Source organism: Netta rufina, assembly GCF_964035555.1.
Source record: "Netta rufina genome assembly, chromosome: 13".
NCBI classification, from domain to species: domain Eukaryota; kingdom Metazoa; phylum Chordata; class Aves; order Anseriformes; family Anatidae; genus Netta; species Netta rufina.
This window is the reverse complement of record NC_140136.1, coordinates 407,832-550,035: the sequence shown is the minus strand read 5'-3', so window position 1 is coordinate 550,035 and position 142,204 is coordinate 407,832. Positions and strand designations below refer to the sequence as shown.

The 142,204-nt window shown below is 48.1% G+C and overlaps 1 protein-coding gene across 2 annotated transcripts; it reads left to right on the top strand.

Annotated features, from left to right (window-relative positions):
• Nucleotides 1-25,731: 25,731 nt before the first annotated feature.
• ZFHX3 (zinc finger homeobox 3) lies at nt 25,732-138,310 on the top strand (the record flags this gene model as incomplete). Of its 2 annotated transcripts, none has more annotated exons than XM_084294725.1 (9): nt 25,732-28,441; nt 31,959-32,455; nt 61,323-61,554; nt 100,690-100,785; nt 113,214-113,341; nt 113,543-113,743; nt 122,768-122,870; nt 124,217-129,697; nt 134,145-138,310. In XM_084294725.1, 9 exons carry the CDS (start codon nt 25,732-25,734, stop codon nt 135,716-135,718), a joined length of 11,022 nt encoding a protein of 3,673 aa, XP_084150851.1. In that variant the 3' UTR covers nt 135,719-138,310. The 2 variants fall into 2 exon arrangements, with proteins under 2 accessions (XP_084150851.1, XP_084150850.1); XM_084294724.1 differs by having other exon boundaries at nt 100,690-100,797; nt 113,208-113,341.
• Nucleotides 138,311-142,204: the final 3,894 nt, after the last annotated feature.

The window sequence follows — 142,204 nt, the reverse complement described above, 5'->3', positions numbered from 1 at the left end:
GGATGCTGATGGCCAGGCTGGCAGGTTAACACCGCGGTGCCTGCTTTAGCAGAGGTCCCCATTGCTTATTATGTTTTGGTTTAGTCTGTTGCTAATCTTGTTCAGCAGTTGCTCCTCTTAATTACCGAAGTATTTTACAGCAGTGTAACAGATTAATCCTTTCAGTTCAGCTCGCTGCCAGAAGAGATTGTCACCATTACTCTCACGTTATAGTAGGAGAGGCTGGAACAGGGAGAAGCAGAGTTAAGTTTAGAAAGCCTGTCTGCATGTGCGTGCTGTCCTGTGGGTGCAGGAACGTAAGCGGTGGCAGGTACCCGGCAGGAGCAGTGTGAATGCGTGCAGGGGTTGGGGCAGTGTGGCTGTCACCTGGGTGCAGGCTGGAAGGTTTTTGAGGGGGTCACAGCCGCTTCGTGACCTGCGTGGACGTACCTCTGCGGGCCTGCAGAGCTGCTGAGGCATCAGTTATCTGGTCCTTGCCTCACTGGAACACAAATATTAACTGACAAACAATTGCATAATAAACGACACAATCACTTTGGCCTGTTGACTTATCTTCCAGCAAAAGAAATAAACAGGGGAAAGTAGGAAAGTTAACTTATAAACCAATAAACTGTTATTGCACTTGCGTTAGCGTGGCCTGAGGCTTGCACGATGACTGCTGGCCTGATGTCTCCCAGAAGCTCAACTTAAATGAAACAGAGAAATATTTACTTGTTAAATATACAGGACAACAGGACTGCGTTAGGCACAGTGTAACGGGGCTCATGCATGCTGCTGGTTGTAGTGCAGCCTCCTCGCTGCGTGCTTCTTCAGGATGCCTCTGCAGTGCAGCTCTGAGCCCCGTCTGGCTGTGTCCTAGTAATTTTCTTGAGCAGAAGCGTCTAAGGCTGAAAGCTGCTCAGTCAGTGTTTACTAAAAGGTATCTAGAGTGGAAATGTAAATCTGCCAGAACAGATCTTATGTATATTTAGGTTGCCTGAGTTACCTCTTGTTGGAAACATTAATGCTGGGTCATTAAGACTGTCTCCCTTCTGCTGCTGGTGCAGGCGTTTCTTTCTAAATATTGATGTAACAACTTCCTCGCTCGGACGTGGTTTGCAGCCCTGCTGCTTCCATTGGAAGAGTTCCTGAGCTCGGCCGCCTTGCTGCTGCTCACGTTCCCGTGCACGCACACGCCGGCTTCCAGCCGGGACGGTTCAGACCCCGTGGGTTTGTGCTGTCCTGCGCCGCGGTCATCCCGCGAACATCCGTCCCCGTGGCCACTGCTCGCTGCTTCTGCGTCTGGTGAGGCCTAAGTTGTTTTTTCTGTGATGTGGCCACACTTGTACATGCAATTCCAGCTGAGGTTTGCAGTGCCCTTAGGATGCCATCTATTGCTCCCTTTCCTTTAGGAACACCCCAAAGAGCAGACTCGGATCAGACCTTGCCATTTTCACAGCTGCGTTGCGTTGTTTATTCTTCCGTCCTGCCTGGCACAAGTCTGTCTCCTCCTTTATAATTCCTTATTGGTAAACCCTGAATTTATTGCAGAAATTAATTTTTTCCCCATTACACTATTGTGTTTAGTTCCTTTCCTGATAGTCTGGTGCTCAAATCATAACTTCTTGTGTAATATTTTGGTCTTCCACTGCATTGGTTGTGCTTCCCAATTTAATTTGATCAACAAATATCACTCTGCTTGCTGTTGCAGCAAGGCCATCAGTGAAGTTGGTTAGAAAGATGATTCCCTAGACCATTCCAAATAACTTCCACCCCGGGCAGTATTTTCTTTGAATCATCTTGTTGTCCTCTCTAGATCTAGTTTTATGTCTTAAATTTTAGCTTCTCCCCCTCTTCTCCAGTTGAGTTCCCCACAGTACAGTATTGAATAAGGAGCAGTTATTTCTTTAAAGAAAGAAATGTGCACAGTGCGTCTTGGATAAACCTGCCTTATCTTTTATCCTGATTTCTCTGTATTGCTGCCTCTTTCATTATTCTTCCTTTCAGAATACTTACTGCGTTGTTTGTTACTGAGATCCCTTCCCTGCCAGCAGCGTTCCTGCACGTGCTGGTGGCTCCCTGCAGCGTCCTTGTGTTGGGTGGTACGGGTGGACCCGAGGGGATGTGCCTGAGCAGTTGTGTTCCCTCTGCTTGGCCAGAGCTCGTCACCTCCAACACCCGGCACGGGGCAGCAGGTGAAGGCCACCTGCAGCAGTTTGCATGCTTAGGAAGGGCCCTACCTGACCCCTGGGGGCTGCCAGGAAAGGGTTTCCATCTGTACCCAGCCTGGCCCGGGCTGCTTTGAAAAGAAATACTTCTGTGAGCAGCAGTGCCTCGTGCTGACAAGTTTGTGTCCTCTGGAAAGGAAGGTCTGAAGAGCAGCAGCACAAAGTCTCTGGGCTGTAAATTCAAGCCCTGTGGAGCTGAGTGACCTGAGATCAAGTACAGGTACATAACTCATCCTCTGGTTGGGGTGAGCACAGGCAGGGCCGCTCTGCATCCTTCTTCCCCACCCAAGGTGTAGGCTGGGGAGCAGCCACTTCTATTCCCACAGCTCCCCCAGGGTTGCAGCTGTGGGTCTGCTGCTATCAGAGAAAATGCGAGGGTTTTGTAGGATCTGGGGAGCTCCACACAGCTGAGTGTGTACAGAAGGAATTGCTTGCGGGTGGGGATACCCTGAAAGGATGCTGCGACACTGCAGGTGTACCTGGATTCAGTTCCTAAAGGAGTTTATTTCTTAGCACACTCTGCTAAGGTGCTGGGTGAAATGAACTGACGTGTTCTTAGCTAGCAGGAGGAGAGCAGCTCCGTGTGCTGCTGTTACCCTGAGGCATACGCTAGGAAAGAACTTAAGAGATGCAAGTTTGGGGGTTTGCTCTGCGTTAACGTTCCAGTACCACTGAATTTCTGGAATCTGCTGAAGAACGGGAGAACAGTCCTTGGGAACTCAAGAGCCCAAGGAATGCAAACACATAGTTCAGCAGTAGTTCCTCTTTCCTTTGGTGTAAGCTTTGCAGCCCATCCTGAGCACCCGTTGTCTCCCAGCAAGCTACAACAAGGCCCAGGCGTTCCTTCGAGTCTGTGGTAAATCCCATACCACGATCTGCTTTTGCCATAGGATCTGGATGTGAGCTTTGCTGTTGCTTGGAGAATCGGCTGAAGATGTGCAGTCTGTGGCATAATGTGTTCTGTTTAATACCTCCGTTTCTAAATAGCAAGCTTTCATTATTAAGTCACCTGATGGGGAGGAACATCTTTCCTCCCTCTTGCAGTCACGAAAAAAAAAAAAAATACATTTTTCCCCACAGGCCTTGCTGTGAGGCCAGTGAATGTGGAGCGATTTTTTTGGCTTGATTCTGAGGTTGTTTTCGGTTGTCTCAGCTGTAGCTCCGTGGTGCTGGGTGCTGCTGCTTTGGGGACGGTTCCTTTGTACCTCCCCACCTCCTGAACAGCAGAAGGTCTGTCTCTGGAGCGAAAGGAGCCACACAAGTTCCTTAATTTTGTGGCAGGCGTGTTTTGAGGCTTAGGTAAGTTGCTGGATTTGAGGGAAGCATGAATCATGTTGGTTAGCTGGGAATCTGATGAATAACCCTGCTGTGTGGTTACTGGAATTGAAGGCGACGTGCCCGTGTCCCTGAGAGGTGCTGCTGCTCTCCTCTGAGTTCAGCCTTCCTGAAGAAACGTGGGGTAATCTTGGACCTGTGCTATTTGTTAGGGCTTTTTTTGGCTCATGATCTGTCAATATTTTGGGGACAGTTGTTGGGAGGTGTTTACTGTGTGTTGGGAGTTATTGCCATCTGACTGCTGTGGACCTGTCGGAGTCACTCGTTTAGGCTGGACACAGCCCTAAAAGGCGGGGGGAAGAGTTCAGTCTCCTGTGCTGCCTGCGGACAGGCCTAGCAGAGGAATGGCCATCACGTGGTGGAGCTGCTCCGGGCTCGGTGTTTCTTTGGTTTGCTGCAATGAGCTGAGGGTCAGGAAGGGTGAGGACCCAGCCCTTCCCTCCTGAGCTCCAGGCTGTGTGGGTGCTCCTGCAGACGCACCTCGCCGTGCCTGGAAGGATGCTGTTAGCGGTTTCCAGGGTTTGTGCATATTTGTCCCTAGATCTTCGTGCAAGATCCCTAAATCTTCAAACGCTGCTACCATAGAATTCCAGAGGAGACGATTCAGAGCAATACTGGCCAGTTTAGCACCAAGGTCACATTTTTTTTGCTGATCTTGGGGGCTCTCAAGAGGCTTGGTGCTGCAGCAGACCTTGAGGTTCTGCTGGCAAGTGGCTGTAACTTCAGCACTGTGTGCTTAAAAGTGAAAGCGAAATTTCACTTTTCTCCCTACTTTCCTCTGAGCAAGACAGTAAGCATTAAATACATAAGTGTAATATTGAAACTTAATTGTAATCACCTATCTTATTTAAAACGTGAAATAACACAAATCCTGGTAAAGCCAACGTCCTCTGGAGGGATCTCCCAAACGTGCTGCTGAAGGAGCAAGTTAAAAGCAGCAAGTGGCCAGGACAAAAGTAGTTTTACCCCAAGAATTTCTTAAGGCACGTTCGGCACCTATCCCGTGTCGCATCTCTCAGAGGTGGATCTTCAGCAGCTTCCTTGTGCTCTAGGCCTCCTTGATCTTTCCAAGCTGGTTGCTGCGTACCCATGCCAGCTTCTGACTTGTATGGCATCTCGTCACCAGCAGTGCTCGGTACATAGACCGAGTTGTGGTTTTGTCTGGTCATTCTGGCAGTTGCAGCTTATGATCAAAAAGGAAATCAATCACTGTTGCCCTGGACCCCAGTGCCAGTGATTTCACAGCCCACAATACATCAGCTTCTTCCTCGTCAGAGGATCTTAGACTCAGGACTGGCCCAAGGGTTGTCTTTGATTCAGGCTGCTACCAGAAAGCTGGTCTGATTTTATGACTAGTACAGTTAGCCCCAAGTTTTCCCTGCCTGAAGACACGAAGGTGAGACCCAGGAGACCCTTGGATTCTGATTTTTGGTTGTTCCTTTGGTGCACTGGTGAGTAGCTTCAAAAGAAGGCCAGAGGGTAAGAAATGCAATTTCTTGAAATTACTGTTGCTGTATGATGACACCCAGGAAATTCCCTTACGTCTTTGGCCCTCTGGGGATTTCAGAGCCATCACGTCAGCTTTTGGGCTGTGCTCAGACTGCCTGCAAAGGCCTCGTGCATCTCACAGCTCGAGCTGAGGGCAGTGGCTGCCGCTGCATCTCCCTCCTTTAGCAAAGGGAACTGGTCTGCAGCTCAGCTGTCAGAGCATCTAACTTGGCATCTCGTGTACCTGCTGTGAAGAGAAACTGTTCAACAGCTGGTGGAGGTCTTCGGGTGGTTCTTGTTATTTCTGTCTCTGCAAACTCGGGGAACTTCCTCCAGCCCTGGTGGGAGTGGTGGAAGATGCTGTGCATGGGATGAACAGAGGGAAGAGAAAGGTGTGCTTCTTTACCCAAATAACTGGCTAGTCAAGGATCCCCAAAGGTCTCAGTTCGCGTGTATTTTATGGATACTGAGCATCTCCAAATGCAAAATACTGACAAGCTGTTTTTTTTTTTTTTCCTGTAACTGTAGTCCTTGGGGGAAAAAGGGGTTGTTGTGCAGTCTTAGTTTTCATTTTTCTTATCATTCCCACTTTGTGATGTGTTGTTTTTCCAACAACTGTTGCTACCAGAGACTTTTTAAAGTAGGATGGAGCATTATCCATGGTATTACCTATAGTAATACAGGGTCACAGAATCACAGAATGGCTGAGGTTGGAAGGGAGCTCTGGAGACGTCTGGCCCAGCCCCCCTGCCAAGCAGGGTCACTGCAGTCACGTTGCACAGGATCGCGTCCAGGTGGGTTTTGATATCTCCAGAAGAGGAGACTCCACAGCCTCCCTGGGCAGCCTGTCCCAGTGCTCTGTCACCCTCCCAGTAAAAAAGTGTTTTCTGCTATTCAGCCGGACTTCCCGTGTTTCGGTTTGTGCCTGTTGCCTCTTGGTCCGCCTCAGGAAATGATTTTGGTAACAGACTTAAGGAAATTTTATTTGTACAAAATTTATAACTTAATCGCATCCCTTTAACAGTTAGGGGGTGAGGAGAATATTCTGCAGAGGCCTGAAAAGATGGTGTATTGGTGGGTGCCTAGATCCAAAGTGGCATTTCCAGATTGCAGAGAGCCCAGGAAAAGGTCTTGGCATCATCTGTGGTAAGAGATGAGCTGTGTGGTCCACCAAACGCTGCTGTCATGGGTTGGACTGGTTTCAAAGGCTTGAATGCTGTTTTTATGTCCCCTTGGAGCTCAAGGAAGATCAAACGCATGGCTGGCTGGGCTCCAGCTGACTCTTGCTATGTTTTGGCTTGTGGTATCACTGAAAGGGAAGGACCTGAATCAAATTGAGGAAAAAGGGAAGGACGTTTGGACAGGATGAGACGGACGGTCAGAAGGTGCTGCAGGTCTGTATATCAAAACTGATCATCTCGGGGAATAGCTCTGACGAAGAGTCACGGGCATTTGGCCTTTGATATGCAGGAGGCTGACTGGATGATACGATTCCTTTAGCCTTGCTCTCTGAAGGCTTGCTCCTTATCCTCACTTACCCAAGTAGCTAAAACCTGACCTGCAGGTACATGGCAAGATGCCTGCTGATTCGCCCTGCCTGGTAGGGAAGAGATGTGGTGAGGAAGAGAGTTTGTAAATTAAAGAGTTGTTTTGTAAATTAATTCCTTCTTTGTCTGACTTGTGAAGCCGGTACATCTGCCTTGTGGCTAGAGAGGAGAGAAGTGCAAGGAGAGAGCAGCAGAAGGAAGTCATGCAAAGGAGATGTCCTGCGTGATTAGATGAAGCTTCCCAGGTGGGGCTTCTTAGCAATCCCTAGGTTTGGGATTTGGACCTTCTTGACTGCGAGATCAAGCAAATATTGCTAAATACTCATGGACTCCTGCCTGTCTCTGAAAGGGCTCGTTGAAGTATTGCCCTCTTGGTCCCAGTGTTACGGGACTGCTTTGGCTCTGGAGCACGTGCTGTGACTATTCACCCTGCTAGGGGAAGAAAAGAGATGGCATACAAGCTTCTCTGTTGTTGGATGGCTCCGGGGGGCAGCCACAGGACTTGAGCGCTGGGCAGGGCTTCTCCGGGATGAGCGAGTTTGGAGGTAGTTATTCCTGCCTGCTTCTGCCAGGAAGGTGCGGGAGCTGGGAGGTGTTCCTGAGAAAGAATTGCAGGGCAGCGTGTTCCACGAGAGCTCTCCTGGTGGATGGCTGTCCTCAGGTCATCCTTTGAACAGGCTTGCTTCAGTTGGTGGCTGAAAACCCTCCAGTCCCCTAGAGCTGCAGAGATGAGGATGGGAAGGCCAACGTCGCTGTGAGGTTAGGTGCCCCGGGGAAGGGGTGAGGCAGGGGCTCGTTCTGGTTCTGGCCGTGAGCCTCCCAGCGATTTGGCTCCCATCTTCCAGGTGGGAGGACAAAAACTCCTTCCCCTTGCTGTGCTTTTTGTCACTGCCTCTCACTGTGTGCTGACAGATGCCCTCAGCCCTGCAGAAGGATTTCGCTCTGCAGCACGTTCTGTTACAAAAGGTTTAAGAGGAAGCCCGGTCTCTCCTAGCCCTCATGTGCTGATAGCTCAAGGGATAATTGAGAGTTTTCTTGTGTAATTGTTGCTGACGCATATGTCTGGCCTGGAGCAAGTGTGTCAAAATATTAATGGCAGAGCCCTGGAATTTTGAGGTCGAGGAAATAAAATCAAACGTGCAAATTCTCACAACAGGTTAATGCTGCTCTCAGCTTGGGCACCATGTGGTTAAAGTGGACCGGAGTGCCCTCAGTTTTCTTGGGGAAGCTGTTGGAAAGCAAATGCATCTTCATTGACTTGTAATAATGAAGTTACAAGTCTTGAAAAGGTGCACGGTGTTCCAGACTATTTTATGGCTGAGATTTTTTCTTTCAGTGAAGGTGACCTGTCTGACTTGTGCCAACTTCAGAAGTGTTGATCATGGTCACTGTACGTATACAGTGATCTTGCATTATCCCTGCAGCACAGTGACACAGCTAGCGGTTGAGTATGATTTATGCAAGAGTTTCATTGTTCTCTCTATTTTGAACCTTGACAAAGAGAGAGAAAAAAGCTATCTTTAGAAACGGAGACTGGATTTTAAGCCTCCTGTTCAGATTGATGTAGAAGTGGGGGATTTCTCGGGTCATTCTCTTCCACCTCCTTCCTTTGTTTATATCAGTGTATAGATTAGTTCAGTTGTTGAACAGGTTTTTTCCTTCCCACCTGTTTTTTTATCTGCAGTTTTTCTTATTTTTTCTCACGCTTTAAAGAATTTCTCAAGGAATAAATTATTTGTACTTTGTTGACACTTCACTTCTATTCCAGTTCGCAGTTGACTTTGTCGTTAACCAGAAACATCTCTGCGTGCTGTGCTGCATGGATTTCCTTAGGTGGCTACACGCTGTGTTGGGGAGTTCTGGCTTTAGTCTAAACTGTGCTGGTCTGGATGCTTTGTAGATCCCATGGAGGGGTTTCCATCACTGGCACTGGTTTTACAGGGGAGCCCAGGTAATCCACTGTCCGTTCCACCACACGTTTGGGAGTTTTTCTGTGTGACTAGCAGTTCACTTCCTGCAGGGTCAAGCTTAGTGCGCATCCCTTTACTTGTTTTCCTTATTTTTGTTTTCTTAAGCTTTTCCTCCCATCGCTCCAGCTAAGATATGGCTGCTGCGGATGCACGTCTTCCCCTGAAGCCTCCTAGAAAGCTGCTGAGAGCTTCATCCTTAAAATGTTCATCGTACAAGGAATTTTTGTTGCAGTAAAAGCAATGATTTAAGTGTTTTCAGTGTCTGAAGTCTGTGAGATCACTGAGACGTTTCTGTGCTGGACAGTGAGCCTGTAGATTCACTGCCAGGACTTAATTCGAAAGGCAGGCCAGGCATTTAGTATCATCCTGGGCGAACACCTGTGCTGTGCTCCGGCTGCTGCAGTGGTGTTTCTGACCCTGGTAGCACATGGTGTAGGTAGGTCTCGGTGCGCACAGACCACGTTTTAATCTTATCAGAGGGGAAAAAAATCATCTGGATGAATGACAAAACCCACCAAAAATAGAATAAAACCATGCAGTCGTGAGGCTCTTTTTTAAAGTTGTCTCACGCAGAAAGCATTGCCCTCCTGGAAGGGAGGTGTGGAGGAGGCTGTGTTCAAGCTCAGTAGCAGAGGCTGGATTTATTTTATAGCAAACTTCATCCTCTCTGTAAGGGGCTTGTTGCCATTTGGCCTGGGCACAGAAAAGTCAAAGGAAACGCTGCCTAAAAAGTTTTTTTGTTCCTTCTCCCCCAGGAGCCTGACTGAGCCCTCACCTGCTGGAGAGGAGCCCTGCGTTCCCAGGTTTGGGAGCCAGCGCTGTCGCCTTGGGGCTCTTGGAGCACGTCCCAGCCTCCGCGTGTTTCAGTCTCCTCGCGCTCTGCCGTGCACCTTCCCTTCCCTGGAGCTAAAACAAGAAGCCAAGAATTAATTGTTTTGTGTTTCCTTTTTTCCCCCTTGATGCGTTGTGGTCTGATCGGTATCTGGGCTCGTTGGACACTGGAAGCATTCAGTTCTCCAGGGAGAGGTGTTGGAAATGCAGCGTGAGGAAAGCTGGGGAGTCCCTGAGCACAGGGCAGGGGGTCGGAGCGGGTCACAGGGGGATCCTTGCACTTGAGCACTCGCTGGGCTCCCCGTGGCTCTGCAGCTGGCGGCAGTGGGGTAGCGTGGAAGTACACCCATGTTTGGCAGGACTGAGACGTGTTTAGCTGCCGGCACGCAGGAGCTTTGGAAGAGCAGGATGGAGCAGCTGGTGTCAAGCTCTGCAGCATCCGAGCCTTCACCAGTTTCAGGCAATGAAAACAGCGGTGTGCATATTCTTACCGGATTGCAAGTGCTGGATGGAAAGAAATGATGTTCTCAAGAGTAGGTGGCCCACGGCACGCCTGGGGAGGGAGGGCAGGAGGCTTGGAGCTGGTACTCACCCGGGGTGGGGTGGTGCAGGACGTGTGAGACCTGGTGTGGTGCTGAGGGGTGCACGATGGGCTTCATGCTGAGTCTGCCTCTGGCTCCCGTGTGCTTCTGGTTTCAAAACAAGCCCAGAGGATTTCTTGTGCTGTCTCTTGTCCATTACTGCAGGCTGCAAACAGATAATATCCCTCCGGTGCAGGCTAAGTAAGCTTTCCAAAACAGGAGGTGGAAACAAAGTTTAAATAAGTAAAGTTTCTTTTCACCATCTATCAGAGAATTTCACTGACACAGAAATTAACTTAGTACGCAGAAACGAATTGTGAAGGGGGGAGGAGAGAAGAGTGCAAGGAAGAAAATGCAAAGGGGAGCAGCATTACAGATCTGAGTGGAAATGATTACACTGGCATTTTAAACCTTCTCATTCTGTGAAGTGTGGGATTGTCAATATGGGTCTGGAATACCCTGTCTAATGGATGTCTTGTATTCCAAACACAAAGCTAAATTGCCATAAATGTAGTGGTGTTGGGTAGCTTTTGCTTCAGTGGAGCTTACCAAGACACACAGAATCTGAGGGAAGGAACAAAACGTACCTCTTAGATTCAGCGTTCAGTACAATTGTAATAACAAAATGAAAGCTGTTCTTTGTTTTGGTAACTTCGTTAGTTCTTTACCTGTTCACTTTACATGCGTTAGACCTTTGGACTTTATTGTGTACATGAAGTCCTGTAAAATTAGTTAGTAATCTGAGACAGGGACTGGATTTGTGGAAGATAAGGGAGAAGCATCTTTGTCACCTTTTATTATTTCTTCATATTTTGTATATTTTTTTTTTATTCTGCCCTCCTGGCATGGGAGCGGAGTGCTGAAGGTTCAGGTGAAGGTTCTTAAAAGAGCACCCGAGTCTCGTGTGTTTTAGGACAGTGTGGTGTTGCAATACCAGTCCCGACTGAACAGGAGAGCAGGATATTAGGTACGGCCAAACCCTTATTTTCATCAACGTTGACTGAAAAATGTTGGCCCTTCATGGCTTGTTTCTAACTAAAGCTTGATCTCTATGCTCTCCTGCACAGCTCATCTCTTGATACCCCGTTGTGTCTGAATGCTGGGGATGGGGACATCGTGGTGCCCCTAGGACAGCCCTTTGCTGTGGTGTTCTTCTGATGCCTTCCTTCACCTTCTCCATCCTTTTGCTTTCTTACAAATGGCCAAGGCAGCCTGTTGGGGCTTTTTGTGGATGTTCTCATTTCTGGTTTCACAAAGAAACACTTGATCTGGAGACCACGTTTCTGGTAACTGTGCTTCATATGGACCTATTTTCTTATGCATTTAATAGGGCTCTGTCATTACAGTTTGTACTTGGCCTGAACTCTGAGTAAATTAAATTGACAGGGGCCTTCCACAGGTGAGATGGGCATTGAAATCTTTGACTTCCTCAGGGCAATTACCGTGACCAGGTGAGGAAGAGGAGGCCACTCAGCGAGTGATGCAGGGCAGCAGCGTTAAGACCCCTTCATTAGCAATGCTGAAGTTCAGTGTTTTGAGTTCCCGACTTCAGCAGCCTGCTCAGGCGGTGGGAATCCCAGGGTGACCCGCAGGCTTTGAGCACGGCCTCGAGATCCCCCTTCAAGGGAGGTTCGTTTAACCGGGTGACTTGCCTTTTAGCTCTGCTGAGAAAGGCATTTCTGAAGATGAGAAAGAAATTCCCCTAGCGCACCTTTTAATTGTTCATTTAGGAGCAGAACTTTCCTCCAGCTGTGAGGGCTTAAGGCTGCTGTAAAGCGCTAATTAAAAGCAATAGTGATAATGAAAACAGATGTTTTCAAGAGAAGTAAGTGGTGCTGGGACACCCCTCTGCTGTCCCTGGCTCCTCTGAAGCTGGAGCACGAGCTTGGGTCCGTGGTGCTGCGCTTGCAGGCAGGCCGGGAAGGGCCGCGGGTCCTGCAGGCTGCAGCAAGCAGGGGGTGGCGCTGGGTCAGTCGGGAGGTGCAGAAGAAGCCCTTGGGGCTGGCGGAGCTGCTCCTCTCGGTACCAGCCGTGGCAGGATGGGTGCCAAGGGGGCTGTGAGCTCCCTGAGCCTGGGGCACGGCAGGCAGGAGGGCTGCTTCTGAGCGCGGGTAGCCCGGCACCACTGGAGTCTTCTGGTGCTGCTACAGCGTGAGCGATAAATAACGTTGAAAGCAACGAGGGGCAAGCATTGCCCGATCCATGGCAGTCAGCTGAGCACCTCACAGTCCCGAATTCTGAGCACAGAGGTATTAACGAGACAGGAGGTAGAGAAGACTACATGGAATTTTATTGACCCTTTTTGACTGCTGTTAGTTTTTTGTTTTGTCTTTAGAAAATAGATCTGTTTCCCCCATTGCCTGGTTTTTGTGGATATGGTGACCTTTCCAGGCTGTAGAGGGAGATGGTGGGTGTCTGAGGGAAGGGCTGCTGTTCTGTAGTCACCTTCAGGATTGTCATCTGGCTTGTCCCCGTGTGCTGCAGGACAGCCTTTTCTCACTGCCAGAAAGGGTGTGAAAGTTGATATCTTTTGTAGAGCTCTCAGTAGGTGACAGGGGACATACTTGTTACTTGTCCCTCCTTGCCTTTAAGCTGTGCAGATGCTCCGTCCATTGTTAGAGTGTCCCCTAATTCCTCTGATTGCACGGAGGAGCAGAACAAAGTTGTTCACAAAACAAGAACTGTTTTACAGAACATTGTTCTAGAACAGAGGAAATAAAAATCCAAGCAAGCCTTCGGGGAAGTGCTTCTGCCATGTGTCTTGGTGAATACGGTCAGTGGTGCTCAGCACGTTTCCCGGGGCGGACCTGCAGGGCTCTGGCTCTGTGGATCGTGCCGTGCCATGCCATTTGCCAAATGCTGTGTGAAGGGGGGGGATTTTGCTCGCTCTGTGGCGAAGTGTCGATAAAACAAGACGCATTATGTGTAGAGTTGAGCTGCGTGCTAGTACTTCAGATGGAGAAGTCAGCTCTCAGAAGGCTTGCAGCTGTGGGCTCGTGTGAAGCTGGGGTTGGCTGTAAATGATAGTGGATTTCCGAAGAAAAACAAAGAATGCCTTGTCCTGGGGAGCCTGACACACTGGTGCTTGGTGCTGGCTGCAAGTCGACTCTTCGGCTCCTTCTGGCCCTGGGGGGAAAGGGAATAGTAGTGGCTGGCCCTTATAGAAATGATGGGGAGGGATATCTACTCCAGTTCATTAGACTCTAATTATAAAGGATTGTTTTGGTCCTGCTTATCTTCAGGATTGCTGATAAGAAAGAGCAGCCTCAGCCCCCTGAGACCTCTGTGATGAGTTTTGTGAGGTTCTGCGGCCTAGCAGCGGTGCTTGGGGGTGAGCGGGGACAAATTTTAGAAGCTCTTGGCCAGGTCTCCAGTCTCTAAAGCAGTGTCTGTGTGCTGTGACCTGTTTGCTCATTGAAGTGCCAGTTTGATCACATTGTCAATTCCACCATTAACCTTTTGCCTGCTCTGCAAGCAAGCTGGAGAAGTAAAATACCTTCCTCACCAGTTCCTGAGGATACAGATGTGCATGGGAAAGACCAGCCTAGACAAAAGGGTGCGTTAGCAATAGTAGGGTGGGAGGGTTGTATGATGTCCTGGTTTTCATGCTGAAGAACGTGGCTTTCCACAGTCCGTGTATCCTTCTCTGCCTGTGCTTGTGGCAGCCTTTACAAAGAGGGGAGCGGGGAGGGAAGGGCTGGGGAGAGGCACCAGGGAACAGGGGGCCTGGGCAGGGAGGTGCTAGGGAGCAGGGAAGTCATCCCGGTGGTGGTGGGAGATGTGAGGAGGAGGAAGGAAAGGCTAGAACATTGTCCAGAAGCACAATCGGGGGTGTGATACAGGTTGAGGCCAGTCCGTAGTAAGACTGCCTTGACTGGCATGATGTTTATTTAGCAAATATAGACTCGGCTTACTTAGAGAAAGTGACCCAGCTTGCCTGAAAGCAGCTAAACAGAATAGTGGGGTGCTGCACCAAGTACCGCATGCAGCCCGTAGCATATGGTCCTTCGGGTTAATACCTAAATGAAGCTGTCAGAGCTTTGTCCATACTGGGAGATAATGGGACCTGTGCTTCATAATTAGTTCCCGTAGAGCTGCTGACAGAACCCTGGAGCTTCAGTCCTTGTTAAAACTCATTTTCAGCTGTGATTTGATAGCAGCGTTAGCATGGAGCCCAGTTATGTTATAGTTTCCATTCCTGCTCCTGTTGTTGAAGTAAGAGATGCTTTTGTCAGAGGAGATGCAGTCTGGCAGTTTGCATTTTGCTTATTTGCTGTAGGCTAATTGGTGCATGTTACTGTGTTTGGTTCAGGAGAAGCTTTTTGGTACTTGTAGTGTTGTCTTACTCTTTCCAGGTAGATAAGTTGCTCACCTTGCAGACACCTGGTGCCGAGCTGCTGCCATCCTCCTTGTGGTATGGCCTGCATGCACATATACCCAGTGTTACATAGGGGTGAATCTCCCACATTGAATATATCTGGAGTTCAGTTATCTAAAAAAAATTCTTAATGTATTGCACAATAATTTCAGCCCCCGAGGGAAGAATTCTGTTAAACTTCCGAAAAAGTAGGTAGATAAACTGGAAAGTCTAAAGAAAAAAGTTATAGAAACACTGGAGAAAATCTTTTGAAGTGGGAAATTTAGGATTTATGATTTTTAGCTGATCAGAGGGAGGATTGAGAACTGAAGTTAGAGGTTTTGGTATTTCTGTTCCTTCCCTGGAAGGGGTTGCTCAAGAGAAAGGTGAGCACAGGTCTGTGCCTGTAAGAGTGGTATCACGATGCAGGGTGTGCGTGTGATAAATAGTTCAGGGACTACCTCTAGCAAGGTGACCTTCTCCATCCGAGCAGGAGCTTGGAGGTGAAGGTGGCTCAGGGTTAGTGCTCTGGAATAGCAGAGTGTGGAGGACTTTTACCAGGGTCCAGGAGGTCCTCAGACAGAAGATTAAGACCTGGCAATGCTTATTTTTGTAAAAAGCTCAAGACAGCGCTAGAAGCATCTTGCAGGCACCCTGCAATTATCATAATAAACAGTTTTATCATCTGCTTGGCAATCAATAATGTGGCTTATGCTGCTTTAGTATCTCACTGGTATTGATTACCTTAACAACTGTGCTGCGGTCAGCTTCTGTTAACCCGTGCTCTCCTGGTGGGGTTGGCCGGCCTGCTGCAGGAGGCAAAAGACTTGGGTTTCAACCTCGATGTTTGCAGATGTTTAACAGTGGACAGGGTCAAAAAGAGCTTTTATTTGGAGATGCTTGATGGTAGGATTTTAATGCGGGAATGTGAAATTAAATACAAAAGATCTGCATACGCGGTATTTTAAAATAGAAGGATTGAAATGTGATTCGTGGTTTGGGCTCAGATCAGCGTGGGCCTGTAATGGAATTTTGTCGTGCTTTGTTGGAAGGGGTTTCACCAAAGCAGTGCACGCGCTGTGGGGGCTGTCCTTGAAGAAGAAAGGCTGCGCTTTCTGCAGTGAGGCTGTAACGCTGTGCCAGGGCCTGGGCTCAGAACGGGACAGAGATGGGAGCGTGTGCTGGGCATGCCCTCGGCTGCTTCTGGGTCTGCTGGGACTACCTGAGGGCTGGGTAATTCATGGGTGTGCTGTCACATCTCGTACCCGCCTGACCTCTGACAGCAAATGCTATCTGGTGGCTGTGGAATAGGACGTTTGCTCGTAAAACTCCATTGATCCTGCAGCAGCCAGCAAGGCTGAGCTGGGAGAGCTAAATGCTGCTGTGTGTACCAAAGACTTTGTTTCAGCTAAGTGAACCCTTGGGGGTGTTTTGACAGCATTGCCTCAGCTTCCAGCAGAGCAGTCAGCGATTAAGAATATCGGGTTAGTTGCTTACTCCATTTTGGGAGGAAGAAAGATGACTGTGTCAGGATCCAGATGGGACTTTAAGACAGGACTTTGTGGGATTTGGGTGTACCTAGATAGTTGAGTCTCATGGCCCAGCATTTCTCCTAATGGAATTTCCCATCATTTACTGCCCTGCTGATTTCTGATCAATGAAAATAAAATTGCATTGCCTCCTGAGAGGCTCCATGTATGGCTACAGCCTCCAGCTGTGTCAGTTCCGGTAAGATAATCTCATCAGGCGTGCAAGAGGGTAATAGGAAATAAAAATAAAACCCACAATTAGCAAGAGGGCAAGCATCAGCGTAACGCTTTCAGTCCTGGAGGTCTTGAAGCACGTGTAGCAAGTTCCTTCCCCACCCCTGAAGCGACAGCTCTGAGGATGCCTGGTCCTACGGAGGTGTGCCGTGGTGCCCATGGGCCTGGGTTTGGGAGTCTGTACAGACCCGCCGTGCATGTGCTTTGGAGCTTGTATTTATCTGAGGCCGTGTCAGTTCTCCCTTGTGAGACAGTTAAACTTTCACAAGAGATGTGTTTGTTCTGAAGTGTTACAGGGATGTAGCTGCTGATAGAGTGGCTGCGTTCTGTGGACCTGGAGAGCATGAACTTGAGACTTTGAGCCCGTTGAGCAGCGTGTAGTTATTGACGCCCGTTGGTTGCTGCAATCAGAAGGGTTTATTTTGACCAGATAAAGAAAATCCTCACGCTGTACCTGGAGTCTAGAACAGGGCAGTGTGTTTTGTAAGCAGATGAGTGTGCAGATGCTCTTTGTGGGAACCTGGGACCTCCTGGACCTCTCTGATCTGCTAAAAGTTGGCATAAAATAGTCTATCCAAGAAGCTTTCCCAAGCAAACTGAAAGATTTCTTCACCTGTTTTGGGCCTCTCTATTTATTTATTTCTGAAGGTCTCGTTCCAGCACTGTAAAACGTGCTCCGTGCCAAAACGCTGGCAGCGCATCCGAGCACGTGTGCTTGTGACCTTTGCAACTGGGCTTCGCAACACCAGCGTGAGTCAGTGCGAACACGTCAGGCAGCGGCGGTGTTTGTCGGGGTAGCGAGCGGGATGGTTCCTGAATGACCGAATGCTGAGCTCCTGTCTCTGAGCGTGCTCTGCTGGTGCAAAGCACAGGCTTCCCCGAGGGGTGGGAAGGAGTGACCGAGCCCGGGACCAGGCAGCGCGTCTGTTTCCTAACAAGGACTGGATCTGAGCCCTGGCAGAGAAGATCGGCATGACTTATGAATCTAACTCTTACCCTCTGTTTGGCCCTTGACACTAGTCTGGAACACATATGTTGTTTGGGTAAAAGAGCAGAAAGGAAGGAGCGCTGGCAGGCTTCTTCCCAGGCATGAGAGTCTGCAGGCTGTGTGCTGCGAGGAGCATTGCTGGGAGGGTGCTGTCTAACAGCGCAGCGTTGGCTTTCCAGGCCGGACCATCTGAGGCTGGCTCTGCCTGCTTTTGAAGTCCTGTTGAGGGTCTGGTTGGAGCTTGGCTGTGGTAGTTTATAAGAGTTAGCGCTCCGTACAGCAGTGCAAATGCCTCCAGTTTCTTACTGGGTGGGACTGCCCAGCACATCGAGTAACTGGAAGGAGGGGAGAGGATGAACCATCAGCAAAGCCACAGAAGCCAGCTGGAATTTCTCACTTTCAGGAGTCGCTGCTCTGGTTTGCATCCTGCAGTCTTACTATACGTGCTGCGCTGTGGCAGAGATCTGGTGATTTAAATGCGTACAAACTATCAAAGTTAGTGTTTAAAGCTCAAGTTTTAATTCAGGGTATCTGTGTGGATTGGATGAGTGTAGGTGTTACCGGGTGCGTGGTCTTGCTGGGTGTAAGTGTGCTTCGTGGTGAGGGACAGGTGGCCGCAGAGGAGCTGGGACAGGTTACTAGGATAAAGGTGAAGGAGGGGCAAAATAGGGCAAGTTTCAGACTGCAGCAAAAGGAGCAGTGAGACCACTTTCCCTAAGTATGGGATTTGGGGAACTGGAGTCCGTGCAACTGAGTGAAGCGGCTTGTCCCCGATAGCTCTTTGGTTAATTTTGGAGTTAGGTCAACAACACTGCACTGAGTATGTGAACCAGATGCAAGTGTAGCTATTTATTCAGCAACATAGTCTGGAAATGACATTTGACAAGAAACGCTGGGGTTTTAGAGCAAAGGGGTAAATTGCACAACTGAAGAATCAAGGAATGTGCAATGTTTTAAAACAAACCAATGTGGGAACACAATCTGAAACTTTTGTCGTGAACAACACAGGAGAGGCGAGGTTCGTGCAGGACATGGAAAACAAGCTCCGCGTCCTGGGAACATGACAATAACACGTCACTTATAAATTAAGCAAGTGTTTGACTTTGTTTTGCAGAGAAATGGGACTTAAGCTAGTCTACCTCCAATGCAAAATACTTCCACTCCAAAGAGTGCCTCTGGAGGAATAAACGCTCTTTTCCCCAGCTGCTCACTTAAAACCCTCTGGCACTCATCTGGATTACTCTGCTCTCAATGGCAGTGGGTTGGTGATTATATAAATATTTTTGTGTGTAGTACAGTAGCTGGCTCAAAGGGATCAGCAAACTTGGAATAATAGTTCATAAAATGTTTTCTGAAAAGCTCCCTGAACCTTGCATTTCCCTCATTGGCTCAACTTTAGCTGGTGTGAAGGATAGAGGAAAAAATGTGGATAATGCAGAAGGTTCACCTTCTCAAGGAGACCCTTTCTCTTAGTCTCATGCCAAGTGCTTGAGCCCTACAGCTTTCAGTCCTGTTTTGTTCAGCATTTCCTTTGCTTCCTGCTGCTTGAAAAGCTGTTTATGCTAATGATCCTGTGAAGATCTGAGGAACTTGCTGTGCTTATGCATGTGAGCCTGTGTGTAAGAGAGCGCTTGTATTCTCTGCCGCGTTAACGAGCGTGCGCAGAGCAGCGCCTGTTTGTGTTGTCAGCACGCCAGTCCTGGAGCTCTGTCGGCTGCCAAAGGCAAGCCCGCCATGTGGTTGTCTTCCTGCAGGGAGAAGACCATCCTGTCCTTCAGAGGTGCCTGATGAATCTTGCCTTTCTGTAGACCGCCGCGTCCTGCCTCATCCTTTCTGGGGACCTTGTGCCCTTCAGGACCAGCTGGTTAGAAGGGAGAACGTGTGGTGTTCACAGGGACTTCTGCAGAAGCATGTGAGCTCTGGGCTTTGGCAGGATAGTGAGCTGGTTCGTGAGTATTTGTAGCTCCAGGACTCTTGTCAACAGGTATTTGAACCTGTGGGGCAATGTTGGTTGGACCCTTCTTCCACCAAGGGGCACGTCTGCTGGCTTCCTGGTGCACAGGCATGGACGTGTGTCCAGACAGAAACAGCAGTGCTGAGCAGGGTCTGCAGAGAAACACCAGGAGGTTCAAAGCAGCTTGAGAGCTTCTGGTTGGTAAACCCAAACCTTAGGTGAGGAAGAAGTCTGGATAGAGAGTTTGTTCAGGATTTGGCAGGGCTGGCACCTGGTTGTGAATATTCGGCAAAACTCATTTGTTGATGAGGCAACTCCCGTGTGATGAGGTGTATGCCAAAACACAACTTTGTCTTGCTTGGAAACATGCAAGATGCAACTTAATATGTGAAAAAGGGAAATGAGCTTAAAACTTCTTTTTGAAGCGTTGAACTCAGCAAATAAATATCCTTATTTTCAGTCTTTTTGTTAGGAATTGCTTAAGAAGAATCTCAGAGCACAGACATTGTAAAATGTGGACAGAAAACCATAGCTAGAAATCATTCTTCAAGCCACGAATCCCCATTCACTGTTGTATGTAATTTTTGGCTCATTTATACCATTTTATCCTAATATTTCAAGTAATGTTGCAGACTCGTCAACATTCCCCTGCATAGTAATAATACCTTCCAACCTTTCTGGTACCTTAACGAATGGGAAAGAGCTGGCACACGTATCTCCTGTATGTTGGAACGTAACGCGTTTTGTTGAAGCTGGGAACTGAAGCTATCTCTGTGTTGCCACCAAGCTCGAATATCCAGCCCTTGTTGCTTAGGAAATTGAAAACGATCTTTCTATTCTAGGAAGTGAGTTTCCACGTATTTGTGTGATAACAGCTACTGTATAAATCTTGCAAAGTGACAACATGCTCACGCAACTTTGTTTTACCCCTGTATGTGACCCTTCTCCTTACTAAGTGAGGCAGTGCGTGATCGTGTAATTAAAGGCAGTGTCGTAATGCATATGTATAGAGGAGAAAAATTAAAGTTGCTTAGGCAACAACATACATTCTGTTTTTCCTTAGTTTTTGGATTCTTGATTCTAGGTAGTGATTTTTATCGTGTTTTTCCACATGCAATTTCCTAAGTGTTACGAGAGTGCTTTGTAGCACGCCAGGTGCTGGGAAGTGACGCAGGAGGCTTTGATGCTCCGTGTTCGTTGTGTCACCACTCCAGACGGATTGGGTAACTGCCTTCTCCCCCCTCCCAGGCTTTCTGATCCCAGGAGCACTGAGCTTTGAGCGTACCTGGACTTAGGGATTACACAGTTATTTGGCTACTCAGTAGTATGTCCATCCCTATTTTTTTAGGCTGAAACAAGTGCCATCCCGTGCCATTCCTGAGCCAGGAGCTTCTTGGCTGACCTGGCCATTAGCATCTTGCCATGCTGTGCCCTTCCGAGACATCTTAAAATGCCACGATGTGCCAGTAAGGAGGGGTGTGCACAGAGCTTCTAAGGCCACTCTCAGTCCCCGCGCTTTCTTTGTCTTCTTGCTTCTGACCTGTTCCTCTCCCCCTGCGAATCACCAGCACCTGTGCTAGAGCTAATCTAGGGTAGTCTCTCAGCCTGTGTTTATGGTATTGATTTATAGAGCGTCTGTTGGCACAACAGGTAGGTGTGTGTTTGCAAAGTTTAGAGGCCGTTGTGCAGTTCTCTGCAACAGGAAGCACTCGGGTCCAGTTGCTGACTGTAAGCGTTTGCATAAGCCATGTCTCCTGTGGAGCCATGGCATAAAGCTTAAAAATCAAAAGCTGGCTGGAATTTGTGAGGCTCTGCTGCTTGCCAGGATGCTCTGAAGGAGCAGACCCTGCTCATTACAAGGTTGAGCACTTCTCCGCACCGTGTGGGCTGTGGGAATAGGCAGGGGGTGGGGTGCCTGGCTGGGTATCTTCCAGGGTAATGGCCGTGGATGTAATGCATCTGCTTGTATCTTTTCCCTGTCCTCAGCACCCTTTTTTCATGGTGCCATGTGGGTCATTAGCTGAGGGAACAGTTTCTCACTGTCTCTTTCTCCTTTTGTTTTCCTCCTTCCTCATTGCTTCCAGTCTTGGTTTACTGCCAAACAGCCTCTTGTGAAAGGGCCGCCTAATTAACCCTGTGCTAATTAACAATTTAAAATTACACAGCACGGCTGTTCATATTTAATTCTCGGGAAGCCTGGGCAACAGCAGGAGCCCCCTCCTCCCTCCCGCTCTCCCTTCCCCGTGCCGCTGCCGTGCTGGGGAGGAAGATGCGCGGCGGTGCGGGCTGGGGGCTGCCCCGCGAGCTGCGGCCCCCTCCTCGGCGGTGGAAGCGTTGCTGTAAGGTGGCAGTTCTGCAGGTGTGGAGGGTGGGACAGGAGCTGCAAGGAGGTGACGGGGAGCAGCGGGGGTCGACTTCACTTGTGCCCTGGACAGAGCACGGCTGCAGACGGAGCAGCCGCGGTTGGTAGAAACTCCCGATGAAAATGTGGGGCCCAGCACAGTGCTTCTGGGCACGCCGGGCCCTCCAGCTGTGGTTCAGCTCTGGGCCGCTGTGGCCGCTGCTCCTGCCCTGGTAGGAACTCCCTGCCCGCCGGTGCCTGGGAGAGCTGTCCCACTGGGTCCCAAACCTGCTCCAAAGGGTGCGAGGTGCAGCGATGCTGTGGGGCTGGGTGGGCTGCCTGCGGGAGGCACAGCAAGCACAGCCATGGGAGCTGCGGGTGGCTGCAAGCTGCATGGAGCAGCTCGGGACACGAGGCTGGAGAAGGGAGCGAGGGAGAGCCCTTCCCTGCCGCGGGGGCACGGGGAGGCTCTGGCGCTCAGGCTGTTCTCTCTGTAACTGGAGTTCATTGATTTTACGGGAAACCATGTTTACAGACAGAGTGCTGATCGACCTGACGAGTTGACTTCTGCCTCCTTAAGTAAGAACTACCTTTTCTTATTGACTGGCTGATAAACAGAGCAAAGAGGGCGGGGGGCCGGGGAGAGGATGGGGAGGTGTGGAGCGCGCAGGGGTTGGTCTGTCCTCGCCAGCTCTGCGTGTCCCCTCTGGGTCATTTAGGGATGGCCTCAGAGGGAGATGCAGGGCCCCTGGCAGTGGCCTACATTGTCCTCCAGCATAAAGTCTGCTTTGCGTTAACAAGGAAATCACCCTTTTCAGTTTGAAGGGATGATACCTACAGTTCGTGTGTGAATGGAAACAAATCCTTGCCTTTTCCTCCTTCAGCATCATTCTTTAGGAATAGCTCTGGAGATGACGCTGGGTTTGGAAGGGGCTTGGCACGTGCCTGGGGGCTGTGCAGGGCAGGCAGGCCATGCTCTGACTGCGGCACTTTCCGCCTGCCCCAACAGGGCCATGTGCCGAGCAAACAGAGGAAGGATTCCTTCAGAGCAGCACCTCCTGAGCTGGTTAACTTGGAGTGGGGGAGACATGTTAAAGCAACCCAAGGCAGAAAAGCCCACCAATTAATTGGTAAGCGCTTGCAGGTTTGCCTGGCCTGGCCTGGCTCGGAGAAGAGATTGGCTTTCTTGTCAATAAACAAGTCCCCAGTGCAGCATCAAAGCCGCAGTCCTTTATCAATCGCGGCCTTCTCTTCCCGCATGTTCCTGTAACTTACCAAGCATTTATTACATTGATTTTACAATCAGGCTGTTAACCCTCCCGCCCCATCAGCCCTGCTAACCCTTTTGGCCCAATTGTCAGTCAGGCATCTTCCTGCCAATCAAGAGTTCTTGATAATGGAGATGCTCACATTCATGGTGCGTGTTGTCTGTGCACGGTTCCTGGGGAGCTAGCTGTGCTTTGCTATTTTACTGTCTTCTTAATGATGATTTTTTTATTTATTTGATTTTCAGATTTTAAATTATTTAATGCCAGGGAATTTTTGTCCAGGCTGGCAAACTGAATGCTTTTTGTCAAGGTGTTTTGAAATTGGGGCACTCTTGTTCCACATCGTGCTTTGAAGTCTGCACAGATTTTCCCAGAACTTTTCTTGGCAGAAATAGAAGGCTTATGGAGTTCCTCATTTACTCAGTTTTCACCCAATATGAATGTTTCAGTTTGATTTGGATCACAGTTGTCAATACAAAGGTAGCAGTTAGGAGGAAAGGATATGTCACATTGTGGAAAGATGGATATGTAACCTCATTACAGAAGAATCTGGGATCAATTTGAAGAAAATGCATAGCTAAAGACAAATGTTTAGTGGGAGAGAGCTAGTAAGCAAGAGCCGTTACAAGGCACTGTTAAAACACTTTAGCTAAAGGTAAGCAAAAGGGTGTCTAGGATGCCTGAGCCTTTTGTCAACAGAATCAAGGTATTCCTCTTATTCCATTCCATGCATCAGGTTATTTCTATTGCAGATCAAGCTGCTATTTATTCCCAATGCAACCACCCAGATAGCAGTGCATGGCATAAGGTCCAAGGAAAGCGAGAACTGGAAATGCTACAAAGCCATGTGTACAAACGCTTCAGATCGTAAAACCATTGTGCGTGTCCCTGCGTAGGCAGCTGCTCTGCGCTTGCTTTGAGAACTGCTACTTTCTGACCTCATAGGTAGCAGTAAATAGTTTTTCTCAAGTTTCACCTGAACTAAAATAGAATGGAAAACTGCCCAGGTACCTTCAGGTGGGGATGTCCAGAATCCAAATCTGGTGGTCAGCAGTGCGAAGAAGAAAGTCAGACTTGCTTTTGTCTGATGATTCCACTTCTGATTCCCACAATGCAGGAATAGTGTTTGGGTGCTGCGGAGTGTTATCCCTGATGCAGGGGTGAGGAAAAAACAGAAGACGCCTCCCTCTGAATGCTGGAGGGCTTTCTGGTGCTAGCATCTGTGCAGCAGCAAGGTGCTGGCGCAGTTGGATGCAAGGTGTGCCTGTGTTACAGGTACTGCTCTAAAGGAGCTCTCAGGAGTCTGCTGTGTCTAATGGACTCAGATCAATCTAGAAAGTACTGGAAAAACTTTCAAACTCTAATTATAGTATTTAATGTTTAGGTAGCATTTTAGGTTGTCAAAACACTAATAGTCTCTGAAAGAGACAAAGGGCGGTAGCAGGCTGTTAATGTGAATGGACTTCTCAAAATAAGAGCTAAAAAAAAAAAAACAAAAAAGAACACATCTGTTTGCATGTACACAAGCATGCTTGCATTTGCATTTAGTTGGTAGAAGATAGAACTCTATGTAGAAATTCCTCCATGGCATTGATAACCACAGATCTAGAGTACCAGTGTTTTGTTGACCCTAAGAATGTGGGGTTCTCCTCTGCTTTTAGAGTTTTGACCCTGAGTTGTTTTTTGTTGTATGCTTTTATCTGTATGCAGATGGAAATCTGTTCAAAGGTTGAACATCGCTATTGCAGCTGAGGTAGCAGAGTTTTAATTTCTGAGGGTGTTTCTTCCCATTTGGCTTGTCCGGCATTTCTCCATAGGAAGACAACTATAGAGACGTGTCTTTACACGCAGAATTCTTACTAGGTTTGCAGCTGAACTGGCAATCTCTTACTGATCTGTGCTCTAGCTCATAACAGTAGCATTTTGGGGACCTAAGCTCATAGGTCTGTAACCTCTAGGAAGGCTCATTTTGCCTAACAGACTCCATTAGGATTGCAGCATAAGAGAGAACCCCAGGCTGCAGCGAACCTGGGAGCTGTGGATGTTGGCCATGTTCAGCAGCCTGTGCTCACTGACTGCTTGGCTGTTGGTGCGAGTTCTCTGGGTCTCGTACTTGGTGGAACAGAAATAGTGGGAGGGGTGTCCATCCTTCTCCTCCAGGACCTGTATCGTCTATTTGTGTTTGGGGGCTGAAGGGAAGCAGTTTGTGCTCAGGCTGTGTCCTGCAGGATCTCTGGGAGCTTCCTGAAGCATGTTGAGCTGACCACTTTCCGATCCCCAGGATGGACCCTTGTCAGATCTGGAATTTCCTGTTTGGTTTTTCTCCTGACGTCTCTCCTTTTAAACTCTGTCCAGAAAACAGCAAATAAATCTCCTGTGCATACTAAAAGCTGTGACTCCAAAATTCTTGCTCTGGGTCTCATGATCTACTACAGAGGTGCATGTGTGAGGCTGAGCCCAGGGTGCTTGCTGTGCTCCCAGAACAGCTAACAGAGGGGAACCGCCTGGACATAACTGCATCTGACTTAGGAAGCCACAGACATGGGAGCACAATTTTTTACAAAGTTTTGAAGTTCTGACAGTGTTCTTTTGTAGCTTCTGAACTCTGCTTCTCTCAAAAGCTTTTCTATTAATCTTTTTTATTTTTATTTTTTGAAGGTCTTTCAGGAGATCTAAAGATTTGGGGGTGTCAATGCAGTTCCCATGATCTTCCTGTCCCCCTTCAGAGAGGGTGAAGGGGGAGGTTTTCCCCACCCTCCAGCTTTCTCTGATGAGCCTCTTGCCTTCCCTGCTCCCCTCGGTGACTTGGGGAAAGTGGAAGGGGGCGAGCACCTTTTGGTTACTGCTGCTCGTTTCCTGTGGTTGCACTCCCAGCGCAGCATCCTCGGTTGGGTCTTCTGTTCCTGGAGCCTGTTTCGGGAAACCAGTTCTCGTGCCATCCCTGCTGATCCCAAAGAGCGGGATCCCCAGGGCGTCTGCGGTGCATGGTCTTTATATGGGAGCCGTGTGGTCTTCTCTCTGACTCACCTGTTTTTCCCTCTCTCCCTGCCTGCAGGTCCCAGCCGTACCGGGTGCAATGAGCGCTCCGTGCCGGCCCTGCCATGGAAGGCTGTGACTCGCCCGTCATCCCCGGGAAGGACAATGGGTGCGGCATCCCTCAGCACCAGCAATGGACTGATCTCAACAGCACCCACCTCCCGGACACGGCCGGCAGCATGGAGCAGCCCGCGGCGGAGAGCCGCGGACCCCTGGACAGCCTGAGGGTCCCTTTCCCTGAGCGCGTCCCCGAGAGCAGCGCCGCGGCCGGCCCCGGCACCGAGCCCGCCGGCAAGGAGGTGAGCTGCGGCCAGTGCGCGGCCTCCTTCGCTGGCCTCCAGAGCTACATGGAGCACCGCTGCGCCGGCACCCGCCCGCCCCCGCCTCTAAGGGGGGAGAGCGGGAGCGAGAGCAGCGAGGACGGGGACGAGGAGAGCGACGTGGAGAACCTGGCCGGTGAGATCGTCTACCAGCCAGATGGCTCGGCCTACATCGTGGAGAGCCTCAGCCAGCTGGTGCAGAGCGGGGGCGCTTGTGGCAGTGGCAGCGGGGCTCTCCCCTCGCTGCTCCCGAACTCTCTCTCCAAGCAGGGAGAGCCCTCCGCCGCCGCCCCCGTCTACCCACAGATCATCAACACCTTCCACATAGCCTCATCCTTCGGGAAGTGGTTTGAGGGCTCAGACCAGGCCTTCCCGAATACCTCAGCCCTGGCGGGCATCAGCCCCGTCCTGCACAGCTTCCGCGTCTTCGATGTGCGACACAAAAGCAACAAGGATTACCTGAACAGCGATGGTTCTGCCAAAAGCTCCTGCGTATCCAAAGATGTTCCCAACAATGTGGACCTGTCCAAATTCGATGGCTTTGTGCTCTACGGGAAGAGGAAGCCCATCCTGATGTGTTTCTTGTGCAAGCTCTCCTTTGGGTATGTCCGCTCATTCGTGACCCATGCGGTGCACGACCACCGAATGACTCTGAGTGAGGAGGAGCGGAAAATTCTTAGCAATAAGAACATCTCCGCTATCATCCAAGGGATAGGCAAAGACAAGGAACCCCTTGTCAGCTTTCTGGAACCAAAAAACAAAACCTTTCAGCACCCTCTTGTTTCCACAGCTAACCTCATAGGCCCTGGACACAGTTTTTATGGTAAATTCAGTGGCATTCGTATGGAAGGCGAGCAGGCCCTCCAGGCTGGGCCAGCCGGCGGAGCGGAGCCGCCGCCGTCAGGTGTCCTGGCCCCTGGTACGCTCCTCAACCTGGGTGGGCTGACCAGCTCGGCTCTGAAGACTCCAATTACCTCAGTCCCCCTGGGCCCGCTGGCTTCCAGTCCCACCAAATCCTCAGAGGGGAAGGACCCTGGGGTGGCAGAGGGGGAGAAGCAAGAAGGGGGTGACCAGGACAGCCTTTCAGAGAAGGCAGAGCCAGTTGAAGAGGTAGAAGAGGAAGAAGAGGAGGAGGTGGAGGAGGAGGAAGAGGAAGAGGAGGAGGAGGAAGAGGAAGAAGATGAGGATGATGAGGGTTGCAAAGGACTGTTTCCAAGCGAGTTGGAGGACGAACTGGAGGACAGGCCCCAGGAGGACTCTGGGGCTGTGGCAGGCGGCAGCAGCAGCAGCAGCAAAAAGGACCTTGCTCTCTCAAACCAAAGCATTTCTAACTCTCCCTTAATGCCTAACGTGCTCCAGACCCTGTCGCGGGGCACAGCTTCTACTAGTTCTAATTCTGCTTCTTCCTTTGTCTTTGATGGTGCAAACAGGAGGAATCACTTAAGCTTTAACAATGAGGGCGGTGGAGCCAACGTGGCAGAGGGCAGCAGGAGGCTGGACTTTATCGATGAAAGTGCCAATAAAGACAATGCCACAGCACCAGAACCAAATGAGAGCACAGAGGGCGAGGACGGGAGCTACATCTCCCATCACCAGCATGCTGGCCCCCTCTGTGAACTTGGGGGTGGGGAGTGCCCCTCGGGGAGCGGCGTGGAGTGCCCAAAGTGTGACACGGTCCTGGGCTCCTCGCGGTCGCTGGGTGGCCACATGACTATGATGCATTCTCGCAACTCATGTAAGACACTCAAGTGTCCCAAGTGCAATTGGCACTACAAGTACCAGCAGACGCTTGAGGCGCACATGAAGGAGAAACATCCTGAGCCGGGTGGCTCCTGTGTCTACTGCAAAAGTGGGCAGCCGCACCCACGGCTGGCACGGGGTGAGAGCTACACCTGTGGTTACAAGCCCTTCCGCTGCGAGGTCTGTAACTACTCCACTACTACCAAAGGCAACCTCAGTATTCATATGCAGTCTGACAAGCATCTCAACAACATGCAAAACCTGCAGAACGGAGGGGGAGAGCAAGTCTTCAGCCACACCGCTGGGGCGGCAGCAGCGGCTGCAGCAGCCGCGGCCGCTGCAGCCGCCAACATTGGTAGCACCTGTGGGGCCCCCTCCCCCACCAAACCAAAAACCAAACCCACGTGGCGGTGCGAGGTGTGCGACTATGAGACCAACGTAGCTAGAAACCTTCGTATTCACATGACCAGTGAGAAGCACATGCACAATATGATGCTGCTTCAGCAAAATATGTCCCAAATCCAACACAACCGGCACCTGGGCCTCGGTAGCCTGCCGTCCCCTGCCGAGGCCGAGCTCTACCAGTACTACCTGGCACAGAACATGAACCTTCCCAACCTGAAGATGGATAGCACTTCGTCAGATGCACAGTTCATGATGGGTGGATTCCAGCTTGATCCCACCAACCCCATGGCAACGATGACTCCATCTCTAGGTGAGGTTGAAGGGTTTTCCCCTGTTCCTGTGTGTGAGGGAGGGATTGTGTTTGTGTTACCATAAAACCTTCATGTGTGGGCTGCGTGCTGCGTGCCAAACTCTTTGTTCTGTCTCTGCGGCTTGCTGTGCGCTGCAGTGCAGTGAATTGCCTGTGTGTGATGGTCAAGGATGGAGTCTGCATGGTAGAGACTTGTCTTCTGCATTCCCTCACGACAGTTTCTCTCATCTGGGAAAAGTATGTCGCTCCTCGGTATGTTTTCTAAAAGTTCTGGTAAGGAGGTAATAAAGCAGTGGATACAGATTACAGCTAACGTGCATTAAATGTTCCTCATTACTATAGAAAGGATGCTTTCCAAGGGTTTCCTGATGATTTTCTCTTGTTTCGGTAAGGGATGCAAGTACTGTGTGGTGGGTGGCTTTGTGAGGCTTGTCCGCTCAGCAGCTAGTGCTCTCAGAGGCAGAGATTGAGTTGGTGTCTTACAAGTTGTGTTGCCCTGAGAAGAAAAGGTAAGTGTTTTGAGAGTTGTGATGAATTGGGTAGAAGGGGATATGTTCCTCTGCTGAAGAAGCTGAACTGAAATGTTCCTCTGATGCCAGCATGATATACAAGATTTGAGGCTTGACCGGATGAGAGTCATTAATCTGAAGAATGGCTATAGAGAAAGAAGATTATTTCGCTCATCAAATGACAAAAGCACTTTGAAATAAATTACCAAATGTGTTTTTCCTGAAAACAACCATTCATCATGTTTGTCTTGGCACTGTGGGGAGCACACCCTATCCCCACACAATTTAGCCCAAGAGTTAGAATGGGGTAGGGGTGGTTTCCAGTTAAGTTCTTCCAAAGTGCTGCTTACGTTGCACAAGACTGGTGGCAGCCGCTGCAGCACTGTTGTATTTCAGCTTTCATCACAGAGTCCCACACAGCACTTAGGGCATGGCAGCTGAAAGCTGAAATGACTTTTGTTTCTACATTCTTTTGTTACTGCTGAGGATTTTTCATAGTGCCTACAGAAAGTATGTGAAAAGAAATCTGTCACTTTACCTGCTTCCCTCTGAGCTAATTTCTTTGGCTGCACTCTGCCCTCTCTAACCTTGTCCATCCATTGATGCTATTATTACTGATGCGCTACGTTACTGGTTCGTTGGTCTCATGCATGTTCTCCTTTCCTTCAGCTATTCATAGTACAGCTTATTAGTCCAGAAGGACATGAAAGTCATATGAGAGAACAACAACACAAGATACTAAAAAAATGAAAACGGAGGAACTCAAGTGACTATAAATTAATTATCTTAATTTTTTCTTTGGTGTCCCAGCTTGCATCTTTGGGAGGTCAAGGACATAATCTTTTCCAGTATATTTTCAGTAGCACTGAGTTGCCAACAGATGTAACTGACAGCCATTTGCAATGTAGCTCGTGGTAGCATGTAAAGTTGAGGAGTCATCTGTGGGTGGTTTCTTGGAATGCACCCCTTTTGTAGCTCATAGCGTCTCCTTGCTGAAGTACAGGGAGATTGGCATGAGAGAATTTGAGAGTATTTTAACTGAAGTCTCTTAAAGTGCAAGACAAGGCCTTGACTGTATACGAGCTTGCCTGGAAAGTGATTTGTGAATAGTACACTTGATGGTTACAGATCTCAAGCTGAAGATCACGGAGGGAGGCCCTTCCCCATGTCAAAAACCACTTGACATAAGCTCAGCTCATTTAACTCATACACACACTATGGACTTTGTTAGAAGTGAAACAGATTTTTTCCATTTTTACACTTCAGTCCAAAACTGGGTTTGAGTAGACTATTAATATATCAGAAGATACTGCTTTCATGTTTTTACTGTATGATGTGTTTAGAGTAGGCTGATTCACAGAGAAGATTTCAGGATATGTCTTAAGCAGAATGCTTAGGAAAATTACTGTGATTCGGAGATGTGGACTATAGAAGGCAAGTGGTCTGTTCCTCCTCTTCGTGTGTTTGGTGAGCAGGTATGCAGGAGTAACTGTGTGCAGGCTGTAATTCTGCTGTGGCAGGCAGGGATAGAGTCAACTGAGAACAAGGATCATGACTGCTTTGGCCGAAGGGCAGGTTTCTGGCACTGGGGCTTGTTCCACATGAATGGGACTTTTTTTTGTCCAGCCACTTCTTCCCTGTGTGAGCACAAGGTACCCTCTAACAAACTCAGCAGTCAGGTTTTCTTGTAAGCTGTAGTTCTTGCTGCTTATGACTGTAATGGACATCACGGTATTGTATTTCTGCAGGAAAGATAGTAGCATATATACTGCCTAAAGCTGCAGCCTGCACCAGCTGTGGTGATGTGCTTTCAGAAAGGTCAGTATGGAGTTAGGGTATCTGCCTGAACTTGGAGTGTCCTCCCACTATTAGCTGTTTCTCAGCAAACAGATTGAAATATAGGAAACTTTTTGATTGGCTGAGTAACTGCTGACCTGAAGGTTCCTTTGATAAAATAAGACTTTTACGCCAAGCTATGACATAAGATCAAGGTAAAATACCAAAAGGCTGCAGGATGAGAGCACAAGTGTCTTCGCTTATGGGAAAAGAGAGCAAGGTGGAGCAAAGGTCCTAAGAAAAGGCTGGTGGTTGGTCTCTGTGCTTTGACATAAAAAGTTAATGTTAAAATAAGTCTCTGTCCGTATCTTCAAAGTAATCTGATGTAAATCAGACCTTGCTGTACTCATTTACTGTAGCTGAAGAGAGTTCAGCTCTTGGTTTGAAGAGGAGATCTATGACGCTTAAAGACAGCAAGCATCCTGCTGGCTTTCCTTGACATGTTCTTGCACTCACATTATTAATAATGGTTGTCTTTTTCTTGTGCGTTCAAAGCATTTATCAACATTGGTTTTAGAAGACTGTCTTCCATTTTTGAACTGTTGGATGAGAGAACAGTTCTAATACTGCAGGAGTGGCACCTTTCAGACTGGTTTTGTATGTGCCATGTTCTGCACATTGCCCGTTTCTGACTGCAGCATGGTGTCTTACCTATGTAATACTCATATTGCTTGAACTTGTGGCCAAGATCATGTTGAGATAGTGCTTAGGTACTGCATGAAGTAACGTTTGCTTCTTCAGGTAGGCAAGAAAAACACAGGAAAACCCATTATCCTGTTCTTGATATGGCCACAGAGACTTGCAGTGCAATGCTAAGGAATTTGTCCTCCTCAGGAACTGTTTCTGAAAGCAGGTTTTTTTTAATGTCATCTTTCATGGGCAGAGGGTTGGATGCTTCTCTTTCAGAGTTTGGCATTTACAAGGTAGGTAGCAAGGGCTACTGCAGTCCTTTCCCAGCCTTACATGCTGGCTGCTATTGCTTTTTTTTTTGTCAGATATGGTACTGGCTAGCAGAAGAGGAATAAATGAAGGGACGGCTGTGCTTGGCTTGTGCTGTGGATTTGGTGGATGCAAGAATTGCATTGAGCAGATTTCCATTCTATGCTTCTCTTCTGGCAACTAAAGAATTTAGATTTTCTGACCTCTTTTTTTCCCCTTTTTCCTTCGTGCAGTGGGTGGAGAGATCCCCCTGGACATGCGGTTAGGCGGTGGACAGCTGGTGTCTGAGGAGCTAATGAACTTGGGTGAGAGTTTCACGCAAACAAATGACCCATCACTGAAGCTCTTCCAGTGTGCTGTGTGCAACAAGTTCACTACAGATAATTTGGACATGCTGGGCCTCCACATGAACGTGGAGCGTAGCCTCCCTGAAGACGAGTGGAAGGCAGTGATGGGAGACTCATACCAGTGCAAGTTGTGCCGCTACAACACGCAGCTCAAGGCAAACTTCCAGCTCCACTGTAAGACGGACAAGCATGTGCAGAAATACCAGCTGGTAGCACATATCAAGGAGGGTGGGAAGGCCAACGAGTGGAGGCTGAAGTGTGTGGCCATTGGGAATCCAGTACATCTGAAATGCAATGCTTGTGACTACTACACCAACAGTCTAGAGAAGCTGCGTCTTCACACGGTGAACTCGAGGCATGAGGCCAGCCTGAAGCTCTATAAGGTAAGGGTTGGCTTTGCTTCATCTTTCGTTGCCCAAGTGCTGGAACAAAGGAAAATCTATTTTGATCCACAGTGGGTTGTGATCCTTTGGAGACAAGCTGCTCAGATCTCTCCAGCAGGACCCAGTCTCACTTGCATGATACAGCTCCTCAGCTCGTGTTCTCATAGCAGCTGTGGGTTTTAAAGCCTTAGGCCATTGACTGTTCATTTCAAGGCACTTTACATGGGGGCTTGTAGGTCTTATAAGTATTGTGTATGTGTTAAACTTCTACACACAAGGAATAACAATCACTGTTGAAAATATTGTGCAAGACAATATTAGCCTCTGTCGGCGCTGTTCTGTAAGGTGGGTCGTTAAGCTGTATGAGATTCTTGAGGAGAACTTGAAGGCCTTTGCTGCTCTCAGAGAAATGAGTTATTCTGGCTCTGAGAGGGCTGGGTGGAGGGAGCAGGGAGGGAAGGAAGAAGAGGGCTGCCATCGCTGTGCTCTAATGCTCTGTGTATGTTAATGCTGGGATCTGTGAGCAAAGTGGACGTGCTTGCTGCTTGCTTGAAGCTGGAAGAAGGTGGGCAGAGAAACCTGTGTGTGCGTGCATGTATTGGCCATGCTATGGCCAGAGTTAGGAGGCATTGCAGGGTTTCCTCCGTGGTAACATTTGGCCTGTGACTGCCATCTTGTTTTCCTTTCTTAGTTGTTGGTTTGTTTGTTTTGGCCTCATTTTGTGTCTTTATCGCCATCTTCTTTTTCCTGACGTACTTCTCTTGTTCACAGCCCCTCTCCCCTTGCTTGCTTGAACCCTCTGGGCTGTAACCCAAGAGGAGCTCCGGATGCAGTAAATAGTCCTTTCACTCGCGCAGCAGAATTGCTCCAGACGTTTCTATTGATTTTCACTGGACTTAAAGCTTCACCTTTTTCTCTAATCATCCCATAATGGCTTTAGTATGAACAATCAGGTACGAATTGCCATAAATCTAGGCAGCCGCATACCTTGCATTCACACATGCTATCCCACTCATTGCCCTCTTGTTTCTCTCATTTTTTTATGTTCTTTCTATCCTCATCCTTTTTTTCCCTGATTTTCCCCAAATTGACTGAGATTTCCTTTATGTATGAAGGTACATATACAAGCAGATCATATTTTTTACTTCCTAATTGTTTTTCAATTGTTTTTCTTTAAGTAATGGGACTTTAAAACTTGACATCACGCTGTACAATATCCCACCCACATCACGGTGCAGGTGCATTAGATTTCAATACTCCTGGATTTTTCCTAGGAATGCACCGTTCCAGCAAATTCAGAGGGGTAAGATGTGACCAGGAGCATTACAGCAGGTTTGTCTAGAAATGTGGTTGTTGGACTTGCCTGGAGTTGGTAGGGGACTGGTCAGAAGAACAGCAGAAAACATTTCTAGTGAGTTAGTTGTTGAGACCAAGGTTTCTGTGACGATCACTGTTACCATCATCAGCTGAGAATCAACATAGCACAGCAGTCTGGCTGTAAAAGTGATCACACCTCCCTTTATGCCTCTGCTCTCAGGTATGCAGGAGACCTGAGAAAATAAAATCAGCTTGGAAATTGGGGTCATGAGTATCCCACCGAGGCTTTAAAAAGCCAGCCGAGGAATCAAATCTTCTCAGTGATACTGAATTTGGGGTACAAAAGAGGTATTTGAAAGCTCTATTATGAGTTTTAACACTTAACATTGTTCTCTTAAAAATACTAAAAATTCTAGGTCTGGACCCCTTCATTTCTAGTGGTTTCTACTGGGGAACTGGGGAAGAAACAATTGAAGCACTTCAACTGGAATTCAAAAAAAAAAAAAAAAAATTTTTTTTTTAAATCGGATTTTGGGGGCCAGCCATAAATCTATGTAATAAAGATTCCTGAAATGCTTTCCTCGGGTGAAGAGGAATTGTCAGTTTTCAGGTTCATAAGAGGCCTGGGGAGGTCTCAGAGTTGCTACAGTACTGCTTTGCTTCTGACACAAAAGCAGTGAGACACTAGACCAAAAAAAAAAAAGAAAAAAACACGTTTCAAAGAAGTGAAGTCTGTTGTGCAGTCCACATATTAGCTTTCTAGTGTGTCTGCATAAAGCCTGTGAAATGCACAGTATGGGATTTTCTTTGTTTTGATAAACCACAGACTATTTTATCGTGAAGTGTAGCTCATGTTGCTCTGCATGGCTGCTCACTTGCCTGCTGGGGTAGGGGACAGCAAAAGGTGGGATTCGCAGTGTCTCACACCAGCATTGCTGGAATCCGTGACTTCATGGAAAAACCTTTCTATGGATAAAGCGAGCTGTTTGCTGAGGCCTCGGTGCAATTCTTGCAGTCTTCAGAGTGATTGTAATGCTGTGTCTCTTTTGATAGCTGAAAAGATGCAGTGGGAGTGGGGGTAGTTCACAGAATGGTTTCTCTTCTCTCAGGCCTTGGTGTGGTCTGCAGTAAATTGAGATTGATTGGATGTTATTTTTCCTCTTGCTAATGTAATCCATTAGCCTGGCACATGCATAATCAGTTTAGAGCACAGTTAACTGGATGTAATCGAGTTCTTCCCTGCCTGCTGGAGAAAATCCTCTCCAGATGCTGCTGGGTGAGAGAGCACACTAGGCTTATCACACACAATCCTCCTTATTCTGCTTTTTTGCCATTTTCCTCTTGAATTACATGTTATTGGCTGCTTGCATTGCCCAAGAACCTCTTCCATTGGTGCTACTTGTTGCCAGAAATGTGGTCTGGAGACGCTGTTAGCCCATAGTCTGGTGAACCTTTTAGTTGCCTCCTGCAATGCTTCCAGTGCCAGAGGAGGAGGTTTGGTCTTCTGCTGCCATCTTCGTCCTGCACATCGTAATAGCTTGCAACAGTCCTTCTCCCCGGGCAGCGATGAGGGGGCAGCGATGCAACTGTGGGGTCCATGCTTACAGTGAGGAACTGGAAGGATCTGGTAATCCTTTATCCTCTTGTTCCCCTAAATCCTGGGACTAAATAGGAAATTCTGTTGTTTATCTGGCACTTACTTGGGGGAGTACCGTACTTGTGCCTCTGAACATGATTTCTTACCTCCTGTGTGCGGTTTGTATTTTTTATTTTCTCAGAGAAACTACCAGGAAAGCAGGAGCGCCACGGTAAAAGTGAGTTTAAATTTCTGAGATGTCAAGACGTGGTTGTGCTGCTTTGAGGTAGATGACAGATTTGAAGGCCCTTCATATCCTAGCTGGGACAGCCAGATGAGTATCGTATGCGACTGGGGCTGGGTTGTGTCAGCAGCTGTAATCAGAGAGGTGGGGATTGTGCAAACTCTTGACAAGTGCAGGGCTGCTGTAGCAGAAGCGAAGTCTTGGCTCCTCGTCAGCACAAGGCCAGGCTTGGAGCACAGCAGCGTGCCCCACATCTGGAAGAGGTCAGGCACCAGTTCCCAACATCTATTGCACAGGTGGAATTTCCAGGAGGGATTAATCTGCTAGAGCAAGAGCCAAGTTTGGATATTTCCTACAACTTCCTGAGAAGCTAGTTCAAAACCTGTAACTCAATCAGAAGTTCAAACAAAGAACTACTGAAGAAACGCATTGCTGGCCAGACTGCCACATGAGTGCACTCAGTGAGTTCGTTTAGCGTCTTCATTTTTCTGTCTTTCCAAGTGCTAAGTAACTTTTTTAGGGACTGTGGGGTCTGAAGGAGAGGGTTTGGGCAACATGTTACCCTACACAGAGCTTCTTTGTTAAGTAGGAGAGGCAGAGCATGTAGGAGAAAGACTCCTTAATATCAGTACTCAAGATACCAGCAATAATGAAACTTTCTGGCTCTGCGCTGACCTGGAAAGAAATGAAGATGGCCAGTGAACCTTGTGAGAGCACAAGGTGCAGCTGCAAACCCAGCCGAAGATGGTGGAGCTGCTTTCCACTGCAGCTCCTACCGAGTGTCTCCTCCTGCCTCTCCCGTGGGTGCCGCAGCAGTGTTCGCATCTTCTGCGAGCAGAGGCTGAGCAGGAGCAGCTGCAGCGAGGTGCTGAGCTGTGCTGGCACTGGGGAGGCAAGCTTCTACAGATCCAGTTAAGCTCAGCATATGAGGCAGGCCAAAACCAAAAGTTTACGTTCTATGTGGTGTAAATTAAAGAGCTATGGAGGGACTTTTTGTCGTAAATGAAGATACTGATCAAATAGGCACTTGAGAAAGCTGGTGGAGAGGATGGTAATTCCAAGGACACTCTAGTGTGAGAGTGCAGAACACGTAAGTGTGACAGGAGCTAGGGTGACAGTGCACATTAACTTACTTGACTCTAGTAAGCAGAACTCCAAAAAGGTTTAATTCTCAAGTGATATGTGGAATATTGTGTAAGAGGCAGTTACTGAACAGCAGCGGTGATAATGCATTCAAATTCAGTGTCCTTATGTAATAAAAATAAGCAAAAAGACCATCTACTGTAACCATATCAAGCTTTGAAGTAAAAACTACATGAAAATGGGTGAGCTACTGCTAAGGAGAAATTAAAAGGGTGCAGCGTGCATAGGTCACAGGGGATTTACTTGAGCCCACATTAGGTGTTTGGATTAAATGTGTGCTACCCGGGAGAAAAACTTGAAAATAGGAAGAAAAAAAAAAAAAGGAAAAGTCCCCAAAGCCTAACATGATTAAATAAAAAAAGGAGGGGATGTGTAGAAAAGGAAAAGAGGACAACCACAGTACAGGGTGGGGAAGGAGTGATACTTTTGCCCATATTTCACAGAGAAGAATTCAAGGATGTCTCTTTACGTAGGATAAATCTGGGCAGCGGTCTCAGGTGGAGGTGCCAGTGCAGGAGCAAGTCACTGGGGGTTACCATGGCTCTTCACTCAAGAGTTCTGCAGGAACCTGCTTGCAAAATACAGACTTCGGGCAGTAATATGTGCCAGAAACTGCAAAGCACTGAGTAAACAAGTGGATAAAAAGTGTAATAAAAGTCTTAGTAGGCATATGGATCAGAAAGGGAAGAAACAGGCATTTGGAAGAGGAAGTTCTCTCAGTTATTTGAAAGAGTCAGCCAGCCCATAGACGGGATTGGTGTGGTTCGTGCAGGCCAGGGGGTTTTCCAGCATGTTTGCCAAGGTTCTCATTAAATAGCTCTTAAACAAAGGTGCAGGTATTGTCACTGGGAGAAGAGATCCATGAATGGATAGCTAGATAAGGATATGAAACAAAAGGTAAAACAAAAACTTACTTTCACCACGGAGAAGAAAGGCTAGAAAAACGTGTGGTTTTTGTTTGCAAGTGATCTAGAAATGGTTTAAAAAGCAAGCTTAAAAATCTGCTATAAGTTTAAAAAGAATGAAAAAAAAGTGTAGATCGCTTCAAGACCACTTCAGTGTTAAGCTGGATGGCAGTTGCAAGAGAAGTTTCCATCGCTAAGTGCTTTCACAGGAAATGACAGATGAAATTTGGTGGCGCAGTGTTAGAGGAATGGGGTAGACAGCCCTAACATGTATGTCTGTGTTTCTGTCCCTGTATGTCTGTGTTTCTGTCCCTGCTCCCCCATGATGCTAAAACTGATCTTCCTGCTTATAAGTGAGAGGTGGAGTCATCCCCACTCTCTTTGAAAACATTCTCAATGGTCAGTAGCAAGCACAAAGGCAAGGATAAAACATGGGAACTGTATAAATCCTTGGTTTTCCTGATCATTGAATATTTTTCCTGATATGAGCTAAAAAAAAAAAAACGTTATTCCCCCCCAGTTTTTGTTTTGTTTTTTTTTTAGAAAAAGCCCAGAGAAAGCAGCAGAGATAATAGAGATAATACCTGGATAGAATGACTTCTGTGAAGGCAATAAATAGACTTTGGGATTAGCCTGATGCACAAATCCAGAAGGGAGCGGAGGAGGTGAATAGGCAGCAGTTGCTCACCGTACTGTCCTAGCACAAAAATAAGGAACATCTGGTATGATAAGCAACAGGTTTAAAATAGAGGGGGGGGACAACAACAGTTTTTTGTACAGCACTTCATTTACATGTGAATTTCATTGCCGTGGGATGTTGTAGAGAGCAGACGTGCAGGTAGATTGAAAAAGGAACTGGACAGATACATGAGGGGTTGGTACATTGGTGCTCATTAAACGGTAATTGAGATGCAAACTCTGGCTCAGTGAATTCTCAAATAGCTGGTAGCTGGAAACTTTGATTATGCACTGGGAAAGGATTGCTTTATATCCGCCCTTCTTCCTTTTAGAAATTCCACTGCTAGTGGCTGCTCTCTGAATGGATTTTGGATGGATCAATCCTTGACATTACCCATTATGGCTGCTGTTACGTTGTTATAAATACTCCTGCCCACCAGCATCCACATCATGACTGCTTGCTGCTTGTCCCTGACTTCGTATTTTGTTAATACTGTTTGTCATCTTTGGGGTTTTGTGTGTCTTCCTTTACATAAGATAAATGCTTTAGGTATCAGAAATTGCTAGTTAATTAAAATCTGGTTGCTGTTCCTTTTGGAATTAATGCAAGTTAAGCATGCCAATGTTCTGCAGTATAGTAAAGCTGAGAGTCATCTCATCTCACCGTGTGGCTGACAGTAGATGTTTCCTGTAGGGCATCAGTGTATAAAAGCTCTACATTTTATCAGGTAAGGAGTTTTATAAAGAATTATCATAGGTTTTTGAATTTTGTAGAGAAAAATTTCAGAAAATTAATGGCATCAATAAGAAGCGAATAAAAGGAGTACTTGGCTTTTGGCTAAATAATATGAGAGACTGAAGTGGAAAGCAGTTTGTGTTTCTCCTCTTTATTTCCTCATGCATTTTAATCAGCCTACCAGAAGTTTGGAAAACTGTCTACATAGTCCCATCCTTCTACACCTGCTGGCAGAGATCTGTTGTCACACACAGTACAGAAAACTTTAATCCATGGCTGTTGCCATCAAGTGGTGGCTTTGCTTTCAGACCCTGGAACCAGCCCAGGCCGCAGCCTCACCTAGGGGTCCTGCAGGAGAGCTCCTCTCAGCATTGCCAGAGCTGTGTGTAGTTCGCGTGATTCAGCTTTGAAATGCTGAAATGATTTAACATAGGCAAAAGGAAACGTGTTTGGGTTTTGATTTTTATCAAAAACTTCCTTCAGTCTCTGCATTTTAAGGTTCTTAGGGTAAAGCTGCCCACAAAGAGTCTATCGTGCGTGTTACAGAGGATTTAGAGATGTATTAACCTTTGATTTACTCTCTGTCTGACTTCTGTGTGTTTTGGGTTCGTTTTTGCAAGTTTATCTTTTGAACTACAGATGCAGCATCACAGCTCTGAATTACACTCATGAGTAACATGGATTTTGCCAGAAGCCTGTTTAAATTACAAATTATAAGAGACTTTTAACTGATTTCCTGCAAGGTCTAACTTAAAATTCCAATGGTAGCTTCACAAGTGAATATCCATTTAAAAGTCTTCCCACAAAGTTGTTTTTAAAGCTGGTCTCTGAAACCTTTAATTCAAATCTGCCATCCTCTAGTCTGGGATAAACTCATGATGAAAGATAAGCTTGTGAATCGAAACAGTTCTGAGGACTACAGCGTGCTGAAGTCTGGAATGGACTTTGAGCCTTGCTGAGCTCGTAGCCTGACAAACTTTCTGAGCTGCAGCCCGGCCTGCACAGATGGTGGATCTCAGAGCTGAGAGGGGCTCTGGAGCCGGGCCAGCCTGGCCGAGCTCCTGGAGATCAGCCCGGAGCCTTGGTCGCCCCGCGAGGGGTGGGCGGCTGAGCCGGAGCGTGCGTCTCGGCGGCTCTGCCTGGTGCCTGCCTCCCGTTCAGAGAAATGCAAACTGTGACGGGCTTCTACACGGAACTGGCTGCTTCTACAGGAGGAATGAACCCCGATGATCCAGTTCTGTTTTAATATCCTACTGGGTTCGCTGAGTATTTTAATACAAAAAACAGTCAGGTCCATTTAACCCTTCCAGTAGCCTCCCTCATGGGATTGTGGTTTTTCTGAAATCTAATTGAAATCTGAATTATTGAAAATGCAAAGCACTGCCTGCTGAATGCTTTGTTCGTGGACTTCAGACGCTTACATTCTTCTTTCAACAGTTTTCCAGTAAGTACTGTGCCATGTGCCTAGTGAAGAAATGACCTTATAACAGCAACAACTGAAAGAGAGAGAGATACTGCAACTGGACCAGGAGCCAGGAGCAGGTGCTCGGTGTAGCAGTGTTAGGAGTTAACTGAAATAGGTAGCCAAAAGCTCTCTGTGAAACAAGATTTAGAATTCAAAACGTTTGTGAAAATGGATTAAAAAAATACCAGAGACCATCTTGACAAGCTGTTACCATAATCTGTGTAAATTTGAGATATTTTTTATGGCTTTGTAGCAGTTGCTTGTGAACAACTGCAGATAGCTCAGCTTGGTTCCTCTCTGGCTCACCAAGACTGGGGTGTGCTGGGATGAGGCAGGGCGCTGGGCAGTAAGATCGGTCTTGTGAAGTTGTCCTGGACCTCAGCCCTCATCTCACTAGATGTCACGATTCTAATGAGGCAGAAATGTGCACCTTGCATGACCTTTTTTCATGCATGATGCCAGTTTTATCTGCATTTGTGAGTTTTGTGTGTGTTTTTTTTTTTTTATCCCAGTAGCTGTGGAGCATATGGATGGATATTTAATTTTGCACACCCCAGGCAGGAATTTGTCCCCCATTGGATGGTGTTTGTCAGTACAGATTTTCAGATGGTGGGAGGATGGAGGATAAGGTGGTTGTGGCCATTGCTCTGATTTGCTGACAGAAGCTCTAGGAGGCCTTGGGTGGAGGTGTAAGCTGTTGGGGAGCCTGCTGTCCCTCCTGCACTGCTGTGGGAGGTTGCTTCTCTGCAGAGGAGAGCGTGGAGGGTGAATGTGTGTTTAGAGATCCTGGTCTGGATCCAAAAGACCTGCTTTTTATTTTACTTTTCCAGGCAATTAGCCACTGTGAGTACAGGCTGATGCAGAAACGTCTGCTTGCTCTCCTGCCTGCAGATGTAGTGCTGTGAAGAGGAGTTTCAGTCAGAACAGCTGGGCTGAGATTGGTCTGAGACAGGGACTGAGCCTGTTTGGTGGGGCCTCAGCCTGGTGTCCCTGCATACACCTGATGCACGCGGTCAAAGACAAGAGATTGGGACTGGAACAGCCTGGGCGTGATAGTGCTGGAGCGAGTGGGTCGGGGAGCTGGGCAAGTGATTTGTACAAGGCTGAGGCTGGCACGTGGGGTTGTGCGGCAGGGCTGTAAGCTCGTGCTTGCCAGGGTCTGCTGAAGAAGTGCATTCAGGTGGTTACCCAGTCCCGTGCCCCCAGCTGGGCAGCTGGGTTTCTGCTGTGGGTGGTGTGCACTGGAGACCAGGAGGTGCTGTTAATTCCTTTTCCCACTTCAGGGGTAGAGGGGCATCAGACTTCCAGTGCGGCGGGTAGCAGACCTTGCCAGGTAACTAAGTGCAGCTGCAGGCTTTTTGATGACACGCTTTGTTAAATAATGGATGTCTGCTTGTTAATGTCCATCTCGAGGAATGGGTTGATTGGCAAGCTGGGGAGGACCTATCGAGTGCTTTCCCCAGCCTGTTCAACGTGATGTGGGCTGGAGTCATGGTTTCTGTTGGGCTGCATTAGCGCTACCAGGTTACAAGGTGCTTTGTCTTCTGCTCTCCCAGATAACTGAGCTATTTTTGAGTAAAATTTTCGAACAGCTAAACTTCCAAAAATTACAGTGCAAGTGATATGGGAGGTTCTAGGTTTGCTATCTCCAGGAAATTGATTAGATTACAATAAATAATGTATGCATAATGCATAACTTAATACCGTGGTGTTTTTTTCTCGTACTTGCCAGTCCTTAAAGACTCTGGTCTTGCACTGCATTATGTGCAATCAAGTTCTGCAATTCAAATTAGGCAATAAGTTATGCTTGTGCAACAGGTTCTTTGAAAGTTGTGCCTTCGGGTACAGTTGGACAAGCTCTGGTAAACCTTATTGCAGCTGTTTGAAGATACCTGTCTCCAGGTTACATTGCCTCCCTGCCAAGGACTGCTCCCCACGCTGCAGAGCTGCGGGGCAGAGCACGAGCCTGTCGCTGCTGGAGCACGCGGCTGCGTGGGCCCTGCCGTGCCCCAGGCACTGCCTGAATGGTGCTGGCAGCACCTGGGAGATGGCAGCAGCATTCAGTGCGTGTTTCTTTAAAACCTCACGTCGGTTTGTTCCTCCACCGAGTTTGCAGGTCCCTGTGCCTGGACACAGTAAGCCAGCGTGGTGACTCATTGCAAGGAGTGGACTCCTGCTTGCATGGCTCTGGGAGGGACTTGACGTGCCTGTGCAGAGTAAAGATAATAAGCAGGCATTGGAGTCAGTTGATTTTTTACAGGGTACTGTATCATTGCTCTCTAAAACTGCCTTCTCTCAGCTGTATTTTGAATCCTTTCCATCGCCAGAAGCCGCAAGGAATTAACAGTCTGGATGTTATGGTACAACATGGTAAAGCTGATGTGATCAACTTGCAGTAAAAATATTTGTTTCAGTACTAGTTTGATTTATGTCAGAGTTGTCTTACACCTCAACTGCTATACTGCTTTTGTCCTGACACCAAAAATGCGTGGTTTTTGTTTTTGTTTTTTTTTCCTTCTGGTTCTGCATTTAAAACAGGGACGTGGATTTTTAAGGAGATACTTATTGGCCATTGAATCATCAATGAAGTGCAGTTAATTCCAGGATCCTGGTTGCCTCATTGCTCTAAACATCAGAATTTTTCTGTGCTGCAGAACAGGTTGCAATGGCTTGGGTAGAGATGTGGTTACTGTCTTGTCACACAGCTTTTTGTGGGCCTGATTTGACTCTTCTATTGTCAGCTTGGGGTCTCCCACGCTGGAGATGTGGGGAGAGTGGAGAGCTGATGCAAGAGGCAGAGGCCAAGATGCTCTATCTGATTTGAGAGAATGTAAAAATTTGCATTTTATCCATTCATTTCATCCCTTCTGCAGGGCCACGCATGGTTACAGAATTTGCAAGTATTGATGGACGTGATTTGTTTGGATTTCAGCACCTTTGTTTGGTGGTTATGGTGCTCTGACCTGCTGTCACTTATTTCCCTTCAGCTGCCTAATGGCCTCTAGACTTTATTTCTACCTCTTTTTCTGAACGTGCATTGCAGCCCTGTCTCACCCACTCCTCCTATGCTTGGAGAACGATAGTTACAAAGAAAATCACCTGGGGAAGTTTCAGGCAGCAGTAACAAAGCCTATTTCCACAGAGGGGAGGCTAATTACACAGCTAATTAATCCAACAGATGTCACTTTAAATGCCTGTTTCTTTGTGATTCTGTTGCACACATCATGCTGGTTAAACAGACTTCATGGACCCTGTTCAAAATGCCTGCACAGGCTGTTGGAGACTGCTGCTTCAGAACCCGGTGCGTGCTGTGAGTTCCCCAAGGTTTGTATCGAGAAACTCGTCCTGGAGAGCTCAGTCTAGACTTCACTCAAAACAGACTGCACCCAGAGTGAAATGCCGTTCCGTACTTAGGTTTGTTTTGAAAAATCTGAAATAGCAGTTGCAAGTATTAAAGCGATTGTTTACATTCCTGCTCTAAATGTATGGGAGAGAGGTGGAGACGCCAGGGAGGAGAGACCCCTGCCTGGTGTACCGGGAGTGCAGTCTGACTGGAGGAAAACAGAATTTGGAAACCTGAGCCTCTCCTTGAGGTCAGCAGTTCAAATCCACTGCAGCCCTGTAGTGCCTGAAGCTGCTTGACTGTCGGGTGAGCAATGTGGTCTGTCTGGTCCTGCAGCCAGCAGCTCCTGTGCCGTCAGGAGGGTTCCCTTACTCTGTCTCCCTGGGGAAAGAGTAAATGAACATTTCTCCAACATCCCGAGCCAAGTGTCTTCTTGTACGGGCAGTGAATGTGTACGGGGTTATCCACCAGGAGAAGGGAACAGTTTGTTATCCTCCAGTGGAGCTGAGGGTCAGTTGTCACTGCGTGACAGCTCTTGTCGCCTCTTCTGACACTCCCTCAGTTTGATCTCCTGCTGCATTTGATCACCAAAGTGGAGAATTTGGGGATGCTTGGAGCATGGTGCTGTTGGCACTGGTGATGCCCAGCTGTTCGCTGTGCTTCACGCTGTTCTGAAGGCTGGTAACACTAAGGCAAGTTGTGAATGCTCAAACTGCATATCTAACTGTTAACCCTAGGTAAAGTATGTTGTTGTTAAATACTGCCACACTGTACTTGAACAGTAATCTGATTTGAGATTGTGATCCTTAAATGTCCCATTTTCTGGGTGTATGCTCTTCTGACTTGGCATTTTCTTCCACTTTTAAGAAGTGGGCAGCCCCCAGCTCTGCTGGTACAGTGAGAACATACCTTCTGGGGACAAAAGGCTTGTACAAAGCTGTCTGCAGTGCTGGACAATGGCCAACAGCACTGTACTCAAAGGGTGGCTGCTGGAATCTGAATATGCACACACTGCTTTGAATATAACAAGTGACACAGCCTTAAAGACTGGATAGAGCTGTGTAGTATGAAAGGAGACATTCGAGGGGGAAGAGCATCTTTCTGGGGTCTTAACATTATCGGTAAATCACAGTTGGCGTACTTGATTCAGCGTAATGGATGTGTTCTCATTTCCCACAGCTGATGAGGATTATATCAGCTTGGTTTAACAGTCTCATTTTCTGCTCCCAATGCACACTTGTTTTAATGCGTTTCAGTTAATGAGGTAGAAGAGAGAATGAGGTGTTACTGTTTATGTACAGACAGCAAGTCTGTGCAGAGGACTCTGGAGTCCAAGCAGTCCCTTTCCATTGCTCTCAAAGGGACAGCATTAGCTGGCATTTATAGAAAATTTATTGGCTGTGGTTTGCTCAGGTAAGATTTTTCCTGCTAGAGCATGTTTCTCTCTCGTGCCTTCCTTGTGCATTACTACAGGCTACAAGTTGTCACCAGCAGCCTGACTGTGGGCAAGGGCTGCGAGCGAGTCAAGGTGGCCCAGAAGTATTGTCTCACAAGACAGCACAATATGCGGACCGTGGGCAAAGCCGCTAAGATCTACCTGGGGTAAAAAGTTCACATATGCCCTAAACTAATTTATGGCTGGGGCAATTCACTCCTCCATTGTTCTGCTGCAGCGGTGTTTGCAGGTCTCGGTCGGGGTCAGGGCCACTCTGTGCCAGGCACCGTGTCAGCAGCGCTCGGTGAGTCCCTGCCCGCAGTGCCGGGCATTGTCCGCCCCCGGGGAGCGGAGCCGCGCCTCGGGCATGTGCGGCCGGGCTCCGAGCTGCGCCCGAGCGAAAGTCTGCTGCGTTCGTGGAAAAACAGGTTGTCCTTGCCGCGAAGGCAAATATTTGCTGTGGCCAGGACGGAGCTGCGTTTCTCAGAGCAGCATCCTGCCTTCCCCGGCCCCGCGCCCTCTCGCTGCCGGTGAGAAGTGCCTATAAATAGTTAAAGCCGTTATCTAATGCCTGGCCGGGCGCCAGCTGCTGGCATCGCTTGGCTGACAGCGCGCCTGAAAGGCCTGCACATTGTACCGCCTTTGAAGGTAAAGCTGCTGTTGGTTTAAGCGGGAATTAAACAATTACCGCGTCTTAGTTCTCCCCACCTTCGGTGGATTGGCTCTATAAATTGTCAGCCTGTTGACATTTTAATGTGAATTATGTCATATGGTATCCCCTTTGATTTCAACATGCCTCAGTTTGTAAATACACGAGCCTCTCAAAGGATTGTGGTTAGCGTACACGCAGGAGGCCTCGGGGTTTTTGGTGGGGAAGGAGCACAATGCTCGTCTCTCGCAGCCGGCGCGCTGGCACCGCGTCTGGCAGCTCCGCAGCCCGAGCTCGAGGTGCGCGTGGCAGCGGCCGCCCCAGGGCCCGGCGGGGCACCCTGAGGTGCTGAGCGTGTGGGCGGCCTCCGCGGCCCCAGCCGGGCTCTCACGGTGGCGGTGCTGGGCCTGCTGCCCTCCTTGGGCTGGGCAGCCTCCTTCCCCGACCCTGCGGGGGACGGCCGCTTCTCTGTGCCTGCTGCTGGAGTCGTGCCGATGTCCGAGGGCAGGCTGCAGGCTGCCAGCACCTTGCTGGTGCCATGCTCGGCCTCGGCACCAGGTTGTCCTCGTGTCCCAGTGCCGGGGTGTGGATCGGCTCTGCCATCAGGAGCGGGAGGGCGATGGCTGGTCAGGGAGCAGCTGTGCAGTCACACCGAATACTTGGCAGGAGGTGTTTCGCTCAGCAGGGAGCAGCGCGGGGCTGGGAGGAAGGCAGAGGCAGGAAGGGCTCGTGTGGGTGAGGCTGGGGTGAGGCTGCGGCCAGGTTCCCCAGCTGCCCCTGGGTCACACTGCAGGCAGGTCTGTCCCTTGCCTGGTACCCTGCTGGGTCTCCTTGCTGCCTTGTCCCCCTCTGCCTGTCCTTACCTTCCCCGGCAGGTGCTGTAGAGAAGCTCCTGATTTAGCAGGTCATGACTTCGTGGTCAGCTCTCCTTTCTTTTTTGAAACTGGCTCAAAGTAGTTGTTTTTCCATGCATGTGCCAGAGGAAGGAGGATCCCTAGACAGGGCGAGCAGAGGAGTGAAGAGGAGGGAGCTCTTGTGCAGTGACCGACAGCTCCCTGCACTCAGGTGTGACTTGCTGCCTCTCCAGCAAAAAGCCTGAGGGTGCCCCAGCGCAAGAACTGCCAATGCGAGCTGTGATGCCTGCAGTGTTTGTGGAATTGGTTCACAGCTCCAGGGGTGCTGCATACGGTCATGGCACGTTGGGATGGTGTTGTCTGTATTTGCACAGGTGGCCACGGAGTGTGGTACCTGTTGGTGAGCCTGGGATCAATGCCCAGAGGAGGAAGCACAAAGAAAGATGGTACTCATGAGCATTTTTGGCCATTGGCCACCAGCTGCATTCCTTGAAATTGAGCAGACACGGACACGTGTGCACTGCTGCAAGTCCTCTGGGGGAGCTCAGGTGTCCCAGAGCCACTTGCTAAGCTTGCACTGCCAATAGGTGGGAGAGAGTCAAGACTTTGGAGCCCTCTAGATGGTGTTTCTCAAGTCACAGGGTCTGTGTTACAGACAGCTTCTGCCTGCCTGTGCGTGTTTCCCGTTGTCCCACAGGGTAGGAACCCTGCTTTGCTTGTTTTCATACCTTCTCACAAAACTATTGTTATTGTTGATTTTTGACTCACCTGGATTTTCTGGTGTATCCGCTGTATTGCCCAGCAAGACCTATTAAAATGTCTGTCTCTGGGCTGGGCAAGTAGATCAGGCAAGCTGTGAAAGCAGCATACCGGCCTCTTAATAGAATGTACCAGCCTTGAGCAAGTATCTTTGCAAAAAAGTTAATCCCACATGGTACTGGAAACGAGAATCTTAGGGCTACTGAAGTAAATGAAGTTACACTTGCAATTTATTAAATAGGATTTTAGAAATCTGCCATTTCTTTGCACTTCTCCTCTGCTGTGAGTGGACACTGTTCCTCCAAAAGGTTTTGCTGCTTCCGTTTTATTTCTGAATTGCAGTAGTCAGTAAGTGCTCTTAATGCTGCTCAGTGCTGCCTTCCTAGTGTTTCCCGTTTACCCTGTGTATGTCTTCACAGGCTACACACTGGATTGCAGATCCAGAATTCTTAAAACCAATAAATCGTGCACCTTGCTTTTCCTGGGAGCTTTTTTTACCTCTATAGAGCAAGTACAAGTGGATGCAGATACACTTGAACAAAGAGAGCACCAAAGAGCAGAGGCATTTATCATCTCAGATTTTATTCTTCAGTGTTCTTCCACAAGCTCCATATTTTCCATTTTTGTAGCCTCTCTTGAAGGGAATTGCTGGAACCAATATTCAGAGCAATTTTCACCTCAGGTAGATCCTTCTGTAGAAGTATACGACAAAGGAATTAAGTTTTAGACACACGTAGGAAATTTTGCACACAAATCAGTGTTACAGTTATACCAAAAAAAAGCGCTGTATAAACTCGGGAAGGTAGAGGTTCAGTCTTAGTGGAAATCTAAATATGTTCAGGCACAGAAATCCCTCCTCATTTTTGGTCATGCCCAACATTGTGTGAGAGCTATAGGATAGATAGCAAAGCAATGGTCATTTTTCCAGGGCTGAAATCCTTTAAGGCTGTGATTTCTGTGTGTGTTCCTGTGGGGTGGAGTTTCTTTGTTGTAAAAAACAAAAATAAAAAAATGGTGGGAGCATTACAGTCCGTGAAGTGAAGCTGTGGTATCTTACCTTTTGTTTTCTGAATGAAGTCTCAAACTTGTTTTCAGTTCTAAAATCTCACATTAAAAAGCCCTAGGTAGAGGAGAACTTGGTGTATCCTTTTGTTTGATGAGTTAACTACTGACCTTGTTCAAAATGCTCGCACCACTTCATGTCTGCACTTACTTAGCTTCAGGTTATGAGCACTGAATGTTGCTTTGGTTTTTCCTAAAGATAAAAGAAACCTTTACTATGGGAAGTTTCTTGTACAGGTGCTTGCCAACTATGATCATATCGTTGTTTAATTTCTCTTGAACGAGGTAAAAAGATTGAACCGAAATCTCACCGTAAGGCTTACTTGGCTCTGACCTATACTGAGAGCATAAAACTAGGAATGAGGCACGAATGTGCGTTGTTCATTCAACCCGAGATCTGAGTTTGCTGAGTATTGGAGTCCACCACTCCCTTGGGCTGCGCTAGGCTCGAAGCCTTGCCTGTGTGTTTCTCAATTGTCTCAGCAATTCAATAGTGCAGGATGCACGTCTGAGGTTTAAACACATCATATGCCTGTAATGTTTTAATGGCAGATAAGCCCTTACCTTTATGCTGGCAAAGCTTTTGCTGGGAGCTTTTGTGGTGTTTTGTCATGCTATCATGAAACTGATAAAGAAAAACAATGGGGAAAGGAAAAGAGTGTCACATGGGGCATTTCTAATGATTTGAAGGAAACTTTGGGTTGTTTTATATTCATGCTCAAGACTGGAGCATATTGAGTAGTTTGAACTGAATTTGCAGCCAGCAACCTTTTTTTCAGAGCTACACGAAGCCTTTTTGTCCTTTGGACAGTCCGAGCTGGTGTTTTCACGTGGGCGTGAAGAAGAGCAAGATCAAGCGAGCTGCTCTGATCATGAGCCCTCACTCCCAGTTCCCGCTCTCCTCACATGCTTCAGCTGCTTTGCATGGGCTTATACTGTTCAGAAACAAAGACTGAGAGCAAGGAAAGGGGCAGCAGGTATCTTCGGCTGTCTCTTATTTCAGGTTCAGTTTCCTGTCTGTGTGGTGCTAAGAGGTTGTGCCAGCACTAAGTCTGTCAGAAATCCACAGGCTGCTCCCTAGCTCTGTACAGTCACCCTCACTGTTAGTTTTGTGGCCGTGAAATGCAGGTTGTTTAGCTTCTGCCCTTCTGTTAAGGATGGTGTCTCTTCTGGGTGTTGGCTCATGATGAAGGGATTTAGGGAAGGAAAAAAAAAAAAAAAAAACACAACTACTGCTGGTGCAAAATGTTGACCTTTTCCACTGAGGAGCTTGGAGAAGTCTGCAGCAAGGATGCGAGGCTGTGCAGCCCCAGCTGCTCAGGGCATCCTAGGCTGGGTTTTCACTTACTGTACCAGTGTCAGTTGGGGTTATGGGAAAAACATTACCCCTACTCCTGGCGCTTGTGCAAGCTGAGAGCCTGTTGTAGGTGAAGCTAGAGCAGCAGAACTTAACCCACTTTTGGATTACAAACTGCTTGGGAGACATGTATGTAATTCATGAGCCAAACAGTTCTGCTGCTGTGAATTGTTATGGGCCATTGACGTGTCCTTTCTGGTGGAAACCAGACCTGAGAATGTGCTGGTAACCATTGACTGTTGCAGATATTCCAGGTAAATATGGGACGAGCTGCAGCTGGAAGGCTTCTCACCAACAGTACTTGGTTTGGTGGCTTTCCTTGCAGAGTGTTTGCTCAGTGGTATGGGCCATGAACAATTGCCTGAATTTATATACACAGTTCTTGTGACACATTAGTGTCCATTCAGTTCATGGAACTACTCACAGCCATCTTAAACATAGAAAATTATACTTCAGGTTGCCTTAATTCATCCCTTTGTGTGCAGGCATTACGATAGTTTTTAATTATAAGTATTTCCATACATATTTTTCCAGTAGGATTCTTGCCTCATTCTGTGAATGAGTAATTATTCCATTTCTTTTTATCTTCCTCTTTCATTACATTGCCCCAGGCTTTGTCTAATACAATCCAAAGCTTTCACTGAATGAAGAATTATTTATTTTCTCATGGGCATTTCTGTGGTGTTCTGTGTTCTGTTTGTATGTTTCACAGACACTTAATGAACTTACCTTCACAGTGCTCGTCTGAAATCAGATGGTGCTCTTATCCTTGTGTTTTGGGTATACTGAAGCACAAGAACTGCATCAAAGGTTGTAATTTTAGATGCCCAGCTTGGTGCCCAGCCCTGTGGTCTATACCTCTGAAGAAGGGCTGCTCTACTGGGAGGGCTTCACTGGTTTTATCTTGCTCTGCTAGTTTTCATTTCACCTTCAAGGTCCAGCTCTCATCTCTTGGAATTATTATATATCTCCTCTTTCCACTTCTGTTCTGTCACACTCATTTAGTGCACCTTCCTTTGGGCAATATGGGAGGAGTCCCAGAAGTGCAAACAGTGCATTGTATTTCTCCAGGGTTCTTGTGTATCCTGAGCTGATCCTGTAAGCCCCACAGAGGCATTGGATAAAGGGAAGGTGGGTGCTGTGTGGGATGCTGGAGAAGGGAGCAGAACAAAGGTTGGTGATGATCATAGAATGGCTTGGGTTGGAAGGGACCTTAAAGATCATCTAACTCCAACTCCCCTGCCATAGGTAGGGGTGCCACCCACTAGATCAGGTTGGCCAAGGCCCCGTCCAACCTGGCCTTGAATATCTCCAGGGATGAGACATCTGCATCCTGTTCCAGAGCCTCGTTACCTTACAGTGAAGAATTTCCTCCTAATGTCTAATCTAAATGTCCTGTTTTAGTTTAAGACCGTTCCCCCTTGTCCTATCATTATCTATCCGAGCGAAGAGTCCTTCTCCATCCTTTTTATGAGACCCCTTTAAGTACCAACAGGCCACAATGCTCCTGATGACGTTGAGGACGTACTGCAGCAGATGGAGTTCTGGAAGGGCTGATGGCTTTGTGCCTAGGGGTGTGCACTGCTGCGTTGCAGGGGTGCTGTGACGAGGCAGGAGGACAGAGTTCAGGCTTTCATTGGCCAAGGTTGCACAAAGTTCTCCTGTTGACTGGAAATAGTGAAAAGCATTTCTCACGAGTGTTTCTCTGCAAGGACTGGTGACGAAGGATGAGCTTGGTCTGTTGTTCCTAAATGCATTCTCGTTGGCCTGTGTGAAGGGAGGTTGTGTCATCCATCTCTTTGATATTGATATTCTTCGATTTATGGAGAGGATTAAAAAATTGTCTTGTGTATTGTTGTTATTGTATGGTTATCTGTTGGGATTCAATGTGGTACATTGCTGTAGGAAGTTATAAAGAAGCTATATGAAAACAAGGAAATCTTCAGTCTATCATAACGCTTGTAACTTCTCTAGAGATAGATGAAACAATAAATACCGGGCGAGGGAAGTTAATCTGTGTCTGTAGTATTTTATTAAATAACGTGAACTCAGTGTGGTTTTCTGTGGCTGGTTCAATTTCCCATATGGTTTTTGGAGTATTATTACAATGGTCCCTTGCAGTGCGCATGTCCGCGGGAGCGCTGCCAGCATCGCCCTCCTGTGCCCCGTGGCTCTGCAGGAGGACGCGGCCGCCGGCACGCTCCATGGACTGGCTGCACCATCCCTGGGTGGCTGGGGCTGCACCAGAGCTTGAAAGGACTGGTGAGGGCTTCCTGGGGAGCATCCCACGTCTTGTCCCTCCCTCCACATGCCGAGGCCTGGGGTCCTCAATGAAACTGGAGCAAATCAGCAAATTGCCATCAGGGCTGCATCCCCCTGGGCACGAGTGTCCTTGCGGCGCTCCCCAGCGTGTTGCCGGTGCCTCAGCTTTGGGCTGGCTGTGGTGAGCAGCTCACAGGGTGCGAACAGTCCTCAGCTTTGTCTTTCAGGTGACAAGCAAGGTGTCAAAAATGTACAGAATTTTTGAAAGCCTTGGAATGGTGGATAATGGCTTTGAAGAAAGGAGTGCTCTCTGAGCTGTGCTCTCGATAGGGGCCTTTCCCTGCAGGGTAAAGTGGCTCTTTCTGTGGGGGACCAGGGAGCTTTTGTTTTTAACAGAAAGAGCAAGGAGGGCTGAAAGCGAAGAGGAAGAATACTGCACCTGCTGCTGGAGGGGTCTGAGAAGTAAAATCAAACATGGGAGCTGAAACTTGTTTTCAAGAATAGCGTGTGGGCTCCTACTTGTTCTGGAATTCCTTTTCGTAACTAATTATTATATCTTCAAAGTAAAGAATTAATCAACTATGCCAACGTATCTGACTTCTGAGTTTACTATTTTTAGTGAAAAATCAAGTATACCTGCAGCAAATGGCATCAAAGCAATATCCATATCCCTCCAGCAGCAGTTCTTGGCTTAGCAAGAAACTTGAAGTTTCAAGTGATGTTAAAGCACAAGTTCCACTGTTGAAATAACGTTATTTCAGTTAAGTGGTGGTTTCTTCCCCAAAGACTTAATATGGGGGAAAATGCTATTTTAGTTTAATTTTTATCTTCTCAAAACAGTCTCCACACATACAGAGAGGGTTTCGGATACTTGCTTTATATCTGAGCCAGCCCTGTCAGCACAACACCAAGCGCATGTTGTGGCTGTGCCTTCGTAGTGCATGGGGTCTCCTTGGAGGTCCCTCACAGGGTAACACATGGATCATTCCTATCACTGTTGGAGGAAATTATACATCACCTGTACGGATAGTCCCAGTCTTTTTCTGTGTTGCAGAAAGCCTTTTTCAATCACTCAACAGCCATATAATTACAATATGGACAACAGATTTTTATCCTGCTGACTTTTCAGATTTCTTTCCAGCTCTTTTGATTATGTAATTTGCTTTTTATCCGATGCTTTTCCATATTCACAGGCTGCTCCGGTTCACCTGACTGTTCACAACTTAACATCTTGGGCTGATCTCATTATTTTCAAGTATATGTACAAAATATGTTAAAGAAAAACTGTCGGTAATGGGATATTTGAGCCTGCTTTTGGTTACTCTCTTGTCTTCACGTTAACTATTCTTTTCCTGTTTCTTTTCCAACCATTGGAATAGGGAAGGCTTCCTGAATTCCTCAGCTCTTGGCTGTCCCCAGGGCTGAGAAAAGCCCTGACCAGAAGATTGACCTACTGCTTAGTGATAGGACTCTGTCATGGCAAAAATTTTGTTGCTGTCTTTGTAACTTCATCCTGTTGCTGTCCATACAATACTTTCCAGGCACTGCTTTTAAAAACAAAGCACAGCTTTTTTTGTCATATTTCCCCAAGGATGACAGCATCCATGGAACATACGAAAGGACAAAATGGTAGTTTCCTGAGGAGCAAAATGTCACTGATCCAGATGTTGGTTAGCTTGCAGCACTCCAGAGGAACCCCACCATCACCAAACTACTGCGCTGCCCTGCAGAAACTGCCAAGTAAAGCTCCACTTGGGTTTAGCACTCCTCATTTGTAACAGGGAAGTGTGTCTCATGTGAAGTTTATTGGGACCATGTTTGCCAGAGTGAATAGCAGTAAATCCCCTTGCAGGCACCCAGGACTGTTCCGGGCCCTGCAGTGGGAGCCTGGAGAGCTTGGGCTGGAGCAGGAGCACGCAAGGTTGAGGGCAGCACTTTCTAGAACAGCTGATAGGAAATGTGCTCTCAACTGCACTTTATTTTTATCACTATAATTAGCAAGATCAATGCACACACTCCCCTATTCATCTCCACATATAGCAGTGCTTACGCCTGTGCCTCCCTGGGGAGAGCTGTGTAGATTTTGGGGATCTGGAAAATTCGAGGAAGTTGCAACTGTCCAGGAGTAGAGCTCTTGTGACGGCAGCTCTGGTAAGGCAGTATGGGAGACAAGAAAGTGTTGTGGTGGTGCAACACCGACAGACATTTCTCTTTGATCCTTTTCTCGGCTGCTAAGGCGTCTGCTTAGTGAGCAAGAAGCGTACTGCCCGGTGGTGCAGAGGGGTACATGTGTGCTACCAGAATTACACACAGACAGAAAACGGCATCTTTGGCTGTTACCTTCACTCCATTCACATCTCCCTGCCTCGCTGAGAGGTTTTCAGGTGACGTACCATCACGGTTCCTCCAGTGTGCTGGTGTCTGTGCCGCAGTGAAAGGGGATGGCTGGCACGGCTGCCCATGTGGACTTGTCTTGCTTCAAGCGTACAGGAGAAATCTTAGTGATGAAGCCTTTGTATTTCCAGTGGTCTTATGCAGATTTTCATCTTTTGGGATCTCTTCTAACGAATGATTAATTAGTACTTTCAAGTCTGTTGCACAGTTAAAAGGGGTGGGGGGAGTGCTGTGAATGCGAGTTCAACCTTTCTTGGCTCTTGTTTTCTGTTAATCTGTGTCATTTTTTTGTCCACCGACCCTGGGGGACTGTGAGTATGTGGGGATTCTGCTCATCACAGCCTGCATAAACAATGTCCTCGTTAAGAGCTGATCAGCTTAGCAAGGCCCTGTGAAGAAGTTAGCTGCCAGAGATGAGCAGGAGCTGGGACTGTTACCTCCCTCTGGGCTTTAGCCCCTCCTCATTAAGCAGGTCCGGGCTATTGATTGGGAGCTTGTGTTTGGAAGAGTCTTACTTACTCCATGCATTATCTTGACAGATTGATCAGACCTGATTGAGAACCTCTTAAAGGAACGAACAGCTGTAATGGGAAAGTTGGACTCTGTCATCCGTTAGGATGATTCTGGGAGCGAGAAGAACGAGGCTGACATCTTGGAGCAATTGTATTTACAATTAACATGGCTGAAAACGATTGCCTCTATTGATCCCCCCTTCCTGCAATTACAGCCCCATTGTTTACATTCCAGCACTTCAGTTATAAAAAGGAAATTCAATAATTATTGCATTATTTAAAGTTAAAGTGCCACAGAGTTTGCTGGCTACGCTTGCTGGTTGATTTAACGTTCAGTAAAATCCATGCTGAGCTCTCCATCTTTAAGCTGAGCAATATTTGGCTTTTAATGAGACTTCAAGGGCTGGTGGAGCAAACCCAGTTTGCTGGATGGCTTTTGGGGCTGTTTGTGAGGGAACCCCAAAGCACTTCAGAATGGCAAGCACCAGCCTCACGGCCACTGGGGAGAGCATCTCTGGCCTGCACCACCTGCCTGGCTCGGACCGGGACAGCTCTTCCGTGCTGCAAGGGTCATCAGCTGTCACTTACAGATACTGATAATTATTTTTTTTTTGTTGGTTGCCCTTGGCGATATTACTGACATTTCCCTAAGTATGCCAGGTCTCTGCTAAACTGCCCTGTGCATTGCTGCTGGGATCCTTCCTGAGGAAAGTTGTTTGTTGTTTCTGAATGTGAAAATACATATTCAGGAGGTAGGGACTGGTTGTTAGCTGGGGCTTTTGGTGGTATTCTTGAAGCCTTACTGTGTGATTCAGGGACTTGCATCAAGTATCTTGGCCTCTTTGGCAGGAGAGAGTACTACGTTTCTAGCCTTTTGAAAAGGAAAATAAAGATCAGAAACCAAAAAGTAAATCAAAATCCAGTTTTGTTGCGCAAAATCTCCTTGTCCTCATCTTGTGGTGGTGTTCTTAAGGACTTGGGTGACACTGCAAAGCTTTAGGGGCGGAGAGGAGTGATGCTCACCATTAGGGCCGCTCAAGTTACCGCAGGCTAGACTGCAAAAACTTGTGGCCACAAGAGTCTGCACTTCACAGCGTTTGCAAGCTGCTAGAAGGGAGCTGTTACGCAAGGCGCTGGAGAGGCTGGAAGGAGCGAAAGGTTTTGTAACATTACTTCTTCAGAAGCAGTAAACAATTGCAGGACGTTGAAGTACAAAAGATCACAAGTTCGTCTTTTGAACCTGCTGCATGGAGAATCAATTTTTTCCTCCTTTCACAACATCTGGGCCGGGGGGCAGTTGTGTGCTCGCCTGCCTGTTCAGCGCCTCGCCAGCATGTGTGCTCGCTGCCGCGCGTCCTCCCCAGCGCCCCCCTCGGCTCCAGGAAATTCCAGCCAGGCCTGCAGGTGTGAAAGGAGAGCAAGACGGATGGGTCAGCTCTGACTTTTATGGAGTACTTGGAACAGACCAGGATCAGACAGCTGCTTCCACATGACTTTCATTAAAAATTCAGATCCTTCTCTTCTAGGAATGTGTGATTTATCTCATGCAGCAGATCAGAGGCACATGGGGGCCGAGAGACGCTTCTGAGGTCTGCTGCAGGGTCTGGTCCCTTCCCCTGGTGACCTGTAGCCTCACCTCTAGCTCTGGTGTAAGGCTCATCTCTCACCCAGCTCCCTGGGAGTGCATCGTCCTAGGCTTGGTTCTTGCTGGCGTATGACACGCTTCCTCCCAAGCCCGTTACTAATTACCCGTGTCTGCCTACCCTGGGGAAGAGTGTCCCACAATATCCTTCTCTGCTGAGGATATGATATGCTCATAGTGCTGGCGTGCCTCCAGCAACTCCTCCTGAACACAGGGGTGTTTGCCAGTGGTGGCTTTCACAGGAACCACATGTGGTTCAATATCTCCCGTAATCTCTGCTGTGCTTCCCTGGTTCTGCATGCCTCGTGGCTACTGCAGGTTTGTTGGGGGTGCTGCTGGCCCTGGCTGGTGACTGGTTCTGCTGGCCGTGGGTGCTTGCAGGAAGACGTAGGAGCGGTGCAAGTCCACGGCAGTGCTCCCTTCCACAGCTTTTGTCACCCCTCAGCAGTTTTTTGGCTCCATCTTCCTCGCTTGCATCTGTCACATCTGTCAATTCTGTTAAATCATTATTAATTTTACCCATGCAAGCAGAATAGTTGTCGTCCCGAGTTGAGTGGTAAGAGGAATGCTACATGGGGGGGAAGAGACAATTTGATTTCTGATGCAGTTCACGTTCATGTGTTCACAAGCTTTGTGTGTTCACGCTGCCATAGGAATTGAGCCCTTTACATGGTGGCTGTAATCACCTTGATGCAGAAGAGCTTTCAAGCAGGCATGGATTTGACTTCTCTTTAAATGTAAAGTACATACAAAAGTTTTTAGAAATTGGACAAAGTAGTAAGCATTACATACAGAAAACACCTACAAAGGTATCCAGCGGGAGAGTTTATTACTTGTGTGGTGGTAGCCACATGAATCCTTAGTTCTCGTTAAAATGGTCTCGTCTCTGAAAAGTTAGTCCAAATACATGGCGTGGGGGTGAGAAGGGCTGCCTGCAGCCAGACAGATTAACGCAGCTGTTTCATTAAATTCCACGATCATTGAAACATACTGTGGGTGAAAAAGTGCTAGATGGGGAAAAGATAAATGATAAAGTAAACAAAATTTGGGGTATATGGAAGATGGAGGTGGAGAGGAAGAAAAATGGAGTATAGCATCATTCCTTAGTTTGTTTAAAAAATGGATTTCCATAGTCATATGCTACGAGCACTTATCATGCTATTGTTTATGAGAAGAAAACAATTCCAAGCCAGATGTTAGCAAGCAGGGGCTGGAGAGGCAGCCCATCAGTCTGGCATTGGTCACACGTCCCAGTGCCCGCGTGCTCGCGCAGGTGTCTCCTGCCCTGCTCTGCCCCTTCTCCTGCTTCTCTGCTTCCTGAGCCAGCCCCCGTGCTGGCGGGCTGTTGGCAGCCCTGCGCTCCGATCTGTGTGTGTGTGTGTGTGTGTGTGTAGCCACCTCCCAGATAAGCACAAATTTGTTAAGCTGTCTTCATGTCCAAATCCCCTGACTAGGCTGCTTTTTCAAGCCAAGCCCAGAAAGCAGGGAAGGTGGGGTGGTTAGGCAGTACTTCCTCAGCCGGTCCGAAACGCTAACGTGGTGCTGGTTCGGGGCAGGGCTGGAGCCGTCCTGGCTGCTGGCAGGCGCGTGGCCGCGGGAACTGGTACTCCTCAGGGCAGGGTCTGTGGTAAAGGTTTGGGGGGAAACAAGGTAAGATTATGGCAAAGGAAAGAAATTGGGTCTTTGAGTAAAATCCTTCTTCGTGAGAGCACAGCTTTGCACGGAGATCCGAGCATTTCCCCAATGGAAGATGGGCCGGATTTGGTATGATTTGTGTGTCGGGATAGGTGTTGTGAGCGGTGCGGCGGTGCGCTGCAGTCAGTGTACGAACAGCCCTTGTCCCCCTGGGAAGCTTTACTTGTGAGCCGTATGGTTTCCATCAGAGCGTTCTTCTGTCTGTTTCTGATTTAAAGTGGAGCTTTGACTAAACCTGATCAATATTTTGCATGCCATGCGTGAAGAACCAGATGTTGGAAGTTTCCTATCACTGAAAGGGAGGGGGGTGAAGACCCCACTCAGACTTGCAGAAATCAATGTTCTCTGACAGAAGTTGGTTGGTTTTCTTAGGAACAATGTATTTCTTTGATTTTCAAGTTGATTTGTCTTCTAATGAAGTCCTGGTTTCATATTTTGAACTTGTTTTCTGAGGTACGGGTAAATTCTCACAATGGGGAAGATCAGTTATTGCCCATCATACCAGTACGCTTACTGGCTGGTGTTTCATCATTTCCAGTAGCTTGCAGCAAGTACTTCCTCCTGTGTCTGGGCTCACTCTGGCCTCTGCTGAAAGACAGATGCAGATCCTGAGGTAGATGTGCCGTACACATTGTGGTCTTGGTGGTTTTGGCATCTCTGTGTCTCCACTACTCCAGCATAAGAGGCTCCTGGACGTAGCTCATATCCGTGGAGTGGGAGCAAAAGAAGAACAGAAAATGAGACACATCTATTAAACTGTTTAAAATAAATGTTTTCCTAAAATCGTCCTTTAAACCAGAGCAGTTCAGGCTGTGCTTCTGGTTCCCACAGAGACCACGTCCTTGCTATTTCCTTGACCCTGTGACCAGATTTTTCTGTAATTGCTCACCAGGGGTTTCCCGTGCCTTCTTGCAGAAGAGCTACTCCTGAGCTCTTTCGCACTTTCCAAGCCTCAATGTGCTGTCGGTAGGACTAGGGCTTCCCCGATGTGTGTCTCAGCTGAAGGAAGGAAGCAGAGGTAGTGTGTCTGCTGGAGCAGAAGCTCCAACCCACGGGAAGATGGGACAGTGGGGAGATTTTATTGCAGAAATTGGATCTAACGGAGTAGAACAAGGCTGGTTAAGCTGGGCCAGGCGAGCCAGTCGTGTAGCTTTTGTGACTGTCTCTCTAACCTTGGCTTTTTATGTCTTAAGCCATTGCTCTGTTTCTGGCTCAGGAAGAGGGTAATGCATGCAAACAATAGAAATAAGAGGAAGAAGTAGTTCTTATGAGGGAAAACAGCAAAAAAATCTTTTGAGGGCACCAGTGGGATTAGTGCCCTGGTGGATTCTTCAAATATTACAGTGAATTTAATTAAATACATCGTGATCCCCAAAGAGGCTAGTCTAATTAGCCAGATCTAGAATACATTTATTCTCTTCCCTCGCACTTCCAATCAGAAGCCTCAGCATCAGCGCCTATCCTATTTTTAATCATTCCTAGACTCAGAGGGCTCTCCTTCCTCCGTGTTAGCTAAGCATACAGAGCTGGGTAATATGTCTCTAGTCTTATCTTAGCTGTAGCTGAGATAATACGCTTCAGAAATTTTACCAGAAGGTCCTGGCTGCACGTAGACAATATTTTTGATTGACAAGCCTGGAGATCATATCCAAATCACCCTACTTATGTGCCTTGAGTGAAGCGTGTGGTGAGGAAAGAGTGTCATGAGGTGACTCAGGGGATGGAAAGGTCTTGAGGTTGGATGGTAAGAGCTGACGTGGATTATTTCAGAGCTGTAACACAGGTATGTGGTGGAAACACCAAACGGCGGTCACTGAGGAGTCTTTGATGTCGTTTGACTTTGGTATCCATTTCTCTTCTCATTGCAACAAGCCCTTACTGTGGGAGTCAGGAATGCTACTGGGCAATCTCTGGGAACAGCCGTGGCAGTACCCAAACTGAGGGGGAGCGGCTGTGCTCTGTCTGCCAGCGTAGCTGTACGCAGTGAATTCTTCCCTGTGGTTTTGAGAAATAATTGCTGCATCCTTGGGATCCGTAACATAAAATAGTTAACTCATTTCCCTAGCAGTGTGGACCACTGTGCTAAGCAACTGATAGATTTTTGTCAAACAATCAGGGCGTCATACTCTCAAATTAGCTGTATTGGCTGTGATTGCACAGTTTTGGAGGGTGACAAGTGGTTTTCCCAAGCGCTGACCTCCTGTGGTGACTGCCAGCTGCGCGCTTACCGTTGGTTTTTCAGTCTGGGTTGCTGTCAGGACTGTCTTCTGGGCCAGACTGCTGCTTGCTTCCAGATTTGAGGGAGTGAAACCAAAACTCCAGGGAGCAGAGCGCCAGGTGGTAGGATGGCACACGCTCCGTGCTCTGCTTCCATACACTGTTTTCAGGACCTCTCTGTGTAATGGGTTCATTGCATTCTAAAATTGCTTTTATTTTATCCTTCTTGGTTTCCAGTGAGGATTTATTAAATTTAACTTTATCTGTTTGACGTGAGGTTGGATGCCCTCCCAGGATAAGCTTTAAATATGAAAGGATTAGCCATGTGTATGTTGTGAATAGTTGTTAATGCTGGATCTTGTATCTTCTTTCACTGAAGATGATCTTGCCTATCTCAATTTTTTTTTCCTGTGCTCAATTCAGTGTGTTATGTTTTTCTCGCTTTTTAAGTGGGAGAGTGTGTGGTGTCTTGAGAATAAACAGTCTTGATCTCACTGTTTCTTTTTCAAAAAGTGTTTTTTTACCTAATTCCCAGGTTGCTTTTAGCAATTTGCAGTGGACTAACCCAGAGAGATTGGAGATGATGCAGGAAATTCACATCTCTCTACTTTGTTCTTCACAGCACCTTCAGCATCATGAGAGCGGGGTTGAGGGTGAAAGCTGCTATTATCACTGTGTCCTCTGTAACTACTCCACCAAGGCCAAGCTGAACCTTATCCAGCACGTACGCTCCATGAAACACCAACGGAGTGAAAGCCTGCGTAAGCTGCAACGCCTCCAGAAGGGTCTCCCCGAGGAAGAGGAAGACTTGGGACAGATCTTCACCATCCGCAAGTGTCCAGCTGCTGATGCTGGTGAGTGCTGCTTCTCTTGCACGAACAGCATTGGGCTCCCAGCCCGTGTGTGTCAGTATTTGGCTAGCAGCATTAGGCTGTCTGCAGAGTTTCTTGGCGAGCTCGGCAACTTTCTTGTTTCTCCTCCCTGTTGTGGGGTTGATGCTTCATTAATAATATGTTATAGAACATGTCCTGAAGCATGACAGGACCCCCATTGTACCTACAGTGTCAGGGATTGCTCTGCATCATTGGGCTTATGGTTGGTGGCTCTGAAGCACTGCCTAGTTATACACATGCTTCATTTCATACTCGCAGATAATTTTCTCAGTTCCAGTAGGGTTAAATGTAAGTTTGACATGTAGAGAAGTGTATGTTCAGGTTATTGTTTTAAACTGTGGAATATTATGTGTCTAAAGATACAGCAACATACGGACAATTCTAACAGATCAGTGAACTATAATTTCTGTAGATATTTTTCATTGTGTCAGGTGACGTCTTGAGCACCACTGCATTCCTGTCCCAGCTTGTTTGTTGATTTTTAGTCTGTCAGTCACAATGGATCTTGAGGAGCTGGTTGAGAGGGGTGAGTGAAAGAAGGGGCAGATGTGGCAAATGGGTTTGCCAGTTTTCTGCATCTCCTCTTGACAAGTGGAGACATGGCATGGGGCAAGCACTTGCTCATGGAGAAGGGACATAGAGTGGGGAAAGAGAGCTGTGAATCTAACAGAAAATGTGCCCTAATGGGGATAGTTAGTGTGAGCAAAACAGAAATTACATTTTGTTTAATCATTTAAAGGATTCAGAAGCTTTTTATGTTAGGAAAAGTCAAGATCTCATAAAGTCCTCTTTGGAGGGAGGAGGAGAGCCTGCCCAAGAAGGCTGGCAGGTGTGTCAGGTATAGTGCTGGAGCGGGGGGATGCAAATGGAAGTCATCACAACCGTCCTCTGAGCTGCAGCCAGGCTGATCCATGACTGCTGTGGAAGTGGCTTTTCTTACAGAAAGGTGTTCTGAGGAACTGGTGTTCTGCAATTAATAGCCATAGTGAGAGACAAGGAACCCGGATGTTTTTTTTTATTAGGAATTAAATTCAGTCTCATGGAAAAAAGTGACCGGTCCATGAACTCAGAGGCCCAGTGGAGTTAAGTGCATGGAATACGCGTTCCCAAAGGTCGCAGTGACAGGGACAGCGCGCTGTAGTTGCTGCACCGTGCTGGAGGGGACTGCAGCTCTTACAGCAGTTCTGCTTCTCCATGATGCTCCACTTAAAAAAAAAAACATATTGACCAGTATTGTATGGTTTGTGAGTTTCTTAAAAGGAATAGAGAGGAGACACCATCTGTGCCCTTTTGTGACACACAGAACAGTCTTGAAACTCTCTGTTTATACTTGCTTTTTACTTCAGAAATTTCCACCCCCCCCCCCCCCCCCATATGTCTGCCAGGATTATGGCATTGCAGATACTGAGACTGCAGAAGCTGACTAGCTGAGAAGAGTTTGTCAACCATTTTAAGAGTTTGTTGTTTTGTTTTGTTTTTTTTAACTAAAAGTCTTGACTGATCACTAAAAGGGAATCTCAGTTGGAAAATACTTCACTTTTTCAAATGGCTTGAGATAATTTCCTTTAAGCCTGTTGTGTTGTTTTTTGTTTTTTTTTTAACAAAAAATGAATTACAAAAAGGCAGCAAGAAGAGGCCAGAGGCCAGGGCATGCAGCGGGATCACTGCTGGCACACCCGAGGTGCTCAGCACGCCGCTCACCGCAAGCGACACTGGCCTGGTGCAGGCCACACCTGGTTTCTCAGGTTGGGTTTATTTGGTGCAGTTTCTTCAAGAACAAAAAGATCTGCTCCAAACGGGCTGATCCTTCCTTTTTTTTTTTTTTTTTTCTTTTTCCTACAACTTTCAACCTTGCAGTGCTGTAAAATGCTGCTGTTACTTATTGTTTAGCTGGCTGTGGTTATTCTGCCGCAGTGATGGAGAGCAGGAGCAGACACGTACCTACGCTTTCCTGATGGGTTTGCTTTGTCTCGGTTTGAAGTTTGTCCATGTGTTTGGCCACCACGCACATGGCACATGTAGTGCAGCCGCTCAGAAGAGCAGCGTGCCGCTGGGGGGGCTTCGCTCCCATCCCTCCCGCACACGGTGCTGTCAGAGCAGGACATGCTCTTTCTCCCCGAGCAGGGCTGCAGCTCTGTTTGCAGCTTGCTCTCTGCACTTATTCCTCTTGTATAATACGATGCTGTCTCTACTGTATCCCTCTTATGTTTTTTATCCTCTTTTCTGTGGGCTAGGCAGACTTTCCTCAGTGCTTTTTGATGAGAAGTCTCTTGTGATAACTGATAACACGAGAAAATCTTTCCTGTGTTTCAGACGCCTTGAGTAGAATGTGCTTTTCTGATCTGTGACACTTCGCTGTCGATGGGGCCCGCAGGGAGAGTGACTTTTTTCCTGGTTTGCTGCATTACAAGTGTAGTAGTTTGTTTTGATGCCTGCTATTACTCCCCGGTAATCATCGTTGTGATTCTCTCTCCCCTTCTAGTTAATTATATTTGTTTAGAATTCGTTTCCCCTACACATACAGTAGTAGCAGCTTTCATTTTTTCCACAGCAAGTCCCCTTTTGTTACCACCGATCTTGCTGTGGACTCTTAAAGCATTTTACTCCTTGCAGCTCATCTGCCTTCTGCAAAACCTCCTTGTGGATGGTGGCCCAGCCCTGCCCAGGGCCTCAGCAATGTCCCTGCACGATGCTCGTGGCAGAGCAGCTCCCTTCCAGGCCTTTCTGTGCAGGTGCTGCGTGGCCGTGGCAGTGCTGTGCAGCCTCGTCCCGCTCCTGGTGCTTTGGTCTGCTGCAACTAAGAGAAGGCGGGCAGGTAGGGTGGTGGTGCACGGGGTCCCGAGTTCCCAGGAGGTGATGGGCTCCAGCCGGCTGCTTCCAAGGGAGGCCCCAGGCAAGCTGCAACCCACGGCGAGGTGCTGGCATCCCCCTGCTGAAGTGAGCACGTGGCAGCCAGCATCGTGACCTCTGGTGCTGGAGATCTCTGTGGCTTTGCTAGAAGTGCTGAAAGATCCTTCACCGCTTTTCTTCTTCCCCTAAATTCTTCCAACTTTTGCCAGTCTCCTCATCTCTAACTTTACATAAAGCTGTTGGTTACAGCAATAAAAGGTAGCTTAGCCCTTTCGTTGTAGCCTTTCGTAAATGGGACTGCGTGGACCAAGTAAGTCGAGTGGCGTTGTTCCCCTTCCCACTCTGTCCTCCTTTGCCCTGTGGCAGGGACAAGGTGCCAGGGTTAAACGCGTGTCTGTGTGTACTTAACGCGCTGGCGTGTGCAAGTGTGTAGGGAAAAGCATTGCTGTCTCTGGGGTGGTACGTAGATATTTGCTTGTATAGAAGCATCTCAATCTGTTGGAAGAGAGTGTCTGATCATACCTTAATTAGTCCTCTAACAATCTGCAAAGGTCAGTGCCAATTGCCTGTTCATTTACATTTGTAATTGTGATGGTTCTTGATTGCACATTAGTTGCAACTCATTCCCTCCCACCCCTCAGAAAAACACATGCAGCAGTCTAAGCGGCAGCCTTGTAGACACAAGGACCTTTGTCTCTTTGCTTGTGCCAGCAGCACAGCCTTCACTGAAACTTTTGTGTCCTTTATGGAAAAGAGCTTTAGAAGCTACACTTCACTTCCAGTAAAGGGATGATGAAGTCATTGGCAGGGAAATTATATGGACATCAAGCAAAAAACCCAGTCCTCCTTGAACTCAATAATTAAAGACAATTAAACTTTTCTGCTTGCTCTGAGAAGTGTGCTAATTATGCAGGAGACAGGGAGGTGGGCCCAGGCTGGACGTTCGGCTGTTTTGTTGATCAGAATGAATACAGCTTTAGGGGTGGGAGTTTGTTTTCCTCTATGGGGTATTTTTGGACATCTATTGCTGTAGTATCTGGGCTGCTGCCACTGCAGATGTCAGCCCCTAGCTGCAGAAGCATCTGTATAACGTTACCCATAAGCTAATTGATTTTTAATGATGGGGGGGTTAGGAAAAAACATAATATAAAAAAAAAAAAAAAGCTTCTCAAGATGTAGGGATGAATGCACTTATGACTCATTAGATAATGATAGAAATAAAAGAATGAAACAACCTGCAGCAAATTTTCATTCTGGCTTTGAAAGTGTTTCCTTCTAGAAGGCATCAAGCACAGGCAGCCCGTTGTATAGCTCAGGCAACCGTGTATGGAGCAGCCAGCCCGGAGCAGGACTGCTGCTTCGCCTCCTGCGCACAGCCAGCTCACCCCATCGCATTGCTCTTTACATGAGACGTGGATTTGTTACAGCCCCAGTAGCTGGGCCTGTTTCTCTTTAGGCAAGTGCTGCTCATAATTAATGTTTCCTCTTTTACCTGTTCCTCCATCTCCCTGTGCTCTCTCTTCCCATCGCTGTCCTCTGTGGGAGGAGCAGAGCAGGGTTTGCCCGCTCTTCGCGCTGTGTAGGACAGCGCTCTGTCGGGGGTCTGTCCGGGGGTCTGTCGGGTGTCTGTTCCTAACCCAGGACGGGTGCTTCCTCAAGCTGCGTGGGACAGGGTCAGCCTGAAGTCAGGAGAAAGTCCTGCTGCTTGCATCGAGCTTGACCTGAGCTGAGGCCCCTCAGGTGGCAGCACCTTGTGCTTGGGTTTAGCAGAATAACTAGAAGCAGAAGGGGCGGATGAAGCTTAGTCAAGAGATGGTGTAGTCTCTTGTCCAGGAATTTTGTTTTGATCGTCCTCTTTGAATCTCTAAAGAGAAACAGAGATTTTAGTAGATTTAAATGCAGATAATAATACGGCACGGACAAGGAGTTTTGGTAAAAGCAAGCTCTGCAGTTCCTCTGTGGCTAGGATGGCAGGAGGTGTGCACGTGGAGGAGAGGTTCCTGCCCTGAGGTGCCAACCAACACTGGAAGGTAAGCATGTTGTCCAAGGAAGGAGCAGAGTGCAGCATGGAAAAACGGTGCACCTTTCTCGGTTTTCAAGGTATTTTGAATACCGCAGTCTGGATGTAATCTATGTGACTGGTGAAAATTCTTAAAAATAAATAAATAAAACATGGCAAGTAAGCTCCAAAAAAGTCAAATTTTGTGATCTTTACAGTTGTGCTGGAGGCCATCACAGAGTTTTGCAGTAGAAATAGGATAACTTGTAGAAGCCATGTAATATTTAGTGGGAAAAGCTGACCATATCTCAACGCTGTGAGTTATCCCGTAGACTATTTTGCAAAGGTAAAAGAGTATCTTCTATTCAGTGGGGTTGTAGATGGCTTTTCCTAGCACCATATGCTTCTGGAGAACTTTTGTCCTTTTGGACATGGGAGTGTTCCCCTGATGACGAGGCTAAGTCAGCCAGAGATACCATTTGTAGTTTTTGAAAAATTATTTTCCTGGGCTTATATAAGGGCATGCTGCAGTCTCCTCATTGCACTGCTGAGAAACATCCCTTATGTTGGACATACTGCTTCAGCAATTCTACTAGTGTCTGCCAAATCCTGAGTAGCATCTTCTTCCAACACACAAAGTCATTGTTAGGCGTCCTTGCATGTGAAGAACGAGGGCAGGCTCTCTGGAAGCAGTTGCTGGACTCAGCCAAGCGCATTCAAAGGGCCTTTTGTTTGGACAGGAAAGGGGCTGGAGCATGGTGTCAGCAGGAGGATCGCTGCCTGCGTGTCTTCCCTTGCCCATCCTGGTCTTGCAGGAATGTCCACGGTGCTCACTATGCAGCAAACAGCAAGGAACTGGCCGCTCTCCCCACCCTGATCAGGTTGATTGCAATTATCTAGAGGAATAGCTTTACTGTACGGCTGTGTGCAGAGCTCCTGGGAGATGGAGGTACCCCACTGCTCCTGCTTTTTGCCTTCCCCTGTCCCATGAGCAGAGGTGGGTGCACTGTCCCTTCACGTGTTGCTCATATTTCAATACTGAGCCTTCCAAAAGGCTGCAAACTGAGACGAGGATGTGAATTTCTAATGAACCCAGTATGTAAATAAACATAGCTAAAGCTGTTGCCAGATGAGAAAATCCCATGTGGTTTAAAATAGTAGTTACCAGGCTCAGCGTGGTTTTGTCTGTGGTGGTTGCAGACTGCTGGATGCATATGTTTCTTGCTCCTCTGTTTTTACTCTGAGACGTGTGAAAGACTTTGCTAATGCTCCGCTTTCCTAAAAGCGGTTTCTGTAACTGCACCAAGGATACGAAGGCATTGTCGCTGGGAGGGAGGTGGTGGTAAATGGGAACGGAAGCAAGTTCCCACGTGATCGGGAGCAGATTTGTTATTGAAAGACTCAGGATGCGGTTTGCAGTATGAAGAGGCTTCTCTTAGACAAAAAGTTTCTATTTAGCAGAAGGGAGTCTTGATGTGAGCCACGTTTCCCTGTATAAATTTATGACTCAGAACAAAATGTTACCCTCGTCCTCGAGGCCAAAGCCGCTGCTCTTTGAATTTCCCCCTCTCTTACTCAAGCTCTTTAGTTCCTCCCTTTACTTTCCTTAGTGGCCATGCCCTGTACTTAGGAATTGTGATCAGCTCATCTGTAAAATGAAGTGAAGCAAATTGTGGAGAAAGAGGAAGGAGGTCTTCCATGGAAATCGTTGGTGAGGGGAGCCCTCCTCTTATTTTCTCACCTTGAAGAGTGGCAAACACATGAGGCATTTCTCATTCACAGTCATTGAGCTGGAGTAATTATAAATGTTACATGTTACAACAGGGATGTGACTTGCTCCTTTGGAGTGGATTTCCACAATTGTAGTCTCCATACTTCCAGTAGAACTTTAAGACTTTGGAAATTAAAATTGGTAATGCCTGATGATATTTCTCCCTGCTTGAAATAACCCAGGTTTATTAATATGTGATGTCCTGCACTTGGTCTCAAGTAAACAAGCTGTGGTCATTACTGATGCTGGAGAAACATGCGTGTTGCTCTCCTCCATCTGATGGAGGTAATGGAGGGTTTCAGAAAGGAATAATGAGTTTGTTTTTATAAGCCTCTCTCCTCTTTTCCATCGGACATAATTGCGCACAGCAATTAAAAACTTCCCAAAGCAGATTACATGTAGAGTGTCTGCCAGAGAACAGCATGCAGAATGAATCCTGCAGTGTGCACGCAGCCAAACGCACGCTACGGCTCGGCTCTGCTGGTGCCGCACAGGTTCACCTGGTCGGAACATCTGACGGTGCAGCCCTTCCTGGCAGCACGACAGCCCCTGCAGTGGGCTAGGGAAGAGCAATGTGCAAGGTGCGTGTTGAGGAACTTGGTATCAAACTTCCCATCTACTGCAAGCAAGAGTTCCAAAATGAAGTTTTGCGTGCCATCTCCTCCGCTGCCTTCCTCCCTTATCACTGGAGGAGTCCTCCTGTCTCACGCCGCTACCAGTCTCCCTCTCCTCCTCAAAACTGGATTCCTCCCTGGTGTTTGAACTCATTTCACGTGGTTCCCCTTGCCATTTCCAGGCTTGTCCTTGATTGACACATTTAATAATCTGCCAACCAACATGACAATCTCAGCTCCTGTGTGCAAACATCAAATGCTGCCCAGCTTCATTAGCTTCTCTCAGGCTTTTTACCTCACTCTCTCTCCCCCTGCAACCCAATATTGTCTTTTCCCAATATGTTATCTGTAAACCCCTGAAGGCAGCAGCCTGCTCAGGCTTTGTTTCTGAAGTGTTGCATGTAAATGCAACCAAATCATTGGTGTATAAAGCATCAGAGGAGTGCTCCGTGAGCAGCCTGGTCTCAGCAGGTACTTGAGAGCAGGCCAGAAAGGCCACTGGGTGCCTGGTCGCGTGCACCCAGCTTTCTAGGCTGGGGGCTGTTTCCTACAGTGAGGGTGTGCAATGGCTTTATTGTCTGAAGAGGAAATCCGTTTCTGTCATCTCGTCCTCAGACACAGGGAGTAAGACAAGCTATTGTCCTGTTTGAGAAAACATTCACCCACGGTGCAATAACATACGTGAAATAGCAAGAGAGAGGAAAACAGCTCTTGGCGATATGTATGTTAAGCTGATTAAATTTGCAATTCTCCTTTACTGAAGCATTTCTGATCTCTGTGCCAACCCCACCAAATACCCCCACATGCAGGATTATCATCTTGTTTTCCAAGATCTCATGTCATGTGCGTTCATTTAAAACGGGGGGACAGCTTGTTGCTTTCCCCTTTGTTGTTCTGATGAACCTTGGAATTTTTTAATTTTTTTTTGTGGATTGAATGGCTTAAGGAACTTCTACCTTTTCCAGCAAGTTCCTCATGGGAGTCACCGTGTTTCTGTGCTGGGTCTCTCCTCTAGAGTGTGTGTTCGGAGACCAGGCAGGTAGCAAGCTCTCTCCGTTATGGACAGAGAGTAAGGTTGAAACTTACAGTTCTGCTTTAGTTTTTTGTCACTTTAATGGTTATCAAAATTCAAAAAATATACTACTGGCAGCCAAAGGTCAGGATTGCTGCAGACAGTTCTCTTGGAAGGTCTAACAATGTGAGGATAGAGCCACGTGTATAAGTAAGTAAGTCCCTTTGGAAGCCTGATTGGACTTCTCTGTCTTGGCGTTATTCTGTAGCATAATTTATAACCGTTCCCTGCTTCTGTGCATTCCCCTGCCCAAATTCTGAATGCTGTTCCAGTGGCATCTTTCTGTCTTTGTGCTCATGGGACATCATGGGACTGTTGAGGTCTGGTCTGGCGTCAGAGAACACAGGCATAAAGTTTGTTCCCCTTTAATATCTGGCAGAGGCAGATTTCCTTTGTTATTTATTTTTTGGGTTGGTTTTGAGTTTAAAGTAAAAAGCAGTTGTGCCCTAGCTCTGTTTTGACCAACCAGCAGCGTATAGATAATCTCTAAAGGATATGAAAGGTTTAATCATTTTAATTTTGTTTTTATTAAAGTTTATCATGACTTTTTCATGTGCCCCTGGTAATGCATTGGGGGGGGGGTAACAGAAATCTACACAAACCCCCAAGCATTCGCTTAATGAAACTCTCTAATGGGAGGCGCCTGGCGGGAAGGAAGTGGTTAGATAGCTGGGCTGGGGAAGGCAGACCAAAGGCATGCTGTAATATCACTGAAACGTGGCAGGAATCTCATAAACTCCCCATCTAGCTCCAGCAGACACTTGTCATTGGGAGCTCATGGCTTTCATTAAGCAGAAAGAGAGGAAGCTCTGACGGCTGACTTGTTCCAGAATGTTTTTCTTGTTCAGCTGCATCTTAAAGCCCTTTCCACTTAAGAAAAGTAAAGGGAAAAACATCACCAGATGCTGTAGTAAAGTGCTGGGAAGATCTCGGTCCCTCCTCTGCTCTTCAGTTTTCTCCCCATCAAAACAAACTCTGGAGCCAGACTGAAGCCAGGTTGTCAGCAGATTCTCTCCTGAGTTCAGGCCAACAGCTGTTTCCTCTGGGACAGACGAGCTGTGTCCTGAACCTGCCATCTCGCTCCTGGTCACCAAAAGCCCTGCTGCTGGCACCAGCTGCACCTTCTGCTTCTCTCCTTCTTCACCCTTTTCCCCTCTCGCACTTTTAGAATAGGGAACTTCTGTCCTGGGGACTTACAGGTGGTTGTTGCAGTGGTGCTGGTTCAATTCAAGAGTGAAGAACTCCTTTTTTTTTGGAGTAAATCAGTAAACCCATGAAAACGTTACAGGTTGAATGGTTGTAGGTAGCACAACCCTGTCCCACGATGTGTTGGAGAAGGGTTAGACATCAGTGTGAGCAACATGGGATTCATCAAATTCAGCTCATGGTTAAAGTCTCTTCTGCACAGCCATGCTGCTTCTGTTCAACCCTTGCACTTGGTCAGGTAGGGTGTCTAACGGAGCTCCCTGCCTTGACATTCAAGTTGCGAGGGGAAAAGGAAAGCTGGAGCTCCAGCACACGATATTGCTGGTTCCTTGGTGCCTCTGTCCTGCTAATTTGCCCAATAACGCATTAGGTTGGGGCAGTGGCAGAAAGAAAAATTCTTAGTCACGTTCAGTTGGAGAGAGGCTTTCTGTTAAAAGGAAATGAGGATGTTCAACTTGCTTATAAGTAAACAGTGTGCTAGGGTGAGGAGGGGCTGCACGAGGGAAGGCTCTGCCCGTCAGGCTTTGTGTTCGAGTCCTCGCCGAGGAGCTGCGGTATGGCAAGGTCCAGCAGCTGGGCTTGGCAGTTGCTGATTACTGGACGTAATTACTGACACAGAACAAGAACTCTGTTTCAAACCAACTGCCTTGCCTGACTCCGTGCGAGGCAGAGCAAACCTCCAGGCTCTCCCGTCAGCGCTGCACATGCTTCCTGGGTTTTGCTCTGCTCCCCGTGTGGAGGCGCAGCCGTGCCCCATTACGGCGTCCGAGTGTCCTGCGAGGCTCAGCGACCAGACCGGCCTTCCTGGCCTCCTGCCGCCTCCCCGCTTGTGCAGCCCCAGCGCAGAAGCGTGCTGGGCCCGTGCCAGGAGGAGAGGTAGGAAATGGGAGCAGGACCCTAGCCTGCCAGATGGTACTGCAGGGTTTGCTGCAGCTGACAGTGTTCCACCCACACTTAATTTTGGTCTCTGGTGTCAGCAGCGTGGAGCCTCACCTAATGACTTCTGAAGAGTACTGGCAGGTTTGGGAGCGTGGTACTCAGCCATTTCGTCTCCCCTCAGTCGTGCAGACGCACCCTTAAGTAGTGTCAGAGGCTGAGACGGTTTCCGTGGGATGGGATTTGCACGGCAGCACCGCTTTAAGGTGGTCGAGTTTCCAGTAGCCCCATCCACGCGGCTGTTTCCTGCCCATCTGCACATGTCGTCAGTAATGAACCTTCCTGGCTGTTTGCTGTGATGGGCCAAAAAATGAAAGTTGTGCTTGAAGCCAGATGTCTTGTGCAGACTCATGACCGTGTTCTGAGACTGCTGCTGTTCTTTGGAGGTTCAGGGTCAGGAACTGGGTTGAAGCCTCTGTGATGCTGGTGCCAAAGCCGTTCAGAACCAGCCACATCCCGCAGTTTTCTTTTTAGAGCAAGCATCAGCAGGGCATCAGGAGGCGGTGGGCAGGAGCTTGCCAACTTGAGGGGGCCCCAGGCCTGTCCCTGAGAGCCTCGCTCAGTAACTGGTAGCTCATACGTCGCATTTTGGCAGGACACTGCTAGGTAGAAGTGCCAAGCTTATTTACTAAGTTTTTATTGTAGCACAGGAAGAACAGGGAAAGAGGATGTGGGATGGTTTCTGTTTCTCAAGGAGTATATGTGCGGGCTGGACGGAGTCTCCTTCAGTGTAGCTGTAATTCTGTATTTTTTCCTAAGCCCTTTTTCCTGAAAACGATGCACTTTTATATGTAAAGGATGTCAGTTTTTCTTAAAAGAGTATCTGAGCCAGTCTAAATGTCGAGCTCTCCCTGAGACTGACGGGGGCACTAACAGATGTCCCCGGGCCATGGCAGTGCGTGCTGGAGAGAGCAAATCCACGCTTCCTGTGAAAGATGAAACTGTGTGGTTAGAATGGATGCACAGGATGCTTCTGCGGAATAGTTTCTGTTCATCACACAGTACGTTTGCGCTGGATTTCTGGTCTCCAGCTCCATCTTTTCATCAAAGTGGAAATTGCAGAGCAAGATCCCTTCATTCCTCCTCCTGTGGTGCTTTTGCACCATGGGTTGGATCCGAATCTGCTTTTGGGTTTTCCAAGAGACCAGGTTCCATTGGCTTCTTGCCGTCAGTGAGAACTCCTGGCCAGGTGTGTAGTGCAAATCACAACGGACAGGTCACTGCACGAACCTCTGAAGGATGTGGTCCAGGGTCCAGAAGCAACCTCCGGGCCTTGGATTAGAAAAGACACTAAGCACACATTAGCATTGTATTTGTCCTTGAAGTTTTAAACATTTTTCATTTAGAGATTATAAAAATGTTGCTAATTTGTTTTAACAGTTCTCAGAGATGTTAAAAGATGGGACTGAGACTCCAGAAATCTGAACAATGTCAGGGTTCTGGCATAAATTGATGGAAGAATGTCACTTCTCCATTTAGGGTTTCATCCAGGGAACGAGAATATCTGCTTACTCTTCAAATTGGTTGTGAAACTGAATTCCTTGAGCTTTGCCGTGTGCTTTTTGAAAGCTGGACAGGAGAGGTGGAGTCCCTTCTAATGGTCTTTCCTTTAGATCTTCTGAGGCAGAAACTTGCCCTTCCAAGTGCCAAACACTCAAGGAGAGTACTCCCAGGCGAACCATTTCTTGTCCTAGCCAGAGCAGTCTTCTGTCACAACTGGTCAGCTGAAGCAATTCCACGAGAGAAAGCAAGCATGAAAGAGCCTTTCCAGACTCTCACATCAGCACACTCGTGTGCCATCCTGCTTGAAAGGTGAATTTGAAGCTTGTTGCTGTTAAACATGCTGATTTGGGAGTATGGTGCAGGCTTCATTTCCCTGTACAAGAGAACCATTTAAAAAGGACAGTGCAAATGCACAGAGCCCAGCTGAATGCTGGAAGAGAACATACTCCACCTCCCCCCGCCCCCAAAGAATATTCTCTGCAGAGCATCAATTCCTTTCCCTTCTGCTTCTCTTCTCCCTGTGCTGCTTCTCTCATTCTTCATTCTGCTGCAGGAGCAACAGGTCTGCTGGTCCTTATCTAACTGGCAGGACTGGAGGACAGCATCTGATCTCAATGAAGAAGTGCTGTGAGATCTTTGTTCAGATGAGGCGTTATGAACATGGAGAGTCTTCTCATCCTGCAGCTCATTTTTTAGGAGTATAGGCTTAATTGCGAGAGATACAGAGCTTGGTTACTGAAATTGATTTTGTTTTTCTTTAAGAGCTGTAGGCAAAATGAGATTGTGTACCTTATCAGGGGGAAGATTTGTGAAACGAGGATTTACAGCAGCTGGCACAGGGCTAGAATAAGCCTTGGCCTCGCTGCCCCAGCACAGGCAGCGCCGTTGGGTGTCCCTTGGCACGCGCATCAGGGGACACTCCTGTGTGCTTGCTGGCCATCCTGTGTCTGCGTATATTTCTCAAATGTATTTGGTTCCTTTTCCTTCTGTAAAGCCTGTTGATCCTCCTGGAATGGCACTAAGGTCCCCAGAACTGGTGCTAGTGCATTTATTTATTTGTTTGTTTTTCCATTAAAATCTTGAGATTGCTTAATAACTTGTCTGCCAACACCAATGTCTAGCTCTAGCTGCTTCAGAAGGAAATTTGGGGGCCCATAAACAAGTAATAGCCTAACTCAAAGAAAGGTGGTCTCCCTATTGACACTTAGTTCTTGCCCTTAAGCAAGGAGGTTTGTGTTTCTTCCAAATAGTTTGCTTTTTTATGTCTTTATTGTTATACATCTTGATGCCCTTGTCATGTATTTTGTTTTGACCTCAATGATTTCTTCAGGCCACAAGTTCCTAAGGTTAATTGGGAGTTGTATGAGAAAGTATTATCCATATTTGATCCAAATTTGCATTTTTTCCATGTTCATTATCAGTCCTCCAGGGAATGGAAGACAAGAGGAGCGGTATTGGTCCAGCTCCTTTGAACCAGCCTTCCTTGGATGCTCCTGTCAAGGCTGCTTTGTTTTCTTGGCAGAACAAGCAGCCTGAATCTTCTCCTCTTCTGTGTAGATGCCTCTTCATACCCCTCTTTCATCCTTTTCATTCATCTGAGGCCACTTCATTAAATGACAGCGTTGAGTTTCTCCATCCCATTCCACGTGTGTCCTGACGTGTTGTTTCTTTCACACAGAGCACGTCAGATGTCCATCTCCTTAGCTGCAGCTGCAGGGTTGCCTGGCATCCTCCTCAGTTGGCACGATGCACTGATGCATCACCACTGCCTGCCTTCCTGCTCGTGTGCTGGGACCCCGAGCCCTTAAATCTCCTCTTTCTTCTGAAATGGTGTGTGCGGGGCCCCCGATCTGCCCCTGCTATTGCTCACTGCCAAGCTCAGATGACAGAGTGGCCCTGGACAGAAAGTGGGGATGGACTGAGCGTGACTTAAGAGCATTTTTCTTTGCTTTTCTGATTTGCTGGCATTCATGCAGAGTAGAAGCTTCTGCTCCTTTTCTGGGAACTACGCTCTCATTTGGTTACCAATTACGCTGAAGCATTCTGGCCTTTTCCATCCTCCTTTTTATTGTTACGAAGGGTGAATTAGGGCTTGGTGTTTAGGATTGTTCTCTGGCCTCCGCTGCTACTTTGCTGCCTCCTTTGTGGCAAAACAATGGCATTAATTTTGGCCTTTGCAGGCAGGCAGGCAATCTGGCAGCGCACAGTGCCTGTCCGTTCCACTTCACTTGTGCAGCCACCTCTCCTTTCCACATCACCTACTCACTTTTCTCCTTTTCTTTTTTTCCTTCCCTTTTGTGTGTGTGGTGTGGAGGATTGTTCGGGGTCTATTTTGTTCCAGCCTTGAAGGGGGTTAGAGGTCGCAGCCGGGATGCCGAGCACAAGGAAGTAGACGTGGGTAGTTGGAAGCGAGCAGACCTCTCCCTGCTGCGCCCGGGCACTGGAGCCCTTCGCCAGCTCATCCCTGGCCACCATGGGACTGATGAGATTCGGGGGGTGGGAGACAAATCGTGCCCCCAGTACCCCTTCCCCAGACGCTCCCTCTTCCCAGGACTGAAGCAGTGCTGTGAGCAGACAGCGATGTGGGGAAGGCGGAGAGTGCAGAGAGATGAGAGCTTCTAGTTAATGGACGGGAAGATGCAGAAAATGCCCTAAAACAAGCGTAAGGCAGGTGTGAACTCACGGGGGGGGTGAGTCCTGGGGGCATTTGCTCAGGCCCACCAGGGACCTGCCCCTGCAGGCAGTGTCCCCCGCAGCCTCAGGCCCAGCAGAGCGGGGTCGGCGCCGCGGCAGGGCTGGGGTCAGGCTGCTCTTGTCGGCTGTGCCCCCGCACGTGGCCGAGCCCTGGGCCACCTCCGCTCGGTGGTGACCCCCGAGGTGGCCGTGAGGTGGGTGCAGGGCACGGCCACTGCCCCTGCTGTCCCTGGGCAGTGCCTCTGGGTGGCCCAGGGCTGCGGGGCCGGGGTGCTGCCGATTCCAGATGCTGGGGAAAGGGAGGGAAGGGATAGAGAGGTTTCACCAGAATCGCCGGGATCATTCTAAAATGGCAGCAGTAGGAAAGAAATGAAAGGGCAGGAAACAGCTGAACGTCAGGGGCATGCTGTCTGAACGATGCCGTGTGGGTTTGTCTCATCTTGCATTAGGCATAGCTTCAAGCCCCTCAAAGCGGGGTGCTGTTGGAAAGGAACGATTGAGAGCTGCAACAAAGGAGAAAATCAACTTCTAGCCCCAAAAGGTAATTAATATGAAATAAGATGTGTGCTAAACACCTGTCAAATGGAAGGTTGCTCCAAATGGTACAAGTTGCAGCAAGAAACAAGAAAAGGATGGCAATGTTGTATGAAGAGCAAAAATAAATGTTAAAAGTCGAGTAGAAAGCCAGAATGCTGTTTAAAAAATAAGGGCAGTTCTGAAATGAGAAGTTGATTAGTTCCTCTGCTTCCCCTCCCTTTCTTGCAGCGGTGTGGCAACAGCCCCATGCTCCCTCTCAGCTGTAGGGAGGAGGAATGTGGTGCTGGGGGCAGGTGGGGAGCTTGCGGAGCTGGCTGGGGGCAGGCACGACTCTGAAAACTCCTGCAGGTCAGAAGTGTGAAATAGAGACCTCACGTGTGGCTGTACCCCAGCTTCTGCTGTGCGCCTGCCAGGGCAGGGACACAGGCTACAGGGACGTGGTGACCCCTTGGCAGTCTGAGGCCTGGATCCTTTTTTGTTTTCTTTTAAATAATGTAATGAGGAATTGAGAGATTGGGCGCTGCTGCCCAGAGTCCATTGTTACGGTGGCAGCGTACGGCCGTGCTCTGCCTCTGCACAGAGCAGCTCCAGCCCCGTAGGGGCAGTGACAGACGGGGGACGTTGTGCAAGCTCTGGCCTCCAGCCCCGGCACGCACCCTGTGCCTCTCAGCAGCCGCAGAAACATGCGCCGGGTCTGCTTCCTGCCTCCAGGAGAGCCGGTGCGGGGCTCAGCTCCTGTCCTCTCTTTCACGAGTATTTTGGGTAAGAAGACTCTCACCTGCTGGTCCAAAGCCAGCTTTGGGCCCCAGCTGAGGCTCCTGGTCTGGAGGAACACGGCAGCCCAGGTGATGCCAGGCTGTCCTCTGCCTTCCAGAAGGCAGCAGCCAACTGCATAAATGAAGCGCGCGCACGCAGTCAACAGTTTCCTTTCTTCTGCACAAATTGGCAAGGACTAACCTTGTCATATCTAGTGCAGCGCTAACGGGCGCCTGCCTCCAAGGGGTAATCATGCAGGCATAAATTCGGAAAGTTGCTAAGCTATGAGCAGTCTTATGAGCATTAAAAGTGTCCTCTTTGCCAGAAAGGTCATTCATAACTTGGCTGCGCTGCTGATGTACAGTCAGTGATATTGATTGATTAATGTATAAAAAGCACCAAATCCATTTGCTTCTATGAAAGAGAATAAAGTGCAGTCGACTCTCTCTTTATTTTCACCTCATCCTTTTGTTTGAAGGACGTTTTTTTTTTTCTTTTTGTTTTGCCAGCTAGGTTTAAGGGGGTTACAAAAAGCCAGTTTCTGCCAAGTAATGCGTTCACAAAGGGAACATTGATTCACATCAGTGTCGCTTGAATTACCCTTAAAGGTTTGCCAAGGAGTTGTTCTTATATTAACCTTCTGTTCATCAAAGACGAAATAAATAAATAAGTCATAAAATCAGCTTCACTGCCCGCACTGGAGCTGGATGCAAAACAGGAATTTCTCCTATTAGGAATTTGTGCTCGCGGTACCGCCGCTCAGCCCTGCTCCCTCGCGCCTTCGGTCCTTTGCCAAGCTGCGTTTCCCCGGCCCCGCGGCCGGCCCCACGCTCCCACTCCCCACGCTCCCGGTTCCCCTTCGCGGGGCAGGGAGCCGGGCTCGGGGCCTCTCCGGCAGCGCAGGGTGGGGAGCTCGCTGCCGGCACAGGGATTAGTTCTGCCCCGCTGCCTCTCCTTTCACACTGCCCAGCACAGGGAAGGCTCCTGCGGGCGGGTGGGAGAGGGGCCGGGGCTGCTTTGTTGGGAAGGGCTGGGTGGCCGCGACCCGGGCACGCCAGCAGCGGGGGCAAGGAGTCGGCCTCGCCACTGAGGTCGGTGCAGAGATATGGGGGGCTGCTGGGGCTGGGCAGGGGCACGCGGTGAGCAGGGAGGAGGGTGAGGTCCCTCGGCACCAGGCACAGGCTGCCTCCCCTGCTGGTGCAGCCTGCTTCTTGCAGTAGCGGTGGATTGTGAACTGCACGGCCACGGGTCGTTTGTGAGTGAGCAAAGCGTGGGGGTTTGCTTAGCCTGGGTAGAGACTGGGGGTGAGGACCATGGGTGTCTCCTCCTGCTGCTTCTGCAGTTGCGATGTTGTTGTGGCTCTTTGACGCTTGGACATCGGGTCCGTGTGCTTGTGCAGTACTTGCTCTGTTCTGGGCTTGGACAAATGTTGTTGTTCTCAGGGGTGGGGGCTGTTGGGCTCGTCATGCTCATTGGGCAGCTGTGTGTCACCCCCCCTCCATAAAGCATGGAGCTCACATAGCTCCTCTGCTTGGGAACATCTCTGAACGAGCTGTTCACACCTGGCTGTCACGACAATCTCCCAGCATGCGAGCTTCGTGATGGCCTCCAGGTTCTGCGTGTCATTTCAGATAACCTCAGTCGCTCAGCCACGAGCCGTGCACAAGCCCATGGCTTCCAGCCGCTGCTGCCCAGCCGCGCTAGTGGCTGCTCTGCTGCCGAGGCGCCAGCTGGGGCGGCAGCAGGATTCAGCTCCGTGTTCGTGGTGGTGTCGGAGCACGGTTTCTGCTGCGAGCCGTGGCGGCGCGGTGCTGACGCCGCGTGGAGCGGTGGCGGTGGCACAGCCGCGCTCTGCGCTACGTGCGGGTCTGGCACAGCTGGGTCCCGGGGACCTCCTCAGCACTGCCTGCCTGACGCTTGTATCCCAGCCTCTCTTACCCAGCGATGAGAAACAGTGGTGCTCGCCCCAAACGCGCTGAGGTGCGTGCTTTGGTACACACCAAGCGTGGTGGAGAGAGCAGGAGGGCCACAGGGCATCTTCCCACCCAGGCATCCCCTACGGTGCTTGCGCCTACGTGTGGTTGCTCGTGCCGTGGAGGAGCTGTGGCACGCCTCAGACCTCGTGCTGCTGATCTGACGCCCCCCAGAAGCAAGCCCCTGAGCCCCTGCGCACCCCCCGGCACGGCTGGCAGCAGGGCTCGGTGCCTCACGTTCCCAGGAAAAGCTTTTTTTCCCATGGCTGCTGCAAATCCTGAAAGGAAAATCACCTTATTTTTTAATCTTTTTCTCAGATTGTGGGAGAATTGCAGAAGTCTGCCGCCCCCTCCCCCTCTGGCGAGGCGGAGGGGATTGGATCAGACGGTACAGAGGGAGCATGCTGAGAGTGAATCCATTTTCTCTCCTCCATCTCCCCAGAATAAATTAGAATTTGCCTGATTTAATAAAATGGCTTCATCTCTCTGCCATCTTTTCTATCTCCCATGCGTTTCTTCCCCACCCCCACCGCAAAATAATAGATCTCGGCTGTACGGCTCCTTGTTATAGGCTGGCGATTTAACATGTAGGGTACGTGTGTGAGTGTCTGCATGCACAGCCTGCAAAAGGATCCGGCCACTGAAAGTGCACAGAATTTGTCCCTGTATCTCAATTTCCTTATTGTCAACTGTGATAGTTATAATTGCTGTCGAGGTCAGTGTAATTTACTGTCCATCTGTCATTAACCTGACCTCGTGGGTGGATGTGACTGCCATGCAGATATTGTTTGGGGACTGGGAGTGGTTAGCGATAGAAATTTTACAGCACAAATTTGCCCTAGCCACTTTTCTCTTTAATTGGCGTGTATTTGTCTATGCACATAGTGGAACTGTAGCTCTTTGCCGCAGACGGAAAGGAGGGGTTATTGTTAGAATTTAGATGGTTTCGCTGCAGCTGAACCTTTTTCTCTCACTTAAATCTGGTGTTTTAATTTCTGTTTCCTAGGTTGATTTTTTTCCTTTCCGTTCTGACACTAATTATGCCAGGCGCATTGGGAGCGGTTGCTGCTGAGAGGTACCCAGCTAAGTGTTAAGAAAGGTTTTAAAAACAGACTGAACTCTTTCTTAATGAGGCTCAATCGTGCTCTCCTCCGGGTGGTTTTGTTTTGCTGATCTGTCAGTTTTTCGAGGATTTAATTGCACTTTTTTCATATTAGTCTTTGAAATGGGGCTAAGCAGCTTTCTGTAATATAAAATATAAAAAAGGAGAGATGTTACTGGCTTTTCTATTTTCTTTTTTTGCTTTCATCACTCTAGGATCATCATCTGCCACTGACTCCTGGGACCCAACAGTAGTAAAGAACAAAATTTATGAGAGGAGCAAATGAAATGGCAGGCTAGAGCGCTATGGCAGCTCCAAAATTGTAAACCCTTGTAGGCAATTTTCTTTGCTTTTCTGCTTCTCAGTTTGGCTCCTGTCATGTTGCTGCTTATGCTAATCCTAGAAGGCCTTCCAAATATTTATTTTGGAGGAAGAACTAGGAGAAGGAGGGTTGAGGAGCACTGAGGTGGATTGTCCAGCATAGCTCATTTCCTATTGAAATGACACAAAACCAATTCCGTGCCAATTTCTCCCGTGAGGCTGAGGAGCAGAGCTGGGGAATCACCGCTCCGTGGGAGCGTGCAGGGTGGCCAGGTCCAGCTCCTCTGCTCGGAGCTGGGCCAGCCATCGCACCGTGGCCAGGGCAGTGTCCACCCAGGTTTTAACATCTCCCAAGGACGGAGGCTCCCCTGGCTCTGCAGGCCCATTCTGGTGGCTGAGCACCCTCGAGGCATCTCCTCCAGAGCCAGGATTACAAGCGAAGGGATGTGAATTAGAAGTTACTGGGATGGGAAGAGGCAGGGAGAGAGGAGGCGGATGTATCCGTGATGCTATTATCTTTATGGCATACAGAAACATGTTTGAAGCAATCAGCATGGAATTCTTAATTGCTTCACTTACTTCTGCTCTCCTCGTGGGACAGATTGTACAAATGCAAGAGCTGCCAGGACCCTCATGTTAGCACACTGTCCCTGCTGTACACACTATTTTTAACTAGCGCTTTGTTTTGCAGAGATGCACAAAGCTGATGCTTTTTTTTTTTTTTTTTTTCCCAAGGATGCTAATAAACAGCAGAGGCAGTAAGTGCTTTCTGATCCGCTTGACAGTGGCTTTGCTGTCCTAGCCTGCAGTTCATTTTTCCTTCTCTTTGCGTTTGCATTTCCTTTTTTCTACTTTCCTTCTTTTCTCGTAGCTTTGGTTCTCTCCCTCTGCCTTTCTTTTTTCATCTTTAGCCCTTAAATATCTAAGTGTCTCTCTTCTTTCTTTCTAGTCTTAACCTAACAAAAATCCTGTTTTCCTTTCTCTGTTCAGATGTGTGCCTTCCTCTTTTAGTTCCCAGCACACCTCTCATGAGGGTGTAAAATCCAAGAACCAGATCTTTGAGATTTCAAAATAAAATAAAAGTAAACTCTTGCTTTAAAAACACTTTAGCAGGAAAGCCAGGCTAATTGTAAATCAATGAGTCTTAAAATGCAGCATTGATCTCCAGTTAGAAGTTTGAAGGGGAAAGCAGTAATTACTGCGCTGAAGGTAGTTTTTTTTCTCTTAGTAAGTTCTGGGCAGAAGGAAGGCTCATTAGGGCAGCACTTCGGAATCTGAGTAATTAGTTTAAAAAGTACTTTTGTGGTGTTATTCCCATGGCTGGAAATTATCGGAGTCTTCGTAGATGTATAGTTCAGCTCCGATAAGGTTTGATTTATTATTGTGTTTGGCGGGGAAGATCCGTCCTACACAGCCACCTGGGCGAGGACGGGGTGCAGGGATTGCCAGGGGGAGGAGGGCAGGACTGCTGCAGAAGGACTGGAAGAGGTTGGCGCAGCAAAACACCCCCGTGCGTGGCAAGCGGCTCCTGGGTGTCCCTTGTGTACATGCAGCTGATTTAGGTTTTTATTCATCTTTTCACGGCGACAGTTGGTTTTTGTTTCAATACTCGCGTGTGGTTGTTGCATGTAACGTGCGGCATTCCCAAGAAAGAGGAAACGCCAGCCCTGGAGAACAGTGCTGTTGACAAGTGGTTTGCCTGAAGGAGATGAGATCTTCATTCATCTGAGATTGACTTTCTGTTCTGTGCGTACGACCGCTGCCAGGCGCGGGTTCCCGGGGCTGGGTGTCCTTGCTGCACGCACCTGAGCTGTGGTGTGTCGGGGCTGCGGCACCTTGGGATGCCTTCCCCAGGATCTCCCTTCTGTTCTGGGGCTTTTCAGAAAGAAAACAAGTCAAATCCCACCTCTGCAGGATACAGCTTCTAAACATGCAATTTCCTATGTAAAGCATTCTGAAAATCCTCTTCCATTGCTGGTGGTGGCAGGGGGCTGTGGCCCACCTGTGTCCCGGGCCAGGGCAGTGGTGCTGGGCCAGGGACAGGAGGCAGCGAGGGCTCGGCTCAGGACAGCAAGTGGAGCAGGGAGGAAGGGGAAGGGACGGGCAGGGAGGGACGGGCTTGGCCACCTCGGCAGCCCTGAGAGCGAGGGGCTGCTCGCCGTGTTGCCACCCCGCCGTGGTTTTGCTCCGTGGTTTCTCACCTGAGCTGGAGGAGAGGCTCAGCCCTGCACTAGGGCCCCTTCTTCCCCCAGCTACCCAGGCCAGTCTCACACAGCACTTCTTCCACATTCTGCTGTGTAGAAGAATTTGGAACATTACGCTGTTGTCATGTTTTATACATCTGAATTAACTTGCTGCAAACACGGCTGAGGCAAGAGGTGGCCTTTGGAGCCAGGCTCAGGGACGTGGCCCCAGACCTCAGGTCCTGGAGGCACAGTGTGGGAAAAGACCGGCTGCATCTCCTCCTGCTGCTCCTCAGTCCCATCCCTGCACTACCCAGCCACAGCCAACATCTCACATCTCACGTCCCCACACCAAGCTCCCTGTGGTGCTGCCTGCACCCTGCCTGCAGGGCACGAGCACGGCAATGCCACAGAGCACTCACTGCATCGCCCGTGGCCTCGTCCCCTCAGGTCACAAGCTGTCGCTTGGGGCAATACAAGCCCAGATGCTTTGGGACAGTCAGAGCAGGTGGGTGCTGAGTAGTGCACGCCTGGCTTGGAGGGGAGCAGGAGGTGCTGGAAGAGCAGGGGCAGAGAGAAGAGCTGCCTGCTATCATCTACCAGCTGGCCTGCTGCCACGCCAGTGCCCACGTAAGCCCTCACAGTGAGGAGGTGGTTCATATATGCCCTAAAGCTTGTACATTTATATTTTTTCCAAATTCGTCTGTTAGATTTAGCAATTACATCTTTACATATCCTCATTAACCTTAATTATCTAATCCCTTTTGTGAATATTGCTGAATTCTTGGCCACAGCAGCATCCTGTGACAGTGATTTCCACAGTCTAATTACCAAGTCTAATTCTATAGGAAAAATGTGTTTGTTTCACCTGTGAGGTCCTGCAGATCCATTAGCCGCTGGGTTTCCTTCGTTTGAGCAGCTGCATAGGCAGAACCAAGGAGGTCAGCAGCTGGGGAGGGGGACAAAGGCCGGCGGTGCCGGGCAGCATGCTGATGTTTCCATCCCGCGCTGTAGCTGCAGGACCATTTACCAGACTCACTGCTACAGTGCAAACGCCTGCTCCAAAGAAAAACAAAAACCTCCTGCATCAAGAGGGTTGATGTGACACATCTTCAGGCACACTGGTATCTTCTCTGGCAGCAAGCACACATCTCAGAGCAGCATCAGCCTCCTGGGCTACAGGATCTCATCATGTGCTGGGGCATACATGACCCCTGGCTGTCCAGTTGTGACAGGTAAAAATTTGGCAGCCAGATGCTGAAATTAGCTAAGATCACTGCAAAGTGTGGCCTCCCACCGGCAGAGGAAAACTAAACCGAAGTACAATGTATTCAAGCTCTTCCCAAACATGTTCTGCTGTTGAAATCCGGTTGGCCAGTAGGCCTTGGAAGATGGAGAGGGCCGACGGGGATGTTGGTACCTATGGACCCCTGTGACAAAACTGTGTGAAGATGCTAAGTCATCCAGGTTCGCTCTGGAAGGCGGCATAGGGCAGGGAGGGATCTTACAAGCTTATTGTTCTCTGACAAACCGTGCTAACTGTGATGAACTGAACCTGTAATTAAAATCAATCTGCGTGCAGGGAGGCTTTCTGACATGGCTCTTGAACCCCTCGCATGTCTTTTGGGAGTGGGTTTGTACTCCTACCTCCCTGATGTGTTAAATTGGGACAGTTGTACAGGTCCAACTTCTTAATCTGACACCTCTAGCTGTCCTACTTGCATAACTTGATAAATATTTTTACAGAAATGATTTAGTTTGCAGTGACTGTTATAGATCTGATTCTGCAACAGGAGGAAAGGGGAAGGTCTCTGGAGGCAGAAAACCCTTGTGTGGCAGAAAGCCTGCTGGGAAGTCAGCTCAAGAAGAATTAGAAACCCTTTAAATAAATGCTTACTTGACATGACTCTGTCTTCCACAGTCTAACAAGCAGGGAAGCGAATGGCAGCCGCTGGCCAGAAATTGATTGCATTAATTGATATGCCAATAAGAGAGCTTGTTACATCCGCCATTGGTTAGGAGGCCGGCTAACAAGTCCCGCTGATCAATGGAACCAATAAAGATTTCATCCATTAATGAGCAACATGGTAATTAATGTTATCCATAAACCAATTAGCCTGGGTAGCTAATGTGCTGGTTAGCACAGTGAGTGGCAGAGCAGTGGGTGTGCGCAGACCGGCCATCCGGTGCGAAGAGGGCAGCGCGTCTTCGGTGCGATTGTGGGATTGAGAGAAGCAGATGGCTTCCTCTGGGCTGTCTTGAGAGGAAGAAAGTTGAGAGGATGGCTGATGGGATGGGTCCCTTTTTCTGGGAAGGGACACATTTCTCAAGATTTATGAGGCAATTTCAATGATTTTTTTTCCTTCTCTTTTTTTTTTTTTTTTAACCTTTGTGTAGTGCGTATGAGGATCTTTGCCATTACTAACACATTTTCCAGAGATGTGCAGGATTACTTAGTGTTCAGACAACAAAACATGATGTTTGTTTACCTGCGCTCTTTCATTGGAAAGCTGCTTGCGTGCTCTGCCTAGACCCTGAACTCTTCTGTCTAGCTTGCAGGAGCTGTTCTAAGCACTATTGTGTTATGCTTTCTCTGCACCATCCACATTAATAATTGCATTAGTGCAGAAAACACAATGAGTGTATCGAAGGCTGTTGTCTAAAAATGCTTGCAGTGGGGTTGCCTTAAGTTGATAACCACCAGCTGTTTATCTGCATTGCTCCTCATGTCACAAGTGTGGAAGTGACCTGGTTTATGGCAGGATCCCTGTGGGGGAGCGGTTTGTGTGAGCGGGGCCTCCAGGAGCTGCTGGGCACTCTCAGGTCTTCCCCTTTCTCCACCACGAGGGACAGCAGCGCACCGGGGAAAGAACAGAGGATGCGGGGCTGTGCTGTCCCGTCGGATAAGGGGTGTGAATTGTTATCAAACAACTCCCCCAGCCTGGGGTTCTGAGGGCAGCCCTCTGCCTGCAGCGCTGCCTTCGGTAGCTCGGCGGTGGCGAGGTGCTGAGCTGTGTGATAGGTTGCAAAATGCCTGCGAGTGCCTCCGTGAGTCTGGGCCGTGGCTGTTCCCTGGTGTGGGTCGGAGCAGGGGTGTCGGGAGGCCTCTCGGGCGTTTGTCCCCATCTGGGAGGTGGCGACGTGTGAGGGCATCTGGACAGATCGGGGGCAGGCGCTGCAGGAGCAGCCCTGGTGCCTGGCAGCATCAGTCCCACTGTTCCACTGCGGAGTTACCTTGCATTGTTAGGTATTGACCCTGGGAGACCCCTTGTGGATTCCCTAATTGAAAATTAATACCAGATCAATGCCATGGGCAATTTGCATATTGATCATAAACAACTTTGAAGGCACCAAGTGTGTGTTGGATCAATAGAGCTCTTGAGCAGCCTGCAGTGGGAGAGCATCCCCCGCGCCGCTCTCTGGGAGAGGTTAATGCTTTGGGAAGTTCGGCAACTGCTTCGTGCGGGCGGCGGTGGCAGCGATGCCAGGGAAAGGGGAGCTTGTGCTGGAGCGGAGTCACCGTGCTGTTCGAACTGACACCCTTTTCCTGTGGTTCACTGCAGAAGAGGAATTAAGGGAAGAGCTTTTGTTTGTTTATTTTAAAGCAACCAAGCAGAGCCCGGCGGCAGCAGCATCACACAGGAATGGCGAGGCTGCTGTGCCTGCACCATGTGCAGACCCGGGGACTTCACGGCCCGTGTCCAGCTTCATCCCTTCCCTCCTGTGATGCACAGCCTGTCACGCCTATCTTAGATAAAGGCTTCCAAAAGCAGGACTTTGTTTTTTTTCTGAGGACAGGAGAGATCTCGACAGTGATATTTTTTCTGACTTTTTGTTCAGTGTCTGCTTTTTGATGGCAATAGTCAGATTCCTTCTCTGTCTACCTGAGATATTCGCAAGTATTTGAGACTGGTGCTGGGCTGAAGGAAACAAATCTTTCAGATCAAACTCCATTAAAAAATTAAACGCAAAAATTTCATCTGAAAATATGTGTGTATTTCATAATACATGTAATAATGATAGACATAATTTCACGTTACATAATAATTTTATAATACGTGAGCGCCGTTGGCAGCCTTCCTTTAAAGAGGGATGTGTGTGGGCAGCAGAAACAAAGTGTGTGGATGAGCGCTGCTTCGCCCAGCCACTCCTGGCCAAGTGTGCCCGTCACGTGCAGTGGAGGCGACGCCTCAGCCCTCGCAGTGAAACTGCATCTGCATTGGCCATAAAAACAGGAGCTGTGGATTGGGAGCAGAAGGGTGGCGGGGTTGGGAACCCGCTTCCAAAAGTTGCTGCTTGTTTCGAGAGCAGCACTGGCTGCGTGCGCGCAGCCGGCGGTTCCAGGAAGTCGCTGTGCATCTGATTACTGCATTACAAAGCTTTCATTGACTCGGCTGCGCCTCGCTGATGAACTGAGACTGGGGACAAGAGCTCATAATTGAAAGAAATAAATTCTTATCACAGGCCTCTGCTGGAGCCACCACCTGTACGTGCGCCTTCGTCCAGGTTTCAGGAACACTGCGAATCCCCGGAGCACCTGGTGCTCCCTCGTTAGCTCTGGAGAGCCGAGCTCAGGGGTGCAGGGGCTGAGCAGAGTCCCGGGCAGCTGAGGTGCTGCTTCCTCCCGGCTGGCTGAACAGGCACTGCTCTGCCACGCGGCTGGCCTGCAGGCCAGGCCCCTAGGAGCACCTTCGGGGTCTCCTTAGGAGCTCTTCCCTTTTACTCAGCCCCCGTGTTCCACTTACAAGTTAGAGCAGCCACGTAACACCCATCTCTCTTAGATCTGATGGTGGATGATCTTTCCCAGTTGTGTGACAGAGGACATGGGCACAGGGGAAAGTGTTTTGCTTGCTGCAAAAATACGAAGTATGAACATGTAGTTTCTTTACCAAAAAAAAAAAAAAAAAAAAGTAAAAGCAGTCCTGTTTTAATTTTAAAAGTCAAGGAGTCACCTGGGCTTCACAGATGCAACTTGCTGGCCCCTTATGCAGAGCCATAGCCGGTAGCCCTCCCTCCCTGCTGCAGATAAGCTGTGGTAGGGTTTCTGTGGCTGTTAGCAGCCCCTGTAATTTTGCACATTCCTCTGGGCTGTGGAGCAGGCTGCTGCCGTTAATGCAGTGCCGGTGGTACGGAGGTGAATGGAAAGGCTTCACTTGACACTGTGACCTCCCTGGTACAGCTGAATACTGGAGAGCCAGGGCTGAGATTGCAGTCGCTTTCAATTACTTGAAGCCAAGAGAGGTGGAGAAAAAGGGCCTGTTGGCTCCAGGAAGCTGAAATCTGCTGCTGCTGAAAGCTTATTAGTAAAAGTGGAAAAGCAATTACTGACATTCTGTTCGTGCCACTAGCCCAAACCTAGGGAAGGGGCAGCTCAGTCTTCGGACGTGGTCATCTCTGCCTTGTTGGGTGACATGGCGTTCCTCGAGAGTGTCCTCATACACGACTCCAGGGCTGTGAAACTGCGTTTTCTGGGTCGTCACTGCCTGTGTGCGTCAGAAGGTGCTTGTTGTGCATATGAGAGCTCGTCTCCGTTATCTTCTTCCCTTTTTGCACCAATCCAGATAGTTTGGTCCTGCTTCACGGGAAACTGTCAACGTGACAGCAAGGTCAGGAGTCACCAGAAATACGCCAGGATTCCGTCGAGTGTAACTGGTACATGTAGGGGAGAAGAATATAATGATTTACCGTATGGATCACAAGTGCAGCTGTCTGTTCTAGGCTTCTTGTGGGGGGCCTGCATGGACACACGTATCAGGACAGAGATATTTCAGTCCTCGCTAGCATGTTCTGTCTATAAATTACCAAGTGCAGGTGCTGGGGACATCTTACAGCATTTTACCAAGAGCAGAACTGAATCCTGAGGAGCATATTTCTGTGAAGTGGTTTGGGCCGCATCACAAACAGTACTCAGAGCTTCTCAGTTCCGTCTCTGTGCTGAGCCCTGTCCTCTCCAGCAGGCTGGCACTGGTGTCCTTTCTGTGCTGCTCTGCTTGTGCGAAATCTGGCTGCACAGAAAGCTGAATGGATACTAGGATGGGAATTGGCTCAGAGAGACAGAGGATGGGAAAAGGCAGGGAGAGGATGGCTGCAGGCGAAGTGGAGGGGCTGAAGGCAAAGGTCTGCCTCTGCGGGGCTGTGTTCCTGCCATGGCTCCTCTCCTGCAGCAGAGGGGTGGGACCGCAGCCATTCGCACCAAGAGGCTTTGGCATTCAACTTCACATTGGGCTGATTTTTTGCATCTGGCTAACCTGTGGAGGTGGCATGTGGTGGTGATCCCTCAGCTGGCTGGCCGTAATGTTGGCTCTCTCCACACCCGCTGGGTACGTCTGCTTGTCCTTCTCATGGGCCTCAGGGGACAGTCCTGAACTGTTCGCTTTGAAACCCGCTTAAAAGCCCATGAGGCTCCCTGCAGAAACAGGGGCGATTTAAGAGCTTGCCACCACCCCTCTTCTCTGCAGCACAGCTGCACTTCTCATCTGCTTTAGCAGAAAGTAACCTGGTTTGTTCCTGACCCCGGTGCTCAGGCGAGCTCTGCCCGTGGGCAGCAGCAGGTTCCAGCTACAGCACGTGCTTCGACTGTTGTAGCTGGACCCGTCAGGGTCTCCAGCAGGCTTTGGTCGTGTTGCAGTGCCGCAAGGCTTTGGGGTGGCTCTCCATGAAGTTACCATCTCCTGCAAGGAGCCAGCGAGGGCTGGGGTGGGGGTGAGCCCCCGGTGTGTGGTTTGTGCCCAGCATCAGGCCATGCGCAGCCAGCAGGCCCTGCCCCGCGGCACGCGGCCCCTTCCCTCTGCACCCAGTCCTGCTCCTGCAGTGTGTGCACTGGCCAGCCTTGCTGCCTGCTTCAGTGTTCGCAGCCTCCTCCAGCACAGATGTATCTGTGCAGGGACTATTTTCCCCCAGATGAAAATGCTGATGCTCTGCAATTGCATCTGCATGTGCTGTGCCATGGCCCCTGGTACTGAAGTGTCCTTGAATGCTATCAAGTTTATCTTCTTGGCACCTCTGAAGGACAGACAAATACTATTTCCATTTTAGAGCTAGAGAGTTGAGGGACTTGGGTTTTGCCTTGTTTCCTGGGGCCAGGGGTCCTGTCCCTGGATCCTGTTACTGTCTCGTGTCGGGTCTCCCAGCATGAAATGAAACAGAACCCAGCTGAACGTCTCACCTTGCCTCGTCATATTCCACTGGCAAATTTTGTCCTTGAGCCTCTCTTACAGGCCGCTCCTGAAGAAAAATGTAAAATTGATCTTCTTTTGATCCTGAAAGACCCCATGCACCTATTATTTATGGCCATTTATGATTCTCTGCATTCAAACATATTGTTAGTTCCTGGAAATAAGCTCCAGGAAAAGCCTGGTTACACGACGTTGCAGCCAAAGTGGCTGTGATCTAGACAAGAATGAACCGAGTTTTGTGCTTTAGGTGTGGGTTTTCTCCACTTCATTATATATAGCTAGTATAATAGGCCCTCCCCAGAACAACTGGGACAAGTCTTGGAATGTGAGATGAATTTCTTTGAGCAAATAGAAGTAAATCTGATCACAGATGCAGGTGCTCACACTAACTTAGAAATCAGACTCATGGAAATTTGGGTCCTCATGTTTGTCCCAAGTGTTTTACAGGCAGAGCGCACACTTCAGGCTCCCCATGTCCTCAGATTCACTCTGTGCCACAATCCTGAAAGAAGTGCTCGAAACTGTTGATCACTTTTTCCCGTTCTTTGTAATGGAAAACCTTTCCTCGCTGGGGAGCAAGGACCCTCACCCAGGGAAGCTGCATGAGGGAGGACAATGTGGATGTTTTATATTGTAATAAGGATGATTTTTCATTATTAAAAATACAGAAGTTCTGGGCTTTCTTTCATCTTTAATTAAAAAGCATGAAAATTCAGGCACACCACACAAAGATGGAGTTACAGCAGAGTGTATGTCCATAACTTAGGGTATTATCATGTGTTGCAGGACAACACATTAATTGTCTCTGAACCAAGGCACTGTAATTATGGGTTTCCTAAGTTTTTCACTAAGCTCAAAAGAACTCCAAACATGCTGAGGTCAGGAAACGCTTGAGGAAGGGGGAGAAAAAAGGTCAGCAACAAATTAATTAACTTTTCCTTGGAGCGGTACTGTGGAGAGTAAGACCAGAGCAGGAGTTGTTGGAGTCATATATTCAAAAACAAAACAAAACAAAAATCAGAAAAAGGTCATTTTACTGTTTGATCCCAGTATGTTTCATGATGGTGTTACAGGGCAGCGTTAAGGTTGTTGGGAGCACTTCCTGTGCATATCCAAACCATAATGCTAAGCATGAATTAATTATAGCTATTTTTTGTTACACGTTACAGTATTCCTAAGATGTTACTTGTCCCAGAGTTGCTGAAGTTAGCTTTAATGTGAGCTCAACTTTAATGCAGCTTTTATTTGTGAATCCTAAAAGTTTCTGTAAGAGTGAGGTTATTAATACTCGCAACAAAGCACCTTGGTAAAACATCCCTTTAGACAACTCGCTGCGTCCACGTTGTCAGCTGAGGATGCGGTGGATGCAGAGCTGTTTTTCTCTGAAACATGGAACATGAATTTCCTGCAGCGTCTCGGCCTTTCTGAAAGCATACGTTGGTCTTCCAACAGTTGCAGCAGGTCAGTAAAGCCAGTTCCTAGCGCAGCTCAGCCGGGCCCAGGCGGTGATGCAGAACTGAGTTTGTGGCCAGCCCAGAGCAGTTCAGAAGCGTTGGCATCCCCCTGTCTCACCTCCGGGAAGCCGTGGTTTCCCACACTGACAGCTCCTGCGTCTTGGGCAGAGGGAGCTGGGACGGGGATGGTGAAGGGGGCAGGAGGTGCGAGGCAGGAGGTGGCACACGAGGGAGGATGAGAAATGGGCGACAGCGCAGGGCCTCTCATGCAGAGCAGGTTTCTTTGGAGGTCAAATCACCGATGAGGGCAGCCCAGCACTGATGTTCCAGCTACGGGCCCGCCGGGGAGGCAGCTCTGGGCAGTGCCCAACACGTCTGGTCCTGGTGAGGTCACGGGGCCGAGAGGCAGTGGCCAGGGCTGGCACGGGTCCCTTCGTTCACTAAAACCGCACTGGGCGCTCTGCTCCCCGTCCTCCAGCACCCTCTGCCACAGTCCTGCCTTATCACCACTCTGCCACCCCATCTCCTCCAGGCTCTTTCCCCCGCTGGTCCCTTCCCTTTGTTTTCTGGCCCTCCTCCCGCACGTCTCCATCTTGGAGGCCGAGCTGTCCTTCCCCTGCAGACCTGAAGCTGGAGATGGGTTTTCTTTTGTTTTGCTGTTTGATCTGTGTTTCTGTTTTTGCATGAGTCTCCTTACCAGCTGATTCCGGTTTGGAGCTAGGTTAAACTGTGCAAAATGCTGTTTAAAAGAAAAAAAGAAAGGAACTTGTCAACATGCATTTGTTAGATCACATTTAAAATGAAATAGAATTGAAGGTAGTTTTTGTCCAAAGAAGCCGGGGGGGGGAGGGCTGGGGGCTGGGAGGGTGGAAAGCCGTCAAGCCGCAGGAGAAAGCCCCTCCTTTGTTGTCCTCCTGACATTGAAGTGTAATTTTTCATGGTTATTTGGACTGGAAAATGGGGGGAAAGGGAGAGATGGGCTTGCGATTATTTCCCATAAATGACAACACAATCACATCACGCTCCACTACAAACATGCTCAAGGAATTTGCCTTTTTTTTTACATTTCATGTGTGAAAATAGCAGCAACCTTTCTAGTTCTGATGATATTCAAGGGGGCAAATCCCTATTGGGTTCTGCTGACTTAAAATCCAGACCAGTTTACAAAAAATATGGACACCCTCGTTCTCATGCACAGACAGAAATTGGTGCAGGCTCAGGGAACGGGTTCTTGGACTTTGGTCTCTTCACGTGGAGATGACAACTTCCTCCAGAGGTGCCTCCAGTTACAGTCACTGTGCTGTGTAATCCTTTGGAAGGTAAACTGAGGAACCAGCACTGCGAGGAGCCCTGAGTGTGCCTGAAGTATCGCCCAGATCCGTGGCTCAGTCATTCTTTGCTGGACAAACACAGCCCGGGGGTAGTGACTGTGAGCTGGGACCATCCCACCTCATCTGCTCTCATCTGAAAGCTGACCGTGTTTGCACAGAGCTGTTTTTCCATACTGTGTTTTTTGCATGGTAAAGCTCAGCCTGTTTTGCCAGGCACGTGAAGGTTTCCAGAGCAATCAGGGCCTTTCCCAAGCTCATTCCCTGCATGTCTGAGATCCAGATTCCCTTCAACTCCTACACTCATAAAGCTGACCGCAGTAACTGTGTGTTGCATCAGTATGCTTCGTCTTTTTGTTTGGTGTCCTATTTTCATTTTTCTTTATAGAAGACAGTGGCAAGTTTCATTAATACTGGCTTCTTTTGTAAGATAGAAATTGGTTTTTTCTTATAATTAGCTGTTTTCATAACATTATTCTTTCGCTTAGTGCTGCTACGTCTTGTTACCAAAATCACAAAGCAAAAGGTTGCATGATTTTATCAGTCCTCCTCGCTGTACCCTGACTGTGGTCACTTCTCAGCGGAATGAGCCCTCTGAGCAGTGCCCAGAGTGTTTGGAGATGGGGCCTCTGACTGGAGCTGGTAAATCAGATAAAGTGGCTGAATACAAAAGTAATAACCATATTAGTAAAAGCATCTGTATTTAAGAAGAAGCTGTCAGCATCTGGCAGAGGATCGTCTTATTTTGTTTGAGCAAGGAGCTTGTCTGGGAGATACTCGGTGACCTGGATGCTGTTGTAGGATTTTTCAGATTTGTTCATGGAAACTGGCCAAAAATTCTGAATTTTGTTCTTTGGATAAGAAAACAAAGGAACAGAAGCTAAAAGTTCTCAACTTTTTATTATTTTTGCTGTTGACTTTCTTGTTTTACTCATCTGAACACTTGTCTCTACAGTTAACTGCACAAAGGCCAGCTAAACATTCCCTGCCTTTAGAAGGTGGACACTTGAGGATGGCTTTATCAGCCTGGGACATGTTCATTGTCACTATTTTCCTTTTTGTCAGTGAAAGCAGCATAGGTACACTCAGACCGTCCTCTCAAACAGGGCCATCTTGGAAGTAAGTGTCATTAATCCAAGGTACGCATGTACATGTAGGTTTATTGTTTTTCTGCAGCCTTTTGTCAGATGATGGGACTCACCCACCAGCTTTTTGCATCAGGACTGGAGCTGCATGGCATTCTTCTCATGATCTGTGCCTGGTTCTTTCTTTTCACTGCTTGGGGTCTTGCTTTTCGTTTCAGGAAATAAACAGGTTTCTGTAGAACAATCCAGTCAGGAGACAGCACAGAATGTATTTGTGCACTCACACGTGTGTGTGTATATATATTTGTATGTATACGTATGTATCTCGAATCTGAGCTGCAAGGGCAGTAACTGCATGGTAGCCAAGGTTACCTTAGGAGATGTGCCCTAGATGAGTTGAGCACAGTGAGAAATACAAGAGAGCAGAAAAACCTGAACGTGGATTTACCTACATTTCCATGTGGATGGGATTGTCTTGTCTTCACATGCAAATAGTCTGCAAGTCAGGCAGAGGTGGAAATGTTTTGAGGTTTGTTTTTTTTTTTTTTTTTTTTTCTGTTGGGCTGGTTGCGAACAAATAACCTTAATTGTTTCCAGGGTGATGTTCTGTGTCCTAACCCAAGCCAGTTTATCTTTCTTTCACAATACTGTTCTGAGGCAGAACTCTTTCAGATTTTAACAAATTAGAGGGCAGACAGCAGTGGGGTTCAGCAGCTCGGCGTTCCCATCTCAGGTCACTGGCACCGTCAGAGGCACACATACCTCCTCTGCCCACCTGCGGCAGCGTGCACCAAACAAGTCCCCTAGCAGAGCAAGTGTTCACAAGTGCAGGTGAGGGAGAAAAACAAAAGACAAGCTGCTTTTTTCTCCTCTGGACTGGGTGGTTTTGCATGCCCTGTACAGGAACAGTGCTGCTCGGTGTGGGATTAGAGTAGTGGCTTAGCTCAGAACCCCCCTAGGTGTTTGAGGCACCCAGCAGGAGTGTAGATGGATGTGTGCACCACGGCTGAAGCCCAGGTTTGGCTGTGGCCATGGGGTAGCACCAGCCTCCTCCTGAGCACGCCGCAGGACGTCTGTAGCCGGTGTCTGTTTAAGCAAGGGAGCCGTCACCTCGCTCGCTCAGTGCTGAAGCAGCCAGTCAGCCAGGCTCCAGGGAATCGTGCGTCCTTGTGTCCCAGTTCGTGTGCCTTCTGTTCCAGGATCTGTATTTGCTCTCCACCCCCTGTGCATGGACTGGGTGCGGCACAGGACCGATGCCCCCCAGCCCCCTCCCCAGTTGCACAGCGCCACAGCCACTTCAGCCGGGAGTGGGCAACCCTCTCAGCACCGGTGCCAAAGTCCTGCGTGGTCACAGCCTGGGGGCAGCTGAGCAAAAGGCACTGTTAGAAGAGCAGGGGCTGTTCGAAGAGCAGGCACTGTGCCCTGGAGCCGAGCTCCTCGTGGGCTTCCCAGAGTGCAGGCAGAGGGCATCCACCCTAGGGGCTCCTGACACATCTCCAGAAGGACCTGAACCACAGCACATCTCCCTGGGCTCTTGGACCTCACGTTGAAATAGGTTTAGAGTAGCTGGACCCCTGAACCATGCCTGGACTGCCCTGGGATGTGTTGCTGCGACCTCCCCACAGCAGGGGAACGCTGCACACGGGTGGCTGTGGTGCCGGCTGTGTGCAGGCCATCGCTGTCACCGCTCCCTGCCAGGGTCGGCTTGCAAAAATCAGCCAGGTCTCAGTCCTGCCTTTCTTTTTTGGTCTCTTGTCCCAGAAAGAGGAGCATCAGAAATTCTTTTTGTTTCAAAGGAGAGACCCTGTGTACAATTAAAACTTGTTTCTGGTAAACCTCATTCCAGGAAAGATGAGCTTTTAACAAAAGGCTTTTGACAGCTGCAGGGTATTTCATTTTTTTAATGCCGAATGAAAAATCAATACATTTTTCTAGGTTATACATATTCAGAACAGGCTTGATATTTCCATTATAATGGAAAATGGGTGTCTGCACATCTCGCCTGTCAGAGCTGCACCACCGCATTTTCCAAGCCACTGCTAAATATTTCAAACCTGATTTGATTGTGGTTCGTGACAGCTAATGTTTCTCAGCTCTTGAGCCTGCCGGAGGGTGGGGAGGCAAATGCGCGCCCTTTCTCTCCCATCCCTGTGTTTCTGCCACCCCTGACATGCCCCTTATCCCCTTAGATAAGAGATCTGGGGTTGTTAAGGAAGACACGGCAGAGAGGGGGGGAGGTGGGAGGTCTCAGGCTGTTCAGCCTGGCTGGGACCGGGTCAGCATTTGCCGAGTTCTCCACACCCGCAAACTTCCTCAGCTTGGAAGGGGGCAGGAGTGCGGCGCGGAGATCCCGTGTGGTGGTGTGCAGGGACCTGGCAGCGTTCTCAGTGCCTGACCGAGCTCAGAGATCCCAGCATTCACAGACGTCAGAAGATGCCCATGATTTTCCAGACTCCTCTCCCCCTCTTCTTCGCTCTCCCCTCCTTCCCTTAGTGACTGGTTTAATTTTAAATTAAAAGGAAATGCCACTGTCTAAAATGATTTATTCACAAAGGAAGAAAAGACTCTTCCTAGGAATTTGCATGGGGTAGGTTCTGTACGATGGAAGAACAGCCTCCTCAGCCCTCCAGGTGCCCTGTACTTACGGACGCTCACTCTTGGTGTTGACCGATGCTGGAGGGCTGGAAAATTCCTTTCAGAAAATTTATGAGTAAAGCGTCACGTGCCTTGCGGATGACACCGGCACGGTGACCCATGGCCAGGTTGTAACATTTGTATTTCAATGCGACACGATCCCCCTCATGCAAATCCCATAGCAACAGCTCTTGAGCCTGTCCTGGTGAGTTGCTCGCAGAGGATGAAGCCCACTTACCCTCCATGAACTCATAAATCATGCATAGCTGGAGTTTATGGAAACCTGGGATACCAATCTGGGCCCTAAATCCTCTGTGCATGGGCTGGAATAGCATCTCTGGCCTTCCAGAGCCCCTTCCAGGTCAGGAGTCAGCCCCATTGCCTCCTACAAAGCATCCTTCACGAAGGACCTGCACCCCTCTGCGTTCGGTGCCCCCACCAGGCTCTAGGTCCTGGTCAGAGTCTTTGACAGGCAGAGACTCCAGCAGGCTTCTGAAATGCTGCAGGGATATCACACCCCCTGGGTACCAGCTCAGTCTGGGATGCTTTGTAGGACATACTTGGGATGTTTTGTAGGATGTACTATGAGTTGAGTACTTTTTTAATCACCAAGTGACTGTGGAGTCCTTATCAATCTCCTTAAGCAAAACAGAGTCAAGCTGCAAGGTGAATCAGTCCTAACAAGCAGTGTTTACAGGCTCAGGCTGGTGTGGTCAGACAGTAACAAAAGAATCACAGTTATTTGGAAATAAATTTCCATGTCTTGCTGACCATTCGGCCTTCAGGAGTTGGCCACGAGGTACTCTTGCTGCTCATCTGAAGGAGTGTCCTGTGGGGCTCTTCAGACATAGGTAAAAGACTCAAGCTCTGCTTGAATGCAGCACGGGAACAACGTGCTGTGTGGATTTGCAGACGATTAAAACACGAAAATGGAGCTCAAAAACTCTGTGCTGCACGCACAGCGAATCAAGGAGAAAAACAGACCTTTCCCTGCCAGAGGTGCTGCTGGCCTTGTCCTCTCAGAAATACACCCCAAAGATGCAGGTGCAGTTCGCACGTGTTTGCTGCCCAGACCCGCTGCCCGCTCATAGCCCTGGTGCTGGAGCTGCTGCTGAACTCAGCAGCTGCAGAGCTGCCATCGGGGGACACCGTGGTTGTGTGGGCACAGATCTTTCGGGAGCACGAGTCCTGCTGCACTTTATTTCCAGTGTCAGAGGATCTCATCATTAAAAGCTGGGTCAGATCAGATCACACGCTCATACGTGGTGTGCAGTCTCCTGGAGGCTGAGTGGTGTGGTGCAGGACTCTATCCCGACCATCCCTGGAGCCAGTTCACACACTGAGGGCTGCGAGACAAGTTAGGCTGAGCACAGCGAGCAAAACTGCATCCAGCCATCCAAACGGCTGCTGGAAGAGCATCACGAGGCAGCCAGCAGTTAACGCTGCCCCTGCCCCAAGGCTCCGCGCCAGGCAGCTGCTGGCTGCAGGACCCCCGGCTGGGCCAGGGTCAGGAGCAAGAGAGGAGGATCGTGGTTGTCCTCAGCGAGGGCCCGGCAGCGAGCAGCCAAGGCAGCGGTGCGCAGAGCTTTCCCTCCTGATACGGAGCCTGAACAAACCTCCCGGGGCAGGTTCATCTTGTGCTCTGTTCTCTTCCCGTTCTGCTTTAAAAAAACACCCTTCAGAAAAGATGTGCTTAGACCAGAGAGGGGAGGAAAAGCTTTGGGAGCATGCACGTGCTTTCTTGCAGCCCGCCTGCCCAGAGCAGAGGTGTTTGGGCCAAGGGGGCAGGTTGCATCCCTGGCAGGACCACGGGCTCGGCTCAATGCAGGTGGCTGGTGGCTGGCGGGTCCGGCAGGCTGTGCCTGTGGGCGAGGGGGCTGCACACCGAGCAGGGCAGGAGGATTCGCCATTTGTAGCCTTGTTTTTTAATCATTTTCTATCTTTATTGGTATTCATAGCTCACATTTTTCCGGTTACCGTCAGCCCGGGCTTCCATCCATTCCAAGGAGCTATTTTTTCCCCTCGCTGATGATGATGATGGTATAAAGACAGATGGTGTAACTGCCTTTGAATGTCCTATTTCATTTCCCTCGAACCAGACAGTTTGCTGGAAGACGTGTATTATTTCCACATGCTCGGGTTAGAGCCCAGACAGCGCCGGAGCCGGGCAGGCAGCGCCGGCCCCGTGCTGCCATGCCGATGCTGACACCTCCGGGTCGCAGCCGGCAGTGCCGCCGCGCCGGGCGCCCTTTGTTGTCCCGGAGGGCCGGGGGCACCGGGGGGGCTGAGCCGGGCCGGGGCTCGGGACCAAGGTTTTGCAGCGGGGGCGGCTGCCGCAGCCAAACGAGCGGCATCGCCCCGCGCCCAGCGCTCGGGGGGCGGCGAGGTGGGGCTGGGGGCTGGCTTTCTGCAGGGGGGGGTTGGAATGTTACCTTCCGAAATGGGAATGCAGCTGATGGCTTCACAGCCCTTATCTCCAGCAAACTTGATTTCGTCTCATGAGGTAGACTGCTCACCTCACCTCTGCACCGATAATTTGCATTTTTCTGCGTGTTAGATGTCTCCCTAGAGCTGCCACCCGTCACACTCCTTACTCTGGGGTCCTGCTTCCCCAGCAGAAGACCATTGGGGTCCCTGCAGCTCTCAAGAGTTTTTAGGTGTTTAAAAAGTGAAAGGGGTAGAGTATAAATCACTGCTGATCTCTGATGCTTTTCAAGTTCCTCCTTCGTTTAAGTTTCCACATTCTCAAAGTGCACTGCTGAGTATCTGCAGTCTCCTAATATATGTTTTAAACCAATTTCTAGCCCTGTCTTTGTTAGGAGGAGGCTTGGGGGGGGCGGGAGGAGTGCTTTAACTAGTTACGTAGTTCAGGTAAAACCTTACAGTAGCCTTGGATATAGCAAGACCAGATAATGCAAGTTAAAATTATGAACTGTCCTGCCTAAAAGAGGATATAATGACTTAAAAGTACCCTTTCTTCCCACTGTTGATGTAGCCCCCGTCAATTACATGGTAGCTGTCGAGCTGCTTGCACTATACATAAATACCCAAGATATGACATGATAATGTAGTCGTTATACCCTGGTGTGAGAGGTCTGGCAGCTACAGCTGTCTCACTCCCAGTATCCTACCTAACGAGGGTGCCTGTGCGTGGAGCTGCACCGAGCCGTGTCGACATGCCCCGTGCAGCCGCAGCACACCAGTGCTTTTGTTCACGGCTGGGGCAGTGGCACTTTGTGTTTTGTTCCAAGCTTTCAGCACTTCACTTCAGCACTGAGTATATTTTTTTCCTTCATGCTTTTGTGCCAGTACTGATAGCACATGCGTGCTCAAACCCTTCCTGTGGCTGGGATGAAAATAAGACACCTCAGCATCTTCTTCCCGTGCCTTGTGTCAGGGCCATGTCTGCTGCTCCTTGCTTTGTCTGAGCAGAAGTGTGTCGTGTTGCTTCTGCAGTGGTTGTGGGGGTCTCGGTGGTCAGGTTCAGCACTGTGCTGTGCTATTTGGTCCAAAGAGCTTGAGCTGCGGATGAGGGGGGAAGGATGAGTCTGAAGGTGCTGGAGGCACCAGTCAGACCTCAACAGTTCCCTAATCCATAGCATGGCTGGGTAGATCCTTCCTGCACCTGGCAATTATTTTGCTGTACCTTACACTCCAGGGGATATCGGTATAAGTGGCAGAGGTAGGTCAGGATCTTCACTTCATCTCTCAGTTTTTTCATCCATAGTTTCCCTCTTAACCAGCTAGTAGGCAGTCATCGGGAGAATGCTGGGTGACATCAATCCCTGCAGCTCAACGCTTGTGCTCCAGCTTTGGCTGTTGCTCTGTTCCTCAATGGCAGTTAATTGCTCTTCCGTTTTGACTTTCTTTTTTATGTTACTCTTTCTGCTTCTTGTTTCTCAGAAGAAGCCATTGAAGATGTGGAAGGGCCCAATGAAACAGCCGTTGATGCTGAAGAGCCTGCCAAGGAGCAAGAGAGCGGAGGAGACAAGGACCAGAGTAAATGGACAGGTGGGTTTTGGTCCCTCTTTCACTTTCAATCCAGGAAAAGAAGATGGGAAGTTGTAGAGCAGTAGTCTAAAAGGAATCTTCCCTTAAATGACCATGCTGCTTAGTGCTGTCAGCATGACATACATGCTGCCCCCTGCGAAGCCTTGGGGCGTAGCTCCGTGACACACGCAGGGAGTTCGAGCTATGCTCGTGCATCCCCACTGCCAGCCCCGGGCTCGAGGGTCAGAGCTCGCCTGTACCCACGTGGTGCTGGAGCTGAAACGGGCAGGGGGAACCTGCAGCTGGGAGTGGAGCAGGAAGAAAGGGACTGCCCCTGTTGGCAGCACAGTGCTTAGGCTGGACTAAATGTATGTCATGAAACCCCACCCTGTTGTTAAGACTTGAGAGATTGTTTGCCTGCTTCTCCATCATAGTCCTCGCTCCGGTAGCAACGTTTTGATGCTGAAAAGACGAGCAAAAACTCTGTGCTTATGCTCTGCCAACTGCTTGTTTTCTGCTGGAATCATGACAACCTGAAACTGAAATTGCAGATGCTGAATAATCCTTATGTTGTTGTAGAGAAATCTGAAAGGTTTCCCTTTGCAAAATCCTGGCAAACATTTCACTTCCATTTTAAGATACTCGGTTACTCTGTCTTTCCCAGAAGATAGTTGCTATCTTGCAGGAGCGAAGGGAAGATTATTTTTAATATTCTTGCCTTTGAGCAAAAAGAAGCTTCAAGGTTGTCCTCCTCTGGTGAGGGCCATTCTCCTCCCTAGCTGATACTTTCTGGCTGTTTCAGCGTAGGTGCAGAAATAGAAGCACAGGTGGCAGTAGTCATTTTGGTTGACCCAGGACTGAGCAGTTCTGACTGCTCTTTTCTTTTTCAGCATTGTAGCCAAGTAGGTTTGCAGACTTCTGATGTTTGGTACAAGGCCTCTCTTAACCTGCACAGAGACCCTTCTTCCTGTCAGCGTTCTCTTGCCATGTTTGTGGTTGCTTCTTAGCGAGCCACAGCCAGACACTTCAGCTTGCACAGTCTTCAGAAGAATGAAACGTGCTATTTCACCTTAATACACTTTTAATCTTGAGCGTTAGAAGATGTGTCAAAACTGGTGAAGAGAGCAGGCTGTGCCTTAATACTTGTTGAAGCTCAAGTTCTCAGTCTAGATGGCGCTCACTGAGTTTGCTCTTTCTGTCGTTCCCCACCACAGATCCATTCTTCAACCCAGAGATGCAAACTTTACTTGGCTGTAGGTGATTTTTAGTTTTTTGTTGTGTGGGATTGTGTAATTCTAAGTAAAAGCACACTTTGTGAAGTGTCACAGAAAGAAGCAAGCCTCATATGTTTATTAAATCTCTTACAGGGTAAGTAGGGCTCTTAGTCCAAATCTGAAGCACTTGCAAAAACTGATCTATGTGAAAGGATTATTCTTACATGTGAAAATCATGTAAGGAAAAATGAAAACTTATTTTATAAACATCACTTCATCCGGAAAATCTATATGTGAATGTCTTATTTCTTCCTTCTGCCTGTGAAATTTACAACTCATTTTTGGTGTTTGTCAGTCAAATGGCAGATAAGAAATGGACAGCTTAACACAATGGAAAATGTAGCCTCAGCTGATGTGTATGTAAGCCTACAGAGCTCTGGACAGTGTCCAGAGCCATTGCAAGTCCAAAGTGTACAGCCTCAGCAAGGTTCATGCACATGGTTTTGTTGAATTCAGGTCCTGCTTTCAAATACATACCAACGCTATCCCTGAAATTGAAAGCAAAAGAATTTCTGAAATTGTTTATGTACAGTGGTTTTGAAAACAGCTACCACACCTCAGCCTTGCATTCTTTCTGCTTTCAAGCTCCGGTAGCACATGGCCATGTTGTCCTGTCCTCGTGGACCTCAGACATGAAAGGGAACAGAAACTAGGTCAGGTTAGTCATGACAACCACAGAACAGTGTCCACATGTACAGGAATATCAAAATGCTGTGGCACACATTGAGATGTAACCAGGGAGGAAAATAGGAATATCAAGGAAGCACTCAAATGCTGCCTTGCTGTAAGAGACTGCAAGGAAGGAGTTAGTCTGCAGCTCAGCAGTTGGGAGGCTATCAACCATGATGTCAAGAAAACTGAAGCACATGCCTCCTTCTTTGGGTTCAGTCTGACTAAATGGGCCGACTGCGTGAGGGACCCGAGCAGCCGTGTTGGTGATGCTGCGGGGAGAGCTTGTCCTCCAGCTGCGAAGGAAGAGGTTGCAAAGTGTTTTTTACTTCAGATAAATGTTTTCATACCAGTGACCTGCTGCTTCATGCTCAAGTGTTTTGAGGAAGCGACTAAAACAACCCCAGATCTGTCAGCTGCTCTCTCCTGTGAATTCACAGAAAACGGGGGAGGTACCGTGAGGGGACAGACACGGTACTTATCTTTAAATAGAGGAGTGGCTGGGGAACCGCACACCTGCCAGCTTCATTTGCCCCAGATTTTCCTGGGAATTGACCAAACAACTGTTTGTAAGTACTGACTGGAAGATAATGAGATGAGTAACAGTCGACACAGATTTGTCAAGAGCAAATCATGTCAACACGACCCAATTTCCTTCTGTGTGAAGAAGGCCTTGGTGCAGTCAGCATCTTCTGTCTTCTCCTTAGGAAGGAGTCTGGAACTGCTGTTCAGGACATTCTCAAAAAGAAGCTCAAGTATTATGCCATAGATAAAAATATTACAGAATAGGTGCACTTCATCAGCGCTGGAAAGCTTCCTCTGGAGGACTGTGCCCACTTCTGAGCTTGGGGGTGTCAAGAAAGTTGAGGAGCAATTTCAGAAAACCTGAACAGCATGAATTAAGACCATAGTCTGCATAACATCATCTGTGAGGAGAAAGTGGAATAAACAGGCTTATTTGACCCAAAAAGACAAGACCAAAGGGGAGTACTAGATAAGTCTTCTTGTGCATAAAATGCTTCTGAAAGGAAGGAAATAATTTGTTCTCCGTGTTCAGGATATAGACAACAAAAAGTAATGGCCTTACATTGAAGGGAGAAAGGTTGAGGTTAGATAATACTTTAAAAAAATCTGGTACAGTTTGTGAAGCACTGGAGTAGATTTTCTGGGAAGGTTCCTCAGAGGTCTTTCAAGAAGATTAGACGAGCTGCTGTCAGGAATGAAGCAGGCACAGTTTATCCTGCTTTGGATGGGCTGGCTGACCTTTTGAGGTGCCTTTGAGCACTGCAGTTCTGTGGAAGTGGGAGATAGGTGAGAAAGGAGTGCAGGCTCAAAGCCAATGAGCAGTGTGTTGAAGTGGAGGTTGATAGACCTGTTTTCTGTTCATCGTGCAGCAATTTGATCATTACGTTCCTCAGCAATTTACTCACCTTTTGTGCCTCAGTTTCCTAACTGCGTACAAGCATGGTCATTTTTCCACTTTTTCAGTGAGATCTCTAACAAAATGATTTGTATGTCTGCCCAAGCTCCTTTGGCACAGACGAGCGAGTGATGAGTCAGGTTTGTTTGACTGCTTTACAGTGCATACATATGTATGTGGCAGGCTGTACTGGTATTGGTGTTTGCACTGAAAGGAAAAACCTCTGCTTTCATTGTAAATTTGCCAAAATGTTTCAGCTGCAAAATAAATTCATCAATTCATTTTTGTACTTATTTTAGAACAGAATATTCTTAAGCAAAAACATTTTTAGGTAATATTTTCCATTAAATTATACATGAGGAAAACGCCATCTCAAATAAGAATTCCTTTTACTAGCTTCTCACATACATCTCCGTAGCTCCTGAAAGAGTTGGCCAGAGTGCAGTGCAGATTGATTTCAGGAGTGCACATGCTGCCTGTGTTCCCTTGAAGTTGAAACAGGCAGCAGCAGCGCTTCATGGAAACTAAAACTGTTATGTGCCTCCTGAAGTACTCCATATAGAAAAAATGGCTTATGTTTCCTGTTTCTGGACAGACCTGTTTGCTCTCTCTTCGCTCTCTCTCCGGTAGTGGGATTAAGCAGTTTCTTAGCACAGTGCAGTGCAGCCCCTCACTCCTCAGGCTGCTTTCCTCCTTCTGCTCAAGGAACCTGCCCACCTCCGTGCTGGAGCAGGGGGATGCTCTTTGTAGTGTCTGAGCTTTCGAAATTATCTCATCATGACTAACATGCAATTTATTGCAAGCAAGCCAGCAAAGATGAAAGAAATCATGGCTATTCCTGACTCCATTTTAAAGTCAAAAAGTAAATGATTAGTATTCAATGCATCGGTTTCTAGCTGAAGCCTGAATCAGACCAGTGTAGATGAGTGTGAGACTTTTAAGGTTTAGGGTGAGGCTTATATGTATTTTTTAACTAGCGAGAAGCACTTCAATCTGCAGTGACCCAGCTATGAAAGAGACTTTCTTAATGCACTCTCATTTGTATAGATGTAGAATATCAGATTTTTTTTTCTCAGATAAACAAGAAACAAACTCTACTTAAAATACGGATTGAAATGAAATATTTCTGGAGGACTAGCCTGAAGGGCTTTTATTTTTTTTAATGATTTTTTTTTTTAAATCCATGATGCTCACCTAACACAGAGCAATTAGTGCAATGGAGCGTCCCTGATTCGAATCCGTGGTAGATTGCTATTAAAGGAGGTATTAATGGGCTGCCGAGAGCTGGGAAATTGTTGCAGAAAAGTGTGTTTATGGAGTATGGTGCTGGCAGGCATGATTTCAATCGGATTTGACATGTTTAACATAAATGTATACTGCACAGCTCCTGCAGTTTATGAATAATTCCTACAGGCCCACTGCCTTTCTAATTACTGAAATTGAAAAAAACAGGTCAGGCACATCCTGACGGAAATATATTACTGCCCCTCCCCCCCATACTCTTTGGGGGGGGGGTTCGGTTTGTTGTTTTTTTTTTTAATATATGGCTGATTTTGATCACTTAATGGCTGGAATGTTCAGTAGGACCAGGGCAAAGAAAAGGAAGAGAGCCGGGGGGACGGAGCAGGGGGACGTGATGGAGTGTCTCTCGACCCTAGCTTATGTGCACAGGAAACCTAAAATGGGGATAGAGAGACTCAAAGTAATTGTGATTTTTCCTGAGGATTTACAAAGCACAAATGGCTCCTGGGTGCTAGCTCAAACTGAGGAAGAGTGTCCAGGCCTGGTGTCTCAGTGTCGGGGCATGTTTGGAAACTGTCCCCGAGGCACGTGCATAGGGTTCAGACCTGGGCAGCCCTTGGCTCTAGCAGTGCCAGCAGATGCTGTTTTTCTAATCTTTTTATGGAAGCAGAGGCGAGGTGATGGCTCAGTGCTGGCTCTGCTCCATGGCACCAGCAGTGCCCCATATTTCTGGCAGGTCAGTGGCCCACATTACAGACAGGAGCACCCTCAGGGCACGTCTGGCCCTGCCGCGGGGCCAGGCGCAGGGATGCTCTGCAAGGCCTGGCAGCTGGAGCCAGCTCAGCCCCCGCACGTCCCTTGTGCCATCCTGGCATAGCACAGCACAGAAGGGCATGGCACAGAAGGGCACAGAAGGGCACAGCACGGCACAAGAAGGCATGGCATGGCACAGCAGGGTGCGTGCAGGGGCACCCACCTCGCTGGCACTGCACACCCCAGCCACATGCCTCTGAGCGCTGGGTGAGCTGAGCCACAGGTAGCAGAGCTTGAGCAGAAACACCCAGGGAAGGAGGAAAGGGGCAAACATAGTGCCCAGCCCCGGTGGAGCCTCTATGGCTCGGCTGCCCTGTGCGCCTCCGCCCTGGCTGTGCCCCGGTCTTGCTCCACCACGCAGCGTTCACACCTTGCTGCAGGGGATGGCCGAGCCGGGAGCTGCTGTGCTTTGCCACCTGCGTGGCATCTTTCATTCTACCTCGCAATCAGCGTTATCATTTTTGTGCCTCTTTTGATCTTTCTCTTTGTGTTTATACTAGCAAAGTATGGCTACTTAAAAAATAACAAGCAGCAAAATTACCAGTCTGGTGCTAGTGGAACAGAGAGTGGCTTCTAGCTGGGACAAATGGTGCATCTTGACCCTAAAAGTGAGCTGGGCCCTGCAGGCTCACAGCTGCCTTTGCCAGTTGTTAATCCTGAAAGCACCTCCACGTGTGTTTACCACTGCAAAGCATGGTTGCTCCTTTCCCAGCAGTGACAGAAGATAGGAAAACCTGCTCATGCGACAGCCCACACTTCCTTGGATCTGAGCACAGATGAGGGAGCTGTGAGGGGCCATCTCAGCAGTGCTGATGGATGAATGGTTCTGCTGTTTTCCAAAGCTGCTGTGTCGTAGAGGAGCCTTTCAAAGCACTGCCATAAACAGGGCTGTCTGTGCCTCCTCTTTCTCCTTCCCACTTTGCGTTGCTGTTTTCAGATACTTTTGGTTCTTCAGCAAGTGGAGTCTGTGCCTGCATCACTGGAGCCTCCACTCTGCATTCACACTCTTTCCTCGCTGGTAGTTCCTGCTCGCCGCAGTAACTGTGCTGCCTGACAGTACTGTTCATCCCTTCCTTGCTGCTTTTAAGGAGTTACTAAAATTACTGTTGTTTGTACCATTTCCCAAGCTCAACACATTGATTTTATTAAATTAGTTGATATGGACTCACATGGTAGGTTAGTTGGAATATTTATTCAGTTCAATTGGACAGTAATATTCACACAGATTGATAGCTGGTTCAAGAACCATAAAAATCAGTAAATATAAAAGATTATCTCTTGTTTCCTTTGTAATTTAAAACAAACAAACAAACATGATTTCCCACAGTTCTAAGCATGTAGTCTTCGACATCGTTCCTGGAAGAAAAAGTTCAGTGTTTTAGGGTACCACTTTGCAAATGTGGGGTCTTGCTGTGCGTGAGTTAGGGTGATTTCCTACGATCTACGTCTTTTCTCCTGCAAGTGTCTGTGAAACTCAGAATGGCAGAGGGAACTGTCAATCCTGCAGAGCTCTGGGCCAGGTCTTTTCTTTCTGGTACGTTTGCTGGAGCATTTTGCTGCTGGTGTGTCCAAGTCAGCCACTGCTCTGGTCGTTACCATGTGCGTGTCTGTGGGCACCTGAGTCCTGTCCCAAGGGGCTGGCATGGCAGTGATGCTGGTGGTTGCATTCCCACTCCCTGGGTCACAGTCAGGTTCCCTGTAACCTTTGGGACTGATCCATAACTTGGCTATTTGTGTCGTTGCTCCACTCTCTCTCACCCAGCTGGTGCAGACCACTTTCTCTTCTTCATCGCCTCACAAGCTAGCACCTTGTAGAGCAGCTTACAGAGCAGGTCCTTCAGGAGCCTCTGGGTGTGATGCCAAGGGGAGCAAGAGCTTCTCTGCTGATCTGCAGGGCAGTGGGGAAGGTCTGTGGTGGTCGGGATGGCAGACAAGGTGTTGTCTCCACGTCCCCTCCATGTGTGCTTGTGCTGCTTGGCACCTTGCACCATGTTTTCTGGGTGCTCCATGTTTGTGCTGAGGAGTTCTGTGGTGGCTTGGGCTCCTGGGTACTGTCATATGAATATTTCATAATAATTCAGTTGTTCAAGCTTACTGCAAGCTGCAAGATATGACACAGCATTAGAAAAACAAATTACTTGGCCATTTTCAGGGCCATACTTCTGAAAGGCAACAATAAAGGTCTGGGTACAAAAGTGTGCTTGCAAATCTCTGTGTATTTACTTCTGTCTATCATACAATCACGTTATTTATCAAACACAGATTTGAAAAAATACTGTAGAGCAACAGGCAATATAGAGTCCTGTTAGTATGGCTACAACATCTTATTAGAACGAATGGTACCTTCAGGGAATAAAGAATGTAAACAGACAGCGTTTCAGAGAGAAACATTCAACCATATATTATTAACACAAGAAGTAACAAACAGGCAGCACTGTAGCAGTGTTATACACCAAAATGCTGTTTCTGGGAAGCCTGAGCTGTGCTCTCACAGCTTTTGTGTCACTGGAGTCTCTCGGTGGAGTTACTTTCTCATATTTATTCTTGCCGTATTAATGCCAGTTGTGTTTCTGCTGGATAGCAGCTGTCTGAGGGGAAGGCTGAGCCTGAAACGTGGTGCAGCTTCACTCCAGGCTCCTGAGCTGCCGCTCGTCATGCTGTGGAGATAGGTCCGGACCACAGGGCCTGGCCTTCCCATCGCTCGTTCTACACAGATAAGAAGGTGAAGGCCGTGCGAGCATAGAACAGATAAAATAATCCTCTCTGTTCTCAGAGTTCCCAGAGGAAAGCAAGAGCCGTTTTAAGGATGCGCCTCGGCGAGGCCTGTGCCGTGGCGACGCTTGTCACTGTGGCATTTCCAGCCACGGGGGTGTCCAGACGCGGGAGGCAGGTCTGTCTGGCCCAGAGGCTCGTGATGCTGAGTAGGAGCTCCAAGAAAACGTCAGGGAGAGCTCTGGGGAGGGAGGCGCCACCAAATATGGAATTTTATTTTCCATCAGTCGGTGAAAACACAGCTCCCCAGTCCAGTTGAAAACTTTTTCCCAGACTGGCTGCTGAACTTAGTAGGAGGAGAGATTTTTCAGTAGGCTGGATGTGGGGGAGGGTGTTGCTTTTTAAATCAATGGAGATAGCAGAAACCCCACTGTAAATTTCTAGGGCAAGTGGCAGGCTGGTTTACGGAATGCAGGGAGATGAGAACCTCTGGCTTACGGAAAGCAGCATGAATTAATAATCATTTAATTGGCTTCTCCATTATGTTGCTGGGTTGGGAGATGGAAGTTTAGATGAAGGGGCTGTCAGTGGTACTTTAGCTGAAAGAATCTGATGGCTGGGTGTTGGGGGTGGTGACTCCCTGTCCACCAGGATCGAGAGCAGTCAGCTTTTTGGGACACTTACATTTTTACCTCTGGACCTTGCAAAAGAAAGGATCCCATTTCATCTATGAAATAACACCTGGGAGGTTTTCTCTTCCTCTGCTGAAAAGCAGAGGTTCCTGAGGAAGCATGGGAAGAGTAGGCTCTGTGAAGTGCCCCGGTGGGGCAGTGTGCTTGCAGCAGCACTGTCCTGTTGCACTTGGCTTTCAAGTGCATTTGTTGAGAAATGCAGATTTTCTTCTGAGGTCAGCCAGTCTGAGCTAAATCCACTCAAAGAGTCAAAATAATAAAAGTACTAGTTGGTAAATTGTCACGCATCGTACTTTAAGCACAAATTCCTCCTTTGCTGCAAGGGCTTTACCTGTAAGCCTCATCTCACACAATTAGGGCACAGACACCGTGCTCCACCTTCTCCAGTGCTGAGCTGCGGTTGGAGGCAAAGCCTTTTTGACATCCTCAGTCCGGGACATTTGGTCCATCCAGTCCACTGCCGGCAGGGGTGCAAAGGCCCCACACAGCTGCCGGCGAGCTGGCAGGCAGCCGCAGCGCGTCTGCAGAGCGGATGGGAGCAGCGTGTCCTCGTTTCTCCAGATAGAAGAGAGTTCTTAATTCCTCTGATCTGTGATGTGGACTGAATGTGTCACTTAGTGTATTTGGCTGTTTATCAACAGTAAACTTTGGTCTCGGAGTTAAAATTCCCATTTGAGCTGTCAACTCAAAAAATCATACTTAGAAGGAATATTCAGTATGTGTTTTTCAGAACACTACAACAAAACAGTTTTTCTGGGGGCTGGACAATCATTTATAATTCTGATTTTGAAGGATTAAAGTTATGGGATGGATGAAGTGCACTTAGTAAAAGTGGGCACTTTGGAGACAGAAAATAAAAGTAAATTTTAACTGCCTTTTACTTTTCCCTAATTCTAAGCAGGCTGTTTCCCAGCAGGAAGGAAATAGGAAAATACAGTCATGATTTTAGAGGTTATAGGTAGTGTTCAGCAACTACAGGGTAATTGTCTGCAGTTGGGTTACTAAATTTAGTGACTGCACCTGAAAACATCACATCAGTGAGTTGCTAGAAATGGTGCACAATGAAGCTGGTGGCACAGAATAAGGACAAGGGGCTCCCTGAGCTCCTTGTACCTTGCTGTGCACTACACAGGTCCTAGCACTGATGGGGCCACCAGAGGTTTTGTAAGTTGTCAAAGCTTGAGCCTTAGGAGGTCAGATTTTTTTTTAATGCAGTTTTGTAGTTTTCTAGTGGTTCTCGCTCCATTTCCAAAACTGGGAGTGTTTTCATCCTTTATTTGGAAAGGTTACCCATATACATTACCAGAGATTTCTCCTGTCATCCCTTGTCCTCCCTTGTGTCCCCTGCCGCTGCTGCAGAGCTGTTGATGCTAGCACGGCTCACTGCAGCACTCGTTGGTACTTCTGCAGAGCAGTTGGCACCCAAGGGTTTGAAGTGGCATTTCATGTATAAAAAGCTCACAGAGACATGTCCATAGCACATAGGAGACACAAGTGCTCTAGTACCAGCCTGATGTGGGGCAGGAGCAGAGCTCCCATGGCTGCGTGCCGGCAGACCCCGGGTCTCCGTGTGCTGGTCCCAACACCCAGCTGCCTGGTGGGGGCTGGCGCGTCCCTGTTCGAGGTCCCCCCAGGAGCGGACGAGGTCAGCAGCAGCAGCAGCAGCAGCAGCAGACCGCCTTACTGGGGCCACTCATATCATGCAGAGCTCAGGCAGGGCATGTAAAGCAGGGTGGTCCACAGCCAGACACGGAGCTGGCTTGTGGCAATGGCCTCTGCCTTCCTTGACGGGTTTGGGGCGGTGCTGTGTTTTTCACACTCCAAGGATATTTTTATTAGTAGGAAGCAAAGAAGGCCAGTTTGGGTCCTGTAGACATTTTCAGTGACTTTTCAGTTCTCAGCCCCATGAAGGTTTCGGGCTCAGCCAGCAGATTTGACCTGAATGGAAGCCTATCATTCTGCACAGAGAGCAGAGTAGGATCTGCGTTACAGCATCCATAAGTCCTGGCATCACAGGCTTGTTTTACACAAAGAAACCCAAGGTTTGGACTTTTTAGCAGAATTGGCAGCACAGCGGGGTCCTGTGCTTTTGGTTTCAGACATTGCCCAGATTTTGCGGCTGCATGGTGGCTGTGTAACAAGGCAGGGATGAAATACCAAGCATGCGGCACCACAGAACTCCAGGGAAGGAAATCACTGCTAAGCAGGCTTTGGCATGGCCAAGTCTTCTAGGAGAAATTGAGTATTACTAGAGCTCCTCCTCTCCCTGCCTCCCTCTAACAATGTTGTTATCTACGTGCAGTACCTGTCTTTTGTTTCCTGGAAGTTAGTTTGCTTCTATTTGACTGAACGTTTAGAGGTGAGGTCTGGCAGGGGAGAAGGTTAGAAATGTGAATGTGTATTTCTTACTGTGATGTGGTACCTTCTGAAATAAATCTTGTGTCAGAAAATGGAAGGATCTTTGGGAAGGAAGCAGTTTAACAGGATTTTACTCAGGCTGCATCTTCTGAAACAAGGTGCAGATACCAGTGAGTTCACAAAGAGAATAAGAGAAAGGGAGAAGAGTATGGGGGGACTGGTCTAAGAATGCTACAGTGCCTTGTTAATCGGCAGCCAATCCATCATATTAAATATCCAGCTGTCATATATTACCTTTCAAGTGAAAATGAATAACTCCCATTAAGGGCGAAATGGGTTTGAAGTCGATTCGAGACAGATTAAAGTACTGTTATGAATGTGTGTTCAGGGAGGAGGAGACGGGGGCTGTGTATAATATACTTGTCCTTACAGTTTTTAAATAATAGATGTCCCACAAATTTATGTACTCCAGGCTACCAGGGTTCGGGGGAGGGGTAAAGGTCAGGGATGTGTGTTCTCGGAGTGCCTCAACTTGCAAAGTGTTTTTATGTTGACTTCTGGGCTCCTTTGCCTCTTTTTGTTTTGCTCAAATCCAGTGGCCTTTCCTCAGCTGGTTGCAGCATGTCGTTGTCCGGATCCTGTGCCCGCCCTGGCTGCAGGCTGGGTCCTGCTGGCGGTCTGCCGCGGGGACTGCTCGCTAGGGAGTACCTTCAGACGAGTGCATGGGCCGAGCTAGCCAGTGCTGTCCTTCTGGGACAACATGCCACCACGTCCACCATGGACTGCAAGGCCATTGTGTCGACAGCCACAGCAAACACTCCCCAGACTGTTTATATGCAAAACTTCAGGTGTTCAGAGCTAGGAGCGTGAATTTTGCTTTGTCTCATCTGTCTGACTGTTCATGGAAATGACACATCAGCCTTCACATCTGGTCAAGCATTTGTGTGTCAGATGTAAACACGGGAAAAATCTCTTCTGTGCCTAACAGGCTGTAAGCAACCCACATAAGTAGCTGTGATTTCTCTGCTTCTAGCTGTAAATTACACAGTTCCCTTTCTGTGGGAGATAATCAAGAAGGAATTTTTTTTGTCCAGGCAAGCTTTGTAGGATATAAGTTAGTGCACATACTCGTTTTCCCCCAGCTCTGTGGCATGTGTTTCAAGAAACAGAAGCAGTGTAAGTGGAAATGCTGTCTTCATCCAACTTAAGCCTCTTTGGGGATGTCCTGATGTAAATCTCTTTTTGTTGCAGCACCAGCCAGCCAGGCAGAGAAGGAGCTGACGGAGCCTCCAGCATCCTCTAAACGAATATCATTTCCCAGCAGCTCTGAGTCACCTCTCTCCTTTAAATGGTCAAAAACTTCAGAGGAGACCAAATCAGAGCAGGTAAGAAGCAAGAACACAGCTTTTTGTGCATCTACAAGTAGGCGATTTGTTTTGTATGTGCCAAAAGCAAAGAATAAAAGAAAAGAACGAGGGTGAAAGGTGGTAACTGGCTGTAGGAGAAGGCATCAAATTCTTGAACTCTAATGGAAGGAGGAAAGCAGCTGCCGTAACAATTGCACAATTCCTTGTCTTGTTCTGCAGATGTACCAGTGCCCATACTGCAAGTACAGTAACACCGATGTGAATCGGCTGCGGGTGCACGCCATGACCCAGCACTCAGTGCAGCCCATGCTCCGCTGCCCGCTCTGCCAGGACATGCTGAACAACAAGATCCATCTGCAGCTGCACCTCACTCATCTGCACAGTGTGTCCCCTGACTGCGTTGAGAAGCTCATCATGACGGTAAGTCGCTGCGTAGTGAAGCGTGTCTGCTGCCTTCCTAGGAAATATGAGGAGTGAAGGCATGGCCTGACCTGCGCAGGCTAAGTTCGCTGTAGTGGGCCGCTGTGGGCAGCTCCCTCATCTGTCTGCACTCTGTCATTTATTTTTTTCCCATCCCTGCACATTTCATCTCCAGAGTTTAGCTTGTCTGTGCGTGAGCACTGTGGAAACTGGCAATAATGGAGTGCTGAGTAATTTCCTTGTGAAGAGATTGAAATAAACATGATTTCCTTTAGCTACTGACATTGTTGCACGGGACTGCATTTTGCACAGAAGCTTCTGGGAGATGCAGCAGCTGATGTGCTGTGCTGGTCCAGTTGCAGAGAAAGAAGGTGCTCATTTGTTGATTAGCACTTCTGAGGACAGCCAGGGTGATTAAGGTAACATTACAGGAAATTAGGTATCAGGTTTCTGCTTAAAATATGATTTTAAGAACCAATAGAGTAGCTTCCCTTGGCACTTTCACATTGTGCTGGGGAGATAGTCCTGTTGTGCAGCCCATGTTCTGCACTTTGTTCACTTAATGAGGATCATTGTTACGGTCACATGAGATAGACTGAATCTGTTATTCCAGTGAGAAATCACTCCATCCAAAATGGCAATGCTTTTGTTCTGTAACAAGTCACTTCTTTCAGGGTAACAAGCAAGGGATGCATCAATGCTGACCTAAGGAAGGTGAAACCTTGGGGTATTGTTGAATATTACAGCTACTGTTTCAAGTGCCATCTTTAAAATGTTTTGAAATACCTGGTTTTAAATTAAAATTTAAGAATACGCAGTTAAAATTCTCTGAAGTAGGACGTTACGCCACCGAAGTGTGGAGTGAAAGATCACTGAATAAAGTTAACTGTCTTCATATAGATCTCAAAATCTGTAACAACTCCGCTTCTAGAAGTTTGTCAAACAACATTGTGCCTGGGGGAGGTTGTGATTGTTACTGCTAGTGCAGCTTCTGACATGGAGCGGAAACTTCAGACAACACATTGTGGTTCAGCACTAACATGTTTGCATGAAGCTTTTGTTGCCCTGTGTCATTATTTTAGCATCTAGCTTGGGAATCCTTCTTCATTGCTGTCTCTGAGAGACCAAAATTTGGCTTAAGAGCTAGTACTTGGTGAACAGTAGTAAATCTGCAGTGCAGTGTTCAAGTTGCCATTTGTGAGAACTGGTTTTGTGCTCTGGTTTGTTTTACCTCAGCACTGCTGACTGAGGATCTCTCTCAGGTACTGGTGCACACATGGGATAGTATGAATAATTGCCAAACCTCTTCTGTAGGACCTGTAAATACCATCACGACACAGACGTGCTCATAAAAGGCTTACCACATTCTCCAGCACTGATGTGCTTGCTCCAGTAAATAATATATTGAGTCCCAAAATGTCTCTTTCATGAATTCCTTTTTCATGGGTTTCACATGAGTGTGCCTTTCCATTTGTTAGTGTCAGTCTAAGATACAGGTAGAATTAATAAGGCACATTTTCAAAAACCCTTCTAAATTCACAAATCAGATGTATTGTCAGTTTTCTACACTTTTTTTGTTGTTGTTGTTATAATCTTCAAGGCAAGGTTGTGTCTGCATTTAAGAACTTGTTGCCAAGTATAAGAAGTGTTTATTTTAATTCCTGACAGTTCTTCCTCTTTGTGATTATTTTTTTCCTGAACCCCATTTCTGCCTGTTTTTCCCTTCTTTGCTGATTCCTGATCATGGAAGACAATAATATGTTTGTCACACTACTCATTTTCTTGTCAGCTCCCCTTCTGTAGCATCGTCTGAGCAAGCACATGCAGTGTTACCCAGCTTTTCTGTTACTGTTCTTTGCTCTTCTCTTTCTATCACCCTTCCAGTCCTCTTGTGTCTCCTTCTTAAACACCTTTGTGCTTTTCATCTTCCCTCTTTGCTTTATGAGTTACCTGTCCTTTCATTTTTCTTCCCTTTGTCTTTGGCCTGTCGTGCTCTGCAGGAGCCGAAGATGCAGCCAAAGATGCATGCCAAAGGTTGCAGTGACCACTGTCTGACCAAGCACTTGCAACTGCCAGGAAGAGCTTTGTGTACCCAAGTAGGCACAACAGCTGAAAACATGTAAAAATCCAGCCAAGCTGACAGATCCCATCACTCTCTGAATAACAAAATATAAAGAGATTTTAGGAGAAAAGAGCAACAGCAGCTCACTAACACTTAAAAGCTGGCCATACTCCTAGGCTCGAGTACGGGTGAAGCTCTGCTCTGCTGGCCGACTACGTGCATCTAGGTTAAGTAACTGTCCTGTCACAAAGGCCCGGGCCTCTGAGACCTACCTCTGTTTTAACTGATGGTGCTTAAGTGTGCAAGTAGCTTCTGAGAATTCGATCAAATCTTGTTAGCTTCTTACTAAATTGATGGAAGGCATTCTGACCTTATAAAAGCAGTAAAAAGAAGCTGATCCCCTTTCCCATGCCAGCACACGCAACCAGTTTGCTTAAGGGTATGCACTGTACTGGTATGCAGATGGTTTGTTTGAGTCAGGCTGTCTGCAGAGCTCACAGTCCAGAAACTGGTGTGGTAGAACTAGTGCAACCACTTCACCTACACAGATGTATGTCCTCCAGGGTACAGAGAGACTGACGGAAGTCACTTGTTCAGGAGCTTAGGGGCACCTCCCAGAGGACATGACCAAAACAACTGCTGTAGTATGAAGGACAGTTTTCTTAGGTCATTGCATCTTCTGTGCTGGAGTGGGACCTCCTGCTGCTGCTGCAGCATGCAGAACATCTATTGAGAAATGTGGAGTTTGGCTTATCCGTGGAGCTCACCATCTCGCTTGTTCCTTTTTTATTCCATCTTGCCACTGCCCTCGGCCCTGGGTAGCTGTTTGCTTTGGTACCCAAAGTTATGTCGGGGTAGGAAGACTGCCTCTCCTGCCTCAAATCAAGTTGTGTGTGGGGCAAGAAGATGGCTCTTCTTTGTATTACATGACAAATATTTGGTGAGATCAGTACAGCTTGTGCAGAATGTGGCGGCATCAAACGTTCCTAATTTTGCGTATTCTAGATTCTTGTCTCAGCCTGACATGGGAATTGGGTCTTGGTGCCACTGAGAGTGAATTGGAGCCCAGTAAATGGGAGCCAGGTCCCTTTCGACACAGTGTCTTTGCACTCGGCATTTGGAGGAGGCTCCAGTTAATAATACCTTATCAGACGCCTTTCAGGAACCTGCAGTGTCTAATATGTCTGTTGCCATGGAAACGGCTGCTTGCTTATGCTGAGCATCTCATATCTGTGTGGTTCGTGCCCCTTCCTTTTCATATCAACAAGCAGCCCCGATGGCTGTCCCATGGGGAGCAGCCGCAGCTCGGGGTCCTCCCGCCAGCCCTGCCACTGGGGCAGGGCCCGGCAGGGCTCCAGCGATCCCCCACGAGGCAGGGGGCCAGGGAAGGCCCTGGTGGGGCAGGGGCTGCTGCTTGGCACTGTGCTGCAGGCTGCTCTCGCCTGTCCCTCCCCATCTCCTGCTGCTGCCGATTCACAGGGCTGGCGAACAACCGTGGCCAAGTTTGTTTATGTGGCGTTGCAGCCGCTCCGAACAGGTCCGATCGCCATCTTCCCACGTAGCAGCCTCTTCGCTAGTCCTGGGCCCGCGCCGCTTCAGCAGAGAGCCCCTTAATGAGGGTGAAGTGCAGTTCGCCTGCATAGTCGATTGACAAGACTGATGGGCTCAAACCGGGAGAAGGGACGGCTTCCCAAGAGCCTCCGGTGGCGGGAGCGCTCCCTCCTCCCCCTGCCTCCTTTATCGTTCTGCACATTCCTCTCTCATCATTTCTGTTGTCAGTTTTCTCTTCCTCGGTTTAAGGCGTCTTCTCAGCTGCCTTTTCATCTTCTTCTTTTCTCCCTTGCTTTAAGAGTAATTCTTTCCCATCCCTGCCATCCCCACTTCTCCCTCGTGCTATCTGTACATTTTTTCCTCTTTCCTATTGTCTTTTCTTATTGCTCTCCCTTCTGCTGTCATTCAATTTTTCTCTCTCCCTCCTTCTCGCCCCCTCTTACTCCCCCCTTTCCCTCTCACTCTGTGTCTCATTCTCCATCTCGGATGAAGGTAATGAAAATAATCGGGCTTCATTAATTCTGAGCCCTGTGAGATGATAGCCATTTGGAGCCATGTTTGCCAATTAGATGGTCTAAATTAGAAGTGACCTTGGTATACTGCCATCGCTTTGCCTCTCTGAGTCTAATGAAGCTTTTCACTCCAGCACCCTCTCTCTCTCTTTGTAATGGAAATTACCTCCTTTGTCTGGTTCGGGAACCTTGCATCGCATGTGTATTTCCCCCTAGGTTGCATGGACATAGGGATAGTAATGTATCTCCTCAGACCCCTTCTGGAGATTTTCTTTTCAAAGCCACACGATTTCAGCACTCTTGGGCCATTTACAGAGGAACCACATGGACTGTCCACATATTGTCTCACTTTGTCTTGAGGAAAGTAAGAGAAGGCAGATCCAGTGTGTAAAGGGAGCTGGTTATTCACGCCATCCAAAGATTAATTTTTTGGACGTGACAAGAATATGCCTGTGTCACGCTGCTGGGGCCAGTGCAGGAGTGATGCAGCTCTGAGCCTCAGGCCCGTGCCGCTAAGCTGCTCTGCAGTTCATTGTCTTAAAAATACCGTAGATGCAGTCGTAGCAGGAGGCATGCTTGTCACTGCTGGCAGTTGCCACCTGTGAGGAATGAACTTGCATTTTGTTCCCCAAACCAGTGACAGGTAGGTCTTCTGCTGATGGTGCGTGTCAGAGCATATGCCGTCTGCTGAAGGTGTTCATGAGACCAGGAGGAAGGAGACACAGTGTGTCCATCCTTGTTGTTTTTTTGTTTTGTTTTGTTTTTCGTGAAAAGTCACTGGACTTCATTATTTAAAGAACAGGACATCGATTTGGGGTTTCCAAGCATGTAGGTAGATCTCTTCTCCCAAGGAACTTTATCTTCTCAAAGGGACCTGAATTTCATCTGAAGGGTGGGGTTCTTGGAGGCACAGATGTTTGTTCCAGCAGCCATCCACCCTCTGAGGCAGATAACTGCCTTCTCTGCAGCAAAGTCCTCGGGCCAGCACTCCCTAAGCCCAGTGCAAGCTGCAGAGAGATGTTTCGGGAGGGGGGACGGGTTCCCTGGTGCGGCGAATGGGGCAGGGACTTGTTTGGTTCTGTGCTGCTGTCAGAGGCAGCGCTCAGAGCAAATGCTTGCTCAGCGTCAGGGCTTCAGCGCCTTCCTGGGGGTACCCCCTCCAGCTGTCCAAGTACTGATAAACAGGACCCAATCATTATATCTGTATCCAGTCACTGGGCTGTCAGAAAGAGCAGATAAGGGTGAGCCACTGATCCTTCCCCATCCCTCAGTTTCATTTGGTCAGAAAGATGAAGGAGTGATGCAGTCCGAGGGGACCGCTTGCATTCCGTGAGGTCGCACTGCTCGGCCTGGGCGAGACGGGGGCTGCACGAGCAGGCGGTGCAGGACGAGCACTGCGGGGCCGTGCGTGGACGTGGATTATAACACCTGGCTGCGAGGGAAAGCTGAAAAGCTTTGCTGGTGGCTTGTGGACCAGAATATCATGGCTGCAGCTGCGAAGGGAATACAGTTTAATATTAAACGGAGCAAAAAGAGTATGTACAGGTGGAAAGGAAGAAGACAAATCACATTCGTCTCAGTTACATTTGTAGGATTGGTTTTTTAGTAACAGTTCAAATTGGCTGACTTGTTGCTGTTGTGAAACAGTTGGTGTTGAAGAGAAATTTAAGCCCAGAGATGCAGGCTTAGAGCAGTCAAGGATGGGTGCCAGGATTACATCCCAGGTATTGCCTGCTCAGGTGAGAGGGAGGTAGAGAGCACTTAACGACTGTACGAGCTAACACAGACAGTGCTCAAGGTAAACACGTTCCTCTCTATCACCAGAACAGTTAATGCCGTTTAAATACATCTGAAGTACAAAATGCTGTGTTTTATAGCACCACTCCTCGTTTATCTGTCAGGTGACCATGCCCTCCTAAACCTTCCTGTTGCCTCAGTACTCCTGTTATTTGTTTATATTAAAAGCAGCAACAAGATGCGAGGCATTTTCTGCAGATACAAGGAAGCATATACAAGGTATATACTCCAACAGGTTTGCAGTGTAAAAGGGCAAATAGTTCAAAGCTGGGAGTCTGGAATTCAGTATAAATGCAAAACAATTTGAGATGAGCAGCCCATTTTCTCTGTTCTTTGTCTCTGCTCTCTGCTTGGTTGGTGGACCGTGAGGATGAAGAAACAGTCATCCTGCCCAGGAAGTGGCATGGAAGAGAGGGGCAGCACTTCCAGGAGAAACCTGCTTGGTGCTGAATGGGTACAGAATGAAAGCAGGGTCCAGATCAGTTGCCCTGTTTTCAAGGTTGTGCTTCACAGGGGTTGCCCTGTATGGCTGTCTGGACTGCCTGCTGTTGCCCTATATCCATACCCAGAATTTCTAGTTTCCCATACTTTTCTCCAAGCCTTTTTCTTTTTGCCTTTTGGGATTTTGTATCTGTAGCAACTTAATGTACCACAGTCATAGGGGTTTTTTTTGTTTTGTGGAGGGGGGGGGGTAGAAGTAGGTTGAGAACTGTGGCTGTGGAGATGCAGGTAGATAAAGGTAATTACTTAAACACATATAGGGCAGGACTTATTGGTTTGGAGACCCAGATTAAGATGCAGAGGAGCATGTGAGGTTGATGATTATATTTCGGGGAGAGTTAATTGACGGAAGGTGAAGGCAGACAAAGAACCGCTGCTTACTGCCTTCTTGAATCCCAATCAGGAATTATGATTAAAGACGCGGCGAGACAACAGAGGCCTGATGAATTGGTGTCTTTTTTTTTTCTTTTTTGCCGTCATTCACACTTGATTGACTTCAACCTTTCAAGTGCAAAAGTCTCTCTTTTCCATTATTATTCATAGCCATCTGAGTTTTTCTAATTAAAGTGTATGAAAACAATTACTGATCCATCGTACTGAGTCTGGTAGTGGGGATGGCTGCCTTACTGTAATGCGTATAAAAAGACCACAGTTTTCTATAATGATGTGCAGCTGAGGTGTTAGATAATTTTATTCTTTTTCTACTCTGTTGGGGTTTTTTTTAATTTCTCGTGATTTATTTTTCATAATTCCTAAAGATCCTAGGAAAGCACTCTCCCTGCTGACAAGGCTGAGAGGGACAGTTCCTTCATGCCTTTCCTCCTCAGCATCCCTGCCCGGCCCCCTCCTCAGAGCCCCACCACTGTGAATGAACCAGTGACCTTTCTCATCTCCTGACCACCCATAGCCGTCAGATGCTCCTGGTTAAAGTAGAAGGTGGAACGAATTTGCTGTGCTCAGCTTCCTTCCTCGTGATTTATCAGTGTCAGCTGCCTCTCCTGCAGACGTCTGTAGGACTCGGTGCTTACCTTCGTGCACCTGCCCTCCACGTAAACCAAGGTAGCTCAGCATCTCCCTTTGGTACAGTTTGGATGTCTGCAGCCACTCATGTGAACTTTTGTTTCTGAGCTGCTTTTGCTTTCATTCACTTAAACCAAGGTCTAGTCTGTGTCAGTTTGGATTTGACATGTGTGTCGATAAAGAAGGTTTCATGTCCTGCACAGAGGCTTACAGGGTTTCAGCTGCAGCTTCACCATGGATTTGTTAATATCTCATGCAGTTTGGCCAGAGTCGTGGTCCCTGACTTTGCAGAAAGCAAGCTATCATGCGTGCAGGTAACAGCCTCACTCACACTCTTCTGAAATCCACGGTTCAGATGCCCTCTTAGTGTCTGGCAGAAGGACAGAGAGGCTTGTTTTAACATACCTGTCTAGGAGTGCTTGTTTCTGTGTCACTCTTCCAGCAGTCAGAGGTTGGGAGCACAAGCACGGTAAGCATTGCAAGTCAGTGTTGGTTTCTGTTTCTCCAAGTGCCATCACGCTGGTGAGAGGGCACGCTCCTTGAGCGCCAGCAGCAGGGGAGCAGGCGGAGCTGTGGAGGTGCCTTTGCTTGCCACAGGCACATAACCAGTTCTGGCACCATGCACTTGAATACAGCACGAATGGTCACAGTGACACGGGTTTGTCTGAGACAACGACTGTGGGGCAGCTTTTCAGTTGTTGTGAGATACTGACCATGAAGGTGAAAAGGGCATTCCTTGTCCCACATCCGATAACAGCCACACACAGCCTGCTAGCTAGGTGGTTTGTACTTGGTGTGTATGACTGGATAAACTCAAAGAAACGTGGTTTTCCAGAAAAAGATGAGTGTAAGCATTTGACTCTTTCAAGGAGCATCTCTAGCTGAAGCACACAAAATCTCCAGCTCTTCAAAAATGTTGGTACTCAAGTACTGCAGTGGTAATGATGGTGCAGGTTCTAGACAAACACTTGAAGAGAGGCGAAGGAAACACAGCAGTCAGAGCAAGGAAAGGGTTACCAGTAGCTTTTCATTTCACAGACAATTTGCTGTCTTTTTAGTCTTTCCTTATTCATCCTTTCCTTTGTCACCTCTCTCCTTATTTGTACTTTTCTTTCTCATGCCCCTCCTTTTCCTGCATCGATACACTTTGAAAACAGTGCTGCAATGCTCCCTAGTTCAAGATTACAGTGTACTTTACGAGGTATGATTTAATTAGGGGCCTTATTATGTTTTCAGCAGCTTAAGGTGGGCCTTTCAACTTATCTACCTAATTGGTTGCACAAGAAGTTTCACAGCCCATGACAAAACATTGTCAGTGATCAAAGTCTGAATTCTACATAAAGGAAAAATATTAATAATAAGATTATTCTTCAAGTGTGCACTGCTAATTATGTCCAGAATGTAACTGTAGAAACACTTTTGACTGATGTGAGCTTTGTCTAATAAACATGAGTCTTCAGTGAGCTATGAAAAGTGACGCCTCTGACTTTACAATACTGGTGTCTAATTTTGCTACTGAAGATGTTAAAAATATTTCCTTGTGCTTTTCTTTTCCCTACATCCCTACTTCCCTGTCTCCAGGTGACAACACCTGAGGTGATGATGCCCAGCAGCATGTTTCTGCCAGCAGCCACTCCAGAGAAAGATGGGAACTCCACCACCGAGGAGCTGGGGAAGCAGCCTGGTGAGTGCGGGTCAGTGAGGTCCCACCAGTCCCCCAGCTCCTGTCACCTGGCTGGGGACTGCGTCTAGGGACATCTCATGGGCAATCTCCACATACCCAGCTATGTCCTGAGGACCACAGTTGGCCAGCACACGGCAGAGCAGTCTTCCCTTACCTGCACCACAAACAGTGCCCCTGGTGTCCCTGCAGGGGGGCAGAGCAGCGCAGTTCAGAGCTGATGAGCACAGCTCTCACACCATTGCAATTCACATGGAAATTGTGGAAATTCTCCTTGCAAAGGAGAAGACCAGATGGGAGCAGCAAAAAAGAGACGTGGTAAGAGGGCTTAGAGAATTGATAGAGAAACCACAAGGGTTGCTGCTGCTGGCCACAGACTGTACTAACACCTCTGCTGCCATCATAGCTCAAGTACGTACACTGGGGAGGTTTCAGTTGCTGCAGTGCTTATCCAGCCCAAACCTCCTCTGCCTTGTTCATTGCCATGCTGTGTTATGAAGGCATGGATGTAAATCAATGGCTATTTAGTCCTGGCTTTGTAGTGTGATGTGAGAACATCCCAAGAACTTCATTCTGCACGAGCAGAAGAGTCTGATCTTAAACTCAGCAGGGAAACAATGTTGGTCTTCCTTCTGTGCCCTCCTGGAAAGTCTGTAGGGAATGTGGTAACAAAGACAACCATTGCTTCCTTTCAGGCAGACAGCCCCTAGGTAGTGATGCTGGTGGGACAGCACTGGCATAGGCAGGAAAGGTAGTGCTTTACTGGACACTGGGATCCCCTCTTTGGCCTCCACCCTTACCACACTCTTCTGGCAGAACTGTGCTGTTAGGCCCCGGAAAAGTGGCAGTGCACTGAGTGCTTGTTCTTTCTTCTCCCTTCCTCCCTCAAACAACTTCCTTTGAGCTGCTGCTAGCAGGACCTGAATTTCATTCCTGTTTTTAGCTTTGTTGGGACCAAGACTCAAATATTACGTTCATTTGGAGAAATCTTGCTGGAAATTAGGCAGGATATCAAAGAAAAACAGCAAAGACAGATAGGTGGCTGGACAGCCTTTGCTTAAAAGGGAGAATTAAAGGTGAGAAATGTAGTAAGGGAATGTGTATGTGTGAATGATTCTCAGATACTCAAAGTGAACAAGAAAGTAAATTGTGTAGGTTTATGTAATGGGCCATGATGAGGGTTAATGGGCTGGTATTAAAATAAATGAGTGAAGGTAGAGGAGAAATGTTGGAAATACCTATTTGTCTTGCAGAGAGAAAAAACTGACCTAGTTGGGGCAAAAATTGGTGTTGATCAGCCCTTGTGCACTGGTGTAATTTCCAGTTTTGTTGTGATTTTGTTTTCACAGAGATCTCTGAGGACTCAGGAAAGAGCGTTTTGCCATCAGAAGGTGCTGAGCACAGCAGCGATCCCAAACCTGTTGCAGCTGATCAGAGCTCTGCTCGGGACGACTCCGGTTTCCTCTGCTGGAAGAAGGGGTGCAACCAGGTGTTCAAGAGCTCAGCAGCCCTGCAGACACATTTCAATGAAGTTCATGCAAAGCGTCCGCAGCTGCCAGTGTCTGATCGCCACGTCTACAAGTACCGTTGCAACCAGTGCAGCCTGGCATTCAAAACCATCGAGAAGCTGCAGCTCCACTCGCAGTACCATGTTATCCGAGCGGCCACCATGTGCTGCCTCTGCCAGCGCAGCTTCCGAACCTTCCAGGCCTTGAAGAAGCACTTGGAAACCAGCCATCTGGAGCTGAGTGAGGCCGACATTCAGCAGCTGTATGGTGGTCTTTTGGTCAACGGGGACCTTCTTGCTATGGGCGATCCTTCGCTTGCAGAAGACCACACTATAATAGTTGAGGAAGATAAGGAGGAAGAGAGCGACTTGGAAGATAAGCAGAGCCCAACAGGTAGTGATTCGGGATCGGTACAAGAGGACTCTGGCTCAGAACCAAAACGAGCCTTACCCTTCAGGAAGGGCCCTAACTTCACTATGGAGAAATTCTTAGATCCATCTCGCCCTTACAAATGCACAGTCTGCAAGGAATCTTTCACGCAAAAAAACATTCTCCTGGTCCATTACAATTCAGTTTCTCATCTGCATAAACTGAAAAGAGCCCTCCAAGAGTCTGCTACTGGGCAGCCTGAACCTACTAGCAGCCCAGACAACAAACCCTTTAAGTGTAACACCTGTAACGTGGCCTACAGCCAGAGCTCTACCTTGGAGATCCACATGAGGTCTGTCCTGCACCAAACCAAGGCTCGCGCTGCCAAGCTAGAGGCAGCTGGGGGCAGTGGCAGTAGTAACGGAGCTGGCAATAGCAGCAGCAGCAGTCTCTCTTTGGGTTCATCCACACCAAGCCCAGTGAGCACTAGCAACAATAATACTTTCACAACTACCAACACAAGTAATTCGGGCACAACTCCCATTCCCAGCCTGCTCAACCAGGTATCCAGCGACAGCTTGGGAATTGCTCCCATAGGTAACCCTGTTAGCACTAATATCTCCTCCCCTTCTGAGCCCAAAGAGGTAAACCGAAAGAAGCTGGCAGACATGATTGCATCCAGGCAGCAGCAGCAGCAGCAGCAGCAACAGCAACAGCAGCAGCAGCAGCAGCAGCAGCAACAGCAGCAGCAACAAGCTCAGACCTTGGCACAGGCCCAGGCTCAAGTCCAGGCCCACCTGCAACAAGAACTGCAGCAACAAGCTGCTCTCCTGCAATCTCAGCTATTCAACCCAGCACTTTTGCCGCACTTTCCAATGACCACTGAGACCCTTCTGCAGCTTCAACAACAGCAGCATCTTTTGTTTCCTTTCTACATCCCCAGTGCCGAGTTCCAGCTCAATCCAGAAGTTAGCTTGCCTGTCACCAGTGGTGCTCTAACACTGACTGGCACAGGTCCGAGTTTGCTGGAGGACCTGAAGGCCCAAGTTCAGCTCCCTCAGCAGAGCCATCCACAACTCTTACAACAGCAGCAAGGTCAGCTGTCCTTGTCACAACCTCATGTCCTTATACAGCAGAGCCAGCACCCAGAGAAGAAGAATAAATCTGTAGTGAAGGAGAAAGAAAAAGAAACCCCACGGGAAAGGGAAAGTGCAGAGAGGGGAGACAATAATGCAGCATCTAAGGAGTCTTTGCCTGATAACTTAAAGCCCAAAGACAAGAAGGACTTTGTACCAGGCAGCAATTCGGAGCCCTCTTTACTGCCTCCACGTATTGCATCTGATGCAAGAGGGAATGCCACAAAAGCCTTGCTAGAAAATTTTGGCTTTGAGCTTGTCATTCAGTATAATGAAAACAAGCAGAAGGTGCAGAAGAAAAATGGGAAGACAGAGCAAGGTGAGAACTTGGAAAAGCTAGAGTGTGATACATGTGGCAAGTTCTTTTCAAATATCCTCATCCTGAAGAGCCACCAAGAGCATGTTCACCAACATTACTTTCCCTTTAAGCAGTTAGAGAGATTTGCCAAACAGTACAGAGAACACTATGACAAACTGTACCCGCTGCGGCCTCAGACCCCAGAGCCACCACCACCACCTCCACCGCCCCCACCTCCACTCCCTCCAGCACCTCCTCAGCCAGCTTCTACTCCTACCATTCCTACTTCTGCCCCACCAATTACCTCTCCTACGATTGCACCAGCCCAGCCATCTGTGCCACTCACTCAGCTCTCCATGCCAATGGAGCTCCCCATCTTTTCACCACTTATGATGCAAACCATGCCACTACAAACATTACCTGCTCAGCTGCCGCCCCAGCTTGGTCCTGTAGACCCTCTGCCTGCAGACTTGGCCCAGTTATACCAGCATCAGCTCAACCCCAGCCTTCTCCAGCAGCAGCAGAACAAGAGGCCACGGACACGAATCACTGATGACCAACTCAGAGTTCTTCGGCAGTATTTTGATATTAACAATTCCCCAAGTGAGGAACAGATCAAAGAGATGGCGGACAAATCTGGGTTACCCCAGAAAGTGATCAAGCACTGGTTTAGAAACACTCTTTTCAAAGAACGCCAGCGCAACAAGGATTCCCCATACAATTTCAGTAATCCTCCCATTACCAGCCTGGAAGAGCTGAAGATAGACTCACGGCCTCCTTCTCCAGAACCTCAAAAGCAGGAGTACTGGGGAAGCAAGCGATCCTCCCGGACACGCTTTACTGACTACCAACTCAGAGTCCTGCAGGACTTCTTTGATGCCAATGCTTATCCAAAGGATGATGAATTTGAGCAGCTTTCTAATTTGCTGAACCTGCCAACACGTGTCATAGTGGTGTGGTTCCAGAATGCCCGTCAAAAAGCTAGGAAAAACTATGAGAATCAGGGAGAAGGCAAAGATGGAGAACGGCGGGAGCTCACAAATGACAGATACATTAGAACAAGCAACTTGAACTACCAATGTAAAAAGTGCAGCCTAGTTTTTCAGCGCATTTTTGATCTCATTAAACACCAGAAAAAGCTTTGTTACAAAGATGAGGATGAAGACGGACAGGATGATAGCCAGAATGAAGACTCTATGGATGCAATGGAGCTCTTGACTCCAACCAGTTCCTCCTGCAGCACACCAATGCCCTCACAAGCTTACAGCACACCTACATCTTCAGCTAATGCAACCTCCTCAGCTTTTCTGCAGCTCACAGCAGAGGCAGACGATTCCTCCACCTATAGCTCTAAAGTAGAAGCTACAGATGAGAAACCAAAGCAGTCTGAACCTCCAAGTACACAGCAAAACCAAACTCAAGAGAAGCAAGTGCAACCAAAGCAAGAGTCTCAGCAGCAACAGGACCAAGGAGAACAAAAGACAAATTCAGCACACCAAAAGATTTCACAGTTATCCTCCCCCTCTTCATTACAACAGCCACCTCCCCCTCCTCAGCCCCCTCAGTGTTCTTTGTCACAGTCAAGCCCAAGTCCATCTCAGCTGTCACATCTCTCCCTCAAACCCATCCACACATCCACCCCTCAACAGCTGGCAAACCTACCTCCTCAGCTAATCCCATACCAGTGTGACCAGTGTAAGCTGGCATTTCCTTCCTTTGAGCATTGGCAGGAGCATCAGCAGCTTCATTTTCTGAGTGCACAAAACCAGTTTATTCACCCCCCGTTCCTGGACAGAACGCTGGATATGCCTTTCATGCTTTTTGATCCCAGTAATCCACTACTTGCGAGCCAGCTGCTATCGGGTACATTACCACAGATTCCAGCAAGCTCCGCTACTTCTCCATCAACTCCAACATCCACAATGAACACACTGAAGAGAAAGCTGGAGGAAAAGGCCAGCGCAAGCCCTGGAGAAAATGACAGTGGGACTGGAGGAGAAGAACCTCAAAGGGATAAACGTCTAAGGACAACAATTACCCCAGAGCAGCTGGAAATTCTTTATCAGAAATACTTGCTAGACTCCAACCCAACACGGAAAATGTTGGATCACATTGCACATGAAGTGGGCTTGAAGAAACGTGTTGTGCAAGTTTGGTTTCAGAACACCCGTGCGCGGGAAAGGAAGGGACAGTTCAGAGCTGTAGGGCCTGCCCAAGCCCATAGACGTTGTCCATTCTGCCGGGCTCTCTTTAAAGCAAAGACAGCTCTGGAAGCTCACATCCGATCCCGCCACTGGCATGAGGCCAAGAGAGCCGGATACAACTTGACGTTGTCTGCTATGCTCTTAGATTGCGATGGGGGACTCCAGATGAAGGGAGACATCTTTGATGGAGCAAGCTTTTCCCACATGCCACCAACTAGTAGTGATGGTCAGAGTGTTCCTCTCTCCCCAGTGAACAAGAGCATGGAACTGTCACCTCGGACTCTGCTGAGTCCATCCTCCATCAAGGTGGAAGGGATAGAAGACTTTGAGAGTCCCTCCATGTCCTCGGTCAACCTGAGCTTTGACCAGACAAAGCTGGACAATGATGACTGCTCTTCTGTCAACACTGCAATCACAGACACTACAACAGGAGATGAAGGGAATGCAGACAACGATAGCGCAACAGGGATTGCAACTGAAACCAAATCTGCATCAGGACCCAGTGAAGGTCTCACAAAAGCTGCCATGATAGCAATGTCTGAATATGAAGATCGTCTGTCTTCTGGCCTGGTCAGCCCAGCTCCCAGCTTTTACAGCAAAGAGTACGATAATGAAGGTACTGTGGACTATAGTGAAACATCCAGCCTTGCAGATCCCTGCTCACCCAGCCCTGGTGCAAGTGGTTCAGCCAGCAAGTCTGGGGAGAGTGGGGATCGGCCCGGACAGAAACGCTTTCGCACTCAGATGACTAATCTCCAGCTAAAAGTTCTTAAGTCGTGCTTTAATGACTACAGGACACCTACCATGCTGGAGTGTGAGGTCTTGGGCAATGACATTGGACTGCCAAAGAGAGTTGTTCAGGTCTGGTTCCAAAATGCTCGGGCAAAGGAGAAGAAGTCCAAACTCAGCATGGCCAAGCATTTTGGTATAAACCAAACAAGTTATGAGGGACCCAAAACAGAGTGCACTTTGTGTGGCATCAAGTACAGCGCTCGACTGTCTGTACGTGACCATATCTTCTCTCAACAGCATATCTCCAAAGTTAAAGAAACCATTGGAAGCCAGTTGGATAAGGAAAAGGAGTATTTTGACCCTGCTACTGTACGTCAGTTGATGGCTCAGCAGGAGCTGGACCGGATCAAAAAAGCCAATGAGGTTCTTGGTCTGGCAGCTCAACAGCAGGGCATGTTTGATAACACCCCTCTGCAAGCTCTTAACCTTCCTGCTGCGTACCCAGCACTACAGGGCATCCCTCCAGTCTTGCTCCCAGGCCTCAACAGCCCATCCTTACCAGGCTTCACTCCATCCAACACAGGTGGGTATGGATGTTATCACACTACCCAGAAACACAGCTTAACCTGATGCATCTTTAGCACAAGTGGATGTTCCCTTCAGAGTGACCAGTAATAGGATACTTGGCCCTTTAGTTACGCATGTTTACTTGAGAGCAAATAGGCATTGGGTGTTTTATCTTTAATTCCTGAATTCATTTTTCTAGCAAAATCTGAAATAAAGCAATGTTGCATATCTATGTTATGCTAGCACAGACTTAAAATTCTGATGCACTTTCAAGGAAATGGAAAATAGAGGATTTATCAAATAGAACATGAAAAGGACTAATGTACCGAATGCATTGTTCATTATATCTTTCCTTTTGATATTAAATTCAGTTTATGCAATGCCATCCCAAGTTTTCAGTAATTCTGAACTGTTTCCAGGGAAAATGTAATGTGCCTGGTAGTAGTGGTGACAGAATCTGGAGCATCTTTATGTAACGCCCTTATAGTGACCTCCAGGACAAATCCTGATGGGGTGGTGGGTTGTTTTTGAGCTATGAGGTGGGAACTGCCTGAAAATACCTTCCCAACCAAAAACAGCGTAGTTGTAGGATAAATCTAATTTGTGTTTTAATAGGATATTTCTTAACAATACTACATAACAATGAAATTTGGCATAGTCCTTTGGATGGCCTAATTCCACATATTGGATGCTCTTTTCCCTTGTACCTGATGGCGGGCTGGAAAGCATACGATGTATAGCAAATACTATCAGTAGAAGGTACTATTCAGTACACTAGACCTAGAAAAGTTGATTCAAGGATTATTTCACCCCTGCTGCATCTGTGGCATCCCAAGGATATGCTTGCATCTGAATTGCAACTCGTGACAGAGCTAATTGATGTTCTCTAGCAGACCTGCTTTCAGTTGGCAGACTTCTCTGTTTACTTGATGATACCTATTCAAGTTGCCTCTCACCAGGGCCACTCTGCATTTGCAAAGATATCCCAAGAACTGATTCTAGTGTCCTGTCTCAGCAACAGGCTGAGTCTGTCTCAGATGGAAAATGCCGTCATGCCTGGTCCTGCTACAGCATATGCCAGTACGCACCTTTGTTTTCTATACTGCACTGATACTGCTGTAACACCATTAGGCTGTGTCCAGAAACAATAACTTTCTCTTAGTGTACTGAACTAATTGGCTAATGATAAGTTATAATCCTTGGTATAAAGTATAAATGTTATCTAAGCATCTTCCTGGCTTCTTATTCAGAAACTGGAGTGATAGCAGTCTTCAAAAAGACTTTCTGATGCTTTTTGTCAGCAGGCCATTTTGTAAGTTCTTTTTTCAACAGATTGAAGAACTGAGTGCTGGTGCTGCCAGGTAACATGATAGTGTCATATTAATCGAATTGCCTTCTTCATTTGTCATGCAGGAGGTAAATCTTTGGATAAGCAAATCAAAATCTTAGTAAAAAAAATAGCTGGCTTGAGCAGTTAGGTGGAACTTGGAACAGCTTATCTGACATTTGCAAGGGAGGCTGGTTGCAGAGTTGTTCAGAATAAATCACATCACTAGAACCTGAAGTTAGTATGTTGTTACAATGACATTGGGTATAATATCCTAAAGAGAGCATTAAGGACCCATGACTCAAATCAGGCATCCTTCTATCCCCTGGGAAATGGCTCTGTTCACCTTTTTCTCCACAACTATTCATCTCTGAAGTATCTTCCGCTGGCAAATGGACAAGAGTTGGGTTCTGGTCTTTCCAAATATGATCCGTACTCTTGGAGTCAAGATCCTTCTCTCCCCTGGAGCAGCATGGGGATTACATTGTAGTGTGGTTGCTGGTGTTCATGTCAGAAGCAGAAGAGATCAGAGTAAGTTTATCTAGAAAAGTTTTCTATTAGGAGTTAGGGCCTCTGCAAGGTTTTTTTGCATAGTTACAGAATTCCTTCCACCCCCACCCCACCCCGAGTAGATAAAATAGTGACAATGGGTGTAGGATAGTCCATTGTAATTAAGCCATCTTTAAAAACAGTTGCTGTGAGATGTTCTTCTGTCTGGGGCTGCTGCCCATTCCTGCTCCTTGAGTGTAGTCTTAGGCATGTGCCTGATGGGGATCTTTGTGTGCCAGGATATTTTCATGCTATTTCTTTCCAACAGATCTTGGTTCAGTGGCCAGAAGTAAGCCAAAATGATTTCTTTGGCAAATTACATTGTCAGCCTATCACAGATCAGCTCTATGCTCTTTACTTAGTACCCCAAGTTTATAACAAGATCTAAAATTACTTTTTTGTGCTTCAATATATATGTTGCCTTTATTTTTCTCCAAAGATCAGTATGTGTCTTGGGGAGATGGGGCTACATACTATGAATGTTAAGAGTAATCAGTGACTGTCTAGGCAGGACTAAGCTATTTAGAAAGTCAAACAGACTATTTGTGGCCTTTAGATAAAGCTCCAAAGGTCAGGCCATCTCAGCTCAAAGCCTGTCGAAACAGATAAGGCTGTGCATCCAGGAATGTTATGAATTAGCTGCTGCTCCTGTGCTTGAACCTCTCAGGGACTGTTCAACTAGGGAACATCAGTTTCAATGGCATCTATCCATAATATCCCCTTATCTGAAATCTATAAGGCTGCTGCGTCGAGGCTCACTTCATACCTTTACAAATCACTATTGTCTCAATACAGCATCAAGAGCAGTTGCAGGTCTCAGAAGGGCTTTGCTTCAGTCATCGTTGAATTCTCCAGGGCTCTTATCCTGCCTCTTCCTCAAGCCCTGCTGCTCGCTTCCTTTACCAGGCTGTCCTCTGCAGAGCCACATCAGTTTTGTCCAGCTCTGCATGCAGGTCTCCAAACAAAGCCAGGGGGTGAATGCAACACCATAGCCAAATGAACTGTTTATACTAGGGTGTAGTGCAGCCAGGATTTGGAGACTGCTGTGCCCCACTTTGCTGCCAACTGCTACTCAAAATACGATGCTGCAAGAAGGTTGTTCCTTTGCTGTATTCTGAGCAGTACAAATTCAGTGACACCCATAGTTACTGAATGAGCTACATTCCAGGAAAGGAATGAAGTTTGATCTAAAGAGAACGAGTCCAGGGGACTGGGATAACTCCACTGTACAGGGGACAACAGCCAGAAAGTCTGGCTGAACTTATACAAGAAAGCCAGGTGCATTGTTTGTGTTGAGTAGTTTCTTCAGGACATTTGCATCTGTTCAGCTGTCTGTGATACGTGGAGGTTTTCTCTCTTTGGTTTACAGAATCACAGAATAAATTAGGTTGAAAAGAACCTCTAGAGGTCACCTGGTCCAAACACCCTGCTCAGGCAGGGCCACCTAGAGCAGGTTGTGAATAACTGACTCATTTTCGAAATGGCAGTATTTTCTGGTTTGCTGTCACCCTGCATCTGTGCATCACAAGAGAGACGTGTTTGGGCTGCCTTGCTTCCAGCCACAGGAAGGGAAAGTGGGCACCCAGAGAGGCAGCTTGCCGGGGAAGCCCAGCTGCTTCTCCAGGAGCCACCTGGGTTCCCACACGCCAGCCCCCTGCCCCGGGTGCCTCCGCTCTCAGCACCAGCTCTCACCCAGCAGCCCTTCTCCAAAGCTCCTTCTATCCTTGAGCCACCTCAGGCTCCTCATCAGCCTTCCCACACATCCGCTTTGTTCCCTCACCAAATGCCCTCAGCTGCCCCAGCCCTGAGGTCACTCGGGTGTCCCTCTGCCATCTGCAGGGGGAAAACAGCCCCGTGGCTGCCGGCTGCTCTCGCCCTGAGCCGCGGGAGCTCCTCAGCAGCTCACCACTGGTGGGTCATGGCAGATGTCTGTCCGTCTGTCCTCGCCCGATAAGGGGTAGTGCAAGGATCTGGAATATTGAGGGGCACATCAGGCTTTATCCATGGTAGCTCTTCGTAGGACATCTCCTTATCCAGTGTTTTCCAACTAGAGAGCAGTCGATTTTGCCAAGCATTAGGAGCACACAGAAGTTGGCAGCTGCGGCTCTTCCCTGGGGAAGAGCAAGCTGATAAACTAGGAGAGAACAGGATGAGGAACACATCCCTTTTCTACACCCCTCTGGCATTCCCCACCTTCCTCCTTTCCATTTCCCCTGCCCCACTCCTTCGCATACATTTTAAGTATTTTCATAATCCAGCACTAACTAGCTTACGTGAAATGGCAGATGAAAACACCATCTCACCTGAAGCGTCATGGGCAGCCAGCACTGCGTGGCCATGGGTGACAGGGCTGATGGGCACCGGGGGGTGCGGGCATCCCCGTGCCCAGGGGAAGCGGGGCTGGCACCCAGGCACCCCAACATGAGCCACGCAGCACGGGGCTGGTGTCACTGTCCCTGCCACAGTCACTGCCCCTGCGTGGAGAAGGGCGTGCAGGGGCACTCGTGGGGTGTCCTGGGGTCACCCTGCTTCGTGCTTGCCACCTGCCCTGCACTGACTCCTCACCTCTCTCTCCTCCCTCTTGCAGCTTTAACTTCTCCCAAACCCAACCTGATGGGCCTACCCAGCACAAGCGTCCCTTCGCCCGGACTCCCCACCTCTGGATTACCAAATAAGCAGCCCCCGGCCGCTCTGAGCTCGCCCACTCCGGCACAAGCCACGGCGGCCGTGGCCCCGCAGCAGCCGCCGGCAACAACCCCACAGCCGCAGCAGCAGCAGCCGCCCCCGCCGCAGCGCAAGGAGAAGGAGAGCGAGAAGGCAAAAGAGAAGGAAAAGGCACCCAAGGGGAAGGGGGACCCCCTGCCGGGGCCCAAGAAGGAGAAGGGGGAGGCGCCAGCAGGTGCCCTCTCGGCCCCGCTGCCTGCCATGGAGTATGCGGTGGAGCCTGCCCAGCTGCAGGCACTGCAGGCCGCCCTGAATTCGGACCCCACCACCTTGCTGACGAGCCAGTTCCTGCCCTACTTCGTCCCCGGGTTTTCCCCCTACTACGCCCCGCAGATCCCTGGCGCCCTGCAGAGCGGGTACCTGCAGCCCATGTACGGGATGGAGGGGCTCTTCCCCTACAGCCCTGCACTGTCGCAGGCGCTGCTGGGGCTGTCCCCCGGCTCCCTGCTGCAGCAGTACCAGCAATACCAGCAGAGTCTGCAGGAGGCATTGCAGCAGCAGCAGCGGCAAGCGCAGCAGCAGCAGCAGCAGCAGCAGCAGCAGAAAGCGCAGCAGCCCAAAGGAAGCCAAACCCCCGTCCCCACGGGGGCTGCCACCCCGGACAAAGACCCTGCCAAAGAACCCCCCAAGCAAGAAGAGCAGAAGAATGCACCCCGCGAGGTGTCCCCCCTCCTGCCCAAACCCCCAGAAGAGCCCGAAGCGGAAGGCAAGGGTGCGGACTCCCTCTGCGACCCCTTCATCGTCCCGAAGGTGCAGTACAAGCTGGTCTGCCGCAAGTGCCAGGCGGGCTTCGGCGACCAGGAGGCGGCCAGCGACCACCTGAAGTCCCTCTGCTTCTTCGGCCAGTCCATGGCGAACCTGCAAGAGATGGTGCTTCACGTGCCCACCGGCAGCGGCCAGGGCAGCGGCTCGTACCAGTGCGTGGCGTGCGAGAGCACGGTGTGTGGGGACGAAGCCCTCAGTCAGCATCTCGAGTCAGCCCCGCACAAACACCGAACAATCACAAGAGCAGCAAGAAACGCCAAAGAGCACCCCAGTCTATTACCTCACTCTGCCTGCCCCCCCGACCCCAGCACCGCATCTACCTCGCAGTCGGCCGCTCACTCAAACGACAGCCCCCCGCCCCCCCGGCCTCCCCCGGCTTCCCCCCACGCCTCCAGAAAGCCCTGGCCCCCGGCAGCCCCCCGCGCCCCGCCGGGGAAGCCGCCGCCGCCGCCTTTCCCTCCTCTCTCCTCATCTTCAACGGTTACCTCAAGTTCATGCAGCACCTCAGGGGTTCAGCCCTCGATGCCAACAGACGACTATTCGGAGGAGTCTGACACGGATCTTAGCCAAAAGTCAGATGGACCGGCGAGCCCGGCGGAGGGGCCCCGGGACCCCGGCTGCCCTAAGGACAGTGGTCTAGCTAGCGTAGGAATGGACACCTTCAGATTGTAAGCTTTGAAGATGAACAATGAAAATTTAAATAAAAAAGTTAATAACAAACCAATTTCAAAAATAGACTAACTGCAATTCCAAAGCTTCTAACCAAAAAAAGAAAAAAGAAAAAAGAAAAAGCGTGGGTTGTTTTCCCATATAACGATGCCGGTGGGTTTTACATTTCTTTTTTCCTTTCCTTTTAATAAAATAAAACTTAAAAAAAAAAATCTGTTACATTTGTCCTTTCGAAGGTACTGTTGGTCTGGGAGACGAAAGCCCGTGCTGCCTCCTTACTGTCTTCGGAGCTTAAGCCCCTTGTATATTGCCCCTTTTCAATAACGCCCCACGTCGATAGCACAGCAGAGGCCGGCATGCACTGTATGGGAAAGCAGCCCACCTTGTTACAGTTTTAAATTTCTTGCTATCTTAGCATTCAGATACCAATGGCTTGCTAAAAGAAAAAAGAAATGTAATGTCTTTTTATTCTCAGGTCAATCGCTCACACTTTGTTCTGTTTTCAGAATCATTGTTTTATATATATATATATAATTTCTTTTGTTTGTTTTTGGGTTTTTTGTTTTGTTTTGTTTTCGTTCCAGAAAAGGTTGGGTTTTTTGTTTTTGTTTTCTTTTTTTTTTTGTTCGTTTGTTTGTTTTTTTGTTAATTTAAAATGGGCAGAAAGTATTCAAGAGAAAATCAATGTGAACTGCTTTAGCTTTTCGGGGATTCTAAGGGTAGCTTTTCTGCTGAAGCCAATTTCAAGGGGAAAAGTTAAGCACTCCCACTTTTCAGAAAAAAATAAACCACAAAGAGTGTTGAGGACTCGGAGCTTAAAAAAAATAAGTTTTAAAACAACTGACTTTCTGTATTTATGATAGATATGACCATTTTTGGTGTTGAGTAGATTGTTGCATTGGAAATGAACTGAAGCAGTATGGTAGATTTAAAAGAAAAAACCCTTTTGTGTACATTTAGCTTTTGTATGGTCCAGCTGACGGCTTCTCATTTGATGTTGTCTTGTTCATTCCTAGCCAGATAGATTGCAATCCATTGACTCGCCTAAGCTTTTCTCCCCTTTGTACCTTTACTCCCCGTTTTCCCCATCCTGTAATCTTCCACTTATGGTTGCTACCTTCATTTCTTAGAGGGTGGTTGCATAATTATTTTATAAAAACTAAAGAAAGAAGTTCAAAGGGTTTTGGGGGGTCAGTAGGATCCCTTGCAGAATATTTTTTGTTGGGGGTTTGAAACTTTTTAAGGCGTATACATACAATTTACCTATGTCTGTTACCCTTGTGCACTTATCTCTTTCTTATTTTCCATTTTTCCTGTTTTTGTTTTTTTTTCCTCTTCTTTTCCTCATTTTGTAAATGCTTCAAAAACTCTGTTCCTAACTATAAGCATTTGTTTCTGTTTGTGTAATTAGGCTGCACTCTGTTCCTTCTTTTGAAAAAAAAAAAAAAAAAAGTTTTTGTTACATTTTTTTTCTCTAAAGAAAATTCATGCTTTAAATAAAATCCAAAGACATACCCTTTCACCACTGGTGCAGAATGAGCAAAAAGGATTCTTTTTACTTGAGAATTTGTTTCTGATTTAAACAAACAAGTCTAAGTTTAAATAAAGAATAAAAAAAGTACCCAGGTTGTTATCTGTGCTTCTTCTGCAAGCAGAGAGACAACTCTTAATGAAAATCCAGCATACCAAAAGGCAGGTTTCAGTTCTGAAGTTGTGTCCCTGTGCTAGGCAGCCTGAGCAGTGAGTGCCCAGAGACGCAGCTAGCGATGCACAGAAAGAGGCTCTCTGTGAGGCGTTTGTGCTTACGTTGATCTCTGTGCTCCTGTTTGTGGAAAACACGCCGACATACACGCACACACGCACGCACGCACTCACACGTCTTTTGTGGTCTGGACTTTGAAAGGAAAACTTTGTGCTGCTAAAATGTAGATTCTGGAGACAAATAGATGCTTGCTTTCACTTCCATAGCCAAATGTCAACAGAAACGGTCTCCTTTCCCCCCCGTTTCCTCTTCCCCGAAAGTGTGAGAGCCTTCTCCCTGTCATCCTCATCCTCCTCCTGCTTCAAAGGGAACTTCGAAGACTGTGAACGCAGGTTCCTCCCGCCGCCTTCGGGCTTCTCCTCCCAGGGCTGAAGCCGCTCATCGACTCTGCAAGAGACTGGAGCATCCTGAGAGACGAACGTGGGTTTCATTTTTTAGCGGGACTCTTTTATTTTTACAGATTTTTGGTTTTAGTTTGATGAAAGACTAGATCCTGAACTGTTGTACATATTTCTAACTAGGCTAATGCACAGTGCAAATTCCTTTTTTAATTGTTTTTTAAGTAGACGATACTAAAGAGAATACCATCTAATATTCCTACCAGTATCCAGTTGTAGCATAAGGTGTCAAAAATGAAAACAAGTACACAAAATGCGTTTGCTGTTTTAACAAACTGTTTTCTTTTAACAAAAGTTCTTGTATTTCTCCCCGTGTTTGAGATGAACATTTTTTAAATTCTAAAGTTGTACAGTTTTGTTTTTCCATTATTTTATCTTGTTTGTAATTCTATGAAATATATATATATATATATTTTTTGCCATTTAACTGTTGTATGTTACTCTGTCTGTATCATATAGAAATTTTTCTGTTTGTTCTGTTTTTTGATTATGTGATACAAGTTAACAATTTAACACTAGCTTTATCTGTCAAATTCTGCGAGGTCTCTTTGAAATCCTTTTGTTCTGTTGGTTTTGTTTTGTTTTTGTTTTTTTTTAATTATATTGCTTGGTCATAGTGCAATTTCCCTCTCCTTCTTCCCCCTCCTCCTTCCCACCCACTAAAAGGTTTTATAAATTCATTTCCTTGTATTTTTTGTAAATGTTTCTAGAGACTTCCAGTGCGAGGTTGCCTCCTCCTCTCGCAGTCCCCACGCTATGGGGTGGGATGGCCGCGGGATGCGCCGTTCCCGGCTGCCCGAGGCCGACGGCTGGGACTGGACGCCCCCCGCCCGGCGGCCCCATGGGACCCCGCGTCCCAGCCCCGCGCCCGCAGAGCCATGGTGGGAGCAGGGGCGGCCCCGCGGAGCCTTTTTGAGATCTGCCCTTGTCAGCTAAGGTCGGAAGGCCAGGGGCCGGGCAGAGCGGGGCAAGCAGGGCATGAGGAAAAGATTTTAAACTTAGCATTGAGCGGGTTTCTGTTTTATTTTTAATAAAAAGCTTTTTTAAGTGGTGAAGATGGCCAAAGTTTCATACAACTGAGAATAAAGTAAGGCGTAAGGCGTGTTGGGGCCACCCGCGCCCGCTGGGCAGGCGGGGCGGGAGCTGGCGAGGGAGGCACCGGCACGGCCAGCACACTCGGTGTTCGTGGAAATATATTTTGCTTTAGAAAAAAAAAAAAAAAACTTTTAAATAGAAGCAGAAATTGGGTTGGTTGGTTGGTTGGTTGGTTGGCTGGTTGGTTGGTTGGTTGGTTGGTTTATTGGCGCTGAGATACTGCCCACTGTGAATCACAAAGCTTTGACTATTTTTTTTGTTTTTATTTCTGGGGGGCGAGTTTGGGTAGAACAGAAAGCATAAATGAGGTGAAGAGGGATATGAACAGCCTTTGCAATGTACAAAAAATAGAGCAAGTGAAACCAAAAATGATGTTCTTGGTGTTTTTCTATAATGTAGTCTTGTTAGCTTTTTTTGTTACTGTAACAATGCTGATCTCGAACTGTACCAAAATACATGGAGACTAACAGAAACAGAAACCACATGGAACTTTCAAAACTTTAAAAAGATTTGTCACAAAAGACTTTGTTGTCATAGTTGAGTTGACTGTAGATGGTAATTGAATATACTCCTTTGGAAATATTTCATCACGTATGTTTCCTGCTCATTGTGATACATTAAAAAAAAAAAAAAAATGAGCAAAAGCTCTCGTCTCCAATGTCCCCGCTTGTGCGGTGCAGGGTCTGCGTCGGGTGGGTGAGCGGCGCGCGGCACGGCGGGACTCGTGCGTCCACCTGAGGCCGCGCACCCACGCCGACGGGCGGGTGCTCGCACGGAGCCGCGTGTACGTGTGCACAAGCCCTCGTGCCGTGCCGGTACACGCACAGGCACACGCGCATCCGCTTTCTCCCCGAAGCACCTGGGTGTCCGAGGGCCCGCCAGTGTGGAAGTGCTTGGGCTGATGCTGTGAATTAATGCGAACGTGGAAGTAATGAGCCAAATAGCGCAATTCATATTATGGCTTTGGGATGCATTGTATATGAAAAAGACATTATAAGTGCATTCAATTTTACTAAATGATTGTGTAAGAATTCTGGGCATACTGCTGTAATTAACGGTTAAAGGGAAAGCATGATGCCCATAGGAGCTGAGGTCATCTTGAAACCTGTAGACTAGAAGTGAACTAGAATCACCATCTGTCTTCTACCGATTAAACCAAAAGGAGACGAAGGTAAGAAAGGTGAGTAGCTGATTCACTGCTCCTACCTTTGCTTGTGGTACCTCTATCTCCAGAGCAGAGCTTGAGCAGGGACAAACACTTTTGAAACTGCCGACTGTTAAAAGCACATTTCTTTTACCAAAATTTGCCCCTTGCAGCAGAAAATGTTTGAAATTCATTAGTAAGGGCCACATCCAAGAGAGAGCCTCAGGGGCTACCATTCATCTCTAATTTATAACTGCAGCAATAAATAATTAAAAAAAAAAAAAAAAAAACAGGTGGGATGAGAAGTGTGTTTAGTGTGGGTGTCCTTGGATGGTCTGCTGCTGCCTTTGCAGCGAGGGGCTTCCTCTGCCTGGGGGAGCGGGAGCCCGGAGCTGCAGCTCAGCCAGAGCAAGGAGGTTGCAGGGAGGAAATCTTGCAGCTATTGAGGACATGGGGGTGTTCTTTAATTAATGAGGTCAGCACATTGACTTGCAAGCCACTAAGTTCAATAATAGGGTTGCTGATGTGGCTTCATGAAAAAGAAAATGGAAAAAAAAAATAAATAATACAGATTCAGGCTCCAAAAATACATGAATTATGAAATAAAGCAGGTCAAAATTGCCAAGCCCCCAGTGACTCCTAGCAGTACAGTCTAACCTAACCAAGTCATCCAGGACTTAGCCCAAGCACGCAGCCCTGGGAGCAGGAGGTGCCGCTCCTCCAGGCTCTGAGAGAGCAAGAGCAAGTGCACTCGAATGCGCCCTTCAGCTCAGCACCCCAAAGCCGTCAACAGCAACAAAATCATACTGACTGTGTAGTGGGCAGCTTTTGGGGCTTTTGTAGCTTTGTGTAATGGCTCAATGTTGCTTGCACATTTTTCCTTGTCAAATAATTTCTCTTCAGAAGGTCTATAGAAGAGCTTGGCTGGGTTTTCCACTAGTAAGTGCGCAGGGCTCTTTGAGGATAGCCTACGTTTCTGGCATATGGAGCTGCAGTACTTCAGGAGACACAGTCTGGCAGGCTACATACCTATTCCACAAATCACGTTATGAAGTGTGCATATTAGCTAGCTTCATATTTGTTAAAAAAAAAAAAACAAAAAACAAAAAACTGAACAAAACCTAAGCATGTTTTGGGAAGAGCAGGTCTGGTGTGGTACAGCCAGGCTGAATTTATTGGGATTTATCGCCTGGCTCAGAGCCCAGGTACAAAAGCATTGAGCCCAGGCATTTAGCAGCGATATGGCTGCAAACCAACAACTTCAAAGAGCAGACACTGAGCAGAGGGGGTGTGTTCAGGTGCAGAGGTTCCTCCTCTCCTCCCTGCCCGAGGGAAAGCTGAGCCCCCTGACTCAGCCACAGTTTCCCATCCCTGCGGGCAGCAGCCAAGCCGCTGGCACAGGGCCTGCTCCTCCCTGCCACCGGGCTGCCTGCTCCTGTCCCAGGCTTGGGTCTTGCATTTCCCCTCTGCTGTGAGGTGAGGATCTGGATGGCCTCCTGGCTGATTTGTTGTGGGGTTTTTGTTTTGTTTTGTTGCTGTTGTTTTCTAATGGAAAAAATCCATTCTGCATTTTCTACAAACAGATGGGACTGCAGCAGGAACGGGGTCACCAGCACTACCCTTCCACTGGTGTTTGCACTGTACCGCGTTAATGACTTCAGTGTTGTACAGAGACCTGCAGTTTTGTAAGTTTATTATGTAACATTGCTATTTATTCCTAGGTTGAATTCCAGTTAAAAACAGCTATGCTTGAGAAAGCATCTCTCTAATGCTCAGAAAGGTGTAAATGGCTAGTAGCTGCACAAGCCGCAAACTAAAAACCGCTGCAAGTGCCTATCTGTTTAGAGTAGTGCATCAGCTGAAATTGTGCAAACCTCTGACAGAAATAAAAAGGTTTTTCCATGCTGTGATTCTGGTAAGAGGAGACTGGGAGTGATTTTTTTTAATAACCTTTCACTGCCGTCACCTTAAAGACAAGAAAGAGACTTAGCTCTTTCTAGTACACTCTTACAGGCCCAAAGAAAAATAATAATAATAATAATAAAAGCAGAACAATGATCACTTGTCTGCTCAAGACAAAAATATTGCAG